Raw genomic sequence first — 144,179 nt, forward strand, 5'->3', positions numbered from 1 at the left:
TATTTTTATAGACTTCAGTCTAAACTACACTTGTGTACGTGCCACGTCTGCATAAGTCCTTTCTGCAAATCATGTATTGACACCAAAAATTACAAGCCAGAATGCTTATGATGTTGCATGTTAGATTTCTTCACTTTTTGCAGCTTGTTAGGTAAACATCAATTCCGTTCGTTTTTTCTCTTCATTGCACATAAATAAAACATAAGCATTTAGTTTATAGAGCGATGAACATTTTGCAGTGTTGGATTTAGATTTGCACATGCAACTGCCGTCAGCAAGAAAGAAAGGATTTATTGAATAAACTATAAAAAAAGAGGCTAAAATGAAAAAGATATATATACATATTATGCAAAGTATATTGTCTGTCAACAGGTCAAACAATGGATTCAAATGCAATTGGTGTAATCCCGTTTTTTTGTTTGCTGAAAACCTTTTACATGGGTATGCAGAATTAATGAATTCCAATCTATGTAGAAAGCAAAATGTCCATAATGTAATTTCTAATAAACATTACTTAGCTCCCACGATGACTACAGGGATAGAATGTTCTGAATACAGAGATGCCAGGTGAATTGTTAAAAATGGGAAAGCCCAGAGTATGACAGTATGGCATCCTACAATTAATACTACAAACTTGTTATGTTTTTATTTTTACGTTTTGCATGCTCTAGGCAGTGTTACACTTGTTATGTTTTTAGTTATGTAACCTTTATAATATATGTTCTGGAAGGGAATGTAGAGGGTTGAAAAGAGATAACCAGGATGGCCAGTACTGAGATGAGCTGAGAAGAGGAGTACTGTGCTAAATAAAGATAGCTTCTAATACCTTTAAAGGCGTTTAAAACTGATTTCAACAAAAATACACCAAAAACTCATTCTCTCTTTCAATACATGAACTCTTTAGGAAGACAGTTAAATAACCAATAGGCCAGTAACCGGAATGTTTATGATGTGCTTTGAACATTTAACCCTAGTTTTAATGAGGACTATCCGTGGGTGAGTAGACCAGAAGGTTTACACTAGATGTTGTCCACAGATAAGAGGCAGCCATTTTTCATACATGCGTAGGATGATACCGGTTGGCAAGAGGAAAGCCCACGGACCATAGGGCTCACACCATGCATCGAAACAGTGGGTGATGCCACTCAAAGTATTCCTTTTGTAAGTTGCTTGAATGCTGTATGTTGTAATCTCAAAATTAAATAAATAAAAAATTGAAGACAAAAATATGTGTTTTCATGTTTAGAGCGCATTAGTGTAATGACAAACTTGGAGAGCAAGCTATATCAAGGGTGTATTGCCAACAAATACATGATGTGGAAGCTTAAGAAAGTTGATTGTAATTGGGGTGGATGGAGTCCATCACAAGGAATTCAGTTACAAATTATTTAGGGTAAACACAGATTCAATAATTTAACCCTGGTCTCAACCTCTTGATAGCCATAGCACAAAGCAGACAGACTTAGCTTAGGAAGACGTGTAAAGTATTAAGCACATATGTGCAATAACATCAAAACGAAATCCAATAAGGGGAAAAGTACATTTGAATTTTTAAAGACAACATAAAAATCACATACTAAAAGTAAAGCTCCATTCAATAGTCATTTTCATGATTGATCAGGACCGTGGTGCCATTTTAGGTGAACTGCAATGGAGCTCCTCTTTTTGGATACACCAAGTGGGTTAGATCAAAGATTTTACCTTCTGCCTCTGAAGTGGAAATCAAAACCTCAATCAGGACAAGGTTGAAGAGTGTTTTCACTGAAGTCTTCTCAAAGCCATATAGCTACTGGACAAGGTCCCACTGAAGCAGGTGGTTTTAGTAATAAAGCTCAGATTGGGTGAAATGTTAATTTTCCAACCACCAAAGTCGTTGCATCAATTGTTACATTTTGCTCCAATGCCCTGTCAATATTTGTACCTTCGGACGTTGCCTATTCACGGAGCTCAAGATCCTTCAGTGGAGTTTGGACAGCTTTGTTGTTAGGTTCACTGACAACCCAGAGGTCTTGGACGTCTTGAAAGTCCAACTATTTTCTAAGTCTCCACGTTTCTGAGTTTCTGAGAAATCTCCTCATCGTCACTTCTATGGCTGACAGGACATCAGGCACAGCACCTAGGGACTAGGACTCACTCCAGTAGAGGCCACCAGAAGGGTCTTGCTCAGGTCCAGTTGCTACTGTTTAGCTGAGCACTTCACAAAAAAGGCCTGTTTTAGCTTCTTGTCTTCCGGTAAGCACACAGGAGGTCAGCCAACTGTCACTTGGAGTTCACTTCTTAGTCCTTGGTACAGTAGGGAGCAGGCAGAGCCACTGAAGTATCACCACATATTTTAGACAGCAAGTCCAGTCCAACTTTGTTGCTTTAGATGTGTAGAGATTGTTATGCTGAGCTGTGGGTGAGGTGCCAGCTTTGAAGGTTTTTAAAAGCCAACAAGTGTGGGTGACTCCTGGACACCCCCTAAGCAATGAGAACTATCCAACAGTGCACGATTGTAAGACACATCCAAAATGGCAGCACTTTTCTGCCCTAAATGGAATTTTTTTATTTTTTTTATTTTTTTTCTCCAGATTTTATTATAACAAACAACAACGGGCCCAAATAGTTGAGCAGCATGTTTATACAATAACTAGTTTCCCCTCAAGCATCAAGCATCTCTCATCTATCCTTCGAAGAGGATTACTGAAGCATATTACACATTACAATCATATAGGTTCTATCGACTAAAGGAAGGCCTTTTCCTAATCAGTGAAATTACTGTTAGAGATGCATCTTAATACTGATGTCGCACTGCATCAAACCATAGGGCGAAAGGAACAAAATTAAGAAGGTGCGGAATCGGGAAGGAAAAAGGGACTATAACTCCTATTTGTGCATATCTCTTTCATGGTGGATATATGGTACAGCGCATCTATTCAGCAGCGCAATTAAAGTTTTCAATCCGCATTTCAGGGGACATTGCCACATCTAATTTCATCACAATGATTCCAGAAAGGAACGTAAGGGCGAGATCCCTCCGGGCCCAACTCCCAGTAAACAGTCAGCTGCTCCTGACAGAACTCAGCTTCTCTGAGCCAATCAGACTCGCACGGAGCCCTGCCGCGTCCCCAGCACACTGCCACTCTGCGCTTAGCCAGAACGAGTAGCAAGCCCACCAGACGTCGCATCGCTGTCGGCCATCCATCCACTATTCCAAGCAGCGCAATCGTAGCCGTGAGAGGCAGCGCTACGCCAGTCACTTCCTCAATCACATGTTCCACCTTCATCCAGAAATCTCGCACCTTTCCACAGTTCCTTGCTAAATGTATAAAGTCCGCGCTTGGCGAGCAGCACCTCTCACAGTCCGCTGCTGTGCGCAGCCCCATTGCATGCAGGCCTTGAGGGGTATAATATAGTCGATGTATAAATTTAAAATGTATAAGCCGCAGCCGGTAATTTGGTGAGAGCAATCTCATGTGCGCGCAGCATTTCTTCCAGGTTTCATCCGAGATGTCCTCCCCAATGTCCACCTCCCACTTCGCTCTAGCAGTCACAACTGAGGTACTCTGCTGTTCCTGTATACAACCGTATAGTTTAGTGATGAGTTTCTGTGGAGACTGTGCTTTCCACAGTGTTTCCAATGCAAGACAGATCTTCGGAGGCGATTCAAGTTCTGTGAATCGCGCGCGGAGCATGGCTCCAACTCGTAAGACATATAGGCGGTGCAGTGCACTATCAGTTCCCCTCCCAATCGCAGATTCCAAGGAGATCAGCCTACCTCCCTCAAGCCACTCCGCCAGGGTTGTTAATTCCGACCCGGCCAGGAATTCCCTCATCTTCCCATCCCGGGACATCCTCTCATCTGCTACAGCAAGCACCGGCATCGAGGGGGCAAATGGCTCACTCATCCCAGATCTACGCACCAGTACAGCTCAGGCTCTGGAGGTGCATGTCACAGTGTTTATATCACAGGTCCGGGGGTGGGTTGGATTCCCAATGATTCTCGGCAAATCATCCGGCCAGACCATCTCACGTTCAGGAGCAAGATGAGGTAAGTATCTCTCTGGCCGAATCCAGAAGTATGCAAACTGTGCCTGTGCACAGTAATAGTAAAGTCCCATATCTGGTGCAGCTAATCCCCCCATCTTGAAGGGCAGCGTCAGCTTCTCCGAGGAGATCCTGGGCTGTCCACCCACCCAGACCAATCTTATCATAGCTGAGCGAAGACGTCTCAAAAAACTTGCCGTTACCATCAGGGGAAGGTTCACGAACAAATACAAAAATGTTGGTAACACTATCATTTTGGCTAGTGCTATTCTTCCTATAAGTGACAGCTGCAGCGACCGCCATGCCTCAACTCTGTCCTCCAGCCAGGTCATCAGTCTCCCATAATTGGCAGACCATAGCGTGTCCATCTCACAGCTTAGCCAGATGCCTAAATATCTGACTGGGCCGCTGGCCCACCCAATCGGGTATCTGGAAGAGAATCTTTTTGTCTCCTCAGTGAGGGACATTATCACTGATTTTGACCAGTTTATCCTGATGGCGGACAAGGAGCCGAAGCGAACGATCTCATCCAGCAGAACATCTAAGTTTGCCCCCGGGTTCCGGATGTACAACGCAATGTTGTCAGCGTACATTGAGATAAAAACTGTCCGTCGCTGATACTGCAGTCCCCTTTCGCTGAGCAGAGGGGACAGAGGGCAGCCCTGGCGGGTCCCCCGCAACACAGAGAAGGGATCAGACATGCTGCCATTCAGCCGCAATCGAGAGACCGGGTCCGTGTACAGTAATCGTATTAATTTCACAAATCACGTACTCATTCCCAGTCTGCTCAAAAGCGCAAATAGGTATTTCCATTCCAGTGGGTCAAATGACTTCGCAGCATCTAAAAACACCATCGCAGCTCTTGTATCTTTGTCTATCGTGGCCATGGTCGTGAAGAAAGTTTGCAGGTTGTGCATTGTCGACCGACCAGGGATAAATCCCGCCTGGTCCGGTAGTACTAGCTTTGGCATTAGTGGCTGTAATCTAGTCGCTATCATTTTGACTAGAATCTTATGGTCTATGTTAATCAGTAAGAGAGGGCAATATGAATCACAGCTTTGCGGGTCCTTACCAGGCTTAAGGATAGTGACTATCAGCGCTTCCCTAAGGGAGGCGGGGAGAATCCCATTCTCCATTGCTTCAGTGTAGACCTCCAACAGTGGGGGGGCCACAATACTAGAGTATTCTTTGTAGAATGCAGAAGTGAGGCCATCCAGGCCTGGTGACTTATCACTAGGAAAGCTGCGAATTGCAGTCTTCACCTCTTCCAAGGTGATTGGGGCATCAAAATAGGCTCTATGCGCATCGTCGAACCAGAGTAGACTGATTTCAGAAAAATAGTTTTGTGCATCGTCTTCACTCATCTCAGTGGTTGTGGAATATAGATCAGTAAAAACATTAGTGAAGACCTTCATAACTCCCTCTGTGCCCGTTACCCGCTCACCCCTTGATCCTTCTATTTCAGTAATATAGCAGCCGGCCCATGGCCTACGTACCATGTTAGCTAGTGTGCGTCCCGCTCTATCGCTCTCTCCATAGCGTCTCGCTCTGGCGTGTTTCCCCAAAAAACAGATTTCTCGCATGGCGGCTTCCTCATATTGAGATACTGTGGTTCGCATCGCTGCCAGTGTATCCCCCAACCACTCCTGAGTCAGTTCCGACTCTAATTCCACTATGCGCGCTTCTAACGCAGCCAGTTCCCCGCGCAGCGAGCGCAACACCCCATGTTGTTTTGATAAGCATACCCCACAAATTACCACCTTAAAGGCCTCCCAGCAGAGTTCACCGACCCCCTGTTCTCAGCAAAATAGTTAACTATGGCTTCGTACACCTCTTCGCGGAATGCCGCATCTCTGAGCGCTACCTGCGGCAGTCGCCAAGTAAAGGCTACATTTAAGCCTCTGGGTATCGCTAGCTCCAGCACCACCGGAGAGTGGTCGGAAAGGGTACGCGCCATATGTTTCACTGATCGTGTCCAAAGCTCTACATCTCGCATGCCTAGCCATTGATCCAATCGTGACCAGCTGTTATGTACATAATTTACACAAGTGCCTTCTCTACTATCCCTGTGTTTCGCTCTCCATATGTCAATCAGATCTCCGTCCTCCATTATCATCGCTAGGGCCCTAGCAGCAGCAGTGTTCCGTGTCCTAGCTGCGCTCTCTCGATCTTTCTTTTGATCTAATATCACAGATCACAGCTCCTGAACCTAATGTATTTATCAAACGCCATATTTCGCAGAAAAACTCAGGGTCATCTATATTAGGGCCATATATCGAAACAATTCTACAGGGCCTGTCTAGTAATGTTCCACTCAGCAATATGTAGCGCCCATTCGGATCCGCTATAACCCTCTGCATTCGCCACTGCAATCCCTTCCGTATAAGGATTGCTACTCCTCGAGCATATCGCGAGAAAACTCCATTATGACATTCCCCAACCCATCCAACCTTTAAATAATTCAGGGTCTCTGTTACTAGATGGGTCTCTTGCAAGAGGCATATATCTATATTTTGGCACCTGGTATATGCAGACATAAGACGCACCTTGCGTCTATCATTCAGGTGACGTACGTTCCAGGTAAGGCATTGAACCAATGTCATCCCCACCATAGCCATTTAAGTCGCCACTTCTGAGCATCGCACCCTTGTCCCCCTCCTGAAAACCCAACCGCACATAGGTACAACAAAAAAAATAAACATAAATTGAACAAAAACACAATATTTAAGCAACCTGCAAAAGAACTCCTTCCCCCACCCTCGCAGACCCCCCAAACAGGTCAAAGCTGAAAACCTCCCTCCCCTTCTCAAATTTCCCCCTGTGAATAACCAAAAAAGATTAACAGGACTCATCCAAGGGCCGTAAGGCCAGCGACCATCCCTCCATCCGAGAGGATAGGGGAGGTGGATCGAGGGGCAAGCGCTAAATGTATAATCAGGTCGGCAATAAAAAAGGTTGTATTGTCTTGATACATCTCTGTGTCGGGGCCGCCGGCATTACAAGTCTCTAGTCATTATCGCTGAGGTCGGCGCGGGCGCCCCCTGGGCCATCCGCCCTCTTAGTCTCAGCTTTCCGCAGAATAGTCTTGACAAATTTGGAAGCCATTTTAGGGTCTGTAAAGAAATGAAGTGTACCACCATGCTGTATCCGAAGTTTAGCAGGGTACATGAGAGAGAAACGAGCGTCTGTGAGTCCCAGCAAACGTTTAATCGGTAGGAAGGCCTTCCGCGCCGCCTGTACGCCAGGTGTATAGTACGGGAAGAAGTTTAATTCAGTGTTCTTATACGTCACCGGGCGTCTTTCTCTGGCCAATCTAAGCACAGTATCCCTGTCTCGGTAGTTCAACAGGCAGAGAATTATGGGCCTTACGGAGTCCCCAGGGGGGGCCGGGGCCCAAGTGATCTGTGGGCTCTCTCGACCACCATCATTCGGGACAGCTCTCCCGGGAATAAATCAGTTAGTAGTTGTTCTATAAAGTCCTCCATCCTACCCATATCTGTGGATTCCGGGAGGCCAATTATTCTTATGTTGTTTCCTCGTGATCTTGCCTCTTGGTCCTCATTTTCATTGCGCATCACTTCTAATACGCGCTTCATCTGTAACAGTTTTTCTCATTCTCCATTGAGTTGATCCTCCATATCCGATGTGCGCGACTCTAATTGTTCAAAACGTGAGTCATGGTCATCTACCCTTGCCTTGATGCAGTCCATTTGTTCAGTTAGGTGGTCTAGTTTAGCATCTACGTTTGTCAGGCTGCTCTTAAGATCCAGGAACATAGCCTTGACCGATGTGTCCTCTAGGCCCTCCTCTGCAGGCGGATCCCCTGATTGGGAGGCAGTAGTACCACTCTTCTTCCGGCTCCCATCGAAGGAGATCTTTGCCTGCCTTTGCTCTGCTTTTCCCATTTTTGGGGTTCACTTATGTCATCCAAGGCAATGTTCACGCTATCAGCACAGCGGGGGTCCCAGGCCGTCGCGTTTAAATCAGTATCAGCTGTGCAGTAATTTCTTTTGCACCAAGACTTCCTTTTTAGGAGCCTGGGGACAGCTAGTCGCAGTAGACAGATCTCCACTGTCAGATATCACCCATGTGACCGTGGACTGTCTGTTATAAAACTAAAAAGTACCTTGGCTGGGTCGCAACTGTCCCTTTACTTCTTCCCGGCGTGTTGCCGTAGTAGGCCTCATCTAACAGGCCTTCTCCTCTGATGCAGGGGCCTCTCCACTCCAGCCCCACCAGGTCCTCCTCGGTCACCTCGGTGTGACCATCCGTCCGAATTCACTGGGAGGTGATCCCCCTCTCTCCTCACTAGGCGTGTCCGAGCTGGACGCCCGGATTCAGCTCCCTGGCCGGCCCAAAGTCGTCCGATCCGCTGTCCGCGGCTCGATCAGGAAGGTCGGGCCTCCCGCAGGGCCTCCCCCCTCTACTCGTGCTGAGGGCACCCCTCGATCAGGGGTCCCAGGTCCCAAGTACCAGGACCGCCCCGGGGGAAAGGATCACCTCGCGGCAGCCCCAGCGTGACGCGGGCGCCCGCGGTCAGGAACTCCCACCGCAGCCGCGGCCCAGGAAGGCCCGGAGCAGCCGATCCGCCCGTCGAGGCCAGGCCCGGTCCAGCTCCCCGGGTCCAACTCCCAGCGATCCTGGGACACCAGCACTCCAGGGGGCTCCGAAGTCCAGAGAATAGGATTTTCAGCACCAGGATAAGGATAATTAAAGGATACTGCCCCTCGATCGGCAGAGCCGCACTAAAAGGCGGCCATCTTGCCGCAGGGCTAGCCATGCCCTGTGTCCCCCTAAATGGAAATTATGTGCTAGTCAGAGGCGTGTTTAGGGGAAAAAAAGCAGTCTGCTCCTCCAAAGCTACACAAAATTGGCTCAGGGACCAGTTCCCCCTCACACTGGGCTAATGACAAATTGGCTACAGAAAGCATTAGGGACAAAAATCTTCTCTTCCCCGGGTCACTCTTTAAATTTAACTATGAATGGTCAGTCCTGATCCTAGGACCTTTCAAGTTGGGGAAGTTCCTGACCATCCAAGCTGCCCTTCCTGAGCTGATATGTGTCACATACCTCACAATTAGGTCGTCCTGTGAAAAGGTCCAGGCTATTCTTTCTGCTCTGGGATTTGTTCTCACAACTCATTAAGGGGAGGCACTAACAGGACCATCTGCCAGCAGGCTAATGCTAATTAGCACCTTGGATTGCAGACAAAGGTGGTCATTCTGACCCTGGCGGTCTTTGACCGCCAGGGCGGAGGACCGCAGAGCACCGCCGACAGGCCGGCGGTGCTCCAATGGGGATTCCGACCGTGGCGGTAAAGCCGCGGTCGGACCGGCACCACTGGCGGGGTCCCGCCAGTGTACCGCGGCCCCATTGAATCCTCCGCGGCGGCGCAGCTTGCTGCACCGCCGCGGGGATTCCGACCCCCCCTACCGCCATCCAGATCCCGGCGGTCGGACCGCCGAGATCCGGATGGCGGTAGGGGGGGTCGCGGGGCCCCTGGGGGCCCCTGCAGTGTCCATGCCACTGGCATGGGCATTGCAGGGGCCCCCGTAAGAGGGCCCCTACATGTATTTCACTGTCTGCTGCGCAGACAGTGAAATACGCGACGGGTGCAACTGCACCCGTCGCACAGCTTCCACTCCGCCGGCTCGATTCCGAGCCGGCTTCATCGTGGAAGCCTCTTTCCCGCTGGGCTGGCTGGCGGTCTGAAGGCGACCGCCCGCCAGCCCAGCGGGAAAGTCAGAATTACCGCCGCGGTCTTTCGACCGCGGAACGGTAACCTGACGGCGGGACTTTGGCGGGCGGCCTCCGCCGCCCGCCAAGGTCAGAATGAGGGCCAAAGTCTAACTTTTTAAAAGTCACTTTTGCAAAATATTTTTTCAAAATATGAATTTAACATTTTAGTAAATAATAAAAATAGTGTTTGACTTATTCAAGTAGCTCGCCCTAAATCAAGATAGGAGAGTTATGATGTTATTCTGACCTCTTGTTTTGCATGTGGGACAGGTACAGCCCTTTGGAGTGAGATAAAATGTTGAGGGCTAGTCACTGTGGGTACATGCCAATAATGAATTCTCACATGTATCACTTTTAAACACAAATGCCCCCTGCCTGGTGATCTTCAAGGCTGACTTATATAATGTTTAAAAGTAGTGATCTTTTGTGTCAAAGAATTATTTAAAAGTGGCATGAGTCAGACTACACAGGTAGATCTGAAGCAATATTTTTTTTGTGTCAATGTAATGGATGTTATGGCAAATTCTGCAGCCAACACGTGACATTTAACTTTAGCATACAATAACCATTGGAGTATTTCTTGAACTGTATATTATATCCTCAATTGAAAGTTAAATATGCCTGTCAGGAGTTAGCCAAATTTACCATGGTTTAGGGGTATAGCACATATACTGGGCCCTAGAGTACACAGATCAAAGCCAGCAATACTATCTTAAAAATGGGAGCGCCTTCACAAGAAGAGACACTTTCTCACAGGCAGTTTTACACAAGTGCAAAGGAACATTTGCTAAAATACATGGCACGGAACAAGCGTTCCTTGTGTTATGTACAAACTGCATAGCTCTTCAATATTTAGCAAAGGATTCCATTCATGAAAAGAAGATGAATGCACGTCTTGGAATAAACAAAAAATATATTTTTTAAAGATATTACAAATAACATTTCAGTTATACATAATTAAAAAAACAAACTATATAATGTCATAAAAATAATTTATAATCACAAAAGACAACTAAAAAAATGAACACAACAATTTTATATATAAAATTTTAAAAGTTAAATATTCTAAATGAATTTCCTACCTTATTCCCCAATAAACCTCGTATGCTGCTACAAAAAGAATTATACAAAAAAATGCAAATAATTTAAAATCAATGAAACTATGCAAAAAAAAAATACACAAAGTATATTGAAAAACAATATAAATGACCTTGTAGCACACAATAATATTTTTTAACTATTATTTTACATAAAAATAATAATCTTACCTGTGGTACTCTGAGCCACAATATGTTTGACTTCCCAATAGTTAAAACATGATTTTAGTGACTCATTCACTATAATTTTCTGACAGTGTTTTCCTGGAACACCCTACCAATATCAACTTGTTGGCTAAGAGTCTTCTCTTATTTAATGTTATTTCCAACCGGGTAATTTAAGTTAAGTTTGAATATTTCATTTTTTATTTTTTTTTATTTGGGACTGCAGTTGTCCCAAACCATGCCACAAGTGCTCCCAATTTCATCTTTCTCTATTATTGACATAATTTTACTCTAAACTCTCAACCGTTTTCGGGTTATGGGGGTCCCCACTCACTGTACATGCCTTATGCACTTAGGCTCTACAAATGGTGGACATTCGTTTCCCTATAGAGATATATTTTCTAGATTTTTCTACAAATACAGAGGTTGTTTTTTTGACCCCCTGGGACCCAAATTCCCCAGCCTGAATCAAAAACCACTTGTACTGCAAATACCCCAAGAAACACTGAGCAACATTTGAACGAGATGTGTTTCAGGTAATGATCAATCCCATCAGACATGGATAGTTAATGATTCCAAACCCCCTTCCAATAACACATTACTCATAAACACTAGAACTAGAAAACAAGGGATCCTAGTCAAATGCATACAATATGAATTTTAACCACAATAAATACAAATAAAGTGGCAGCAGCAACATTGACTAAAAGTATGCCCATGAGAAACTACTCCAACATGAAGGCTGTTATTCATTTATCACAATACTACCCTCATTATGTTACTTTCAAGCATGAATCTAATTGAAGCAGAAAATAAAAACTATATTAACTTTCAGAGATTGTATACTTCCACATACATGTTTGAACAATCATGCTAATGTTCACTGTAGTAGCAAGATCTGTGATTCTTGTCTCACAAGACCAGCTTAACTAATGAGTCAGTGAGCAAAGGACAGGTGCCTTCCATTCTGGTAATTGTCAAAGGGACCAGAGATATGATTCTGTGCGATCTGCCTTAGTGTCAACTGGAGCGAGATGCCCCTTTATCCTTCACTCTTTATGCACATAATTGACAATGTGATAGAAACTTCCAAAAGTCCAATAACAACAAAATGTGAATATATTCATGTTTTTGATTATTGCTTCAGCTACAAACCTTACAATGAATAAAAGACAATGTACATAAAAACAGGAATCAGAAGATATAAATGCTGAAAAACCATACATAAAATTGGTGAGAAGCAAAAATACAGCACCGCACACATTGGCTAAAACATGTGAGTAATTCATAGGGGCCAGTCTAGTAAAATACATGTACAATATAGTGATCTAGGCACTATAACAGCACATTAGAAGCCAGTTGCTATTGCAAACCCCACTTGTGCAAAGAGTGCTTTAGGAAAACGATACAAGGGAAAAGTGTGTGTGCGTTGAACAATTGGTCCTGACAAATACTACCCTAATACTGTGGGGTCTGCAAGATCCATTTAATAGAAAAACAATGGCAAAGGCTAATTACATCATGCACAACTGCCTGACATGGGGTAAAAGGGCTAGAACTTAAGGGGCTCTTATGGTTTAGTCAGACCCAGCTTGATTGGCAGTTCCCGCAAGCAGGGCCATGCAGCCCATATATAAGATGCTAAACAGTTATGTGCACCAATGTTGCCAGGCCTAGCACAGAGTGCTAGTAAAGCCTTGGAGCTATGTGCCCTGTGGGACTTAAACAGGGGCTGGAGCCACTGCCACTAAGCCAAGTCAAATGTTTAGCAAAACAAGGTGAAGTGGACTATATTGTCTATCTATCAGAGACTGTAGTCACAGTACTCTAGCCCACTCGCTAGCCTGCAAGCTCGATAGTCCCTTATCAGCAGTACACCCAGCCCACTTTAGTTCAAGGGTATATCAAATCCAGGTAACCAGTGCAAACAGGGTTGTGGGCATTATTAAAGTAGTGGCTTATGATTGATTCATGCCTAAGCTCCTGATAAACCCTCATCTGCTTGTATTTGCAGTATTGGTCCTTGATCTGATCTGCAGTATCCTGTCTCACTCTACAGGGTTCTCTCAGGGACTCTAGCTGGAGCTCTCCCAGTACCCCTTCACATGGGCCACTCACAAATACCCCCCATTGCTGCCACTCACTGTGGCTTCTTCTTCCAGGGTTCCCAGATATACTACCACCCTAGGGTTACATACTAACCCTACTCTGTAGAGCACCAGCCTGAGGGGTGCTGTTTCTGATATTGGTATGAGGTCGAGCTCTGCATAAAGTGCCTTCAAGGGGGTTCCTGATCCCAACCTAAGTAGTGATCTTAAAGAGTTGTTCTGGGCCACTTCTAATGGGCTAATGTTCGCATACCCTATAGCTCTGCCCCATAGAGCGCTGCCGCTACTGTCTTTTGGGCATAAATTTGCAAAATAGTACTTATGCTTGTAGCACCTGCCTTGTGCCTGAACTTCAATGCGGTCCAGCTACTTGCTTCAGGACTATAGCTGCCTTCCGTGCATGGCTACCCCAGTGTACATTATCTGCAAACAGTGCACCCAGGTAGTCAAAATGGTTGACAGTTTTAATAGGTGCACCATTAACACTGTTTTTTGCCTGAGACTGGGGGATGGCTGCAGAACCATACTCATAGTTGTGTTACAATTGATGGCAGTGATTTTTCCTCTAATTTTTTCACAAATTGACTAAGTAGCCTGTGGGTTGCGTTTTGTTGTGCGTGCCATGAGCACAGTGTCATCTGCGAATAATAATATTGGGACCCTGCTACAGCTATGGTGGGAGCATTTAACTGTTCTTCATAACAATAGTCAACCACATCATTCAGGATAAGACTTGCCAGACACCATTTTCGACCTGGAAAAGATCTGTATACTTTCCACCAGGACCATATGTCACTCAAGACGTATTGCCCAAGTGCAGGGCCACTATGACTTTAACGAGGGCAGCATCAGCCCATAAGTCCAATAATAGCCTTCATAATTTTACCCTACCGACCGAATCAAAAGCTGCTTCCAGGTCTATAAAGACTAAGTACAGCAAGGTCTTCCTGACTATTGTAAATTTATATTTGATCACATGGCGGCGAAGGATCTGGTAGATCGTTCCTATACAGGACCAAAAGCCGGCTTGCAATTCTGCCATAATACCCTGGACGTCTACCAATCCCTGTAAGCGGTTAAGCAAAACTTTCCCTAAAGCCTTCCTTGCTCCATCAAGGAGGGAGATTGGATGGTAATTAGTGGGACAGCCTCAATCTCCCTTTTTGAATATCGGGACGATGATGATGGCGCACCAGGACAAAGGCACAGCATTCTCCACAAGGGCTGCATTAAATACTTTGGTGAAGAGACTAGCCCAATAGTAAGGCTCCTCACAGTAGAGATCAACAGGTCAAGATCAGTGCCAGGGGCCTAATCTATCTTCATGGCACCCAGTGCTCTGATCACTTCGGAAACCAGTATTTCAATCACACTGGGGCAAAAAGGTGAGAAGTCGTGCATCAACATGGGATTCAATGACCCATCAAGAGTAGTACTATATAGGACACTGAAATGATGGACCCATGTGAGCGGACCTAAACAGGTTTCTACAATATTTACTGCCCCCTTCCCCAACCTTGCTACAAGTTCCCTGAACATTTTAGTACTGTTTCCAGCTGCTGCCTCCCTTAGTGGCTTACAGGCACTTGCAATCTCTTCTACAGTCTCTAAATTATTCTTTACTTTAACGGCTGCATTAATTGTGCACTAGAGCATAAGAGACAGCTCTTTTCATCCTCGCACAGTCCCCATCATACCAACCTTTCCATTCTAACCACTTCCCTTTATTAATCCATCTGCTTTGGCCACTGTAGGCCTGGACCATAAGACCATCAGCTTGCTTACCATCCTATCATACGTGGCTAAAGTCAGAGCGCTATCACTAGTCAGAGCATCTATAATCAGTGCTCCATGCTTGGCCACTACATGTTCGAGTTGTGGAAGTTCTAACAAGTACTTCTCACTATCCCATCTTATTCTTCTCCTTCAGTTGATGGGACAATCTCACACCCATAATTCCCCTCAGTTCGTTTTAGCACACATTCTTTCCCCACAGAACACATCTTCATATGAAGGGCCACTGGGATATGGTCACTCCCCACACTGTTGACCAAGCCATGCCATGCACAAACTCCTAAGCATCTGCATTGGTGACTAAATAATCAATTACTGACAAGCTTCTCCTTTATCGAAAGTTGCCTTAGAAGCACTCTCTGAAATGGTATGACCATTGGCATAGCGAGTTGACAATTTAACAAAAGATCAGTAAACACTTCAGCCTTTCTCTTAGATTAAAAGCAGCGCATGGCTGACTCAGGGATTCCTAGGTAGCGATCTTCCATTAGGATTTCACTATTACTAATGATGTCACAGAGTTGCGTATTAAAATCTCCACAAACCACCATCACATTTTCTCCTCTCTTGCCTTCTCTTTCTAGTCCGCCATCTATCACAGCCCTTTTAACACTCCCAATATATGTGGAGCAATTGATCCTTAACATCTGGACTTCTGGGGACCAGCCTGGTGGGATGTATACATTCAGAATATCGAACACCCCCCAAATATCCCTCAAATCTGAGCCTCATATGCTGAATGTTGGAAGGCAGCAACAGAGATAGTTGTTCTACTTGCTCTAGTTTACAGCTCAGCTTGTATGATACCTATACTGAGAGCCCTCCAGATGGGTGCTCCTTCCTAGATTGGGCAGTCTCAACACCCAACAAAACATTTGCACAAATTACATCGAGAGCCCAAGTTTCTTGACAGCAGCAGATATCATATAGACTGATAATTTTGAGCCTGTCATTGTCCTCCATTTTGTTAGCTAGACCCTTTATATTCCATGACAAATTTGCATACATTTCCCAACAGCATTTTCAAAGAAAGTGGTTTTCAAAGGGGTGTGAACAGGAGCTGTGGAAGAATGGGAGGGCAAATATTTCTTTACTCAGTCAAATATCACTCTGGAGGGAGCTCCTGGGGCTCTGGCCATTGCTGCCACTATCCACGACCAGTCCTCAAAATCATTTCTGTTTTTTTTCTTACCGCAATTAACAATCCTTATTTGTCTGCAATTTTTCCTAGCAGTGATAGACAAGTTCTCGTGTACTATGGTGCCTGTGGCTGGAAACACCCTCTATACTCTCACTGCTATGGATCTATGTCCATAAGGGCTGCCAGTGCCTCTTGTGCCCATGTAGTGACTGCACTGCTCATCCAGGACTGCTTCTTCTTGGCTGATATCTTATCAAGGTAACACATCAACCCCTGTTATATGACTGAGGACTAGTCTGGAAATACCCGGGCAGTGCAAACTCAAACTTAACTTATTTCATATCGCCAGATGAGATCACTCTCAGCTCTGGAACTACATAGAAGATAGCAAACAGCCTTGATCTATTTTGCGGTTGCTTGGACCAAGTGTCTGGGAAAAGGTCAACGAATTCCAGACCACATCCAGCATTTCTTCTCTCAGGGAAAGCACCAATAGGGCCAGAAATAGGACCATTGCATAGGCCATAATCTTCCAGTATGTCTCTCTGGCAGGCCGCTGATGGCGCCATAAATGATGAAGCATTATGATTGAGGATGGTGGGCACCTCAGGTTCCTTAGCAGTGTGCTCGCCCCCATGCTTATATGGGCTATCGCTGTGTCCTGTGGGGAATATAGTCACATAAGCATGATAACACCACACTAAAAATATAACCTAATGCCCATTGCATTAGTTACACCTATTAACTTTTGAATGATTGTCATGCATATGTAACTCAAACGGAAGAATTCCCAGATTTGAAAATACATAATACAAATTTTTCATAACAGTACATCTATCAGCGTAATCTCAAAATATGCATGTTCTTGAATGTTCCCCTAATCTCCTATTCCTATTTTGACCTTTTTATTCCACCTCTCTCTATCACCAATTATGTCTCATAGTCACTATGACCCATATCCTACTGTTCATTATTTTAAAACTATACTTAAGTTTGAAGTAGCGTTTCTCAGCATCTTGAACTTGAAAGAAAAATATTTTCAGTAGGAACAGGAAATTCTCTTAGCTTTGAAATTGCTGATATATTTTTTAAGATCCCATCTTCTTTAATCACTCCGCTTTGGTATATTGGGATAAACTATACTCTGATCTGAATTCCATATAAAGGGCTTAAAGGTTTCTGCCATAATGCTCTCCATGTTACCATAGGTAAGGAAGTGTGCTAGAGCTTTTTGTGGCATGGCTGGGTTCTAGTTTTTGGGGTGATAAAGGTATTAAATGCACCATTTGGATATCTTAAGTAAAGCCAACATCTCAAATCAATGACTCAATTATTGCCTCTTTAACGTCCTTGGCTAGGATGACCATTTCTCGCACTCCAACAATCCTTAAATTATTCATCAATGGGATTGTTTTCTCAGTGCTCCAAAGCAATTTGTACCACCTGATTTTTATTACATAATGGTCAAATACTAATCTATTTTCCTTAACTTTCCAAAGGTACAAGATGTGTAGCAGTTTTGGTGATTGATTACTGCAACGAGGTGACTTTAGTATCCTTATCCTCTTACTGTTCATCCATTGTTTTCTAGTAGGTAGTCAGTTGATGAGTAATTAACTTGACTGGGTTTTAGTAACTGCAAACTTAGCATTGTTAACATAAAGATGGTCCCGGTCATCCCTGTTTTCTCTCTGCCTTCTCTGAAATGATTAAACTTATTCAGGCTGTGAGACTTTACTTTTCCTACTTGAAAAATCTAATTTGGATTAAGGGAATCTTCCATTCCGGAATACGGACCCATTTTCCCTTTCCAATACAATATCTCTTGATCATCTGAGAATAAGAGTTGGGACCAATGTGAATAACATCTTTCCCCACACAATTTAGGAATAATTTAAAGAGAAGACTTAGTTAAATCAGAGGAGCTATTAGTTCCTATACTGCCTGGCAGGAATTGTTGTACCCGCCAAACCTTGATCCGCGTTGATGATTTGTAACCTGCACCCTCCATTGAAATCTGTTCTTACCATCTCTTTTGGTAGAGCTTAGAGGTTACAAAGACCTGCATGTGAAAGCCAGGGGTGCTGTTTGTTCATGACAGGAGTGAGCAGAGGCCTGCCCTCTCTAGCGTCTTTACTTGTAACTCCTCACTAGCTCAACATGTTTTGGTATGGAGCTCCCAAGACTGCAGCAGGCTATGCATCACCCAGACATAGAGAAACAACCATCCAGCCTAGCTGCAAATGGCATAGCAAAGAGAAAGAGCTCACTCAACATAGATTATTCTGAGGTAGCTCACCTCTCCTTGCATCTCCTATCAGCTCATATAGGGGGTCATTCTGACCCTGGCGGCCGGTGACCGCCAGGGTCACCGACCACGGGAGCACCGCCAACAGGCTGGCGGTGCTCCCGAGGGCATTCTGACCGCGGCGGTTCAGCCGCGGTCAGAAAGGGTAAACCGGCGGTGTCCCGCCGGTTTACCGCTGCCCCAATGAATCGCTCCGCCGCCATGGGGATTCAGACACCCCCTACCGCCATCCTGTTCATGGCGGGAAACCCGCCATGAACAGGATGGCGGTAGGGGGTGCCGCGGGGGCCCTGGGGGCCCCTGCAGTGCCCATACCAATGGCATGGGCACTGCAGGGGCCCCCGTAAGAGGGCCCCGCAAAGTATTTCAGTGTCTGCTTTGCAGACACTGAAATACGCGACGGGTGCAACTGCACCCGTCGCACCCCTGCAACTACGCCGGCTCAATTCTGAGCCGGCGTCCTCGTTGCAGGGGCATTTCTGCTGGGCCGGCGGGCGCTCTTTTGGAGAGCGCCCGCCGGCCCAGCGGAAATGTCTGAATGGCCGCCGCGGTCTTTTGACCGCGGTGCGGTCATTCGGCGGCGGAACCTTGGCGGACGGCCTCCGCCGTCCGCCAAGGTCTGAATCAGGCCCATAATCTGTTCATGTATTACAACTGTAGCAGGTGACATGAAAAAAGAGGGGGGGAAGCAGAAGCAAAATAGTAAGTTCAGCGTTTCACTGTGTGGAAGCTACGAGATTATTACTCACCTGTTTTCTCTCTCTATTGCTTAGATGTTAGCAGGCAAGGCTCAAGTCGACACTGTCCCACAGCCACATGCTGAGCTGACTCAACCTATCACTATCTTGCTCTCAAAAGCCACTGATCTAGGTTTCTGCCAAAAAAACATTTGGCCCTCACTAGGTGGAATGATTTGTCAGCAGACCTGATCTTTGCTCCTAAAACATTTACTAATATACGGGGGCTTATAACAGGAGGATGTCATCCACACCTCTTGAATCACCCAGTGCTATATCATAAAATTCGAGGTTCAATGCAATGAGCCAATAATGAATCTTGGACCTTGACATGCATTACAAGGTTTCTGGAACATGCTTTTAAAGAACTTCAGTATATAGTATAACCATTGTTTAGGTTTGCCACCTAACCAATAGTACTCTGAGTCATTAATAACCACAATGAGAAAGGTTTTCAAGGGAAAACATAGCATTCATTTTTAAACCAAATATCACAATGTTTTACTTCTATTTCTAACATCAACATAACTCCTGAAACCTAGGCAGTCCTCAGTCAGTTTTCCTAGTTCTTAAAACATTTCAATATCCTGATTCTATTATAGTCCATCAATACGAGGTGACATCAATGGTCATTTGGTGGGGGAAATATATGGCAAGACACTTCAGTGTAATTACTCTTCCTTCTAAAATGCTTCTTGTCTCTTTTACGTCTTGTCCTTATCAAACTAGCACGGTGATGAAAAGGATTGCTACCGTAATATCAAAGCTTTTAGACACCTTAAAATTAACAAAATGAAATACCAGTAAGAAGCTAACGTTTGTGAACAATCCATTATGCTCATTGCACAGGGTGCTAAGGTAATAGTCAGTATGCAATCTACATATTGACAGATGTGAATCAAGTCAAGTAGCATAAAAAATAATCGATCATCTCTATTGTTCTTCTGGAAGTATCTAAATACAAGTCTCTAGCTGATAAGCTAGTTTCTCTATTCATTTTATGAAACCTTTCAGAATGTCCATGCTCCTCTTCTTTCTGAAGCAAATAATAACCAAAGCATGATGGGCACTGGGCCACTGACATGTAACCATATTCATATAAATGCCTTCATGAATTAAAAAGGTAATCAGTTAAGGTAGCCTTCCGATAAACATATCTTATGCCATATAGATCATAATGAAAAATTATATAACACCTGACAAATCACCTGACAACTTTGCTGTTATGTTTAGTTTGCAGTATTAATAATGGTGTTTATTCTGACTAGAGATAATAATGTACACACATATATACCAACATGCATTCTAGATATTGTCTCCTGCAATTAGAGAAATGTAGCAATAAACATGATGGAAAGAAGATATTAGATCAAGTTATATTAGATACATTTCCTGATATATATATATTCAAAGTTTCTACCTATAATCACCTGATTTGTTGAGCGCAAAGGACATGGTATCTTTAGAATGTGCAATATTGTTAGACCTGACAGCCTTAAGGTAGTCATCCCTCAACTTCATCCCTCAACTTTTTGCCTACCTTCCTCCACTTTTCTGCCACATTTTTTGCTGGTTTTAGGACTCCGCGCACTTCACCGTTGCTAACCAGTGCTAAAGTACATAAGCGCTCTCCCTTAAAACATAGTAACATTGGTTCATCCCCAATTTGCATATTTGGTTTACATATAAGTACCCAGTAAAGTGCACTACATGTGCCCAGGACCAGTAAATTAAATGCTACTAGTGGGTTTGCAGCACAGATTGTGCCACCCACATAAGTAGACCCTTAACCATGTCTCAGACCTGCCATTTCAAGGCCTGTGTGTGCAGTTTCACTGCCACTTTGACTTGGTATCTAAAAGTATTTGTCATATCTTAAACTTCCCTTTTTTGCCCCCCTTTTTCTACATATAAGTCACCCCTAAGTTAGCCCCTAGGTAGCCCATAGGGCAGGATGCTATGTAGATAAAAGGGAAGACATGTACATATGTGTTTTATATGTCCATATAGTGAAAATTCCTAAACTGGTGTTCCGCTATTGTGAAGCCTGTTCCTTTCATAGACTAGCATTACGCCTGCCTTCATATACATTTTGAGTGATGGATTCTGATCTGAATGGGATAACCAGGTCATATTTTATATGGCCAGAATGGTAATAGAAAATCCTGGTTATTGGTGAGGTTGGATTTGATATTACTATTTTAGAAATGCCACTTTTAGAAAGTGATCATTTCTCAGCATTTAAAACCTTCTGTGCCTTGCAATCTGTCTCCAATCAGTGTCTGGCCTGAGCTGGCTGACAGCTCCCTTTTGCACTTGACCCAGACAACTACACACATAGGAGACACAGGCCCTCATTACAAGCCTGGTGGTCGGTGATAAACGGCGGTAATACCGCCAACAAAAATGGAATTATGACCACGTCGGAAACCGCTCAGACAGACAGCCGCTTTAACACATCAACCGCCACGGCAGAATCAACAAGCACCACTGCGGTAACCGCCAACAGCCAGGCAGAAGACAATGTACCGCCCACTCTATTATGACCAGCCAATCCACCACCTTTTCCGGGGCGGTACCAATGACATCAAAAGCCTGGCGGAAACAGATCTCAGAAGTCAAAAGACTCACCTGTGGAGACTCAGGGAACAACCACAACACCATGGAGCCTGAGCTGCACATATTCCCTATGCTCGTCTACCTTCTGCTGCATTATGAACATAAACGCTGGCGAAGACGACCATGGTGAGAACTGCCACCTAGCACACAAGGAGGGGGGGGGGAGAAAGTGACACACACACGCAACACCCCCACCTCAACACCATACATACAACAAGATGCAGTAACATTACATCTGCACCCCATACCCATCAGGAATAATGCAAGGACAAAATGATTTGAAGAAAGTGAGTGTAATAAGACAAAATACTATGAATAAGTGCATCAAAATCCAAATGTATACACATATTTACAAATGTAGGGACACTGTTCAGTCCTCAATGTCAGTGGGCCACAGGACCACAACACATAGGCCAAGGCCCCACCTCACTCCTGCAACAACATGGAGAGAACACTGCAGGGGCATCAGTTCAAAAATACACAGGCACCTCAGGGGGACGGGGAATGGGGGGGCACCTCAGCTGGAAGATGGTACAACACCACTCGTCCTGGAGGGGTCGACATGCCCTGTGCGCTGTCCTGGGGAGTGTAAGGCCACAGTCTCTCAAGTGGGTGGTTTGCCCACTGCTTGGTCCTGGGGAGTGCACGGCCACAGTATCTCAAGTGGGTGGTTTTCCCACTGCTTGGTCCTGGGGAGTGCAAGGCCACAGTTTCTCAAGAGGGTGGGTTTTCCACTGCTTGGTCCTGGGGAGTGCAAGGCTACAGTCTCTCGAGTGGATGGCTTCTCCACTGGTTCTGGAGGGGGCATTGTGCCCAGTGTGCTTCATCCTGGGAAGGATGGAGTGAGTGGATGGCTTCTCCTTTGGTTCTGGAGGGGGCATTGTGCCCAGTGGGCTTCCTCCTGAGAAGGATGGGGTGAGTGGATGGCTTATTTAAATGGTTCTGGAGGGGCATTGTGCCCAGTGTGCTTCATCCTGGGAAGGTTGTGGTGAGTGAATGGCTTCTTCCACTGGTTCTGGAGGGGGCAATGTGCCCTGTTGTGCAGATCTTGGAGAGAGCAAGGTCACAGTCTCTTACCTGGGTGTCAGACCCACAGGATTTGCAGGGCCCAGGCTGCACAACAGCCCATGGATGCAGGACTACACACTGCCCGCCGGTGGTGACGGCTGCTCAGTGGTGGCAGGGGTGGTGCTGGTGGCGGTGCTGGCAGTGGTGGGGGGAGGCTCCAGCCCTTCCCCTGCAGCTTCGGACAGCTGCCCACTGGGGCTGCTGATGCTGGAAGTGGTGCTGGTGGTGGTGCTGGTAGTGGTGGGGGGCGGCTTCAGCCCTTCCCCTGCAGCCTCGAATGGCTGCCCACTGTGACTGCTGCTGCTGGCAGTGGTGCTGTTGGTGGTGCTGGTGGCGGTGCTGGCAGTGGTGTGGGGAGGCTCCAGCCCTTCCCTTACACCCTCGGTCAGCTGAACCACCATGATTGGTGGTGGGTGCTTAGAATGAGTCCCAGCACCATGCCTCCTGTCCTTCCTGCCTGCTGGTGCAAGCCCCTTGCCCTTCCTAGACGCAGCTGGTGGTGCCTCCTTGCCCTTCCTAGATGCAGCTGATGATGCCTCCTTGTCATTCCTGGAAGCAGCTGGTGGTGCCTCCTTGCCCTTCCTAGACGCAGCTGTTGGTGCCTTTTTGCACTTCCTTGAAGCACCCGGTGCAGGCACCCTTTCAGTGTGGCTGCCTGGTGCCCAGGATCCTCTCCCACCTGCAGTAGCTGTCGACACTACTGTGGCCGTGGACTGGGTGGCTGAGGTGTTCGTCTGGGTTCTGACCACCCTGGCCCGACGTGAAGGACAGGGGGAGTGGTAGGGAAAAGGTCAAGGGTGGAGAGAAAAAGGGACATTGGGGTGGGAAGAGGGTGAATGTTTGGGATTGTAGGAAGAGGAAGTGGTTGTAGGACGTGTCTGTCTGCTGATGTTGTTTGCAGGTGCATGGGCTGGATGCTGTTGTGAGAGGGATGTCTGTTGAGTGCCTGAGTGGTTGAGTTTGTGTACTTTGGGAGGAGGGGGCACAGACACAGTGGGAGAGGACACAGGGGATGTGTGCATGGATGTGGTGGTGGTGACTGCCAGTGAGGGGCGTGTAGTGATAGGCATGATGGTGGTAGTGGATGAGGTTGTAGTGCATGCAGGTGTGAGTGTAGATGCAACTGGGAGGGAGGTGGATGAGGAGGAGGAGGGGGACACAGTGGAGGCAGTGGATGTTGGTATGTCTGCATTTGGATGGTGTTTGTGTGAGTGCCTGTGAGAGGTTGTGTGGTGGTTGTGTTTGCCTGAACCACTCCTGTGTGTTGTCCTGTGTGCATGCTGGTCTGCCTGTGTGCTTGGGATAGGTTAGGTTTAAAGGGAATGGGATTGGGTAGAAGAAGTTGGAGGGGGGAGGCTAGAAACCTGGACAATGGCTGCTATCACGTAGGAGGCCAGAGCTTGGATTGATCTCTGTTGGGCCGCCATGGCAGAGTGAATGCCCTCCAGGAATGCATCTATCTGTTGCAAATGGGCTGCCAGCCCCTGAATGGAATTCACAATGGTTGACTGCCTAACAGAGATGGATCGCAGGAGGTCAATAGCCTCCTCACTCAGAACAGCAGGGCTAACTGGGGCAGGGCCTGAAGTGTCTGGGGCGAAGGAGATGTCCACCCTCCGGGGTGAGCGGGCACGGGAAACACGTTGAGGGGCTGATGCGAGGGTGGTTCTGGTACAGGGTTGGCGGCTGTACCTGTAGTTGGAGTGGGCACAGAGGTGTCCACCACCACCAGGGAGCTTCCATTGGAGGAGGTATCACTGTCCGAACTGTCCCCTCCAGTCTCTGCCATGGTGCTCCCCTTGCCCTCCGTCCCACAGGTGGCCTCACCATCGGTGGATTCGGCCTCCTGGGCTCTGTGGAATGCAGCCCTAACCATCGCCGGTGCCTCTGCTCCTCTGCCAGATGATGCTAATGCACATAAGGACAGGGTGACAAAACAAAAAGGGGGGGAGAGACAAAGGATACACTTGGTCAATGGCGGCAACACCACCACCGTTGGCGTACACGGCACAGACACACACACAGGGAACATCCCTACGCACTAGGCAATGCACTAACAGTCACAATGCTAGTCACCAGCCCATGGAAAGGGACACCTAACACCAATTGCAGCATACCTGAGACCCACGGAACCCTGCCCAGTAGTGGATGCCTACTAGCTTGGTTGGAGGAAGTTTACATCGGACCCTGCCCAACATGGGACCTAACCTGTAATGTCCAGCCCTGCCTAGGGGCACCCACAGGCCCACATCCCCCACCCAGATGCCATCCCTCCACACCCAAGGATCCCCAGCTGGACCTCCGCAGTCTTCCATGCCCAGCTTCTCAGGTCCTCCCACCGTTTCCGGCAGTGGGTGATCCGCCTGCTGTAGACCCCCAGGGTCATCACGTCTTTGGCGATGGCACGCCATATACCCTTTTTCTGATGGGCACTGACCTGCAGAGAAATACACATAGGAAAAGGTGTCAGTCAGACTGTCCTGCCTGTTACCCTCATGGCCCAACATAGCCATCACATCCCCTTATGCAGAGACATGGCCCACCATACATGCAGCACGCTGCCCAGGGCCCTTCCACCATCCCCTCCACATGAGGCCTTCACACACACCACTCCATGCATTCATGCCCCATGCATCGTACTTACAGTGTACTCACCTGTTGGTCTGGAGGCCCATACAGCATTCGGTTCTGGGGTAGGACCCCATTCACCAGTCTCTCCAACTCTGCCACAGTGAAGGCAGGGGGCCTTTCCTCAGTGACATGAGCGATGGTCGCTTCTAGATACAGGTCACAGCAGCACATGCAGTGTAGCTCCTCTCCTGTTGAAGGTCAGGTAGCAAATGAGGGATGAGATAGAAAATGGTGGTCACATCCAAGGTGGTGCGTGCCGTCACCACCAGCGTACATCACCATTGGCCACTGTAACCCATAGGGCCCAATGGTAACCAATGAGGAGTTGCACAGCGGTTCTTGACCGCCTCCCGCAATGGCGCATAAAGTCAGCGGAATTACCTCATTTCCACATGTCCCTCCTAACAGGACAGGTGGACGCCATTTCAGGGAGGGCAGGCCCTGGCACCTAACTGCTTCACAGTACACATAAGCACCATTTGGGCCTTTCCAACAATATACTGTTACAATCACAACATGCAATGAAGTGGAGTGTTTGGAAATATGGGATACTGACCCGCTACTCACCGTTTTGCCCCCTAGATTGCAACCGCTGTGAATGAAAAGGAGATGGAGACATTCCCCGTGTACAGGCCCCTGGTGGACTCGGCAACAATGGAGGACAGGCACATTATCCTCACCCATAGACTGGACAGGGCCACAATCACAGATCTGTGTGCCCAATTGGAGCCTGACCTGATATCTGCTATCCGTCACCCCACCAAGATCCCCCCTCTTGTGCAAGTCCTATCTGTGCTCCATTTCCTGGCAACTGGCTCCTTCCAAGTGACTGAGCTTGGCAGCAGGAATTTCATAGCCAATGTTCTCAATAGTGCTGACCAGAGTGTTGTTTGCCCTGATAAAACACATGCACAGCTACATCGTTTCCCCCCAGATGGAGGATTTGGTCACAGTGAAAGCTGATTTCTATGCAATGGGACATATCCCCAACATTATTGGGACTATTGATGGTTCACATATTGCCTTTGCCCCCCCGTAGAAATGAACACGTTTTCAATCGATGAATGTGCAGATGGTGTTCCTGGCGGACCAGTACATCTCCCACGTCAATGCAAAATATCCTGGGTCTGTGCATGATTTCTTTAGCCGGAGAAATAGCAGCATCCAAAATGTGATGGCTCAATGCCAGAGGCAGCGGGTGTGGCTAATAGGTGAGCCATGGTTCCCACCCATTGGATGTTGGTGTATGTGTATGGTGTGGGCCCTAAGGGTTAGTGTGTGTCGAACAGTTGTCCCTCGATATTTGCAGGTGACTCTGGTTACCCCAACCTCTCATGGCTACTGACCCCTGTGAGGAATCCCAGGACAAGGGCAGAGAAACGTTACAATAAGGCACATGGGCGAACAAGAAGAATTATAGAGACGACATTCAGCCTCCGGAAGGCTAGGTTTTGTTGCCTCCATCTAACAGGTGGATCCCTGTACTACTCACCCAGATCACCGTGGCATGTTGTATGTTGCACAACCTTACCTTACATCACCAGATGCCTTTTCTGCAGGAAGGTGAGGCTGGAGATGGACATGTGGCAGCAGTGGACCCTGTGAACAGTGAAGATGAGGAGGCAGAGGATGAGGATGAAGACAACAGAAGTGCTGTAATTCGTCAATACTTCCAATGACACACAGGTAAGAGAGTGTAACTTAACTTTTAATTGACAGTTTTGTGTTTGACATTGTCACTGGCAGCCTGAGTTTCCCACTTCTATGTCCACTTACTGTACCCTTTGGCATCTCTATTTGCAGATCTTTGTGCCCCACTATTGCTCCTGGTGTGATAACTGCAGGCAACTACAGGTCATTCATAAGTATACATTACTGTGCAGTTGTATTACAGTGTTTAAAGCTTGTTAAATCAATACATAGGTCAATCATTTCACTGACCTCTGGGCTGATGGACTTGTGTTTGTGGCTGTATAGTGACGGATTGCTATGCATGTATGTTGGTGGCAGTCAGCATGGCGGTAAGTAAGCAGTAAGCAGTACTTACCGCCATTGTCATAATGAGGGCCTCAGTCACATCAACTGGGAAGTTGGAGGGCCTGAAAGTTACATTTCAAATGCCAATGGTCTACCCTCACACAGAGGACTGATAACTGCCCACCAGGACCCTGGCAGACAGGACTGGGCTGAAAGGGGAACATGTGCACTTCAAAACCACTCTTTGAAGTCTCCCCCACTTCAAAATCATTTTTGGGTATATAAATTGGGTCTCTGATCCCTCCAACTCAGACACTTCTGGACCTGCATCTGAACGCTGTCAGAAGACCTGCTTGGCTGTCCAAAGGACACTCTGGACTGCTTTACTGAGGAGGGCTGCTGCCCTGCTGGCCTCTAACTGTGCTGGAAAGACTTTGCCTTCCCCAAAAGTGCTCTCAAAAGGCTTGGATTGAGTTTGCTTCTTGTTCTGAAGTCTCAGGGACAGCAAAGACTTCAACTACTAGCTTTTTGCTTCTACCCGACTCCAGCGATTCTGGAACAACATCATTGTCGCCAGCGACGTCACATCCTGCTCCTGCTCAGTGGATCTCGCTACATGCAACGACCACAGCCTGCGGTGCAAGTCCAATGTTGCCATGACTCTGCTGACATCACTCAGGGTCATCGCGACATTGCAAAGTCGACAAATCACATCCTGACAGACCGGAACCAGCGACCCGTCTGGGTCACAAGGAATCAATGCATCATCTCCCCTGCAGTGCGGAACTGAAGCCTTGTTCTTTGGAAGCCATAAGGAACTGACGCTGCTCCAACTCCAGCTTCGTCTCTCTCCATTGACATCCTTGTTCTTCGGTACCTGGGGGTCCTTGTGACTCTGTGACAACCACTGGTGGTGTCAGATTGGTGGGAACGACTCCATCAATGATGCCGTGATAGCCCCAATTGGAGCAATTGTGTTTCTAGGCACTTTTGTTGGATTTAATCGTTAAAAATTCATAACTCTGGTGGTGCACTTTAGATTTTCATAGTTTCAACAGTATTTTAGTCAGATAAATATTCTCCATTTTGTTCTAAACCTGTGTGGTGTCTTTTTGTGGTGTTTTCACTGCGTGGTGGTATACGTTCTGCACAAATACTTTACTCATTGCCTTTTAAGTTAACCCTGACTGCTTAGAGCCAAGTTACTGGAAGGTGGACACAGGATAATTTGGATTGTGTTGTGACTTACCCGGACTAGGAATGTGATCCCTACTTGGACAAGGGTATAGAGCTCTGCCAACTAGAGACCCCATTTCTAACATTGGTGATCAGCGGTGAGAATAGGACTTGTGTTTGTGCAGTGCCATACAATAGCTATGTGGACACTACCTACCCACAATTAAAGGTCAATTTGAGTTATTTTCTTTTTGATACAATTTCCCTGCTTGACATTCTTTAATCAATCTTATACATCATGTCTCTGGCTGGGTCCACAAGTGGAGCTGGAGAGTTTGACCTAGCTAAGCTGGAGGGATACACCACTGACCAGCGGAACGGCTTTTGCAAGGGGATGGGGATACCTACCCGTGTAGCCTCCAAGAAGGAGGAGTACCAAAAGGCACTGAGGTTCTTGGCGTAAGCCCGCTCACAAGAGCATGATGAGTTGGGGGAGCAAGTGGAAGGCTCTCCCAAGGAGCTGCCAACAGCAGTGGGGGATGACTGGATTTTTGCCCCCTGCTAAACGAGGGAGCAGTGTCTCAAGTCACGTCCTGATCGCAAATGAAAGGAGGGAGGAGAGAGAATTCAGACTGCAGTTGGCAAGATTAAACATGGAGGCAGAGGCAAGGAAAGCTCAGAGAGAAGTAATACAAGTTGAGGCTGAAAGAGCCTTGGATGAAAACAAACTTATCTTGGCTCATGAACTGAGTCTAAAAGAGCTGGAGCTCAAGTCCAGGTAGTCTGAGTCCAGCAGTGATAGGAGTAGCATTCTTACAGGACTTGCTGGAGACAAAAAGGTTCGTATGTGGTGGGAGATGACATTGATAAGTGGTTTTCGGCTTCTAAAGTTGCACTGAGGGTACATGGGGTTCCTGAGGAGCACTGGAGGACGGGCTTGTAAAAATATGTGGCAACACTTGGGAGGGACACACTTGTTATATTAGAGGTTGGGGAACAGACCAGGTATGCCCCTATAATGGCCATTTTGATTGCTAAATTTGGACTGACCTCTGAAAAGTATCACCATAGATTCAGGGACAGTAACAAGCTCCCCAACCAATGCTGGATAGTCATTATTGATTTTTCCAGTAAGGCATTGAATGGCTGGGTGCGGGGCAGTAAAGTCAGTGATTATTTTGGGCTGTACAATTTAATACTCAGAGATCATATGCTCAGTATTTGCTTTACAAAGCTGCACCAGCACCTAGTTGACAGTAAGCTGACTGATCCCAGGAAGCTTGCTGAGGAGGCGGAGCTCTGGGCTAGAGCCAGAGTGTCCAAAAAGGTATCTTCGGGGGACACCCCCAGAGATGTCAGGGTTCCCAACAGAAGAAAGAGAGGGGAGAAAAATGTAAAAGTAAGGAGTTCTCAAAAGGCCCCCAAAAGAATTCCCAAGGGAATAGCGGTAACCAGTCCCAGTCTGATTAAAAAAAGAAAGCGTTCTTTGACCATAAGACAGGGAGGTTTGTACCTGAATGTGCAGAGTGCTTCAAGTATGGTCACTCTAAGGGTGACTCCAAATGTTCAAAGAGGTCACAGCCCTCCCCACTGGTGGGCAGACACCTGGGTTGGCTAATGTAGCGCTCGGGGAGGAAGTAGTTCCAGTTAGTTTTTTGGGAAAAGACAGAGGTAACCCTGGTGTCCCTGGGGGATGCAGAAATGGTACCAAAAGTCTACATGTCTGCTAATACTTCCAGGGTTAGGCAGTGGGTCACCTTTAATGGGCAATGGATGGAGGCTCTGTGTGACACAGGAGCCAGCATGACTACTATCAGGGGTCAGCTGGTGTCAGCAGAGCAGGTCCTAAAGAACACATTCCACCAAGTCATAGTTGCAGACAATCACGAGAGCCATCTATCAGTGGCTCTGATTCCCTTTGAGTGGGGAGGGGGGTCTCTGGTACTCTAAAAGTAGCTGTGAGTCCCGCAATGCTTGTAGATTGTCTGCCAGGCAATAACCTTGAGCACACTACCTGGAGGGAGGTAGAGCTAAGGTCTCACTTCGAGATGTTGTGATTGCTTGGTGGGTTTCCATCACCACATGGTCCATTGCTGGCAGGGAGGGAAGTCAAGGGCAATTGGAGCCTGGACAAAATGGTCCAGATAACTGCCAAAGAGAGGGGCAAGGGGTTCAGGAAACAAGTTGAGGGTGGGCCAAGCAGGGAGGAATTCTGCAAGGCACAGAAAGAGTGTCCCACTCTTGAGGTCTTGAGGCAACAGGCTTTAGCTCAAGCAGCAGGTGAATCCTCTGGGCATCACCTTATCTACTAGGAGAATGATCTCCTTTACAGTGAGCCTAAGGCAAGGGGTACTGGGGCAGCACATGTGCTGGTGGTCCCCCAGTGTTACCAGGCCTTCCTACTGCACCTGGCTCACATACCACTCGCAGGACAGTTAGGGAAGGTAAGACCTTCTCCAGGCTTGTCACCCACTTTTATAGGCCCTGATGAGACCGCTCAGATACATTCTGCAGGGCCTGTGCGAACTGCCAGGCCAGTGGGAAGGCAGGGAAAAAGGTAAAGGCTCCTGTGATCTCACTCCCTGTCGCTGGCTCCCCCTTCGAAAGGGTGGGCATCGAAGTTATTGGTCCATTAGACACCAAGACTGCCCTAGGCAACAGGTTCATTCTGGCCTTGGTGGACCATGCCACCCGCTACCAGAGGCAATCCCTCTGAGGATGATGACTGCACCTTTGGTGACCAGAACCTTGATGAGGATCTTTACCCATGTCGGGTTCCCCAAAGAGATACTGTCTGGCAGAGGCACTAATTTCATGTCTGCATACATGAAGCTCATGTGGGATGCGTGTGGTGTAACCTACAGGTTCCCCACACTCTATTACCCTCAATACAATAGTCTTGTTGAGAGATTCAACAAGACCTTGAAGAGCATGATCACAGGCCTGTCTGAGGTCATGAGGCGTAAATCGGACTTCCTCTTACCATGCCTTCGCTTTGCTGATGGAGAGATATCCTGCAGTCCCTTTGAACTTCTCTATGGCTACCCTGCAAGGGGGCCCCTAAGCATTGTCAGAAAGGGGTGGGAGAAAGCTACCAGGAAACCCCCTCAGGATGTGGTCAGCTACATGTTGGCCTTCCGCAGCCAGATGCACCACTTCTGGAAGAAGGCCAAGAGCAACCTTGAGGCCAGTCAAGAGGTTATGAAATGTTGGTATGACCAGAAGGCCACTCTGTTGGAGTTTCAACCTGGAAACAAAATGTGGGTTATGGAACCAGTAGAGCCCAGAGCTCTCCAGGATCGCTGCTCTGGTCTCTATGAAATCAAGGAGCATAAGGGGGAGGCCACTTACTTAGTGGACCTTCAAATCGGTAGAAACTACTTGCTCCAGGTGAACAGACTGAAGCCTCACTTTGAGAGGTCTGAAGTCAGCATTCTCCTAGTGACAGATGAGGGTGTGGAGGAGGAGGAGAGTGAACCTCTCCCTGACCTCCTCCCAGCACAGGAAAGAGATGGGTCAGTGGAGGGTGTCAACCTTTGATTCCCTGCCATAGATCCAGTGAGGTGACTGTTACCAGTAACTGGAACAATACTGCTCTCTGTTTTCCCTCACTCCTGGACTCACACACCTGTACGGCCCCTATATTGACAGGGGAGACAGTCCCCCTATAAAGAACAACATTTACTGGTTGTCAGACAGAGTGAAGGCTAACATCAAGGAAGAAGTTGCCAAGATGCTAGCTTTAGGGGCGATTGAAACTTCCAACAGTTCTTGGGCCAGCCCTGTGGTGCTTGTACCGAAGGATGCCCCACCAGGCGCCAAACCAGAACTTCAGTTCTGTGTTGATTACCGAGGCCTTAATTCCGTAACTAAGACTGATGGACACCTCATCCCCTGAGCTGATGAGCTCATTGACAGGTTGGGTGCTGCCAAATTCCTCAGTACTTTTGATTTGACATCAGGGTACTGGCAGATTGCCTTGACTGAGGGGACAAAAGAGAGGTCTACATTCCCAACCCCTGAGGGACATTACCAGTTCTGGCTAATGTCCTTTCACTTGAAGAATGCCCCTGCTACCTTCCAAAGGTTGGTCAACAGTGTCCTGGCCGGTTAGGATGTATTCTGCTCCACAAACATAGATGACATTGCCGTCTACAGTGCGAGCTGGAAGAAAAACCTGCTACACCTCTAAGAGGTGCTCCACGCCCTGCAACAGGCAGGACTGACAATCAAGACCAGTAAATGCCATATTGGGCAGGGTTCCGTGGTGTACTTGGGACACCTAGTAGGTGGTGCCAAGGTAAAGCCCCTCCAGCCAAGATTGAGACAATCATGGCCTGGCAACATCCTAGAACTCAGACTGACGTGAGAGCCTTCCTAGGCCTCACTGGTTACTATTGCAGATTCGTTAAGGATTATGGCACCATGTGGTCCCCTTAACTGAGCTGACTTCCAAGAAGCAGCAGAGGTTGGTAATCTGGACAGAGGCTTGTCAGAAATCCTTTAATTTTATCAAGGGAGCCCTGGTTACTCCAAGGATTTCATAGTGCAGACAGACGCTTCAGAGTATGGCATAGGGTTGGTCTTAGCACAGCAGAATGAGGAAGGTGGAGTATCACCCATGGACTGACCACACCAATGCTGATAGTCTCTCCAGATTCTTCTATCTTAGTGATGAGAGATAACAGGGGGTTGAGTAGCATTCCCCACTTTCAGCTTGAGGGGACACATGTCAGACCTGACAGCCTCAGGGTGGTCATCCCCCAACTTTTACCTACCTCCCTCCACTTTTCTGGCACTGTTTGTTGCTGGTTTTAGGGCTGTGTGCACTTTACCACTGCTTACCATTGCTAAAGTGCATATGCTCTCTCTATTAAATATGGTAACTTTGGTTCATCCCCAATTGGCATATTTGATTTACTTATAAGTACCTAATAAAGTGCATTACATGTGCCCAGGGCCTGAAGTTGAATGTTACTAGTGGGTCTGCAGCACTGATTGTGGCACTCACATAAGTAGCCCCTGAACCATGTCTTAGGCCTGCCATTGTAAGGCCTGTGTGTGCAGTTTCACATGCCACTGGATTCAAGTTAGCCTGGCTGATGAGGGGTGAAACTCCGAAACCGGTCCCAGGATGCTTGTTTCCAGTCCAGGGAAGACCTGGCCTAGCAGTTTGGGCTGGACTGTTCCCATGGGTAACAGGGTCAAGACTGATTTGCATATGGCTGGGTCCAAACTGGAATGGCATGGGAAGCAAAAAAACGATGGATTTAGGCCCAGATCACTGTACTGGGGGTGAATGTTTGACAATGTTCAGCATTCCGTACATCACTTGTTGTTTTTGCATTTGTGCAGTTTCACTGCCACTTTAACTTGGCATCTAAAAGTACTTGCCATGCCTTAAACTCCCCTTTTTCTACATATAAGTCACCCCTAAGGTAGGCCCTATGTAACCCATAGGACAGGGTACTATGTAGGTAAAAGGCGGGACATGTAAATATGTGTTGTATGTGTTCTGGTAGTGAAAAATCCTTAAATCCGTTTTCAACTATTGAGATTCTGATCTGAAAGGGGTAACCAGGTCATTTTCAGCATGGCCAGAATGATCATAGAAAATTCTGCTTATTGGTGAGGGTGAATTATATATAACTATTTTAGAAATGCCACTTTTAGAAAGTGAACAAGTACTGATAACCCCCCTCCAGGACCCTGGCAGACAGGATTGGGCTGAAAGGGGAACCTATGCACTTCAAAACCACTCTTTGAAGTCTCCCCCACTTCAAAGGCATTTTGGGGTATAAAAATTGGGTCTCTGACCACAGCAGTTCAGACACATCTGGACCTGCATCTCTACTCTGTCAGAAGACCTGCCTGGGTGCCCAAAGGACTCTCTGGGCTGCTTTGCTGAGAAGGATTGCTGCCCTGCTGTTGCCCTGCTGCCCTGTTGACCTCTGACTGTGCTGGAAGGACTCTGCCTTCCCCCAAACGTGCTCTCCAAGGGCTTGGATTGAGCTTGCCTCCTATTCTGAAGTCTCAGGGACAGCAAAGACTTCAACTACTAGCTTTTCGCTAGAACCCGACTCCAGTGACTCTGGAACTACTTCAGCACCGTCAGCCTGCTCCTGCTCCGTGGACCTCGCTGCACGCAATGACCGCGGCCTGCAACGCAAGTCAGATGCTGTGTCAGAGACACCAGATCCTAGAGGTCTGTGCACGTTCCCAACACGTCCACCACTGAACAGCTCCAAGACTCTGATAGATAAATCACAGAGACTGAGAGAATTCAAGAGGGGAAGAGGGGATTAGGAAGGGAACAGCTGGGAAGGAGACCTGTAGTAAGAAAAAAGGTTAGAACACACAATATGAAAATTATATCTCCTGAAATCAACACTAGACTATGATTCTAAGCCTAGTCACTCTGAAAACATGAACAATCTAAGAGTTAAGTTTAAAATGACTAAGTTTCAAGATGGCCAGATACCTGTAAGGGAATCAAGATGAATTAAATGAAAACTTTCTTATTCAAGTACTTTCCTTTACATGAGAATCAGAAAAAACATTCTGACTAAATTTTAAACCACTCATATAAATCCTGTTTTGAGAATGTACACTAGGACCATACAATATTGCATCTAGAAACTCTAGCCTTCTGTGTACTCTTAAAATGTTTCAACACAAATTGCGCATATTGTAGATATATATATATATATATATATATATATATATATATATATAGTAAACACCATAAAAGGATTGTGCACCATGAATAACACAATATGGATTCAGGAAACAAATCACATAACTTGTCAACTCATATATTACATAATAAATATCTTAGAATAGTGGCATACAATAAACAACATGAAATAAACTTGAGGAGAGAATCGTGCGTCTTGCCGTTTCGAGTGTCACCATGTAAAATACCAAGAAATGGTAGCACGCAATGAATATCAAAGTCAAATCATCATTATTCGAATTGCGCGTCTTGCCGATTCGTAAAACACGATGTAAATGTCAAGAAATAACAGCTCACAATAAATAACAAGATCAAAGTACAATGAAACGAATCGCGCTTCTTTTGCCAATTCTTAAGCCACCATGTAAATGTCAAGAAATGGTAGCGCGCAATGAACAACAAAGTTAAATCCTCATGAAACGAGTTGCGGGTCTTGCCAATTCGTAAAACATCATGTAAATGTCAAGAAATAGTAGCGTGCAATGGACAACAATGTTTAAACACCATAAAACGAATCGCGCTTCTTGCCGATTCTTAAGCCACCATGCCAATGTCAAGTAATGGTAGCACGCAATGAATAACAAAGTCAAACCTTTATGAAACAAATTGCGCATCTTGCCTCTTTGTAAACTACCATATAAATGTCAAGAAATGGTAGCGCGCAAGTAATCTGTTACTCATTTAAGAATTAAAACCAAGAATATGAAAATTCTCAATAACGGTGTCGGAACAGTCCAACCACTGTCTTACCGCCTGGAACAATGATCACCAATGAAGGATTTAGGGCAGGAGACTGGAAGATCCAAATAGGCCGCAGGGACAGGAGCTCAGGAAGAAGCTGCTGCTCTGCACCGGGACCTCTGAATAGTGAGCACTGGGAGTTGGGCTGGCTCTCTTTTATAGAGTCTTGGCCCAGCCCAGAACCACGCCCAGGCATGTTTCAGTAAAAGTCTCTGGAAGGCCCTGGAAAGGGGCCACACCCTAACACACTCTGAAAACCTGCAGCAATACATTGCGAAGGAACAGTATTTGTAAGCATATTAAAAATACGTTTTCAGGATTGAACTCTGCAATGCAAAAGGTTAAACCACAACATATCAGCACAATGCATAAATTACGTTGTTTTGAGAGTGCTGGGTTTTTGCATTTTTGTCGCCAATAGAGAGCGTACTGCTCTGGTGTTGACACGTTGCCACGACGCTGCTGACATCACTCAGGGTCATCGTGACACTGTGAATTCGACACATCACATCCTGACGATCCAGAACCAGCAACCCTGCTGGGTCACAAGGAATCAATGCATTGCAGATGATGCTGCATCATCTCCCCTGAAGGGCGGATCTGATGCCTCTTTCCTTGGAAGCCGTAATGGACTGACCGCGCACCGACTCCAGCAATGCCGCTTTCTGACTCCGTGCGATGTGCTTGTTCTTTTGTTTCAAAGGGTACTGTACCTCGATTTCTTTGTGACTTTGTGACCGGCACGGGTGTTGTTGGATTGTTGGGAATGACACCGTCAACTACGCTGTGATAGCCTCAGTTGGAACTATTGTGTTTCTAGGCACTTTGTTGGATTTATTCTTTAAAAATTCATATCTCTGCTTGTGTACATTTGATTTTCATAGTTTCAACAGTATTTTAGTCAGATAAGTATTCTCTATTTTATTCTAAACCTATGTGGTGTCTTTGTGTGGTGTTGTCACTGTGTTATGGTATAAGTTCTGCACAAATACTTTAACCATTGCCTTGTAAGTTAAACCTGATTGCTCAGCGCCAAGGTACCAGAGGGTGGGCACAGAATAATTTAGATTATGTTGTGACTTACCCTGATTAGGATTGTGGTCCCTACTTGGACAAGGGTATAGACCTCTGCCAACTAGCAACCCAATTTCTAACAAATACAATGAGGTACATAGTGAGATTTTTCTTTGTTTCTGGTGTAGGAACAAGTGTCATTCTTATTTCAAGGAATAGAAAAATGTATTCATTTATGTAAGATGATTTACATAGTAGCAAAAAATAGATGCTGCCATTTTTCTCACATATCTGAAATGTGTCAAAACCCAGAGCAAAAGCTTGAGATCATACAAAGGAATGGAAGCCATGCCATTGTCTGTCAAACTGTAGCCCATTCAGGTAGCAATCATAATTCTTGTCATCGTGAACAAGAAAAAGTCACAAATTTTCCTTTGCTTAATCCACAGGTGGCTTGGTACAAAATACAAATTAGCCAATGTGTAAAGTAGTTATGCAGCGTACAAACAGTAATACATCATAGCAAGATGTGAGAAACATGGATTACTATATGGTGTAGTTGTGTGACCTCACTATGTCAAAGTCAAACAAAACTTTATTCGGCTTTCAACGAGCCATAAAAGTGTCAAGTAATAGCACATTGGTAATAAATTAATATAAGAAGGGTTGTACATAAAATAAGTAAGATTATAAGACACATCCTTAATTCATTCAAGAACAGGTATATATAAAACTTGATAAATATACATCAGTGCAAAGACGAGTTCAATTACGGTGTTTTTTTTTTTTTTTTTTTTTTTTTTTTTTGGGAGTAAGGAATTTGCCAGAAATTGCAGATTTAGAAGTAAAATTAATTCAGTACACCCATAGACTTCCTTACAGAGAGTACTGTACATAAAAAATTTGCTAAAATTCCACATATTTCAATAGAGGATAAAATCTGTAAGCTAAAATACGCGTCGCGACACTTGCGCATATTAGTTGATCTTAAAAAAGGCAGTAAAAAGCGTTTTCTTGGTATATCATAAAATTTACAGAAGAGGACCACATGCATTGTAGATTGGGGAGCTTTCGCATTACATGGACATGCTCTTAAGACTGTACTCCAGTCACGCATAGTCGGAAAAGTTACTAGCCGGTGGAAGATATTTAAGCGGAATCTTGTGAGAACAAATCGATGTCGGGGATTTACCACGCTTACTAAGTAGGGCTGGACTGCGACCGTCGACAGAATTAGTTGGTTAGACATTACTGTTGTTTTTTTTGATTCCACTTCCCATCTCTGTTCATCCAAATACTTCAAAGTCAGAGCCTTCAAGTCTCTCCTGGTTATTTTTTCCAGTAATTGTGGGTTTAGATAATACGCTTCGCAGCCCATATTTTTGAAAAAGGTCATGATATATTTTAGCCAGGGAACTCTATACGAGTGTGTTAGATTCATACAGTCGGATAATATGGCCTGGTTTAGTCCGGTATGCTCAGAGGTCCACACTTTGTGCCATAATAATAAAGGCTGTATCTTAATTAAATCAGTTACAAAGTGGACCCCAAGTTCCGAATGGCTAATATATGATGACGTGCTATTTGGTGCCATTAGTAGATATCTCAGAAAGTCATTTTCCACCAACTGTATCGCATGGCAGTTCGTGTACCCCCAAATGCATGCTCCATAGGTAGCCGCCGGGATACATTTGGCTTTGTAGATTTTTACCATGTTTGAAGGGGGGATTCCCCCTAGCTTTTTGGAGAAGATCTTCAAGGCCGCCGTTGTTTTAATAATCTGGTCTTTTTTTGTTTTCACACAGTGTGCCCAGGTGGCCTGTTTGTCAAACATTATGCCCAAATATGAGAAGGTAGGAGCTATCTTCACTTTGTCCTCTTGAATAGTAGTTTTATAGGGCTTACTCAGTTTCCTGCCACAGTTCATTATGAACGTTTTCGAACGGTTAACTGTGAGGCCCAGGGCTGTCATGTAATTTATACAGGAGGTTAGGAGTTTCTGGAGGGCTAGCGGTGTCCTGGCCATGAGTACTGCATCGTCTGCGTAAAGAAGTACAGGGACGGGGCGGTTACCTATTTGTGGGAGATCTTTACATTTGTTTATCAATTCATTTTCTAGGTTATTTATATATAATGAAAATAGTAGTGGTGCTAAAACTCAACCTTGACGCACCCCTTTGTATATACCGAAAGACTTAGTGCATTCCCCTCTCATCCCGTACCTTACACTTGCTCAACACCCAGTATACAGTTCTCTTATAAAATGGACTATTGTTGGTTCAACTCCCATGCTTGTTAGGATGTTCCATAACTTTTCATGCAGGACGCAGTCAAATCCTGAGGACAAGTCTATGAAGGCCAGATGCAAATTACCCTCTCTAGTCTTCGTATACTTCCCCACTAAAATAGTTAAGTTCAGAGCCTGTTCCACTGTGCCTAGTCCTGTGCGGAAGCCATACTGCACTGGGGATAAAATATTATTTTCTTCCGCCCATATTTGAAGTCTGTTTAAAATTATTCTCCCTGCTAATTTGGCTGATGTATCAAGGAGGGAGATTGGCCTATAACAGGCTGGGTTTAGACGATCGCCCTTTTTGTATATGGGTATGATGATAGAATGACGCCATGTTAATGGTGGGCCTTGTGAGCAAATGGCCCTCAGTACCTGCGTCAGTAGGGGGCCCCATAAGTCAATGTTAGCTTTATATAGATCAATTGGGACACCATCAGGCCCTGGCGCTTTCCCAGGTTTGCTTGTGTTTATAGCTTCTACTACCTCCCCTAAGGTAAACTGAGGTGATACTGCTAGGTGTCGGACTTCCTCAGGATCTGGGACTTTTAAAAGGTCCGGGGGAGCTCTGTCATTGGGTTGCCGGTATATTTGAGAAAAGTATGTAGTCCAGTCCTCTTCCGAAATTGCAATTTCCATGCTGGGGGTATTATTGGCCCCTAGAACGGGAGAATTTATTGTTTTCCAGAAGAGGGCGTTGTCTTTCGTCAGACTGGCTCTGTGTAGGTTGTCCCATGACTTCTCTCTCAAGGCGAGTTTCCTCTTTTTTGTGGCTATCTTGTATGCCTGTCTACAGGTACGTATTTCAGTCTGACATCTTATGGGGGCGCTTAGGGCTTTTTTTAATCTTGTGTGCGCTTTCGTGCAATCGTGGACGAACCAACCGATTTCCCTTTTCTTGCCCCCTGCCCCTCCAGACCTAACCGTGAGGGCATTTTTTTACAGCATAGGTTATCTGTTGAAAGGCACTTAGGCGTTGTCCAGGGTCCATGTCTTCACTAAGGCAATGTAAGAACACTTGGGTATGTTCACATAATATGTCTTTCAATAATGCCTGTGGGTCAGTCTGAGTCCATCTCAAAGTGTAACCATTACCCGGGGCTAGTTCAATATCGTTTGCCATCGTTACCTCTCTGGTTTTAGCCTGTGTGGGCGGGATTAATGAAAGTTCCAAGCTTTGGGGGAAATGGTCGCTTATTGCGATATCGTGGATTGTATAATTAATAAAATCGTGTAAAAAATTTGTTGACATTAAAATATAATCAATAATTGTGTGTGCACCCCTTCCATTAAAGGTTGGTTTAAGCTGTAGTTCTTTAGTCAGTAATTCATTTACAAAAGACAAATTATATTTTTGAGCCACTGAGTTCATTGCCTCTCCTTGAATGGTATGTGAGAATTGCAATCCTAGGCCAAGATCTTCGGTATCCCAGCCACACACCTTTCCTGTAAGTTCCTTGCAGAGGTGTACGTTAAAGTCGCCCCCCCATATAATGAGGGTCTCGCGTCTATTGCTCGCGCATATTTCCTCCAGGTCCTCACCCATCTCTGTTAAAATTTTGGGGACTTCTCTGTGGGTTGCATTATTATAGAAGTTGATGAGTACTAGGTGCGTGTTCTGGTCCAAGTTGCATTCAATCATTTGATAATAAGTTTTTGTAATTTGCATTTTTGGGTTATTTAGCCGTGCCTTGTTTGAGATATGTACACAAGCCTCCCTTTGGCCTGCCGTGATTAACCTGTACAGCTGGTGTATGGAATGTCTTATACCCATTTATGTGAACTGGATTTAGGGCCTCATTCTCACCCTGGCGGTAATTACCGCCAGGGCGGAGGTCGGCGGTAGCACCGCCAACAGGCTGGCGGTGCTCCGCCGGGCATTCTGATCGCGGCGGTACAGCCGCGGCCAGAAGTGGAAAGCCGGCGGGCTACCGCCGACTTTCCGCTGCCCGTCTGAATCCTCCATGGCGGCAGAGCGCGCTCCGCCGCCATGGGGATTCAGACACCCCCTACCGCCATCCTGTTCATGGCGGCTCTCCCGCCATGAACAGGATGGCGGTAGGGGGTGCCGCGGGGCCCCTGCCGTGCCCATGCCAATGGCATGGGCACGGCAGGGGCCCCCGTAGGAGGGCCCCAAAAAGTATTTCAGTGTCTGCCCAGCAGACACTGAAATACGCGACGGGTGCAACTTCCCACTCCGCCGGCTCAATTCTGAGCTGGCATCCTAGTGGGAAGGTTGATTTGCCCTGGGCTGGCGGGCGGTCTTTTGGCGGCCGCCCGCCAGCCCAGGGCAAATGTCAGAATCACCGCCGCGGTCTTTCGACCGCGGTGCGGTGTTCTGACGGCGGTACCTTGGCGGACGGCCTCCGCCGTCCGCCAAGGTCAGAATGACCGCCTTAGTGTCCAGGTCTCCTGGAGACAAATCCAGGGAAAATCCCTGATGAAATTCACCCAGAGTTCGTTGTTGATCTTATTGGTTAGGCCTGCCACATTCCAATAGAGTATAGTTGTTCCCGTGTATTGATAGGGTTGAGGGTGCACCTCCTCTATAGATGGTATAGGTTGTACATCGTCTTGAGTGTAGATTATTGGAGGGAGTTGGTTTCCCTGATTTGAACGGATATCTATGATGTTCCGATCGGGTGCCTTCTCTTGGGATACATCGCCGCTATTCTCAGTAGGTCTTTCTTTATTTACATCTGGGGCAAGGTCATATAGGGGATCTATCTGGTTCCTGTTTAGTCAGTCCAAATCTTCTAGCGTTTGAAGAGGTAGAAATCTATTACTAAGAGGATTATGGCCCAAGGTATTTAGTACTTGTTCATTTACGGGTTATAGGTTCCCAACATTACTCCCCGGAGATCTTGGATAAAAGAAACCCAGGGGTAGCAGTAAGATTCCTTGGCAAGTGACTTGTCTAGCGCCTAGTTTGTGGATGATACTGTGGACCAGGTCTGGTGTCTTAAATGAAAGAACCACACAGTCTCCTTCCGCTACTTTTTCCCTGTTTCCTAGCCACTTGACTCTTCTTACCATTTTTATATCGTTAAATAAGACCCCCACACCCCCAGGACCCAAACGTGTTCCTATCCAGTTCAGGGCCTTATTCCTCAATGCCGGCCACGTTTCCCGGTATTGATCACCTATGGGGGGGAACGTTTGACAGGACCACTACATATGGGGATGCCTCCGGAGGAAGATGTAAGTGATCACTAGGTATGTATGTGGAGTTCGGGGGTCTTGTTTCAATATGTTGGGACCTTCCTTTGTCTGTTTGGGGAGTATTTATCCTAATTGGTGAAGAAGTATTGGGCAATGTGGAGGCTTGTTTATGATTAGTAGTTAGTGCTGGTGGGAATGATTGTGTACTAGATGGAGGCTTGTGAATAGGGAGTATATGGCTAGTACTTACGGAAGATACCTGTGGTTTAATCAGAAGCCTTGGGAACAAGTGTGGGTCATTAGCCTTATCTATGAGTATGGGTTCAGAATTTCGCTCGAAGTTCGAATTTGGCAGTATTATACTTTGGTTTTGTTTTAGGTCATGTAGAGCCTCTGAGTATAAAGACTTTACAGATCCCATGCCTGCCTCGACCCTACACTCCACTACTTTTAAGCGTTCCAACAGGGAATCCAATTTGGCCCCAAATGATGAGTTCATGCTATTTATTAGGTCACAGAGGTTGGCTAGGAGAGATCTAGTCGTGTCTGCTGGTTTAATTAGGAGTTTCTTCCGAGCTGACTTCTTTATGGGCTTTCTATCGAGTGTGGGTACCGAGTCATTCTTTAGAGATTTTTTAGGGGTGTTGTCTGCCTTCTCTGGCGGCGGCTTCCTTTGTCGTTTGGCTACAGGTGAAAGGTCATCTAGTGAGAGGATTGAGTCTGAAATGTTTTGAATGCATCCATTTTTTTCTATTACATCTCTGTTCAATGCATCATTATTACACCTTATAAAATCATCAGTTATCACTACGTCCGTTAGGGATTGGATATTATGGTCTTTAGATGTCAGGATTTTCCCCTCTACGTTAGCAATTTGTTTGTCTATCATACCCATAGCCCCTGAAATGTATTTTAATATAGAAGTACTATCTTTTAAGGTTGGGGGGTGACTCAGTTTTGAGTGCTTCCTTTTCCCCATATTTTTATATGGTGTCTCTGTGAATCCGGTATGAGGAGAGATGGGGTATTTGTTAGTTATGTGGAGCAAGATAACACCAACCCAACTACAATAATTATACGATTTGGCAGAAAGTGGAAATATATAGAGAACACTTTGCAGAGGGTAACAGTCTGTTTGAGTATGAATTAGAATTTAAAAAAAGAAGGAAGATAAGAAAAGGAAGGGATAAAAATAAATTGTCACTTAATTATCCCGCGTATAGTAGCTCTTGGGATGTTCCTGCTCTTGGTGTCCCACCAAAGGCTGAGGCAAAACCCGAAGTTTCCCAAAGAAAAGCCGCTGGCCGGGTCAAAATGGGCAATAGTTCCTGTGTCTTCTCAGTTCCAGTTAGTATGCCCTTTGATGTTTCCCCCGGCTGGTAAATATAAAGGGCTCCTGCCCTTTGATGTTTCCCCCGGCTGGTAAATTTAAAGGGCTCCTGCCCTTTGATGTTTCCCCCGGCTGGTGAGCGCTTCCCGCGGCAGCGGGAGCGCAATGTGAATTTAAAGGGGTAAATTTAAAGGGCTCCTGCCCTTTGATGTTTCCCCCGGCTGGTAAATTTAAAGGGCTCCTGCCCTTTGATGTTTCCCCCGGCTGGTAAATTTAAAGGGCTCCTGCCCTTTGATGTTTCCCCCGGCTGGTGAGCGCTTCCCGCGGTGGCGGGAGCGCAACGTGAATTTAAAGGGCTCCTGCCCTTTGATGTGTCCCCTGGCTGGTAAATTTAAAGGGCTCCTGCCCTTTGATGTTTCCCCCGGCTGGTAAATTTAAAGGGCTCCTGCCCTTTGATGTTTCCCCCAGCTGGTGAGGTGAGGTCTATTTTCACTCAATGCAATCAATCATTCTAATCAATATTGACTTGCTGTTAGCCAAGACAAACTAGTTGAAAACGGCTGTATGAGCATTCTTAGACTGGCCAACTCCAGTAAGGGACTAGTCACAGGGACCGAACATGTCCATGGAGACAGTTAGCGGACACTGCTAGCAGTCTCAGGTCAATTTCTGAATCCTTAGGTAGGATTGCTATTGGGGTCTATGGAAGTGGTTTTGATGCAAGGAATATAGGAGGGTGAAGGATGCTGAATATGCTGGTCTGGTGAAGTGGGTATTTAAGTGCTCACCCCGGGGTCCTTGAGCTTTGAGCTGGTGTCTTTGGCCTCAGGAGTCGATCTCCCATGGGGTCCAGGTGAAGTCCAGCACTGGTTCAGTTGCCACTGGTTTTTGGTAACAGTAAACCCAACAGTTTCCTTTAAATGGCAATAACTTTCTTGCAGAGCCACTGATGGCCTACCTGGGTCAAGCAAACTCAGGGGCACCTCCTAAGGGTTGGTACCCAGTTAAGCTAGCAAAGTGCTTTAATCCTGGTTGCAGCGAGTGGCATAGATCTGAGTGAAAGATGTGTTGCGCAGCCAATCTTATGCACTGGTTCTGGGATGAGGAAAAGCTGCAATGCAAGATCTCATTATATAAACGTCAGGGATCATGTTGATGGGGCTTGCGATGTGAAAGTTGGTGTCTGGGAAGCATTGGACAGCAGAGGTGATGCATTGGTTTCAATGAAAGGTGAGGCTGTGATGCAGAGCTTTGGCATCATCATTAAGACTGTCATCAACGAGGGATGCAAAGACCTTTTCCAGGGAAGCCTTGCACAACAGCAGTTCCGAATGCGATGCGTCGAATCCAAGATGCAGGATGCACCAGCGATGCAAGTCTTCTGGACTGGGTCCAATCCACACAGCAGCTGCAATGTGTTGGTTCTGCATGAGGATGCACAGCTCAGCCAAGGAGATACATTGGTCCTACTTGAGGATGTGCCGCTCAGCAGAAAGGACAAATTGGTTCCACTGGGAAGCATCTTAGGCCCACGTCCAAGGGTCCAGGCCTAGGGTGGCACCACCTGGCAGGGTAGACTTAAGGATAACAGAATCCGGTTACAGAAGCAGGGTAGTTTGAAGTCTTTTATGACCCTGAGACTTCAGACCAGGAGGAGTCAGGGTGTGATTGCCAGTACATGAACACAAAGAATAAAACCATGTCAGAGAGTCAAAACTAAAAGATTGTTCAAATACCCGCAGTGAAAACTTCATCGTCCTCATTCCAGAGTAGGTTGGCATTTATTACGTAGAATTTTGCAGATGCCCAGATGCAGGAATTTCAAGATAGTGGCTTCTGAGAAGTTGCCTACAAAGGTCTCAGGTCTAGATTTTGTGCACAAGAGCAGTGTTAAGAGTTAACAAGAGTACATGGAGAGCCCAATGCGCAACTGTGATCCTGATGAAAATGGTAGTTTCCTGTTGTGCAATATTTCTGAGAGAAAGTTCAACCCAAGAGAAATTGTCTTAGGAATGGACTTGTCTCCACACATATGTCCAGCAGTGTTACCTATTGATAGGAACTGTGAGTGAAGCAACTGGTGTTCTAAAATGCTAGCTATTTTCAAAACCATTGCTGAACTCTGAAGAAAAGTGAAGCAAGTTCTTGCCACTCTACAGGACAGAGATAACGTTTTAATTTAAAAAATAAGAACTGAAGCAGAATGGCAGAAGGAAAACACAATAAGGCATTAGTTACAGTTTTAGAAGGAATACAAAAAAACGTAATAGTACTATGATGGAAAATAAAACCCTCAGAGAAGAGGTAAAGAAATCAGAAAAGGAGACTAGTTTTATCCAGCCACAAAAGGATGAGTTGGCTTCAGGTACCACTCCTTTACCTAACAAATCTGGGTCATAACATTTTCCCCCACAATATCCAATGTTATTATTTTGAGCGGGAAGAGACAAAGATTTCACAGGCAAACATTTTAGATAACAAACTGCAAATGGTCTGTTCCTTGAAGTTACACAACATACCTAAATGCCACAAAGATTTGTTGAATGTCTTTAATTAAAAAGAAGCAGAAAAGTTACCTCCTCACAGTTTGTGATTGCAAAATTGAGTTGGAGCCGGGTCTACCCTAACTTGCAGTCGAATATATGCTCTCATTGAAGCAGAAAATCTTTACTTGAAACAATATTTTTATCTGTACCTTGCTAATGGGTTTATTTGTCCCGTCCCAGTACCCGGTTTGAGCACCTCTATTTTGTATTCCAAACAAAGATGGAGGTCTTGGAATATGTATTGATTATCGGGCCCTAAACCAAGTCACAAAAAAGAACCAATATCCCTTGCCATTGATTTCTGAATTATTGGAAGAAGTAAGAAGGGCAAAAGTCAATACAAGTTGAATTTGAGAGGTTCATACCATTTAGCTAAAATAGCTGAAGGTGATGTGTGGAAGACTGCCTTTAGAACGAAGTTTAGATTGTTTGAAAATTAAGTGATGCCTTAGGGATTGTGTAATGCACCAGCAGCACTTCAACATTTTGTGAATTATGTTTTTGAGAGAATTTCTTGATCGCTCAGCTGTGGTATATATGGATGATATTTTGATCTTCTCAGAAAACATGGAAGACATGTACAACATGTGAGAGCAATCCTCAAACAATTGTGGGAATCAAGGGCCAGATGTAGCAAAACTCCAAATTGCGAGTTGCAATTTGCGAGTCCCAGCGACTCGCAAATTGCAACTCGCAATTTGGAATGCAGAAAGGTGTCTCAGACACCTTCTGCGAGTCGCTATGGGGTCGCAAAGACCCACCTCATTAATATTAATGAGGTGGGTCGCAATTTGCGACCCCATAGCGATTCAGGGCACTCACGGGGATGGTGGCCTGCTGGAAACAGCAGACCACCATGTCCGTGACTGCTTTTAAATAAAGCACTCCTTTTTTTTCAAAGTGTAGCCCGTTTTCCTTAAAGGAAAACGAGCTGCACTTTGAAAAAAAAACGAAACGTTTAGTTTCGGTATTTTTCAGGGCAGGTAGTGGTCCCTTGGACCACAGCCTGCTCTGAAAAATTATTATTTTTTCCAGACACATAGGGGAAGGGGTCCCATGGGGACCCCTTCCCGTTTGCGCCTGGGTTACCATCCACTTCAAGTGGATGGTAACTGCGCTTTCATTTGCGACCGCAATCGCGGTCGCAAATGAACATGCATAGCATTGCGAGTCGCAAATAGGAAGGGAACACCCCTTCCTATTTGCGAGTCGGAAATGCATTTTGCGAGTCGGATCCGACTCGCAAAATGCATTTCTACATAGCAAAGAGGCTTTTGCGACTCGCAAACCCTTGCTACTTCTGGCCCCAAATATGTTAATCTGGAAAACTGCTCCTTTCATACAGACTGAGTTGAATTTCTGGGGTTTGTCCTATCCGCAAAGAGAGTATCAATAGATTCAAGTTAAAACAATTTGTTAGTGGTCGACCCTAAGTAACATAAAAGAAATACAAAGTTTTATTGGATTTGCCAACTTTTATAGACAATTCATTCCAAATGTTTCTGAAAAGGTCAGTCCTATTACTCATTTACTAAAGAAAGGACAAAGATTTGTCTTGAACTCTGAAACTGAAAACCTTTTTTTAATTTCCTTAAAGAGGTTTTTACCACAGCCCCTGTGTCATTACATTCAAATGACACTTGGACACAGCAATTGAATGAGTATTACTAAAAAGGCATAAAACTACAGGGTGACTTCATTGCGTAGCCTGTCTTTCAACGTAGTGAACATCGTTTGAGATCAATTATTACATAGCTGACAAAGAATCATTAGCTGTAAAAGATGTTTTTTAAGGATGGAGACATTATCTACTAGGAGTAAAACATGTGTTGACTGTTTTTAATGACCGCCAGAATTCACAATTGTTTTAATCTGCTCAAACCTTAACTCCTAGGCAATTATTATACTTTGAAAATTAAAATTTTGTGATAAGCTATAAAGCAGGTGCCGCCAATGGAAAAGGAGATGCCTTGTCTCAATTAAATGACAGAGAAAATGGCAAGATTCTGGAAAATAAATGAGTAATTGCAAAAGATCAGTTTGTGTGTGTGCTTAAGTACTCAGATTTTGAAACACAATTTTAAAATTAATTTTCAATAAAAGAAATTACTGAGTGGGCAAAAGGAGAATATGACAGTGAAGTGAAGTATGGTATGCCCTACTTTCAATGAGCTTTATATTTACCAAGTAGTGAATTACAAAAGCTAGCTTTACATCATTGCCATGATTATCCTTTAGCAAGGCATAAAGGAATAAAAAAGACACTTGAATTGGTGATAAGAAACTTTTGGTGGCCAAATATGGAAACTCAAGTAAGACTCTATGTGATGTCCTGTGAGCACCTTATTAAAGGAAAGGCAAATCATCAGGCACAACATAGACAGTTATCACCCTTACCCATTTTACCTTATCCTTGGCATACAGTAACCATGGATCTCATAGTGGCTCTTCCCTCTAGTCAGGGTTATGATACAATCTGGGTAGTGGTGGGCACTTTGTCCCATTAAAGTCAACTCTGAATGCATCTCAGTTAGCTGAACTGTTTATACAACATGTAGTAAGGACGCATGGAATTCCCAAAGTGGTGATTTCTGATCACAGCTCTCAATTCATATCCCATTTTTAGAGAGATTTGTTGAAAACAATTAGGAACTGAATCTTGTTTTTCCACCAGTTATCACCCAGGAACCAATGGACAAATCGAGAAAGTTAATCAAGAACTAGAACAGTATTTACATCTTTATCTCTTGTATCAGGAGGGAGAGAGACCTGAGTTAATTTGGACAGCAGAATTTGTTTACAATAATGCTGTGCATTCTTTAGCAGTGTATTTCCCCTTCTATTCAAATTTTAGAAGACATCCAAGTGTTTATGTAGGAAATAAAGAGAGCACAGTTCCAGCTGTAGAACATTTGTGAAGGAATTACAAGAAACATATCATCAGGCAAAAGCAAACATAATAAAGGCCAAGGCTTCATATAAGAAACAGGAAGATAGGAAAAGAGGGCTTATCCAGCCTATGAACAGGGAGAAGAGGTTTGGATCTCCACTTGTCATCTGCACTTGAAAGGAAACAGAAAATGTCAGTCCCGATATCTGGGACCATTAGAGGTAGAAAAAAAAATGTCATAAGATATTTACAAATAAACCTAAAAAGAAGAGGAGGAGCTTTTAATGGAGGTATTGTCAGGACTGTGATTGCCAGCACACACACAAAGAGAATAAAACTGTGTCAGAGAATCAAATCAAAAAGATTGTTCAAATACCCACAGTGGATACTTTATTGTCCTTAATTGTGATTCCACGGAAAATGGTAGCTTCTCCTGTTGTGCCCAAGTTGTGCGAAAGTTCAACCTAAAAGAAAGTGTCTCAGCAATGCGCTTGTCTCAACACGTATGCCGAGCAGAGTTACCTATCGAGAGGAGCTGTGAGTAAAGTGACTTGCGTTCTAAAAGACTTGTTATTCCCGAATCCATTGTTGAACTAGAAAAAATAGGGAAACAGGTTCTTGCCATGCTACAGGACAGAGGTAAGTTGTTAATTTGACAAACATACTAAAAGGACTTACACATAGGAGTTTGTTTGACATTTCATCCAATATCTAGACTTTGAGAAATAGAGATCTACAGGGTTATATTAAACCACTGGGAGTTGTCAGACCTAGAAGCACAACTCTCTCTCTCCATCTCTCTCTCTCTCTATATATATATATATTAAAAAAAAAATATATAAATATATATATATATATATATATAAATATATATATATATATATATATATATATATATATATATATATATATATATATAGTCACTGAAAAATACAAAGGTCACAGGGACATTACCGTCAGGTTCTGAATTTACACTTACAAAACCATAGAATAGTTAGAGTTCTTTCATGTAACTATAACTTGTGCCCAAAGGAAACTATAAGTTGCGCCTCCGACTTCCACAGGTTTTTCTTAAAAAGTGTGATGCTTATGTTTTATTTATACTTTAAAGGATGTTATAGAAGTTCTCATGAATGCTGTAATATCTGTAGCAATTGGCAGTGCATGATGAGGGGGTGAGTTATAGCTACCTTAGGGCGCAATCTATAGTTACTTGAAAGAGCTCTAACTATGACAGCTGAATTTCTATGGTTTTGTATGAGTAAATTCAGAACCTAACTATAAAGTCCCTGTAACCTTTGTTTTTTTCAGGGAATTTCTTTGGTTTTATAATAGAAAATAATTGTGATTGCTATACGTTAATCCAACCACCACCGCACATGGTGTTCGGCCATGCACAGCAAGGGTTGGCTGCAGGGCCTGGGCTGCAGCCAGGCCCCGCTGCCAAGCCCTTATAACCATTCAACTCCGCGCCATCCACAGCCTTTGGCTATGCGCAGTGCGGGTTCGCCACTGGGCCTGTCTCTATCAGTGGATGTGTGAGTGGGTGAGTGAGTGTCTGAGTGGGTCTGAAAGTGGGTATGTGAGTCTATGAATGGGTCTGAGTGGCTGCATGAGTGTCTGAGTGGGTGTATGAGTGGACTCTGATTGCATGTATGAGTTAATAAATTTGTGTATGAATGAGTCTGTAAATGTTTTTGTTTGCATTTTTTTGAATACCCTCAAATATCCTCGAATAGTATTGAATATTCTAGGATATTTGTGAATATCATGCATGGTGAAGAAAAATGATTTTAAACCCATAATTCGACCTTCAAACACCCTTTTATCACACCCCTGGGTTCAGGGAACCTCCACCATGACCCCTAATACCACTTATTTCTATTTTCATCCCTGGGGACCATCTCCTCTAACATAAAAAGGCAGCCGCAACTGCCTAGTCAGGTTGTGGCCAGCCAATTACAGCATTTCTATATGTGCACGCATTTGCGAATATTCACAAATCATTTGCTTCCAGAGATAAACAATGTGGATTCTCCTTAATTTCTTGCAAACTATTGAATGGATTTACACCAAATATCCAAAAGCATAATCTGCATAACCAATGCTACCTTCTGCCAAATTTTATGTAATTTCGTCCAGCGGTTTGTGCTGTAGTCGTGTTCAAAACTCCTATGGGAATTAACATGGGAAAAGCTTTTTTTTTAGCCCCCCTCTTCTTCTCAGCCCCAACTTGGCACATCCCCCTGAAACTTTCCATGTGCAACAAGAATAACCAGCACACTTTTTATGGGAAATTTTTGTGAATATTTGTCAAATGGCACCAAAGATATAGGCAAGTCAAAAAATGCTTTTTCTATGGAAAGATGGTCCGAACTATTACTACCTACTGGCGGCTACCATAAAAGTAATATATAATAATGTAACTGCCACTGGGCCTCCTCGTCATAGTAGCAGTTGCTGCTCTCTATTTCTCTCAATTTCCCTGCCCAGGAACGCCATGAGAAGAACAGTGGCACCAGACAAGGACATCAATGAATAACCCTCACTTAAATGGTTTTTTGCTTCTGTAAAACCAAAGCCCACTTTGTGAGAGTGTTTAAAAAAATTAAATAGTTTCAGAGCTTGGACAAATACATGACACCGGTCCAAAAACTCTTCTACCTCCAATACACCCTCTATAAGAGCTAATGCATTAGAGGCATTGAGATCTCCATCAGGCAGAAGTGGATCTCAAAGTACGGGCAGTAGTCTTCTGCTTCGGCATACAGTCTGCTAAAATTGTAGGCTGATGGGCTGTCTGTCAATACCTAAATTACCTCCTAATTGTATTCACTACTATTTTGTCTGGAGCAAAACATAACTACAGGATTAGATTTTCTCTACTGGTTTTCCTATATATCCTTAGCTATAAAGGCAAGAATGTATTCCTTTTTCATGAAAACTATATGTAGGAAGTTGGCTCTGTATGTGTTATTTCAAAGTAAGGATAGCATGCACAGAGTCCAAGGGTTCCCCTTAGAGGTAAGATAGTGGCAAAAAGAGATAATACTAATGCTCTATTTTGTGTTAGTGTGGTCGAGCAGTAGGCTTATCAAAGGAGTAGTGTTAAGCATTTGTTGTACATACACACAGGCAATAAATGAGGGACACACACTCAGAGACAAATCCAGCCAATAGGTTTTGTTATAGAAAAATATCTTTTCTTAGTTTATTTTAAGAACCACAGGTTCAAATTCTACATGTAATAACTAATTTGAAAAGAATTGCAGGTAAGTACTTTAGGAACTTTGAATAATTACAGTAGCATATATACTTTTTACATAAAACACAATAAGCTGTTTTAAAAGTGGACACAGTGCAATTTTCACAGTTCCTGGGGGAAGTAAAGTATTGTTAGGTTTCACAGGTAAGTAAGTCACTTACAGGTTTCAGTTTTGGGTCCAAGTTAGCCCACCGTTGGGGATTTAGAGCAACCCCAAAGTTACCACACCAGCAGCTCAGGGCCGGTCAGGTGCAGAGGTCAAAGAGGTGCCCAAAACACATAGGCTTCAATGGAGAGAAGGGGGTGCCCTGGTTCCAGTCTGCCAGCAGGTAAGTACCCGCGTCTTCGGAGGGCAGACCAGGGGGGTTTTGTAGGGCACCGGGGGGGACACAAGTCCACACAGAAAGTACACCCTCAGCAGTGCGGGGGGGCCGGGTGCAGTGTGCAAACAAGCGTCGGGTTCTCTGTAGATTTCAATGGGAGACCAAGGGGTCTCTTCAGCGGTGCAGGCAGGCAAGGGGGGGGCTCCTCGGGGTAGCCACCACCTGGGCAAGGGAGAGGGCCTCCTGGGGGTCACTCCTGCGCAGAAGTTCCGTTCCTTCAGGTGCTGGGGGCTGCGGGTGCAGGGTCTTTTCCAGCCGTCGGGACTTTAGGCAACATGTCTCGTTTGTGGCAGGCTGCTGGAACCAGTCAGCCTACACAGATAGTCGGTTAAGATTTCAGGGGGCACCTCTAAGGTGCCCTCCGTGGTGTATTTTACAATAAAATGTACACTGGCATCAGTGTGCATTTATTGTGCTGAGAAGTTTGATACCAAACTTCCCAGTTTTCAGTGTAGCCATTATGGTGCTGTGGAGTTTGTGTTTGACAGACTCCCAGACCATATACTCTTATGGCTACCATGCACTTACAATGTCTAAGGTTTTGCTTAGACACTGTAGGGGCACAGTGCTCATGCACTGGTGCCCTCACCTATGGTATAGTGCACCCTGCCTTAGGGCTGTAAGGCCTGCTAGAGGGGTGACTTATCTATACTTACATAGGCAGTGAGAGGCTGGCATGGCACCCTGAGGGGAGTGCCATGTCGACTTACTCATTTTGTTCTCACCAGCACACACAAGCTGGTAAGCAGTGTGTCTGTGCTGAGTGAGGGGTCTCCAGGGTGGCATAAGACATGCTGCAGCCCTTAGAGACCTTCCCTGGCATCAGGGCCCTTGGTACCAGGGGTACCATTTACAAGGGACTTATCTGGATGCCAGGGTGTGCCAATTGTGGATACAAAAGTACAGGTTAGGGAAAGAACACTGGTGCTGGGGCCTGGTTAGCAGGCCTCAGCACACTTTCAATTCAAAACATAGCATCAGCAAAGGCAAAAAGTCAGGGGGTAACCATGCCAAGGAGGCATTTCCTTACACAACCCCCTCCCAAACGAAAGAGGATGAGACTAACCTTTCCCAAGAGAGTCTTCATTTTCTAAGTGGAAGAACCTGGAAAGGCCATCTGCATTGGCATGGGCAGTCCCAGGTCTGTGTTCCACTATAAAGTCCATTCCCTGTAGGGAGATGGACCACCTCAACAGTTTTGGATTTTCACCTTTCATTTGCATCAGCCATCTGAGAGGTCTGTGGTCGGTTTGAACTACAAAGTGAGTACCAAAGAGGTATGGTCTCTGCTTTTTCAGGGACCAAACTACAGCAAAGGCCTCCCTCTCAATGGCACTCCAACGCTGTTCCCTGGGGAGTAACCTCCTGCTAATGAAAGCAACAGGCTGGTCAAGGCCATCATCATTTGTTTGGGACAAAACTGCCCCTATCCCATGTTCAGAGGCATCTGTCTGCACAATGAATTGCTTGGAGTAATCTGGAGCTTTTAGAACTGGTGCTGTGCACATAGCTTGTTTCAGGGTGTCAAAGGCCTGTTGGCATTCTACAGTCCAGTTTACTTTCTTGGGCATTTTCTTGGAGGTGAGTTCTGTGAGGGCTGTCACAATGGATCCATATCCCTTCACAAACCTCCTATAGTACCCAGTCAAGCCAAGGAATGCCCTGACTTGAGTCTGGGTTTTTGGAGCTACCCAGTCCAGAATAGTCTGGATCTTAGGCTGGAGTGGCTGAACTTGGCCTCAACCTACAAGGTGTCCCAGGTAAACCACAGTTCCCTGCCCTATCTGGCATTTGGATGCCTTGATAGAGAGGCCTGCTGATTGCAGAGCCTTCAAAACCTTCTTCAGGTGGACCAGGTGATCCTGCCAGGTGGAGCTGAAGACAGCAATATCATCAAGATAAGCTGCACTAAAGGATTCCAACCCAGCAAGGACTTGATTCACCAACCTTTGGAAGGTGGCAGGGGCATTCTTTAAACCAAAGGGCATAACAGTAAACTGATAATGCCCATCAGGTGTGGAGAATGCTGTTTTCTCTTTTGCTCCAGGTGCCATTTTGATTTGCCAGTACCCTGCTGTTAAGTCAAAGGTACTTAAGAATTTGGCAGCACCTAATTTATCAATCAGCTCATCAGCTCTAGGAATGGGATGGGCATCTGTCTTGGTGACAGAATTAAGTCCTCTGTAGTCCACACAAAACCTCATCTCTCTCTTTCCATCTTTAGTGTGAGGTTTGGGGACTAAGACCACTGGGCTAGCCCAGGGGCTGTCAGAGTGCTCAATTACTCCCAATTCCAGCATCTTGTGGACTTCCACCTTGATGCTTTCTTTAACTTGATCAGACTGTCTGAAGATTTTGTTTTTGACAGGCATGCTGTCTCCTGTGTCCACATCATGGGTACACAGGTGTGTCTGAACAGGGGTCAAGGAAAAGAGCTCAGCAAACTGTTGCAGGACCTTCCTACAATCAGATTGCTGTTGGCCAGAGAGGGTGTCTGAATAGATCACTCCATCCACTGAGCCATCTTTAGGGTCTGATGAGAGGAGATCAGGGAGAGGCTCACTCTCAGCTTCCTGGTCCTCATCTCTTACCATCAACAGATTCACATCAGCCCTATCATGGAAGAGTTTTAGGCGGTTTACATGGATCACCCTCTTGGGGCTCCTGCTTGTGCCTAGGTCCACCAGGTAGGTGACCTGACTCTTCTTTTCCAGGATTGGGTAAGGGCCACTCCATCTGTCCTGAAGTGCCCGGGGAGCCACAGGCTCCAAAACCCAGACTTTCTGCTCTGGTTGAAATTCAACCATTGCAGCCTTTTGGTCATACCAAAACTTCTGGAGCTGTTGGCTGGCCTCAAGGGTTTTAGTTGCCTTTTCCATGTACTCTGCCATCCTTGAGCGAAGGCCAAGTACATAGTCCACTATGTCTTGTTTAGGCTCATGAAGAGGTCTCTCCCAGCCTTCTTTAACAAGAGCAAGTGGTCCCCTTACAGGGTGGCCAAACAGAAGTTCAAAGGGTGAGAACCCTACTCCCTTCTGAGGCACCTCTCTGTAAGCGAAAAGCAGACATGGCAGGAGGACATCCCATCTCCTTTTGAGTTTTTCTGGGAGCCCCATGATCATGCCCTTTAATGTCTTGTTGAATCTCTCAACAAGGCCATTAGTTTGTGGATGATATGGTGTAGTGAACTTATAAGTCACTCCACACTCATTCCACATGTGTTTTAGGTATGCTGACATGAAGTTGGTACCTCTGTCAGACACCACCTCCTTAGGGAAACCCACTATGGTAAAGATACCAATGAGGGCCTTGGCTACTGCAGGGGCAGTAGTCGACCTAAGGGGAATAGCTTCAGGATACCTAGTAGCATGATCCACTACTACTAGGATGTACATATTTCCTGAGGCTGTGGGAGGTTCAAGTGGACCCACTATGTCCACACCCACTCTTTCAAAGGGGACCCCCACCACTGGAAGTGGAATGAGGGGGGCCTTTGGATGTCCACCTGTCTTACCACTGGCTTGACAGGTGGTACAGGAGGTGCAAAACTCCTTAACCTTCTGGGACATGTTGGGCCAGTAGAAGTGGTTGACTAACCTCTCCCACGTCTTGGTTTGTCCCAAATGCCCAGCAAGGGGAATATCATGGGCTAAGGTCAGAATAAACTCTCTGAACGCCTGAGGCACTACCACTCTCCTAGTGGCACCAGGTTTGGGAACTCTTGCCTCAGTGTACAGGACTCCATCTTCCCAATAGACCCTATGTGTTCCATTTTTCTTGCCTTTGGACTCTTCAGCAGCTTGCTGCCTAAGGCCTTCAAGAGAGGGACAGGTTTCTTGCCCCTTACACAACTCTTCCCTTGAGGGTCCCCCTGGGCCCAAGAGCTCAACCTGATAAGGTTCCAGCTCCAAAGGCCCAGTTCCCTCAGAGGGCAGAACTTCTTCCTGAGAAGAGAGGTTCTCTTTTTCTTGTTGTGTTGCAGCTGGTTTCCCAGCTGACTTTCCTTTTCTCTTGGTAGGCTGGGCCTTTCTTCCAGACTCCAGCTCTACTTTTTCACCCTGTGCCTTGCACTGTGCCCTTGTCTTGACACACACCAGTTCAGGGATACCCAGCATGGCTGCATGGGTTTTCAGTTCTACCTCAACCCATGCTGAGGACTCCAGGTCATTTCCAAGCAAACAGTCTACTGGGATATTTGAGGAGACCACCACCTGTTTCAGGCCATTGACCCCTCCCCACTCTAACGTTACCATTGCCATGGGATGTACTTTAGTTTGATTGTCAGCATTGGTGACTGGATAGGTTTGTCCAATCAGGTATTGGCCAGGGGAAACCAGTTTCTCTGTCACCATAGTGACACTGGCACCTGTATCCCTCAGGCCCTCTACACTTGTCCCATTAATTAAGAGCTGCTGCCTGTATTTTTGCATGTTAGGGGGCCAGGCAGCCAGTGTGGCTAAATCCACCCCACCCTCAGAGACTAATGTAGCTTCAGTGTGACACCTGATTTGCTCTGGGCACACTGTTGATCCCACTTGGAGACTAGCCATTCCAGTGTTAGCTGGAGTGGAGTTTGAAGTGGTATTTTTCTTGGGACAGGCCTTGTCTCCAGTTTGGTGTCCAGACTGACTACAGCTACGACACCAGGCCTTTTTGGGATCAAAGTTTTTACCCTTGTACCCAGAATTGTTTTGTGAAGAGGCTCTGGGCCCACCCTCCTGTACAGGTTTTTGGGGGCCTGTAGAAGACTCTTTACTATTTTTGTTTTTGGCTGTCTCACCACCCTTCCCCTGGGGAGGTTTTGTGACCCCTTTCTTTTGGTCACCCCCTGTGGAAGTTTTGGACACCCTAGTCTTGACCCAATGGTCCGCCTTCTTTCCCAATTCTTGGGGAGAAATTGGTCCTAGGTCTACCAGATGCTGATGCAGTTTATCATTGAAACAATTACTTAATAGGTGTTCTTTCACAAATAAATTGTACAGCCCATCATAATTACTTACACCACTGCCTTGAATCCAACCATCTAGTGTTTTTACTGAGTAGTCTACAAAGTCAACCCAGGTCTGGCTCGAGGATTTTTGAGCCCCCCTGAATCGAATCCTATACTCCTCAGTGGAGAATCCAAAGCCCTCAATCAGGGTACCCTTCATGAGGTCATAGGATTCTGCATCTTTTCCAGAGAGTGTGAGGAGTCTATCCCTACACTTTCCTGTGAACATCTCCCAAAGGAGAGCACCCCAGTGAGATTTGTTCACTTATCTGGATACACAAGCCCTCTCAAAAGCTGTGAACCATTTGGTGATGTCATCACCATCTTCATATTTAGTTACAATCCCTTTAGGGATTTTCAACATGTCAGGAGAATCTCTGACCCTATTTATGTTGCTGCCACCATTGATGGGTCCTAGGCCCATCTCTTGTCTTTCCCTTTCTATGGCTAGGATCTGTCTTTCCAAAGCCAATCTTTTGGCCATCCTGGCTAACTGGATGTCCTCTTCACTGGAGTTATCCTCAGTGATTTCAGAGAGGTTGGTCCCTCCTGTGAGGGAGCCAGCATCTCTGACTATTATGCTTGGAGTCAGGGCTTGAGAGGCCCTGTTCTCCCTAGATAGGACTGGTAGGGGGGAATCATCCTCCAAGTCACTATCATCATCCTCTGTGTTGCCATCCTCAGAGGGGTTGGCCTTTTCAAACTCTGCCAACAGCTCCTGGAGCTGTAGTTTGGAAGGTCTGGGGCCCATTACTATTTTCTTTAGTTTACAGAGTGACCTTAGCTCCCTCATCTTAAGATGGAGGTAAGGTGTGGTGTCGAGTTCCACCACATTCATATCTGTACTAGACATTATGCTTCTAAAAGTTGGAATACTTTTTAAGAATCTAAAACTAGTTCTAGAATCTAATTCAAACTTTTACCAAACTTTTAAACTCTAAAAGAAATGCAAACAGGGACTAACACAAGGCCCTAGCAGGACTTTAAAGAATTTAGAAAAATTTCAAATTGCAAAAATCAATTTCTAATGACAATTTTTGGAATTTGTCGTGTGATCAGGTATTGGCTGAGTAGTCCAGCAAATGCAAAGTCTTGTACCCCACCGCTGATCCACCAATGTAGGAAGTTGGCTCTGTATGTGCTATTTCAAAGTAAGGAATAGCATGCACAGAGTCCAAGGGTTCCCCTTAGAGGTAAGATAGTGGCAAAAAGAGATAATACTAATGCTCTATTTTGTGGTAGTGTGGTCGAGCAGTAGGCTTATCAAAGGCGTAGTGTTAAGCATTTGTTGTACATACACACAGGCAATAAATGAGGGACACACACTCAGAGACAAATCCAGCCAATAGGTTTTGTTATAGAAAAATATCTTTTCTTAGTTTATTTTAAGAACCACATGTTCAAATTCTACATGTAATATCTCATTTGAAAGGTATTGCAGGTAAGTACTTTAGGAACTTTGAATAATTACAGTAGCATATATACTTTTTACATAAAACACAATAAGCTGTTTTAAAAGTGGACACAGTGCAATTTTCACAGTTCCTGGGGGAAGTAAAGTATTGTTAGGTTTCACAGGTAAGTAAGTCACTTACAGGTTTCAGTTTTGGGTCCAAGGTAGCCCACCGTTGGGGGTTCAGAGCAACCCCAAAGTTACCACACCAGCAACTCAGGGCCGGTCAGGTGCAGAGGTCAAAGAGGTGCCCAAAACACATAGGCTTCAATGGAGAGAAGGGGGTGCCCCGGTTCCAGTCTGCCAGCAGGTAAGTACCCGCGTCTTCGGAGGGCAGACCAGAGGGGTTTTGTAGGGCACCGGGGGGGACACAAGTCCACACAGAAAGTACACCCTCAGCAGTGCGGGGGCGGCCGGGTGCAGTGTGCAAACAAGCGTCGGGTTCTCTGTAGATTTCAATGGGAGACCAAGGGGTCTCTTCAGCGGTGCAGGCAGGCAAGGGGGGGGCTCCTCGGGGTAGCCACCACCTGGGCAAGGGAGAGGGCCTCCTGGGGGTCACTCCTGCGCAGAAGTTCCGTTCCTTCAGGTGCTGGGGGCTGCGGGTGCAGGGTCTTTTCCAGCCGTCGGGACTTTAGGTTCAGGCAGTCGCGGTCAGGGGGAGCCTCGGGATTCCCTCTGCAGGCGTCGCTGTGGGGGTTCAGGGGGGACAACTTTGGTTACTCACGGACTCGGAGTCGCCGGAGGGTCCTCCCTGAGGTGTTGGTTCTCCACCAGTCGAGTCGGGGTCGCCGGGTGCAGTGTTGCAAGTCTCACGCTTCTTGCGGGGAGTTGCAGGGGTCTTTAAATCTGCTCCTCTGTAACAAAGTTGCAGTTCTTTTGGAGCAGTGCCGCTGTCCTCTGGAGTTTCTTGTCTTTCTTGAAGCAGGGCAGTCCTCAGAGGATTCAGAGGTCGCTGGTCCCTTGGAAAGCGTCGCTGGAGCAGGTTTCTTTGGAAGGCAGGAGACAGGCCGGTAAGTCTGGGGCCAAAGCAGTTGGTGTCTTCTGTTCTTCCTCTGCAGGGGTTTTTCAGCTCAGCAGTCTTTTTCTTCTTGTAGTTTCAGGAATCTAAATTCTTAGGTTCAGGGAAGCCCTTAAATACTAAATTTAAGGGCGTGTTTAGGTCTGGGGGGTTAGTAGCCAATGGCTACTAGCCCTGAGGGTGAGTACACCCTCTTTGTGCCTCCTCCCAAGGGGAGGGGGGCACATCTCTAATCCTATTGGGGGATGGAGGATTTCTAAAAGTTAGAGTCACTTCAGCTCAGGACACCTTAGGAGCTGTCCTGGCTGGCCAGTGACTCCTCCTTGTTGTTCTCATTATTTCCCCCGGCCTTGCCGCCAAAAGTGGGGCCGTGGCCGGAGGGGGCGGGCAACTCTACTAGCTGGAGTGCCCTGTGGTGCTGGAACAAAGGGGGCGAGCCTTTGAGGCTCACCGCCAGGGTGTTACAGCTCCTGCCTGGGGGAGGTGTTAGCATCTCCACCCAGTGCAGGCTTTGTTACTGGCCTCAGAGTGACAAAGGCACTCTCCTCATGGGGCCAGCAACATGTCTCGGTTGTGGCAGGCTGCTGGAACCAGTCAGCCTACACAGATAGTCGGTTAAGGTTTCAGGGGGCACCTCTAAGGTGATCTCTGTGGTGTATTTTACAATAAAATGTACACTGGCATCAGTGTGCATTTATTGTGCTGAGAAGTTTGATACCAAACTTCCCAGTTTTCAGTGTAGCCATTATGGTGCTGTGGAGTTCGTGTTTGACAGACTCCCAGACCATATACTCTTATGGCTACCCTGCACTTACAATGTCTAAGGTTTTGCTTAGACACTGTAGGGGCACAGTGCTCATGCACTGCACTGGTGCCCTCACCCATGGTATAGTGCACCCTGCCTTAGGGCTGTAAGGCCTGCTAGAGGGGTGACTTATCTATACTTACATAGGCAGTGAGAGGCTGGCATGGCACCCTGAGGGGAGTGCCATGTCGACTTACTCATTTTGTTCTCACCAGCACACACAAGCTGGTAAGCAGTGTGTCTGTGCTGAGTGAGGGGTATCCAGGGTGGCATAAGACATGCTGCAGCCCTTTGAGACCTTCCCTGGCATCAGGGCCCTTGGTACCAGGGGTACCATTTACAAGGGACTTATCTGGATGCCAGGGTGTGCCAATTGTGAATACAAAAGTACAGGTTAGGGAAAGAACACTGGTGCTGGGGCCTGGTTAGCAGGCCTCAGCACACTTTCAATTCAAAACATAGCATCAGCAAAGGCAAAAAGTCAGGGGGTAACCATGCCAAGGAGGCATTTCCTTACACTATATTAGTTGCACAACGCAATGTACGGGTTGCATGAAGGATGCCACAGTTATTCAAAAAGATCCAACACCCTTAGCTATTGGAAATGTCCCCGAACTTTCAGAGCTAGTGACAGGAGCAAATATTATAATTTTACCTGTTTGATATTATTTGACATGTCAGCAATAACAGTGGCACACCGACTGTGACCTAAGCGTTTGCAGGGAAATTATTTTCTTAGTCACGTAATGATAGAGTACAATAAAGAAACAATATGATTTTGCAACATATGATCAGCTGACTGTAAAAAATTGGTTCAGTAGAGCATCATCTTTTAAACAAAATTGAAGTGGAAAACTAATGTTTTTAAAACACTGTGTTAAATGTAATTAAGGGATTGCCGGTGGGTGCAACTGTTACCACTGGCTTGCCATTTTCAACCTCTGACTATGCCCTTGCGAACTCTGGCCTAGATTAAGGGCCAGATTTAAGAAAAGTGGTACTGCTCTGGGTGCCCCTTTTTTTGTGCCACTTACCGCTCCCCTAAAGTCACACTGTGTGTGCCGTATCTAAGATACGTACACCTTGGTGGTAGTTAGGGAACTAGAGTCAAAGGGGGTCATTCCGACCCTGGCGGTCCATGACCGCCATGGCGGAGGGCAGTGGAAGCACCGCCAACAGGCTGGTGGTGCTTCCTGGGCTATTCTGACCGTGGCGGTAAAGCCGCGGTCAGAAAAGGGGAACCGGCGGTTTCCCGCCGGTTTTCCCCTGGCCCAGGGAATCCTCCATGGCGGCGGTGCTTGCAGCGCCGCCACGGGGATTCCGACCCCCTTCCCGCCTGCCTGTTTCTGGCGGTCTTCACCGCCAGAACCAGGATGGCGGGAACGGGTGTCGTGGGGCCCCTGGGGGCCCCTGCACTGCCCATGCCACTGGCACTGGCATGGGCAGTGCAGGGACCCCTCATAGGGCCCCATTCAGATTTTCACTGTCTGCTTAGCAGACAGTGAAAATCGCGACGGGTGCCACTGCACCCGTCGCACCCCTGCAACTCCGCCGGCTCCATTCGGAGCCGGCTTCCTAGTTGCAGTGGCTTTCCCGCTGGGCCGGCGGGCGGCCTTTTGGCGGTCGCCTGCCGGCACAGCGGGAAAGTTGGAATGGCCGCCACGGTCTTTTGACCGCGGGGCGGTCATTCGGCAGTAACTGCATGTCGGGCGGCGACCGCCGCCCGCCGCGGTCAGAATGACCGCCAAAGTTTTTTAGGAAAGTTCAGAGCTTTTCAAGACTTTTGACACTAATTCTGCAAAGCCCATTGTAAACAATGCTGTGCCTCCTTTTAATGCCTGCTTTGAGCAGGCATTAAAATTGCTGAAAAAAATGATGCAAAGAAATCTATGAGATTTCTTTGTACCACTGTTTTTGGCCCACCAACACGGAATGCCCCCTTTGCATACATTTTTCCTAGAGCAGATATAGGGGGTTATTCTAACTTTGGAGGAGGTGTTAATCCGTCCCAAAAGTGACGGAAAAGTGACGGATTTACCACCAGCCGTATTACGAGTCCATTATATCCTATGGAACTCGTAAAACGGCTGGTGGTATATCCGTCACTTTACCGTCACTTTTGGGACGGATTAACACTCCTCCAAAGTTAGAATAACCCCCATAATGTAGTGCAAAGGGTTACAAAGTGGCGCAATGCATGCATTGCGCCACTTTGTCAATTTGGCACTGCGATTTTTGTCTTGTTGGGCCACATTAGAGCAAAAAAATGACACTAAGGTGTTGCTAGGGGCTCTTAAATCTGCCCCTAAGTCTGTTTACTATCAATTGCTCCACCAGAATGGGGACATTTTAATTCACTAGAGTTTGTATCCCACTTCAGTATGTTTTTATTTTATAAACAGATATATTCTGAAGTGCATGGAATGCATCACTTCAGTGGAATAAAATGTTGCTTTCTGTCAGGCCTATTACTAAGGTTCACAGTTCTTTTCAAAGCTAACAGCAGCAGGGTGACTTTAACGTTCTCTGCTGTTCAACTTTGAAAGTGACAGTGTGGTCTCTTTCTCCAGGAGATGAGCAAAGAAAACCAAACCCAGCAAGACTGCAGGACTTGGACGGAGCATGGGTTGCCTGGGACTAGGGGTACAGGACTGCATACTCGCTAACATTGTGTGGTCCAAAATAGGCAATAATCTCCCAATTTTAGTACCACTAATTTGCATATATATTACATCTCTTGAAATCACATCACAACATGGACATTATCTAAGGGTCACAACAAGAAGCAGGTCCTTACTTTGGCTTGCCATTTGTCACCCACTGAAATGCCTTGTGACCTGCTGTCCTTGAGGAACAGAGACAGAACCAAAAGAAGAAGGTAAATACACCTCTTTAAAAGATGGAATAATGTTCTGCACTTCCCACTACTAGCAAACATCAATGACAACAAGTAAAACCTCTGTGGCTAGAGCTACAGAGCATGTGTTTTTGTGCGGGGTAAAAACGTGGTTCATGTTATTCATGCCCAGGGGCATAGCTTGGTCAATAAGACTGGGGGTGTGAGCTTTGATTTACTAATAATCACGCTGAGATATCTAGGTAAAATACACTAAATAAGAAGCAATACATGAGGGGGGTAAAGGGACAGTGGAGAGAGAGAGAAGGGCACGTTGTTAGGGACACTTGAAACAAAATTTTTCAAGCTGATCAACAGTTTTTAAGGCCTTCAAAACAAAGATAGTGTGTGTGTGTGTGCGTGTGTGTGTGTGTGTGTGTGTGTTAGACCTGCCATTGGATGACATGATTTCCCCTGTCTTTTTTGCTTCTGACCTCTTGTTTTTGACTGAGAGCTGCATCTTGTTTTTTGCTGCTTTAGGACTCTGGGCACTTTACCACTGCTGGCCAGTGATAAAGTGCAAGTGCTCCCTGTCTAAATTGTATGGGAGACTCATCTGTCCATGATTGGCATATCTGATTTACTAGTAAGTACTCAGTACAATGCACCAGGTGTTCCCAGTGCCTGTAAACCAAATGCTACTAGTGGGTCTACAGCACTGATTGTGTCACCCACGTTAGTAGTCCTGCAAACACATCTCAGGCCTGCCATTGCAGTGTCTGTGGATGAAGTTTTAAACTGCCATTTCGAACTGGGAAGTGCACCCACTTGCCAGGTCCAAACCTTAACCCTAAAGTAGTCCCAAAGCAGCCCCATGGGCAGGGTACAGTGTATTTAAAAGGTTGGACATGTTCTGGTGTGCTTTACAATTTCAGTTTTCACTATTGCAAGGCCTATCTCTCCCATAGGGTAACATGGGGATTGCTTTGAATCATCTTTTAAGTTTAGTGCCCCATCAGGAGCAAATAGAGATATGGGGTAGGGGTCTTTGAATTCACAATTTGCCGCATCATCTCCCCATCAACCACATAGAACCAACACCTCACCTCACCTGCCCACCAGTAAGGAACAGATGCCTAACCTCCCTGGTAGCAGTAAGGAACCAACGCCGCACAGACTTTAGGGACACCTCACCTCCCTGACTCTGAGCAATGTCATTGTTTCCTCATCATTTTCCAAGGTTCTGTTCCCAGGGTCTGTGTAACTCTGTGACTGGCCCACATTCGCTCAGGAGTGACATTGGGCTGTTGGAAAAGACTTAGGTCCCTTACACCTTGCTGTGATCCCATCCATGCCAGTAGACTGTATGCTGGGAAACGACCTGGAAGGAGGTGGAGCACTAGTCACACTTAGAGATGTTGGAATTTCCTGAGTGAGCGTGCCTGACCACATGGTCAATGGCAGCCAAGGGTGATCAGAAGGACCTGGAGCCTGAAAAAGTGGCCTAGGTACCGGCCGGAAAGAGAAGGGGCAAGGAGTGCTGGAAACCCACCCCTGAAATTTCCATGGTCTGGGAGGAAGCTGAACCTCAGGGAGATGCCTCGTAACCTACAGGGGAGGAAGTGACCAAAGTGGGGAACCTGTCTGAGCTGACCCATAAACAGCAGGAAGTGGGTCCCATCAGGCAGGAGTTCTGCACAGTGCAGAGAGAGTGCCCCATTCTTGCATGTCTTCGGCAACAGGTTGAGGACCAGGAAGCTGGCAAGAACTCTGCATCTCATCTGATCTACTGGAAGAATGGTCTCCTATTCAGCAAGTCTAAGGTTGCTGAACCTGGGGCAGCCCGTGTGCTAATGGTATCACAGTTCTTCAGAGCCTTCCTACTGGGTTATGCTCATGATGTGCCTCTGGCCAGTCATTTGGGGCAGGGCAGGACCTTTGACAGGCTTGTCACCAACTTTGACTGGTCCACAAATGAGAAAACAATCACATGCATTCTGTAGGTCTTGTTCGACTTTCCAGGCAAGCAGCAAGAGTGGGGGGGAGGATGTAAGGCTCCCCTTGCAGCCTTTCCCTGTCGTGAGCACCCCTTTTGAGCAGATGGGCATTGGCATTGTGGGACCTCTGCACGCCAAGACAGCCATGGGCAACAATTTCATTCTGGTCTAGGTGGACCATGCCACCTGGTATCCAGAAGCTATCCCTATGATGACAGTGACTGCACCTACCAAGGCCAGAGCACTGTTGAGGATCTTTTCCCATGTGGGGTTCCCCAAGGGGGTAGTATCTGACCGTGGCACCAACTTCATGTTGCTGTACGTGAAGCCATGTGGAAGGCATGTGGAGTGAGATATAAATTCACCACTCCTTAACACCCCCAGAGCAATGACTTGGTTGAAAGGTTCGACTGAACCTGAAGGGCATGATTATGGGTCTTACAGAACCAGTGATGCGAAAGTGGGATGTCCTCTTACCATGCCTTCAATTCCCTTACAAGGTAGAACCGCAGAAGGGTATTGGCTTTAGTACTTTCGAGCTTCAGTATGGGCACCCTGTGAGGGGACCATCTTGGTTCGGAGGGCTGGGAGCAAGCTCCTGGGAAACCACCCGAGGATGTATTCAGTTACATTTTGGCTTTCCTGAACCAACCAGCCCGCATCAGAAAACTCGCCCAAAGAACGTAGAAGCTAGCCAGGAGGACATGAAAAGTTGGTATGACCAGAGTCCTAGGAACCACTTAAGGGTCCTGCACATGAACCTCCTTAAACCCATTCCAAGAAGTCTGAATTGACTATGCTCTTGGCCACTGATGATTGGGTGGAAGAGGAGAGTGGTTCTCTCCCGAACCTCATGTCTGTCCAGGAGCAGGAAGGGTCAGGGAGGATGCAATGCTCTCCCCTGCACTGCCCCCTAAGCAGCAGAGTGACTGTTGCTAGTTGTTGAGACAGTTCACAACTCTTTTTCTCACTCACCCCAGGAGTCACCCAGTTGTGCACTCATGACATTGATACTGGGGATAGCCCACCTGTGAAGCACAAGATTTACAGGTTAACTAACGGAGTGAAGGCTAGCATCAAGGAAGAGGTTTCCTCAATGTTAGCATTGTGGGTGATCGAGCCCTCTCTTAGGTCTAACCCAGTGGTCTTGGTTTCAAAGGCTGCCCAGTCCTGAACTATGATTCTGCGTGGACTACCACAGGTTCAATGCCATCACCAAGACTGACATGCACCCAATCCCCCATGCTAATGCTGAACTCATCAATCAGCTAGGTGCTGCCAAGTTCCTCAGTATTGTACCTGAGGTCCATGCAACTCTGGCCCACACTCCCTCACAAGTGCCATGGGACTGTTGGAAGCAACTCCGTCAAGATGCCATGTGAGCCCCAGTTGGAGCTATTGTGTTTCTAAGCACTATACTACAATTAATCTTTGAAAATGTGTATCTTTACTTGTATATGTTGGATTTGTGGTGTTTTGGTCTTGTTTTGCTCAGATAAATATTGTCTATTTTTTCTAAACTTCTTGGAGCAGTTTTGTGGTGTTTTGACTGTGTTACTGTGTGTGTGTGTGTGTGTGTGTGTGTATACAAATACTTTACTCGTTGCCTCTGAGATAAGCCTAACTGCTTGAGCCAAGCCACCAGGCGGATAAGCAGTGGTTATCTTAAGTGTATGACTTCCTCACCCTGACTAGAATGAGGATCCCTTCTTGGACAGGGTGAAAATCACTGTCAACTAGAGGCACCATTTCTAACTGTGTGTGTGTATGTCTGTGTCAATGTGTCTTTTGTCAGTGTGGGCATGCAAAAATTCAAGGCGAAATCCGGCAGACACTTTATCATGTCCAACTGAAAGCCCTTGTACCCAACTATTTATTAAAAAACACATTTCAGTGGGGTGTAGCGCCCCCCTCTCTCAGAAGCTACACCCCTGCTTATGCCTTTATAGTACATCAAGGGTTGACTGTGACTGTGTCCCCCCCAAGCACTCTCAACTTATCATATACACAGTAATACAAAGTCACAATCCTTCTGTGGATGGCAATTGATCTGAGCTGATTCACTTGGAAATACTCACAGAAACCAAATTGATTGTGTATAGTGTTGAGCTCCATGCCTCACAAACGCAGCCTTGAAAATGCTTTGGTCAGATTCACAAACTGCGTTTTGTAGAACGTGAACATAATCTGCACCTCCACCGCTCCTATTTTTTTTTATAGGAAAATACTCACACATGTAAGTTTCATGCTTAATAGTATATGTGGGAAAAATTAAGGGAGGATCTGGAAAAGGGGCATACTAACTACTAAATGAGAGGATATTGGGGAGGAGTAAGGAAGGGTTTAGGTGTGCTAACAAGGGGTTTAGGGTGATACATTCACTCACCCAGAAAATTGTAATTCCATTGCTATTCACAAACTGCACTTCTAAAATTACTACAGTCTAAAAAAGACCTAAAACAGTAGTAGATGTTCCCGAGCTCAGTCCTCAAGTAAGTTGAGTACCACACCTGGGCAACCATTGAAGCTGCAAACGATAGAAAGTAGTCTGTGACTAGCATTGGGCTTACACTTTTGTGGGTGGCTGCATTCCCTTCCTAACACCCTTCCTTAACCCACCCCCTACCTTAACCCCTCCTTATTGCTCCCTTAACCCCTCTCCTTCAGTAGGAAGTATTCTCCATGTTCCAGCCACTCCTGTCTCTCCCTCTCACATTCACTACTTAAGGGTATACTTAGGAGTGCGCAGAACTCTGCAAATTAAAGATAGGAGAGGCACAGGGATAGCGTACCACACATGGGTATGTGAATAGCATCTTATAGTATGTTAGTAATAATTTTGTAGTACTCCTAAACATATAACGAACTACAGTTTATTGATAAGCCCCAACATTCCGAAAATATCCTTAAAGATGCAACCTACTCAGGCCCATATTTATACTTTTTTAGTGCCTCATTGCGTCGCTTTTTGACGCGAAAGCGGCGCAAACTTACAAAATACAACTGTATTTGTAAGTTTGCGCCGCTTTTGCATCAAAAAATGCACAAATGTGGAGCTAAAAAGTATAAATATGGGCCTCAGTGTCCAGCTCACTCATCTCACTCACACAGAGCCATTAAGGATATGGTTAAAAGTGGGGGGTGTTTTCTTTTTTGTGGCTTCTCCCTAGGTCATGCCTTTCTGGTCCAGAATGGTTGTGTTCATAAATCACACAAAACCATGTTATTGTATCAAATAATTTAGAAAACGTGTATTACTAATCAGCCTAGGAATAATTGTTTGTTAGGGGAAACACCCGGAAGAACGAGTCCGGAACCACGAGGTTTTCAAAAACGAAAGCGAAACAATGCTTTCGTTTTCCACGACTCCCTGGTTTCGGTATCTTAACCATGCATGTCTGAACAACGTACATGCGTGGTTAAGGTACAGAAGGGAGTCGGAGTGGACACGGTGAAGGAGGAGGTAAGTTGGGCTGGGACTGGGGCTATTTTGGGGGGCGGGGTGGGCAGGGGCTGGGGCTGGGGGTGATTAGAGATTATGGGGGACAGGGTTTAGGTTTAAAGGGAGGGGTGGGGACTCCAGTATTTTTAGTTTTTGGGGTGGGGTGGGGGGCTGGGGGTGATTATAGTTTAGGGGGGTCAGGGTTTAGGTTTAAGGGGTGGTGTGGGGAGGCATGGGGGGCTGGGGTGGAAGCACGCTGGGTCGTGCATGCTGATTGGTAATGCCTTTACCAGGAATGCGATTACAACGGTAAAATCATTGTAAACGCATTCGTAGTAAAGGCATTAGTGTTTAGAACGAGGTCGTTGTTCCGACCTCGTTGTTGAGCCACGGGTGGTTTAGGCACCTGTGGTTCTGACATATAACCGTTCGTTAGTCAAGGGTACCCCAGGCAAAGAAACTCAGAACAGAAATCTTCATTTGTATTATAAAACCATTTGGGATTTGATAAAATGCTTCTCTAAATCTAAACTTTTTTTTTATTAAAATAGTCTCCCTAAAAGAGCATATTTTGTAGCTTTAACCGACTTTACTGCTACACTAAACCACCACACACAGTAAAACATGTACACACTGTCAATTCTCCTGTGTTCTACACAGGTATGCGGCTGTATGAACTAGGCATTTATAATATCATGCACACAACCTCCGACTTACCTGCTGTTCACACACGACGCTTTCTCCATTCGCATTTTATTTAGAACAAAACAGTAGCGTTTTCAATAGCCTGAATCGAATTTTGCTCTTCACTTGCTTCACAGAGAAAAAAAAGTGGCCACAATAACATATGATTTGCAACTAACTTTAACATATAATTTTCAAGGTTAAGAATCGCTGTTAGACATAATAAAACACGAGCTGATAGACGTGTGCTCTCTCCAGAGTCCATTTTCTGTGAAAAAGACCACGTAACATCTGTTCATAAATAGTGCTCCTGTGAGAACACTGACATAGGTCCTGAGCTTCAACACGTGCAATTCCCCTGGCATGTACAGATGGCACAATGTGTTTCTGCAGCTACATTCTCTACCATACAAATCCCAGTGTATGTATATCTGCAGGTAAGACTGCAGAGAAACGTGCTGCATTTCGGCTGACCTACCTCTTTCTATTTAAATTATTCCTTCTGACACAAAGACAAATTGTGAGGCACCGTTTCGTATAGTTTTTCTCTCAAATCACCTTCAGCATAAAACATTATACTCCACAGAGACATTACTGTTTGGTTATTTGAATCTAGATCAACATTATATCAACATTATAAACATATGCTTCGACTCCTAAGCGCAGCAGAAAGAATAGAATGAACGTCTTATTGATTTGCTTTCTGTAGCTTAACTGTGCTTCACATATCATACACCACATTTAACAAAATTAGTCAAAATATGTTCCTTGGAAATGTGACTGAATAATTATCTGTCTATCAGCAAGTACTGAATATAAAAGTTCACATTTACTTACTTATCACTTTTTGCAGAACACATCCCGGTTTTATATCAAGGGGCTTACACATTATCGGCTAATCAAAGAATGATCGTTTATTATTCATGAAGTTATTAGGGGCAACAAACGAAAAGTTTACACTTTTTTTTTTTTTAAGGATTTCAGTTCTTGGAAAGACACATATTACCTGCTATTGAGAACTGAATTAGTGTTTTAGTTTTTTTTCTGGGGCATATTTAAATCTTCGTAGATATTCGTCTTACTCTCGTTTTTTCAATAACTTGGGGTCAGAAGGAAATTGCTTTCACTTTGTGAAAAGTCAGCCATACTTCACGTTAAAAGTGAAAGCTCCAAGACCTTTTTTAAACCTTATAACCATGACATTTGGAGGAGAAACATAAGCCACTCATGTAATGGCTACTTTACAGAGCTGCGACCATACTGGTGGTGTGAACAAGGTGCAGCAAATACAAGCCTATTTGCACCTGCCCCAACCTGCAACCTCCCCAGAATTTAGCCATGCTAGCAGACAGGTATCCACAGAGAGGTGAGAAATATGTTGAATTTGAGCATCTCTCTAGGCACTCTGTTCCACTATAATTAGGTGTTAAATGCAAGTTTGAAGGACATTTTAAAATCAGAAAACCTCTTGATTTCCAAGACGTTTAATAGTATTATTATTTTTGTTACATTAATTTAGCAGGTTATAAAAGACATTTTAGGAATAGGAGCATATAGAAGTAGAACCACAACATAAATGAATGGGAGCAACTGAGCATCCAAGAAGAGTTTGGGCATCCAAGAAGAGAAACCCAGCATCTAGAAAAGAAGGGCCTATCAACTGATGACGTACATTAGGTTAGAGGCAGGTGTAAAGGAAAGGTATAACTGCACATGTGAAGGCAGAAAAGTTGGATATGGTATGGAGATCGAGAGTGAGCTTGTTCGTGCGTCTAGGTGCTAAGACTCAAAAGGATCTCCCGCTTGCTACGTTTAACCTGTCGAACCTTCAGCAACAAAGCAGAGCTGGACTGTAATGACCTTAGCGATCTCTTTGGCCCTTGGGTGACATCATTGTGCTCCAAACGGAGGGTCCGGTTTTATGATAGGCTCTGTGAGTGAGGCATAGTGATTTTAGTCAAAATATTTTTTATCAACATACAATTGAAAGTGTGTCTTGCTAGAGAGATACAATTATACTTTATCAGTCCCAAAACTACTGTCACTGCCTGGCAATAGTGTTTTCGGTTAGACCAAGGTATAAGGCCTTAATGTAGTCAAGATATGAAAATGTTAACCACCTAGTTGACCTTTTCCAATGGAAAGAAATATTAATATTCCGGATGATTTTTAGAAGGGAGAGCCCCTGCCCACTACAGTTTCTGCATTTGGTATAGAAAGGATAGATTATGGTTAAACATCACTTCTAGATTTCTCCTAGACTGGGAGGTTTTGCAAACATTCCAGAGACTAAAGATCAGGACCTCCTCCTCCAATGATCATTACTTTGATCTTCTCACTACTTCATTTGAGAAAGTAGTAGAATATCAAGCAGTGACTACCAAACCTTCATTATTTAATTATGTAATGTAATTGAAAGAATGCTGATCATATTTAAGAAACAGATAGATGCAGTCTGCATAAGAAAGGGTGCAGAACCCAAAAGAATAAGGGGCATATTTATACTCCGTCTGCGCCGAATGTGCGTCAAAAATGTTGATGCACTTTCGGCACAAACCTTGCCCCATATTTAAACTTTGACGCCCGCGGATGTCCAAATCCCGCGTGTGCGTCATTTTCTGGATGCGGGAAACCGCCTTGCATTAATGATATTTAAGGTAGGCGTTCCCATCCAAAATATAACACAAACACCCGTGCGTCGTATTTATACTACCACGCAAAAATCCCGCACGGCCGGGATGCGGAGTCGGAAAATGACGCACAGCCCGATTTGCGTAAAAAATTAATGCCTGGGTCAGGGCAGGCGTTAAAATGGGGCAAACACAGGAGGCGTGGCTTCGGGCATCAAGATGGCGGTCGTAATCTAAGAGTGGTCCGGACCCCTCCGTCATCCGCCCGCAGCAGCCACTAACATCCTGTATTTTTATACATGGCTGGCTGTCCCTGACCGAACCAATACCCGGCCGGGGCTCGGATCACCCCGAAAAACAAGGTCTGAAGAAGCCCGGAGACCCGTGCTGGGCCGGACCCAGCCCGACGGTAAAATGGCGCGGCGTCGCTGATAACCCGGTGCCCGGGCCTGTGCTGCTGGAGCAGGCCGAGAGGCGGAGGGGGCGAGACCGTGACCCACCCAGATCCGGGGGAAGAGGAGACCGGCGCGTTCTCACGCACGCATGCCCCAGACGCGCTGGGGAAACGCAGCGGCGGCAACCGCGGCCGGCCTCCTGGGCCTGGGGCCTGTCCTCCGGGGGCTGCCGCCCGTGGCGTTGGTGACCTTCTGGGACGCGTGAATGGCTCCCGTGTCCCGGGACACCCACAAGACCGCACCTGGCGACCGTACGGAGTGGACCGAGTAGGCGGCGAGGCCCGAGCGACTAAAGAGCGGAGTGAGTCTGGGGCCCGCTTCGGAACTGAACTCAGTGCACGGGGCTGGGGACGCCTCTCTGCCCCCTGTCCACAGGAGACCTATCACCACCAGAAAAACCTAGAAAATCCGACGGGGCGGTGAGATTCAAAGGCCCCAGTCTGAAACCTACCGAACCTGTGCCAAGGGGCCCCCCAACATAAAGTCAATAGGCGTGCGAGCGCAACTATGCAGCGGATTGAAGGCTCCCTCCGCGAGGCCAACCCAGAATGGCGGACCAGGCGCAAATGGCATTAAAACTAACAAAATACCGTCAGGGGGAGCGAGAGTTGCCCGAGGCCCTGCTGCCTCTGATCGGGCGGGCCTCGGATCCAGGTGCGTCACCTATGTGGAAACAACACTGGAGAGATAATCAGCTTGGAGACACTGACCAAAACTACCCCTCTCAGAATCCTGTTTTTCGGCTTGGAGTGGTTGCCGAAGGGTGCCCACGCTTCTAGAGGCCCTGAGACCCTGGTTGGGTGCACCACCACCAGCTTCGGCCCTCAAGTCACCATGGGCAAAGACAGATCCACCAAGCAACCACCGGCCTCCCAGCAGAGGATTGACCAGTACACCGCACCAACGGTCTCCCGGACTGGAGGAGACACAAACCCCTGGACTCCCCCCCCCCCCAGATGGGTTACATGCAATCCTTCAGACCATCCGATCCTCTCAGCTGGCCGTAGAAACTAAGATCGGAGAAGTGCACAAGGACATGGGACTAATAAAACAAGATCTACGAAATGCAGTGGGCCGAATCACGGAGGTTGAGACCAGGGTGTCCTAAACGGAAGACGACCTAGCGGAACTAAAGACCAAAGTGGCCCAGCTGCAAACTCGAACTGGCGAGTTACACCGCCGTGCTGAGGATGCGGAGAACCGCTCCAGACGTAACAATCTGCATTTGGTCGGGTTCCCGGAGGGAGCAGAAGAAGGCAAACCCTCTGAATTCCTAGTCCAATGGATCAAATCGTGGATACCAGAATCCTCACTCTCGCCCTGGTTTGCCATTGAACGAGCACACAGAGCTCTGGCCCCACAGCCCCCTCCGGGCGGACCCAGAAGGCCGATGATCGCCCGCTTCCTGAACTTTAAAGATCGTGACAACATCCTCAGGGAAGCCAGGCGCTGCGCTGACCTCCACTGGAACAACCAAAAAATCATGATATTCCCAGATTACACCAGAGAGGTTCAGACCCGACGCCGTTCGTACGAACACGTAAAACAAAAACTCAAGGCGATGCAGCTCTCATACATGCTCCTCTTCCCGGCGCGCCTAAAGGTCCTGATGGGTGAGAAAGCATACTTCTTCGAGACGCCGGAGGAGGCCTGGGACTGGTTGACGGAGGGGGGGGGGTCGGGTCCCGGAGGGGACTCCCTGGGCTCCCGGGGGCTTCCCCGGGATGGGGCCCTTTGCCCCCGACGGACACCCAAGGAGGGCGAAGACGCACCAGGTCTCGACGGGGGAGACGGAGAGACTCCAGCGACCCACGTAACGGACCCGAAACACAGAATCCCGACCAGCACGAAGCTCAGGAACTTGCAGAAAATGCTGGGACCAGGGATTTGGCCCGTCCACATTAGTGGTCTGGGGTAACCAGCTAAACCATCCACGCGGGGCCCCGGATCGGAGACCCGCGCTCATCACTTCTGACTCTTAGACTGAGGTACATTACCGCCTAAAGGGCACTAGCCATGCTCTACTAACTACTAATTGCAATTGATCCATATCAAAGGAGGGGTCCACCACTCCACACCACCGGTAGCCTACCTGGCTGTGTTACCGTATTTGGGATATTGGGCCACAGATGCTTTGGGGTTTGAAGTATGGGGTGGGGGGTTGTTGGGGGATGGGAAGTTCACTACAGGGTCAAATTACTCTAGTTACATTTGGTCTCCTTTTGGTTCCTTTATATTGTTTACTTATTTGAGGCGGCTGACACTGGGCCAAATTGCAGGCCCTCGACACTCTTCCACATTACTATACTCCATGCAGCCCCGGACTGATAAAAGTCCTTTCATGGAATGTAAACGGACTCCTAGACAAAATTAAGAGGTCAGCGGTTTTCGCCATGCTCCGTAGATACGCCCCCTCAGTGGCCTTCCTACAAGAGACTCACCTACTCGGCACCAAATGCCCTATGCTAGTGCGGGGAGGGTACGACAGGGTTTACCACTCAGGGCTCTCAAGGGGCTCTAGGGGATCTGCTATCTTGCTATATCGTACCCTTCCCATGGTGGTCACCGCCACCCACTCAGATCCACAGGGGCGGTTTGTGGTTGTGACTGGCTCCCTGCAAGGAACAACAGTTAACCTCGTAAGTGTATACGCTTCCCCAGCTGCCTTTGAAAACTTCCTACTCTCACTTCGAGGAGTACTATCAGGACTCCCCCAGAGGACAACCCTAATAGGTGGGAACTTCAATTTGGTTCTTGACCCTACAATAGACGTGTCAGGTTCTGTATCCACCAGCCGCTCTTCCCGCACGACTAATCTAAATGGATAGGCAGAGAGCCTCTGCTTTTGCAAAGTCTGGTGAATCTGGCACCCCAGGTTGAGACAGTACACACACACCTCAGCGGCACATCAAACACACACCAGAATAGACCTGATGTTCATGCCAGCGTTGGACGTAACGCGGGTCATCGGGGCAGAAATATTACCCTGTGGAGTCTCTGACCATGCGCCACTACAGATTTGCCTGGGAGCCGCAGATCCAACACAGCCCTGACCACTTTCCCATTCGCTGGGGTACCCGTCAGGGATGCCCGCTGTCCCCTCTGCTCTTCGCACTTGCAATAGAGCCCTTGGCGAAACTGCTGAGAGAGGACCCGCTGGTTGAGGGGTGGGTCTGGCCGGCGGGATCTGAGGGCCATGTGGCCTTATACGCGGATGACATGCTCATATATCTATCAAACCCTGCCAGGTGTGGCCCTCGAATCCTGCAACTTTTGAACCTCTTTTCCGAAGCTTCTGGTCTGACACTGAACCCCAGTAAATCCTTGCTGTTTCCTCTGCATCCCTCACAGGAATGCATCGAGTGGCAGCAGCAGGTCCCAATCAGACACAATAGCTTTAAATACCTGGGTGTGCAGGTGTCCTTGCTGCCTGAGATGGCATGGGCGTGAAATGTTGCTCCGATGTCCCGAAGAATTAAAGAGGACCTCCAGCGATGGCAGACCTTACCCCTCAACCTACTTGGTAGAATAGAGCTCTATAAGATGCTGGTTCTCCCCAGGCTCCTCTATCTTCTACAAAACTACCCATACCCAATTCCTTGGAAATGGTTCAGAGAGATCGCCACGATGGTGCGCCTCTTCCTTTGGGGCAGTGCCCACCCAAGGCTGGCACTCACCACCTGCCAAAGGGACGTTTATGAAGGAGGTCTGGGAATGTCGAATATGTATTACTACTATCTCGCCATGCACCTACTAGTGATCAACGACTGGATGGGTGGGGGCTGGTCAGATCCAGCCTACCGACTGGAACTCCAAACATTGGGCTACAATCAGATCCTTGATATGCTATATGGGTGTCCAATTCCCCAAGCAATGCCTGAGATAACTAGGGTGGTCCTACTGGGATAGCGGGAGGCCCAAAAGAAATCTGGTTGGTGGAACCGTCTCACTCAGCAAACTCCACTCTGGCGAGGCAGAATGTTGACAGAGACGTCGGCGCTGGAGGGATTTCACAGTTGGGACACCATCGGTATCTCCCTACTCGGAGATGTCTGGGAGGGGTCACAGATACGCTCCTTCGAGGAGCTCCAAAGACTCTTCTCTTTAAATAGAACTCAGTTTCACAGATACTTGCAACTCCGCCATGCGCTGTCAGTGCATATCCAGGGCGGTGAAACTATACCGGAACGCAGTCCTATGGAGGCGAAGGTGCTGATGGGAAGCCTGGACAAGGGGGTGTTTCGCAGATATACTGCTCATTGATGACAAATACTGCGTTGCCCCTGGAGGGTCCCCGCCGGAGGGTTAGGTGAGCCCCGTGAGGGAGGAGGAATGGAGAGAGGCACTTATGGCCCGCGAAACCTTACAATTACATCCCGTTTCAGACTGCTGCATTCCTATTTTCTCCACGCGGCCTACCTCACACCACTCAGGCAACACAAAGCGGGCCTCTGGCCTCAGGCCGACTGTCCTCGCTGCTTTGGCCCGGCAGCAGACTTCTTCCACATGGTGTGGTTCTGTCCATTTATAGCATCTTACTGGAGGGCTGTGGTGGGAGAGGTCTCGAAGATCCTGGGTAGTGAGATCAAACTGGCTCCGATAACACTCTTACTGGGGGCATTGGAAGATGTGGAGCTCAGGAGGGCGGACCGAGCCTTCCTGGGTCTGTCATGCCTAGTGGCTAAGAGAAATATAATGACGCACTGGAAGGCAGCCAAGGCACCAGCACTGGCCAGATGGCGACAAGGAATGGACTGGTGTGCCCGGCATGAAAAACTTGTATACGAAGCCAGAGGTTGCCCAAAGAAATACTATAAGATATGGGGGAAGTGGGAGGCCACAGGATGTTCTTGAGAGGGGGCACTCTGTCGAACCTACCAGAACTGAGGGAGTCCCGTATTCCGGGGGTGTAGCTCATTAGGAGCTTAGTATATAAACTTTTGTCTACAATGTTTTACAAAGCTGCAAGTGGAACTTTAACTGTAAACTGTTATAATTGCCCACTGGGCTTGTTTGAATCTGGAAGAATATTCGTCTCCAAACATCAATTTAATGCCTCTTATTGTTTATCTTTACGTGCGTGTTACTTTCTATCACCTGTCCACAAAATCAATAAAGTTCTTTATAAAAAAAAAAATGGGGCAAACACACCTGTATTTAATCAAAACACACAGAAGCAACAGCAGAGCAGCAAAGGAAGACATGGAGGTGCTTCTCATCCAGCGTGCACGCAGACGCAGAGCACAGCAACAACAACAGCAGCTTCCACAACACCAGCAGAGACCACAAAGGCAACGCAGAAGGCAGGAGAGGATATTCCGCACCAGGACAACCCTTCATGGCCTCAGGGAACATGACATCATCCAGAGGTATAGGTTGAACTGGCAAGCCATTCAGCAGCCGCTGCGCAACATTGAGCCACAGTTGGCACCCAGCTTGCAGACACCCCGCACCATCCCACCAGAAACCAAGCTGCTAGCTGTACTACACATGTTGGCAAGTGGCTCCTTTCAAACCACTGGTGCCCTGGTTGCTGGGATCTCACAGCCATCATTCTTCACCTTCCTCCCCAAGGTACTGGATGCCAACATCACACTCACACCCCGCCACATCTGCTTCCCAAACATGCAGAAGAAGCAGCAGGAGACAAAACAGGGGTTTTACCTCATTAATGGATTTCCACACGTCATTGGTGCCATTGACTGCACACATGTACGCCTTGTGCCACCTGCTGCAACTGAACATCTATACCGCAACAGGAAGCACACACACTCTATCAATGTGCAGGCCATTGTGGATCACCAAATCAAATCAAATCATTAATATTTATAAAGTGCGCCACTCACCCGTGCGGGTCTCAAGGCGCAAGGGGAAAAAGGGGGGGGGGTTACTGCTGCTCGAAGAGCCAGGTTTTTAGGAGTCTCTGGAATGCGGAGTGGTCCTGGGTGGTCCTGAGGCTGGTGGGGAGGGAGTTCCAGGTCTTGGCTGCCAGGAAGGAGAAGGACCTCCCACCCGCCGTGGAGCGGCGGATGCGAGGGACGGCAGCGAGCGCGAGGCCCGAGGAACGGAGGAGACGGGTGGGGGCGTAGAAGCTGAGGCGACGGTTGAGGTAATCCGGTCCCTTGTTGTGGAGGGCTTTGTGTGCGTGGGTGAGAAGTCAGAAGGTGATCCTTTTGCTGACTGGGAGCCAATGCAGGTGTCTCAGGTGTGCGGAGATGTGGCTGTTGCGGGATACGTCGAGGATGAGGCGGGCCGAGGCGTTTTGAATACGTTGCAGGCGTTTTTGGAGCTTGGCGGTGGTCCCAGCATAGAGGGTGTTGCCGTAGTCCAGACGGCTCGTGACGAGGGCGTGGGTCACGGTTTTTCTAGTGTCGGCGGGGATCCAGCGGAAGATCTTGCGGAGCATGCGGAGGGTGAGGAAGCAGGCGGAGGACACAGCGTTGACTTGCTTGGTCATGGTGAGAAGAGGGTCCAAGATGAAGCCGAGGTTGCGGGCGTGGTTTGCGGGGGTCGGTGTGGTGCCGAGGGCCGTGGGCCACCAGGAGTCGTCCCAAGCGGACGGGGTGTTGCCGAGGATGAGGACTTCCGTTTTGTCATAGTTCAGCTGTAGGCGGCTTAGCCTCATCCAATCTGCGACATCCTTCATGCCCTCTTGTAGGTTGGTCTTGGCGCTGGCGGGGTCCTTGGTGAGGGAGAGTATAAGTTGGGTGTCGTCGGCGTAGGAGGTGATGATGATGTTGTGCTTGCGTACGATGTCGGCGAGGGGGCTCATGTAGACATTGAAGAGTGTCGGGCTGAGTGATGAGCCTTGAGGTACGCCGCAGATGATCTCGGTGGGGTCTGAGCGAAACGGAGGGAGGTAGACTCTTTGGGATCGGTTTGAGAGGAAGGAGGCGATCCAGTCCAGGGCCTGGCCTTGGATCCCGGTGGAGCGGAGGCGGGTGATTAGGGTGCGGTGGCAGACGTTGTCGAAGGCAGCCGAGAGGTCGAGGAGGATGAGGGCGACTGTTTCACCGTTGTCCATCAGGGTTCTGATGTCGTCTGTGACTGAGATGAGGGCGGTTTCAGTGCTGTGGTTGGTTCAGAATCCGGTTTGTGAAGGGTCGAGCAGGTTGTTGTCTTCCAGGAAGGTGGTCAGCTGTTTGTTGACGGCCTTCTCTATTACCTTGGCGGGGAAGGGGAGGAGCGAGATGGGGCGGAAGTTTTTCAGGTCGCTCGGGTCAGCCGTAGGTTTCTTTAGTAGTGCGTTGACTTCAGCGTGTTTCCAGCATTCGGGGAAGGTAGCAGAAGAAAAAGAGGAGTTGATGACGGCCTGGAGGTGCGGGCGATGATGTCGTCGGCTTTATTAAAGATGAAGTGAGGGCAGGGGTCCGATGGAGCGCCGGAGTGGATCGAGTTCATGGTGGTTTTGGTTTCTTCGGTGTTGATGTGGGTCCAGTCGTTGAGGGTGATGGTCGGAGGTGTGGGTTCGGTGATGCTTGGTTGGGTCTGGTGTCCGAAGCTGTCGTGGAGGTCGCTGATCTTGCGATGGAAGAAGATGGCGAGGGAGTTGCACAGATCTTGTGAGGGCGTGAGGGCGTTGGCGTTGGGGTTGGAGAACTCCTTGACGATGCTAAAAAGTTCTCTGCTGTTGTGGCTGTTTTTGTCCAGTCTGTCGGTAAAAAAGTTCCTTTTGGCAGCGCGGATCAGGTGGTGGTGTTTGCGGGTAGCGTTCTTGAGGGTGGTCATGTTGTCAGCGGTGTGGTCCTTGCGCCAGGCCTTCTCAAGGGCGCGACAAGTTTTCTTCGATTCTTTGAGGGTGTCAGAGAACCAGAGAGGTTTTTTGGTGTTGGCCTGTCGATGCGTGCATTTGAGGGGAGCAAGGTTGTCTGCGCAGTTGGAGATCCAGTTCGTGAGGCTGAGGGCTGCGTCGTTGGCGTCGGTGGTGAGGGTGGGTTGGTTGGCGGCAAGTGCGGAGAAGAGTTGCTCTTCGGGGATTTTGTTCCACTGTTGACGAGGGATGGGTTGAGTGCGGAGGTGGCGGGTCTCGCGTCGGAATGTGAAATGTACACAGCTGTGGTCAGTCCAGTGTAGAGCGGAGGTGTGGCTGAAGAAGACGTGTTTGCTGGCAGAGAAGATGGGGTCAAGCGTGTGTCCGGCGATGTGGGTGGTGGTGTTAACCAGTTGCTTGAGGCCGAGGTTGGCGAGGTTGGCGATCAGGGTGGTGGTGATCACCAGGGATTGATCACCAACATCGTGACAAAGTATCCTGGGAGTGCACATGATTCATTCATTTTCTGTCACTGTACCATCAATCAACACTACCAGGATGGATGATATGGCAATGGACTACTTGTTGGTAAGTACAGAAACCTACTCATATACACACTGCACAGCAACCCTTTAGGACAAACAACACATACACCACGACAGCGACATGTGAACAGGAGCACATAGTATTTGTCTTTGGAATTGTTGTACAGTGCACAGACATTGAGCACATTTCTCCCTTCCATGCCTTACAGGTGGACCAGCACCATACACTGTTGGCGAGGTGGCTCGATTTGAGGACCCAGACAACTCCAGTAAGTGTTGATGTGTGTGTTATGTGTTGTGTTTGCTGGTGATGTGTGATGGACACCTGTGTGTTGGACACATAGCAAGGTGTGATGCGCTGGCCAATAATTTGTTTTGTTCTATGAGTGGAATATAATTTTATCACCATCTTTGAGTTGGCCAATCTTTATCCTATTGTCTTATTTGGGTATTCTAGGTCAGTCCTATCGGCACCGCAATGTGAATAGGGATGAGTCATGTGGATAAAACCTGAATCAGAAAGAGTCGTTCTGGACCAAACTAGTGATTTAGTCAGCCAGTCAGACCCAAATTCTCCCAGAATGGGGCTGCCAAATGCTTACCCACAGACGTCTGCTTCCCAATTCACTACTTATTAAATTGTAAGTTAAACTTCATAGTAGCATGTAGCTCCACATGTAGTGCTACGAGTATGTGGCACTTGAGTGCAATGGCCTAGGTTTGCATGCAACTCATGGCCAGGGGTGTTCTTGCATCTCTGTGTTTGTTGTAAGTCATGGCTTACTGGGAGTAAATGATGTGGACAAAGGTCTGTATTTCCAAACATGAGTGGCGATGGGATTGGTCAAGGGTTTGCTGTCTCCTATTTAGAGATCCTCCTTACCTGTGGTGTGTGTGCTGAGCCAAACACATGTCCAGCTTTCCTAAGCTTCCTGGGGTCCTTGTTGTTTAAAATTATTAGTTGTTAGTCCACCCCCCACCCTCAAACACAGGCATAGGTTTGTGAATAGTGTACCTAGGACTGATGATACAAGTTTGGTACACAGACATTTGCAGCATAATTGTTAGCTGACAACTGGCAGAACATAGATGCCAAAATCATGGCTGTTGTTACCCATCTTGTAGGGTTTGGATGTGCAATGTGTGATAGGACCTTTGTAGGCTGGCTTGCCATGTACTTCCTCAGGGACAATCAATGATCCGTATGATGATATGAGCTGTTACAAGTACAAAAGATGTATTGTCTGATTTACTTCTTGTGCCATTTCACACAATGCAATACCTAATGTTAGATTTTCTATTTTTCTTAACAGCTGCAAATATGACACCCATCCAGGTCAAGGAGTTTCAACGGCTGGCAATAAGGTACCAACACATATTTCAAGTCGAGTCTGGGTACCGCAAAATGGCCTGCAGATATCGCCATGAACGATCCTCCGGAGCCTGGAGGGCATTTCCACAAGGCGAACCTTCTTTGCTCACCACAACCACCACGAGCACCACCACCACTACCACCCAGGTGGCACCACCAGCAGCTGGGACCGTTGCAGGAACATTCACAGCAACTGCTCCAGGCCCAAGCACAGCACCACCTGCAGGGCAGCCCACAGCCATGGACACAACACGGCCCCATACTTCCTCGGCTGGCACCCAGACCACCCCAGCTGCAGCCATTGACCCTGCTACTTTTGGACAAATGCAGCACAAATTGGACTGTGTCCTCAGGAAGATGAGCCGACTGCGGCAGGAAGTGCAACCGGTCAACCGGCGGGTGCGTTCGATTAAGAGGACCCTCCGGAGGATCAACCTGTAGATGAATAGACGGACATGATTACCTCCCCTCCCTCAACTTTCCTGATTCCTATACTTTGTGGGTTTAGAGGGCTTAATGTTAGGTTAGTATAGGATGTTAGTTTAGTTAGTGTTAGTGGGTGGGGGCTCCTGAATATTTCTACTGTTTATTTTTAAGTGTGTGGGTGGGGGGCAATGTTGGGGTTCTTACGTGTTTACAAAAAAAGGTTAGTATCTGTAGTCCTCCATGTGTCCCGTCTCATAAAGGGGGGTTGATATTTAGAACAGTTTCGTTAAATGTGAAAAGTAAGTTTAGCGTAGGTTAGTTAGGGACTGTTGGGGGTAATGAGTAGTTAGAGTAGATTAGGGTAGGTAAGGCTTTTCCCCGAGTTTTCACTTCTCTTTTTACTGTTTAATAAATATGTGGGTAACCCTTTACAGTATGTGTCACATGCTTGTAGATCAGGGCCTTTGCATGAGTGTACAGTGTTTGTTTTGTATTACATTTTGTGTCCTATGCTGCTAACAAATCACAACTGAGCTGTAACAGTGGCAGCTACCCCAAAGCTACTTAGCAAAGATTCGGCCATTCATTGCAACCACCAATCACAGTTACTATGGATCCCAAAGTGTGTTATTTTCATAATGTATATTTTCAATGTCACATACAGTGCTTCCAGATTTAGTATTGGGGACACTCTGTTATGTCTGACTGCAGTCTCATGTTGAAGGAAACCCTTATAACGTCAGTGGTAGTAAGCTCTCTTGTAGTATAGTGTGCATAACTCACATAGATCATTTGTTACACTGTTCAGCATGATTACTTATTTTGATGTCAACTCATACACCTCCATTCATGCAGTTTGGTGAGTGTTTGCTTGTATTTGTGGGCAATGTTACATATGTTAGTTTTGCATTGTAGCAACATTTTAAAGGCACTATTTTATGGTTTAGATATCCCTTGAGGAAGCGTTAATCTGTCCAATACAGCATTATGGTGTATAGTTTCTCTTTTCCTCAGAAATTACCCCAAGAAAGGGCAGAGCATGGTAGAATCCAGGCCACTGTGCATAGTTATCAGCCCACATTATTTCAGGACAGTTGTATTGACAATCTATGATATTTGACAGGAGGCAAAATTCAGTGATCTACTGCACAGTTGATGTGTCACATTACACAGAGACAAAGTGGTTGTGTAAATGCTATTTATTGAAACGTGCTGTAGTGCTATATGTACATTGTCCATGATTTTAAGTCCATTATAGTGACATCTTCCATTGTGATCCTACACAAGTGCTAAAGGACATGTCATTGGACATGCTGGGGTGAAGTGTCAGACAGTGCAGAGGGACAGGACTTGCCAATGAGTTAGTGGGAGACAATCACTGGGCAGGCTGACAAGATAGACAGTGGTTTGCAGAACAGTGCTTGAGTACAGTTGTTGCAAGAGTGGCATGTTACAAAGCGCAGGACCTTGGTAATAGGTGGCCATGTGGCACGGACTAGTGCTTCTGGGTACTTTTACGTGTGAAGGTGATCTGTTCCTGGTCTTCATCTTCTGATGTGTGTGTTGCCTCCTCTGCCCTTAGTGGTGGTGGTTGTGAAGGGGCAACACACACCTCAGTGTGTGTAGACGTGGAGTTAGACATCCCGGTAGCTGCTACCTGTGGGGGTCTTAAGGGCAGTACTGCTGCAAGGAGGATCTGATGGTTCTTAAGAATAGCAGCCACATCACAATGGTAGGCAGCCAGGTCAGCCCTGAGGGGTTCAATGTTGCATTCGTGCTCGTGTTGACAGGATTGCTGTTGTAGGTGTTGGGTCAACTGTATTAGAGCTGTGCTGATTTCCTTCAGCCTTTTTTCTACTTCCTGCAAGATAGTTGTTCACCCTTGCATAGCTGCTGCCTGTTCTTCAGTTGACATCATGCATGAGCGCACCCCCTCTAGGCTGGCTGCCATAGTTTGCATCCCCACCGCACCTCCTTGGCCAGCTCCCGCTGTACTCCGCCTACAGTACTCTCAAAGCTGGTGCCAGTGTTGTCAGAGTGCTCAGCTGTATTGAAGCTGGCAGGTCGGGCAATTGGGGTGGTGGGTGGATCCTCTGCGATGGCTGCTGTATCTGTGCTCCTCCTTGTGACTGAAGGTGGGGTCTGGAGGGTTCCAAGGACCTCTTGGAGGGTCTGGTGGCTGATGTTTGTCAGCTTGTCATCCATGTCATCAGGGTAGTCCTGGACAGGCATATCCGCAGGAGATCCATGGTCCTTTGCAATGAAACACAGTACAATTAGTGTGTCTGTGTTGTGGCATTTGTGATGTGACATGCCTGCCTTGTGATGCTTTTCACATTGTGGTCTTGGTTCCTGTTCATTGATCCAGTCTTTCAGATGGGCATTGTCCCAGGCCTATGCCACACCTGCATGTCACATGTATTGTGGTCAGTTTGTGGACTTGTCAGCATCATCTCCGCTAGGTGTTGGTTCTGGCCAAATAGTGAATTGCCACCTTCATGTCCTACTTAACCCTCCCCCTACTTCCATTCTCATGGTGAGGCCTTTCACTGGCTGTGGGTGCTCTGATGGCACTAGCAGCACACTTAACAATCTGGACCTGCCCCAGTCTCTGATCTTTCACATCCACCTATATGTTGTTGAAATGTAGTGTATACTATGCATAGCATTGTTATGGCACGATATGAATGTCAGCATTGGTAATGTGTACAGCTGATGTTGGGGAATGTGTGGTACATTGGATAGGTACATTGCCCTGATAGTCGTAGCAGTGTCCTATTTCCTCCTCTGACTGTGCAGGTGTATTTCAGTGACCAGTTACATGTGTCCTCCCCCTCAATGCTGTTGTCTGAGCAGTATGACATTTGGGATGTTGCATTGTGACCCAGGCACAGGATGGACCCTGACATATGCAGCATGGGTGTGACATTAGTGCTGTGTACCTCCCAATGTTGATGACATTGGCTGATGTTTGCAGTAACTATGGGCATTCACATTTGACAGGACTGGAACATTTGTCTTGTTTCAGGGCATTGTTAATGTTGTCATCCTAAACCCTCTAATTTGGGTGTGTATGATCCATGGGGACGTTACTGCCATTGGCTACTTGACCAGCACACACAGCGGAGGTGGTAGTGGCAACTGTTGTCAATGTTACATTCCAGTTGTCGGTATAGCTTGAGGTTGTTAATTGGGCCCTAGTTAATGTAGGGAGTATAGTGGCTGACGTGTGACAGGATGTCAGTTTGACATTGTGCCCTTCCCTCCTGGCGTGGCTTTACCTTTGCAACATTGTTGGCATGGCAGCATACCCCCATGGAAAGGTTGTTGGTGTTGTGTAATGGTGTGCCCCAGGTTTCCTCTGAATGGGCCATGCCCCAGTGCCGTGCCCCTTTACCCATGCCACTCCTTGTATATGATGACTTACATGCATTGTGTAGTAGGTATTCCCCCCCCGGTTGCAGTTAACATTAGTGCATTTTAATTCCCCATACGACTTACCCTGTATGTGCGTTGTCTCCTGGTAGTCTGCGCTGTCCTGTCCTTGAATCCCTGTGACGATCTCCTCAGGGATGACGGCTGCCACCATTTCCTCCATGTGGTCCGGGGGCTCCTGTGGTGCTGGACTCCCACCTCCAGTCTGCAGTGCTGTCTTCCTGTTCCTGGCCATCTTTTCCTTGGTCCTGCGCTTGCAGTCATGCCAGCGTTTCTTGCACTCGATTACTGTTCTGCGTACTTCTGCCACACTGTTAATCTTGTTAACAATTTGTTGCCATATTGCCTCTCTCCTACTGATTGGCAACTTTGAGGTGACAAACAGTTGGTGCTGGTGTTCTGTCACCTCTTTCACCAGTATTTCCTGCTCCTCTGCACTGAAGCAACACTTTCTTTTCTTCTTCTCCCTGTCCTGGGTCTTGTGCGGGTCCTCCAGGCTGGTTCCTGGTCTGTTGTCATCTTCCTGGGGTCTGTACAGGCATCTGGGATCCACGTTGGCTCTCCTCTCCTGAAATGGCTGTGTTTGCGGCGAGTTTTGGCGCTATTGCGTCAAAAAACGCTGCATATCCGCTTTGCAGTGTCACAAATCGGCTCACAGTCATTTCTGCCGCGTTAACGTCGTTTTCCTTTACGACGTGACGCTGTGGTGTGCGTCAAATAAAATGACTCACACCTGTGGTTTGCGCCGCCGTGCATCAAAGTATAAATTTGACGCACGCACGGTGCACAGAAATAGCATTAGCCGGCAGTAATACTTTTTACGCAAAACTGCGTCGCCGCTGTTTTGCATCAAAAAGTATACATTTGGGCCTGAATTAGGCCACAGAAGGGCTGGATGGATAAATTTAAAAGAACAGAGGATAGGGCAGAGCCCAGGGGTACATTGAAAGCTGGCAGTAATACAGATTTTAAGCAGTCACCAGAATTACATTGTTGACTAAATTACATGCAGCCAACAGTTCAAAAAGCAAAATCCCTTTGCTGAGCACACTGCCCACCCAGGTCCTAGGTTAATTCAAGACAGACACTAGTAAAATGTTTTTGCTATAAAACTGGCCTGCTCTTTATCAAGAAATTCTCTCTTGTCTAGATTTTGAGTCACCCATTGTCAAAAGTTTATATTTTTCTTTATTTTAGTTGTTGCTGAAAGCTAGGCAATTGTTCTAATTGTATTCAAACCAGAAACATCCAGTCTCTTTGCTTACACACCTGAAGTGCTCCCTTCAAAATTGTATTACCTAAATTCCCCACCCTTTCGACTGATGTCTTGATTACCACAAGCTAAAAATTCTGTAAAGTGCAAATAGCTGCTCTCAACTATGCATCAGCACTTGATCATTTATATCACCACCAATCTCCTTCTCATACATTTTCTGATAAACCTCACACAATTGTATTAGGAGTTCCCAGTATCCGTTTTATTAACTCTTCTTGGACCCATTCAACTTGTTTTAAAGAATTGTTTACTCTTTTTATCCTACCTTTGCATGATCTATCTTCCACTTAGATTAAATTACATGGGGCTAGATGAATGAGAAAATGATTGCAAACTACTGACTGCAACCAGTATTTTTGTGGCCAGTGTTGAATTTTGCAAACTGACCTTGTACTCTTAGATTTTATCTCAAAGTTTAGAATCACAGCAGGTTGTAATCTGACCCACCTCATCCGTATTCAGGAAGTATGTTCCAATGTGTGACTCACTTGATTGGTGGCCATTACAGGCATAATAGTCTGCTGGGTTAAGCAGACCACCAAGTCTGTGGTCTCTTTTTAAATCTTTTTAAATAGTCCCCTAAACCACTGTCTCCTCCCCCAACAAACTTTTGTTACCATTCACAATGGGAAGGGGCCCAAAGAGTTCCCTTGCCTGTCAGAATGGCAGAATGGTGACCCAAGCACCAAACACACAAGTTTCCTGTTCTTTGATCACACTGATATAGAAGGATGGCTTAGTCAAATCTTTAGCTTCCAGCTTAGCCTTTGCTAAGTGCCTGATTTCCGATACACCTGAAATAGATGTTAATCACACTAAAGACCCTCAGTCACAATTAGAGAGATCGAACTCTCATTTAACTATGATACTTGACAATGTTACACCCCTGAAGGAAGGCTCTTCTAAATATATGATATTGTTAAATTCTTGGTTTACTCGCAAGCTAGCTAAAAGGATCCAAACCTTACAAAATCAGTAAGATTAATGGCATTGTGATTGTAAACCCCCTTCTAGACATAGCTGGCTAGTCCCTAGCTGTAAACATAAATGTGCCATAATGGCTTTTAAATCTTGCTGTTTTTCATTATATATTTTTCTCAACTCCTAACACAATGCCTGCTATTTTCTCTACAGTTTAAAGAGTTGAAAGATCTCCTAAACAGCCTGATCTAGCAAACACAGCTTCAAAATGTATACTAATTGCATATTTTTCAAGTTCTTCCAGTTGTACGTGATCCTCTCAACAGGGTCTCCCCCAACCTTTTGCCTTCTCCTCTTCTGTTTTCTGAACCCATTTTTGCTGACTTTTAGGACTCTGCACTTTACCACTGCTAGCCGATGATAAAATGCTCCTTCTTTCTCCTCAAACCACGGTGAAATATTCTTAAACCCAAGTGGCACATTTAATTTACTTATAAGTCCCTAGTAAAGTGTACCCAGGGCCTGTAAAATAAATACTACTAGTGGGCCTACTTGTGTCACCCACCTAATCACCCCTTTTAGCAAGTCTAAGGTATGCCATTGCAGCCCGTGCACAGTTTTGAACTGCCCTTTGGACCCGGCAAAATAATCTTTTTTCAGGCCTAAACCTTCCTGGTAGCGAAAACTCTTAAATTCGTTTTTCACTGCTGCAAGACCCACCTCTCTCATAGGGTAATATTGGGTTACCTCATTACATTTAATAATTGTTATCTTTTGCTTGGGAACAGGAAGGTTTGGTCTCCAAAGAATTGTAATAAAAACCCTCTTCAATAGTAACATCAGATTTGAATTCACAGTTCTGAAAGTGCCACTTTTAGAAAGTTGCAAAAACAAGTGATGGACGGAATGCTGAACAATGTCAAACATTCACCCCCAGTACGGAGATCTGGGCCTAAATTCATTGTTTTTTTTTATACCCATGCCATCCCAGTTTGGACTCAGCCAAATGCACATCAGTCTTGACCCTGCTCCCCATGGGAAGAGTCCAGACCGAACTACCAAGCCAGGCCCTCCCTGGACTGGAAGGAAGCATCTTGAGACTGGTTTCGGGTATCACCCCTCATCAGCCATGCTAGCTTGAATTCAGTGGTGCAGTGAGCACGGGACCCACGTCTGGACATACCCTGCCCACTTAGGGCGACAAAAGCAAAAGAGAACAGATGATCGACAGAATGCTGAGCAATGCAAACCAACCAGCATTGTGTGGATAAAGATATTACTCTTCATATGATAATTCAATTGACTAGCCAGTTGGTAGACAAAGGAGATAAGAAAGGTGTAAAATCGGATATAGGTTAGAAACAGTATCCGGGTAAAGGGAATGTTTTTTCAGCAATGATGTGAGAAAGGGGTTTTTAGATTAATTAGGAATGGAGACAGATCTTAGGAAGCATTTACTGCTGAATGGATCTGTCTATTGTCAATTATCAGAAGATTTTTGTGAAGCATAGCTAGGAGAATATGTTTTGAGGAGCTAGAGTGACAACTATTCAGCACTATTTGGACCAACATTTCTGTAGATAACGAAGGAACAGGTCAAACTGTTTGACGCATCATTATAGCTACCGTTATGCAGACTGGGGCAGATTGGCTCCCTGAGAAGCCAATGGCTGTAATGGAAGTGTGAGAAATTGGGTTATTGGTTGATGGGGACTGGGAATGAACCCCTACTAATACAACAATCACATGTCCTGTAGAGATGAACCAAAAAATCACTGAAGGAACCCATGCTTAACCAACTAGCAGCTTGCTACACAAGCAGTCAGGCTTAGCATAGAGGCAATGTGTAAAGTACTTAGGCAGCATTTACACAGTAATGAAGATACCAGAACTTCAGGACTTCTCCTTCTTCTTCTTAGAAGTACACTCTCATGGCAACCAAAGGCCCATGATTTGGCGAGGCACCTCTTGGGCATCAGTGCAGCCTGTTTTCATTAAAGGAAAATAGGATGCATTCAAAAAACACAGTGGCACCACTGCCTGCTCTTAAAAAATGTTTACACCCACATTCACATAGGGGAAGGGGCCTCTTGGGGACCCCTTCCCATTTGTGAATGAGTTACCACCAACTTGAAGTTAGTGGTAAACTGTGAATGTTTTGCAACTGCATTCCTGTCGCAAACATTCATACATCCCCTGAGAGTCGCTACTAGGAAAGGACGCCCTTAACACACCCCTTCCTAATACTGAATCGCAAACCTATTTTGAGATTAAGTAATTGGTTACTGAATCGCAAAATAGGTTTTGTACATCCCTAAATTGTTTTTAGCGGCCGCAAAGGGCCTGATTCTGTGAATCTGACTGTTTGCAACCACTAAAAACCTTTGTACCTGCGGCTCTAAGTGACCTGCCCCAGGATGTGACTGAAATCTGGTTCCCCGGTTCCAAACCCTCTAGGTCACACCTCCTCTCCTGTTACCATCATTATACCCTTTGCAGTACAAAACCTTTAACTGGTTAAAAAAATCCGCCCCCAGGCCTGCAATGATTCTTAAGCAGATTGATCATGTCTCGCTTCACGAGTCTTCTTTCATTGGCTTCCCGTAAGGGACTGGGGGCCAGATGTAGCAAAGTGTTTGCGCCTCGCAAACGGCGAAAATCGCCGTTTGCGAGGCGCAAAAGCCACTTTGCCATTCAGAAATGCATTTTGCGAGTCGGCTCCGACTCGCAAAATGCATTTCCGACTCGCAAATAGGGAGGGGTGTTCCCTTCCTATTTGCGACTCGCAGTGGAATGCAATTCCATTTGCGACCGCGAATGGACTCGCAGTTACCATCCACTTCAAGTGGATGGTAACCCACTCGCAAATTGGAAGGGGTCCCCATGGGACCCCTTCCAGTTTGTGACTGGACCCCAAATTATTTTTTCAGGGCAGGGAGTGGTCCAAGGGACCACTCCCTGCCCTAAAAAAAAAACGAAACTAAAGGTTTCGGTTTTTTTGAAGTGCAGCTCGTTTTCCTGTTAGGAAAACGGGCTACACTTCAAAAAAAAAAAACTGCTTTATTGAAAAGCAGGTCGCGAACATGGAGGTCTGCTGACGACAGCAGGCCTCCATGTTAGCGAGTGCCTATACTCGCAATGGGGCCGCAATTTGCGACCCACCTCATGAATATTCATGAGGTGGGTCATTGCGACCCCATTGCGAGTCGCAGTCGGTGTCTGAGACACCGTACTGCATAGCAATTTGCGACTTGCAAATTGCGAGTCGCAGGGACTCGCAATTTGCAAGTCGCAAATTGCCGACTTGCTACATCTGGCCCTGGATGTTTTGAAATTTCCATGTCTGGTCCACAAAGCTCTTTATGATCCCAGACTTTCTCCTCTGTTCTTTTTAACTTGTATAAATCATTTCGCTGCTTAAGATAAACAGGTGCATTTCTTCTTGAAATTCCTAAGGTGAAACGTGTTTCATTTGGAGAAGGCAGGAAGGTTCTTTTCTGTTGCCAATAGGTGCAATTCTCTGACTGCTTGTCTTCACGTAAAATCTATTCTGCTGAAATTTAGAAAGTCTTGGAAAAGATGACTTTTCGCAATAAAGGCAATCCAAATTTTAACACACTACATTTTGGGTCTGTTATAGTGCTATAGAGCATCAAGATACTCACGTAATGTGCGTTGAGCTTTATAAAAACTAGTAAATAAAAAGAATACATATGAAAAATTCAATAAGAGTAGGTACGTTAGTCCTTGCAACTTGTTTTCAAGCATGGAAGATATATAGTTTCATCTGCATGTGTGTATTTAAGGCATTAAATTCATTGATGAAATGTGAATAGTTTGATCTCCTTTCCATAGCTGCAAGTACAAGGTTTCACAGTTCTGTTTTTTATCAATGGCCTACTGGGTATGTGGGTGCATTTCGACCACCTTTATTATTTATTAGGACCCTCAGTACAAATACACAAGTACCCCTAAATGTTTAAAGCACATCTTCCATATAGGTAGATGCATTATTATCTTATTTGCAAAAATACATCATCCTAATAGCCCCCTGCTGAGTCTTGTCTTTGTGCTACTGATATAAGTATTCATATTTGTATAAACTCATCTTATTGCAGTTGTAACACTTTTTATTGAAAATAAGTATATTTGCATAGTATACTGGATTTAGGACATTTGGCAACAATATGGCAGATTCAAGCATTTATTATTCTTGTATCTGCAAAATTGTGTTTTTCCAAAAATAGTAACACCTATTGTATCGGGTTTTCCTCCCATATACTGTTAAAACATTTCAGGCGGTGAGGATATACAAAGTCAAACATATACCTAGCATCCTGTCTAAGGGCGCAAGGTGGTGTATATGAACCAATGAGGCATTAATTCCAGCAGCCCATGTTGATGACTTACTTGTTAGAAAAGACTTTGAAGAGACTCTTAGGCCGGGAAGACTGATGGCAGAACAAATGCAAAATACCACGAACCCCCTGTACCGTCTGCTCCTATTTAAATGTTATTATTTGTTAGAGAAGAATATGAAAAATGCTGAAGAGCTGTGGGTAAGAGACTGCAATCATTCTTAGAGGCAGGTGATACATATTTTAATACCATCACATTTCTCATTCCCGCAATAAGGTCATCCTTCAAAAGAATCACGGTTCTAACTCACTGCCATGTACTGTGATTTGGCGTTGCTCGAGGGCATCTACGCATGATTTCAGTAGCCCACATTTCTTTTACTGGCGTTTTTTAAACCAATCGACAAAAAATGGGCACCAGGAGGCTGCTATGCAGGGGGAAAACAAAGGACAGAGACACTGTCCTAAGATGAAGGCATGGGGCCGTAAGCACACCTGCAAAGCCCGGTGGTCGCACAATCCAGCTATCCTCGCAGACTAACCCAGGGACTTGCATAATAAGCCATTTATAGACCATTGTATGTAAATAGAACACATACATATTCATTTTGGGTGACCTGGAAACCTGACTGTGTGGGACTCCAGAGCACTGGAATAGTGAACCACTTGCTCAAAGGGTGCTTAGCTCATTTGAAACCTTTTACACGACACAAAACACAGACTCAGCATACCGGAAAACTCTTTATAAGATCTGTGCTGGACTTTTCCGAGACTAGCTAACAATACCGTGTACTCTTTCAATTCACCTAATGAGGTGATGACAGACCGATGTGAACATGTTAAACTTAAAATCCACTGCTGAAGAGCTGAAAAAAAACAGAAGTGCAAGTCAAGCCACTTCACTGCAGTCGACATCAAAGAGGTGAACGCCAACCCATAAAGTATGAAAGGTTTTCCATTATCGTGATTTAGCAAAAAGGTAATAATTGTTGGAAAAACACAAGATATCAGTCACCATGGCCACGGCTCCCAATGGAACTAGGATTCCGGATGTTATGCTGCATGTGAAAAGCAGGTCAGCAGCCCAACAGCATTTTCGTACGCCCTTGCACATCTACAGAGGAAAGGCTCTGCTCCGTTTTCACGCGTAGCACTTAGTGCAGTGTTAAATGTGAAAACGTGTCACAGGCTCTTATCTGATCCCCTCTGTTGTGGCAATGGACGCCTGCGGTCGCCTGCCACACGCAGGCACAAGGTGCAGCGCCACTTTTCTTGCACCCCTAAGCGCCCTTAATGCCACCATGTGTGCACCGTATCTAAGATATGGAGCACCATGGCAGTAGTTAGGGAAACTAGCATCAACATTTTTGACACTAGTTCAGAGCTTTGCAGGATTGAAGTACAATATAAATAATGCTGTGCTGAGCAGGCATTAAAAGTGGCAAAAATAAATAAATACGCAAAGCAATCTTTTAGATTTCTTTGTGCCATTTTTTCGGTCCCCCTTTGCATACAGTATTCCTGGAGTAAGCCTAATGTAGTGCAAAGGGTTACAAAGTGGCGCCATGCATGCATGGCGCCACTTTGTAAATATGGAGCTGCGTTTTTGACCATCTAACGCCACATTAGCGTGAAAAAAATTACTCTAATGTGTTGTTAGGATGGCAGTAGGTTCTCTTAAATCAGCCCCTAAGTGCTTCATTCCCGTGCTTTCATGGCTTGTGGTAAAAATGCTATTTACACTGGAATTGTCACCATCAATTATATTTGTCAGTATGATTTGATAAGATTTGTGAAATTATTATAGAGTAATCATCTTCTTCTCATAAACGCTAATTATGTACTAGGCCTTAGCTGAATATATATTTTTGACAGATAAGGATGCCTCTGTTACTTCTATAAAATAGTCTGACACTGAATGCTTCCCTTGCACTTAGCTATTTCTCCTCCAGTCATTGACCATGTCTCAACTCCCCTTATCATTACTTTCCTCTTTATATTATACAGTCCCATTTCTATACTGTACTACTTTCTTTTAGTACAGTAACCCTTTCTGATTATTCAACAATTTGTATATTTCCATATACACTGTACTGCATTGTCAATGTATGTATATGTCAGAAAGTGGTTTATTAATTTTGCAGAGGGTATAGCTACCATCTTACTAAACACACTGACAAGACCACGAAACGTAAACAGAAACAAAAAGAGGAATATTTCTTTTTCAAGAAAGAACAAATAGACAAAGAAGAAGAAAGAATGAAGCAGGATTAAAAACAGGAGGCAGTGACAAGGGTGGGCCCAGGAGCCGAAGAGGAGCAGAGGAAATGTGAGGAGGATTCCAAAATACATGTTGAGGGGTGAAATTCTTGTCCCCTTAGAAGACTCAGTGGGGAGAACTGAATCCGGTGAAGAACATATCACTCTCTGTAGCAGTGACCGCTGGAGTAGCCCTCAGATCTGCCATGCTCTAGAACAGTGGTCCCAATCTGTGGTCTGGAGACCCCTCGGGGTCTGCGAAGCCTCCTTAGGGCGTCCGAGACTGCTGAGAAAAATAAATAATATTAACAGATTAGGTCCCCTGCTTTTAGTAATGACTCAATGTGGGGTCCCTGGATTCCAATAAAGATTCAATATGGGTCCCCAGGCTCCAATTATGATAATGTGGGAGTCCACAGAAGTCAAAAGGTTGGGAACCACTGCCCTAGAAGGAGTGTGGCTTATACAGGTAGAAGTGCATGGGGTGGAGGGTGGTTACTGGAAAGATGGGTGGTTGGAAGTGAAGGGAACTTCCTATAGAGGGTTTTCCCCATCTCGTTTAAATTGACTTTTGGAAAAGGAGAATTCACCTTATATCAAAGAAGGGAACTGCATGGAAAAACCCTTTAACAGAGAAACAGTTTCACTTGTAAATATTCTTTCCTTTTTATCTGCGATAAGCGTCCATTTAAAAACTATTTTGTTTGGGCAGAGACACCTGCCTTAAGACTCTTGTCCCCAGACAATCAGAAGATGATCATCGTCCCCCAGAAAAAAAACAGAATAACAGGTAGTATAGTAGAGAACACATAGCCAGCAGAGAACAGAGGGAGAAAAGTCCACACAGGGATACAGGCAATAAGTGCCTAAAGTGTGGTCAGTATGCTGCCGGTATGGAAGATAATTTTACAAAATGTCTTGGACTGCTCACATTTTGGGCAGGTGTTACTCAGTTGGTAATAGACTGTACGGGCTGTAATTTTAAGCTATCTGTTAGAGAGATCATGCTGGGCTATAAAACAATGAATAGAGATAGCTTTAGTAGGCTGATGTTGATTATTGTTGTCTCTGCTTGGTTATGGATAGCTTGGGTTTAGATACCTCCTCTATCCCTAAAGGTTGCTGAGTGGTGGGGAACCATGTGTCCAATATATGAATATGACTCAGCTATTGCTAAGGTTAGAGGCCACAAGTCAATGAAGGGGCTGATCTGGGCCGATCTTAATTGAGATCAAGAGTAATAGCTAATTATACTTTTTGTTGGCGTGATCCTTAGGCGGGGTCTATAGTTCCCTAGTGGGCACCTTCTAGATGTAAGGCTGATTATACCCAGACTAGTAGTTTATTTTTACTTTCTTGGCTCAATACAGTGAAGACAGGCGTCAGGCTTGGGGTGACCTGAAGAGCTGTTATGTTATATAAGGTGTTGTAAATGTCGATTTGCTGGGTTTTATTCTTTCCACTGCTGCCTTTGTTTAATCTTTATTTATATTTACATTTGCTTTACCACCAGTATGTGTTATGTATTTGTTTAACATGTCATCATCATGACTGACTCTAACTAAAAAAAGAGATACAAAGAGAAAGAAACAAAGATAGAAGAGTGGAGGAGAAAAATAGAGAGAAGAAAGAGATAGGGGACATGAATACATAAGGGAAAGGAAGAAAGTTGCAGTTTCTTTCCAGAATAGAGTGCTTACATGTGTTTTTCATATTCTGAGGACTCCAGACAGGAATACCATCTAATGGGAAAGAGAGGAGGAAAGAAAAGAGAGACGCCATTACTCAACCCTGAAAGTTTCCACCCACTGGCAGTTGATAATCTAGAGAAGAAGATGAATAGCGGCCTCTACATTACTTTATTATGAACTACAACTTGCAACCCATTAAATACATCAAGTTATACAAAACTTAAGAAGAGACATCATTGTTTTTCCAAAGCCACCAGATGATACTCAGTCACTGTATTTTTTCTCTGGTAGGGAGCATAGATGAATGTATGTGGTGACTGCAATTGAATGGGTTCACAACCTCGGATACACATTTGGGATCTCCACTCCAAAGGAAAAGCTGCTTTGGCAGTTACGTGTTGCCATCTGTTCTCGGCTCTTGCCAGGTGTCTCAGCTCCTCTAAGAGGTCACTGTTGGCACTACTTCAGCCTTCCTGCCCACAGAGTTATTAACAACTGTCCTGTCCTCCGGACACCAGTTGACCAGGAGACCAGTTGCTGATAACTATTCTTTGATAGGTAGTTCAATCTCTACAGTTGGACTAATTGATAAACAGGGCTTTTTCCATACTGCTGCCAGGGAGCACAGAGTCAACTTTTGAAAGCTGTTTTAAACTACATTTATCAATTATCTCCTTTCAACATTGAATTAAATTTTTCATAACATGTGAAAATTAAATTCAAAATATTATTCTACTATTTTCCCAGGCTGAGTCATGAAAATTGTTTTTATTCACACTTAGATCTCTTCGAAATTCAGATGGATTAGCACAGTTTCAAATCATGATAACAAAAGATGGGAGAAAATCAATACAATACATTGCAGTGTTTTGCACTGAGTCATGTTGTGCTTCTTATACATAATAATACTTATCTAGTGAATCATAAAGATGTACTGAATCAATATCCATTAAATAGGATTAAGTTCTGGAACAGACTCAGACTGAGGATGAAAAATTATCTTCCTAAATGGCACAGTACTTCCGTGTTGCCCTGATTTTTTGTGCATATAGAAATCCTTTAGCTTGGACCGCTCTCATTTTCTTTTCCCAAAGATCAAATGTTGGATCTAGGGGGTCTTACATTGTTGTAGGATCAGGGATTTGGAAATCAAAGTTGAAATAAAGAACTATTGTTTTGCATATTTGGAGAGCCCAGGATTATTAGATATACCGGAGAGTGCCCCTAATGGTTCTGGTGCTAACGCTATCTGTAGTTTCGAACTAATAGATTGAAAAAATGTTGCCCAAAATTTAGTGAGAGCAGGGCAAAGATAGCAGACGTGCAACCATTCCCCGACCTCACAGTGGCATCAGAAGCAATTGCTTGGATTGGACAAGTTCATCTTGTTAAGATGTGCAGGAGTATAGTAAAGTATCCACTTGGTGAGGAAAGACATTCTCTTAAAATTTCCACCTCGTAAGGGTTTAGAGGAAAGGTTATTATGATATTTCCATGTCTGGAGATCAATCACACAAGCTGTAGCTGCTGCTATTCTGCTATACTGCTTAGAGCAGGAGGGAGAACTTTAGCTGGCAATTCTGCTAGAAGGATACCATACCAGTTACTAACCCCTGTCTGTTTATTCAATATTGACCTAAAAAAAACACTGATCGAATAAAATGAATAATCTGGAGGTGCAAAAAGCTTAAATGTGATGGAATAGCCGGTTTGCTACTTTGGAGTTGTGTCCATGATATGACACTGTCCCCTATTAAAAAATCTTGTAACTTTCCCAACCCAAGATTCTCCCAGTCGTTTAGGGCTTTGGTAGCGAGAGGAAACCTCAAAAGTGACAGCCTCTCTTATGGGATAGTTGGATGGATCTGAGTAAAAAGATAATTCAGTTGAAGTTCTACACCTCTGGACCAGAGAAGATTTGGGATCTTATATCGAGTGCATTTCAGAAGCCATGGCATTTTGAGAAAATGAGACAAATGTATATTACTCTCAAGAAGCATCTGTTTCAAATAGAAATTTGAATCAACATGATGTGTGGAAGAAGCACTCACAATCCAGTCTAGATAGGTCGCCTCATAATACTTTTTAAATTGAGGTAAGCCTAGACCACCATGCTCTACAGGGAGCTGCAGTGTCTCCAAACGAGTGTGAGGTTTTTTGTTTACCCACATAAATTCACGTAGTGTTACATTGAGATCCTTGAAAAACTTTAGAGGAGCCTTGATCATAACGTTAGCAAATGCAAATAAGAATAAAGGTAATATCATCATTTTGATGAAGGGAATGCAACAAATTATTGTTAGTGGTGAATTCCACCATTTAAGCATGAGAGCCTGTGCTTTCTTAAATGTAGCGAGGTAGTTCAACGGATAAAGGTCGGACAAGTTGTGAGTGACATGAATGCCTAAGTATCTAATAGGATATGGAGTCCGAAAATTAGTTTGCATCTCGGCCGGCAATACTGAATCTTGAGCATTAAACCGCAAAATCTCAGATTTGGAGTTATTAATCCAATAGCCTCTCAAGTTAGAAAACGTTTGGATTTTGCTATAGGCCTTTTCAATATTCTGAAAATCGGCCACTAGATATAGGATTGCATCATCCGCAAAACGTTTTATCTTAGGGGCACCTGGTATCAGGGGTTTTATAGAAGTTTCCTGCCTCAGGGCCAAAGCCAATGGCTCAAGAAAAAGAGCAAAAAGGACCGGAGACAGAGGGCATCCCTGCGCGGTCCCACTCCATATTGTAACCTTACCAATTACTTGTGGATTGATTAAAACAATGGCCTCGGCCCCTCAGTAAAGATTGGCAAAAAAGTTTACTATTTTTTTAGGAAACTTAAATTTGTGAAGGATTGCAAAAAGGATCTCCCATTGTACAAGGTCAAACGCTTTTTCCGCATCTAACATTATTACAGATGCTTTAATTTTATTCATAGAATAATAATCGATCGTCTGAAGCAGAAAATTTGTATTAATAGAGATAAGTGTACAGGGGAGAAAACCACACTGATCATGGTGAATATGCCCCTGGCCTAAAGGCATAATGCAAGCTGCCCAGATTTTCATAAGAATCTTATAATCATTGTTAAGAAGACTAATAGGGAGTTAAGAATCAGTTTTTTTAGCAGGTTTGTCTTTCTTAAGGAAGCTGACAATAATTGCCTGGGTAAAAAAACTAGGTACTTTTTCGCCATTGAGTATTGCATTAAAGAGTGTGGCTAAGGTCTCCGCAATCTTGTTGGATAGAATTATATTCAACTCCGCTGGAAGATCGTCTTCCCCAGGAGCTGTGCCATTTGGCGAGTCCCTAATGGCTTCAGCCACCTCTATTTCGGTGATCGGCTGCAGCAGAGCAGTTTGGAGCTCTTGGTCGAGACCCGGTAAAGAGACTGATCCAAGGTATTCAATAATGAGCTCATCGCTTGTAGCTGACTTGGGAGTGTAAATATTTGTATAATGTGTTAGAAACACCTTCCCTATCTCCTTAACCCAGTCAACCATGCGCCCCTGGGATTCGTCAAAAATGGATTTGATTAAGGAAGCAGTCTGATGTTTTTTTATATAATGTGCCAGGAATTTACTTATGTGCTCACTCTCTTCATAATATTGCTGAAAGAATGTATTATGATTGACAATCTCTTATTCTAAAAAAAGATTATTTAATTGAGTTTTAACCTCATAGAGGCTAATCCATGACTTTTGATCGCCAAGTGACTGATGCAGGCACGTGGCATAGTTGAGTTCCTGCTGAAGGCTGTTTATTTTCTCCTTCTTGGCTTTCCTAAGAAAAGCATTAAAAGCTACGGCTTCCCCTCTAATGTGTGCCTTGCATGACTCCCAGACTGCGAACATAGAAGCAGTTGCTTCATTTTTATTTAGAGACTCGGCAACGGATAATTTGAGTGTGGAAGTCCAGCCTTCATTAGTTAATAAAGATTTATACAGAGACCACCTGGTTCTTTCTCGCTGCTGAGCAGAGAAAGATAATTGTACCAATGGAACTGAGTGATCTGAAAAAGGGTTGGATATTATATCAGAACCAATTCTATCCCCAAAATACTAGGAAGAAGTAGATCCTTGATGCCGAGTTAAACCTTTTTGAAAAACAGGTAAAACAATGGTCTTGTGGAGGATCAAGCCACCAAGGATCCTGCAGAGCCAGATCCTGGCAAATTTTGTCAAACATCGATGAGCTCGTGGTTTGTTTTGTGACTGATTTCTGAGAGAGGCATCTAGATTTATATCTTGAATAATATTAAAGTTGCCACTGACTACCAAAAGGCCAGGAAGTGTGCTTAAAATGTCATATAGACCTTGCAGAGAGGTAGTTTAATTTACTATAGGACTATAGAAACTTGAAATGTGCATTAATTGCCTTCCTACCTTAACACTGACAACTATCCATCTTACTTGACATTCCCAGTAGACCTCAGTGACTTCTCCTTGGATGTCCGTGTGAGGAAAACTGCCAGCCCCCTGGAATAGCGGAAGCGAAAAAGGATTGAGAGATAAAGTTCGGGATATTAGGACAGTTGGTCTACTGTTTAAAATGAGTTTCCTGTCGTAAAGTCACCTGGGCCTGAGAGGATGTTAACCAATGAAGTATTGCTCTAAATTTATGTGAAATATTCTGCCCATTTGCATTGCATGATGCAATTTTAATGGAGCTAGAGGAAATGTGCTAGTTAGCCCATCACTCATCTGGTAAAAAAATGTATGTTTTTTAAAGGCTTGTTGGCACTAGACCTGATCTTGCAGCCTATATTATGTGCATTCATTATGATTTTTATCCTCAGTAAACACTTTTTTCTCAGCCCAATCCTTCTAGAAGATATGTTTCCTTGCGTTTTCAACCTGCTCTTTTCACTCACCCCAGTGCAAGAACCCACCCAACAAGTGCTCCCACTCACAAATCCTAGGCATACCCTAGGCATAGACCTGACAGCCTTAGGGTGGTCACCCCTAACTTTTTGCCTGCCTCCCTCCACTTTTTAGATGCTGTTTTTGCTGGTTTTAAGATTTTGCGCGCTTTACCACTGCTAACCAGTGCTTAAGTGCATATGCTCTCTCCCTTTAAACATGGTAACATTGGATCATACCCAATTGGACTATTTAGTTTACTTATAAGTCCCGAGTAGAGTGCACTATGTGTGCCCAGGGCCTGTAGATTAAATGCTACTAGTGGGCCTGTAGCACTGATTGTGCCACCCACTTAAGTAGCCCCTTAATCTTGTCTCAGGCCTGTCATTGTGAGGAAGGCCTGTGTGTGCAGTTTCACTGCCAATTCGACTTGGCATTTAAAAGTACTTATCAAGCCTAAAACTCCCCTTTTTCTACATATAAGACACCCCTAAGATATGCCCTAGGTAACCCATAGGGCAGGGTGCTGTGTAGGCAAAAGGCAGGCCATGTACCTATGAGGTTTACATGTCCTGGTAGTGTAAATCTCCTAAATTCGTTTTTACACTACTCTGAGGCCTGCTCCCTTCATAGGCTATCATTGGGGCTGCCCTCAAACATTGTTTGAGTGGTAGCTGCTGATCTGAAAGGAGTAGGAAGGTCATATTTAGTATGGCCAGAATGACAACATTAAATCCTGCTGACTGGTGAAGTTGGATTTAATATTACTATTTTAGAAATGGCACTTTTAGAAAGTGAGCATTTCTCTGCACTTAAATCATTCTGTGCCTTACAATTCACGTCTGGCTGGGTTTAGTTGACAGCTCCCTGTGCATACACTCAGACACACCCCAAACACAGGATACTCAGCCTCACTTGCATCCATCTGCATTTGTGTGGTATCTTCTGTGAAGCCTACCCTGCATCTTTCAAGAAGTAGAATGTAAAGGGGATTCTACATTCTGTGATGAGAGCGAGAGCAAGGCAGTGGAGGAGGTGGAAGAAAGCTGTGCTGCTCTGAGGACTTATGTGGATGGGATATTTTGGATCACAATAAACTTCTTCTGAAGAACTCAACCCTATGGACGTTATTTCTACAATTATGAATGGGTCTTCCTGGTCTGGGAGAGTGGCGGGCCTGCTCTCACATAAAGGACTTACTACACTTTCTTTGGCCCTCGGGAGGACACGCTGATGGCTGGAAGCAAGAGGGGCGGTGCCTGCCCCAGAAAGCACGTATAGCGCGTTCCTGTTTCCCGCGGCGCGGGACTTACTACACTTTCCTTGGCCCTCGGGAGGACGCGCTGACGGCTGGATGCAAGGGGGGCGGTGCCTGCCCCGGAAAGCGTGTATAGCGCGTTGCTGTTTCCCGCGGTGCGGGACGTGCGCGGGCAGCGCCCGGGCAAAGCCTGGGCCACGGGTGGGCCTGTCTTGCGCCCGTCTATCGCCCGTCAGACGCTGGGCTGGGCCACCCCTCTTTCATCTTCCTGTGGATGGTGACTATTTATATTTGCCAATATTTGGAGTATATTTGGAGTTCTACAGTGGGTGTGACTGTGATTTAAATTGTGCCTTTTGTTGGGTGAAACTTTTTTATTGAGAAATGGGTAGGAAAACGGGTCCGTTAACTGGCACTCTGGGGCATGGCGCTGGTAGACAGGGTATTGGCGCCACCACCACACTGGACTCCTTCCACGCAAGAGCTGTTGGGGTTGTAACAAAGGAAATCGATTTGGCAGAGAGGAGGTTATCCATGGAATTGGAGGACTGGCATCAGGCCCCTGTAGAAAGTGATCCTCCGGAGGGTGTGGATGTGGAGGTGGCCTATCCGGGGGGTGGCCAAGGTGCTGTTATGGCTGCTGCTGAGCCTGTTCAGGCTGAGCCAACAGAGACAATAGAGGGCTCTGGTGGCCAAGGACCTTCTAGAAGAAGCAAAAGACTTTTATTACCTTCTCCCCCGGTCTGCCCCTTGGATAAAGGTAGCCCTCCCCCAAGGAAAAAAAGGTTTTAAAGAAAATGATGCCCAAATCGAAATCATCTCTTTTGGAGCTCCCTAAGGTTATGAGTAGTGGCCCTGCTCTTTGCCAGCACTTAGGTTGTGATGTAACTATTCTATTGTCAAAATTTCGGGAAATGGTCCAGGGTATTTTGTCCCCTGTTGTGGCAAAATTATTGTCCATAGAAAAAGCAGTTTCTCGGTTATGCGTGCAAGGAAGTCAAGGGAGGCATTGTGCAGGTGGATGTGTAGCCCTGACTAGGCGATCCCATTCTAGGGAGGAGTTGATCCTGCAGGAGGAAGCTGCGGTGTCTCTGGGGCCTCTGGGGAAAACACCTCAGCCATTGGTTAATCCTGTAAACCCTGGGGGTCAAGGTGCTTGCGTTGAGATTGCTCCGGCTCCACCGATTTCCCTATCAATGGGTGGAAAGGCTGTTAATAGGCCCAGTTGTAGTAGGCAGCCTGACCCTGAATTTGTGGCAGCTGGGGGGGTCTGCCAACAGGTGGATGGGAAGTATAATCAGAACCTGGTGACGGTCAGGCCTTCGTTGGCTTGTTTGGATCTCCCCCCAGCTTGTGCCCCCTATGTGGTGGTGTTGACGAACGTACCTGCTCTTGCTCCTGGGGAAACTGAGTCCACGGTCCAACTCACAAATAAGGCTGGATATTGGTTGATTGAAAACTGTGATTTTTCATGTAAGGATTTTAAGGATATTTTGTTTGTTAGAAGAATTGGTTGGGTCGGGCCCAAAAATAAGGTGGGGAATGAAGACTGTATTATTATAAATGTTAGATATCCTGGCCTGACTCAAAGGCTCCTCTCTACTTATAGTCCTGCTGTTCCAAGAGCAGGTGCAATAGGTATGGTCCCTTTGGGTTATTTCTATGACCACATGCGATTGAGTGTTGAGGTTTCTCTTGGTATCGGCAGGAATCCCCCCCAGGTCAGAATACCCTGCAGGCAACTAGCAGAAGAGCTGTTACCAACAGTAACCTAGGTTTGGAAGGGGTGGACTGACAATGCGCCGAGACCCTGATTATGCGGGAAGAGGTGCCTCCTCAGTGTAATCTTATTTCATGGAATATTGCAGGGTATGATGCCAAGCTATCTGATCAGGCGTGGGTTAGGTGTGTGGTTAACTATGATGTTTTCATGCTTCAGGAAACCTGGTCGGAGTGGATGGCTGTGTGGGATGGCTATGACAGATTTGCAATTCCAGCTGTGCAGTCTCTTGGTGGCCGCTCGAAAGGTGGCCTGGTTACCCTAATCCGCCTGGTATGGGTAATTTTTTCCAATAAATTTAATATTCTGCTGGTAAACTTTTATAATGTTGTGTGGGATGTGGGGTGCCAAATTGGGGCCTTATTCTCCGTTCTTCAGGTTTTGAAATACAGAATGGAGGAGGTGCGGTTGGAATTCTGTGCTGTTGTGTCTGGAGATTTTAATGCTAAATTGGGAAGGCTTAGTACTGTGGTTAATCCCTTTATGTGTGACTGTGAGGATTATTTAGCGGATGGTCTGCAGGACTCCAGAGGCAGGGTTTTGATTAAGGAACTTAGGAAGATGGGCCTACTGAATTTCTGTGACATAGAAGCAGTAGATACTCACCAACTCCCAACCTATGTGGGAAGAGGGTCTGGAACCACCATTGATTATATTTTTGTGTCTTCACCTATGAAAGATCTGGTGATCTGGGGTGAGGTGCTAGGGGAGTGTTTTAGTGACCATAATCCCCTTATAGTGTCTTTTAAACTCCCTGGGGCCCTACGTAAATTAGGACGTGGTGGGCCTGTAGCAGTGGAGACAAGGGATCAGGGCAGGCGGCTTGGGTGGAAACAAGTCGATACCCAAAAAGTCGTAGGAAGGGTGGTAGGGGAAAACCTACATTTATTTATGGAAATACTTCTGACAGAGGCTCCCAATCCTAAGGCTGTTATGGATGCAATAACAGTAGTAAATACAGCAGTGAGAGACTGTTTATTTTCAATAGGTAGCCACCCCAGTAAACGCAAATGTGGTTGGTTTGACAAAGCCTGCTACGATGCAAGGGCAAACTTGAAGATGGGCGCTAAGAAATATCCTAGAGATAGGGTCCTTGTAAAAGAAGCTAGAATTAAGTATAAAAGGGCCCTGAGGGATAGCAAGTTAAAACATAAAGATAAAGCCTGGGAAGAGTTAGAGCGTGCCATAGTTCTGAAGGATCCGGGTTTGTTTTAGAAGGTGGTAAACAGAGGTTCCTTTGGAACAGAGACATCTGAGGGGTTTGGCTGTAACATTGCCCCGGAGGCCTGGGTAACTCACTTTTGTAGAACTTTTGAGGGTACTCCCCTAAGAAATAACCGGGACGATGAGTATGATATGGCTCCTAACCTAGCCATTAGGTTTTCGCTCGAGGAGGTTATTGATGCGATACAGAGTAGCGCCAGCAATAAAGCCCCGGGCCCAGATTCGATCTCGATGGATGTGTATAAATCTAGCCCCCAGTTATGGGCACCTATTCTTCTAAATGTTCTCAATGCGGCAGTTACTGTGGGCATTCCTGCTTCTTGGAGATTGGCCTGTATTGTCCCAGCATTTAAAAAGGGCGATCGTAATGATCCTAAGTCTTATCGCCCCATTTCTCTCCTTGATTCTTCTGTGAAGATTCTGGGACGGAATATTTTAAGGCATTTGGAGGCCTGGATGATAGGAAATGATATTTTAAGCCGGGACCAGTATGGTTTTAGGGAAGGCCTCGGCACGCGAGAACAATGTCTTAACCTATTGATGATGATTGGTAAATATACGCAAGCTAGGAAAGGTACCCTCTACCTTGCTGTTATGGACCTTAGTTGTGCCTTTGATAAGGTGAACCGGTCTATATTGTGAGAGAGGTTAAATCAGCTAGGGATGGATCCTAATATTGAAGAGTTGCTCCAGTATCTCCATTAAGGAATGGTTGCAAATGTGAGGGTGGGGTCTAATGGGGAATGTTCAGAGGCTTTTAAGCTTTCAAGGGGTGTGCGCCAGGGGTGTGTTTTGGCTCCAACTCTGTTCCTTCTTTATACAAATGGATTGTTGGATTTCTTGATGGAACATTGTAGGGATGTTCCAAAGGTGAATGGTATTGAGATCCCTGTGCTGACGTATGCGGATGACGCGGTCCTTATGGCCCGAACTATGAATGGTCTCCGTGAAGTAGTCAGAGTTTATGCCTCTTTTATGTCAGATTTGGGCTTAGAGATTAATTATGAGAAATCACATTTTATGGTCTGCGGAAGACCCTTGAGCAGGGTGGGGGAGCTAAGGATTGAGGATCAAATCATTAGCAGGGTCCATGAGTTCCCATATTTGGGGGGTCATTTTTGATGAGAAAGGATCTTGGAAACCCTGTATTGCCGGAAGGGGTGTGCTTTTTCACGCGACAGTTGGTGCGACTTTTGACTTTGCGGAAAAAGGGTAGGAAGTAAACCTATAAAGCCTTTGCTTGAAATCTATAGGCGTAAATGCCTCCCTGTCTTGCTGTATGGTGCTGCACTTTGGGGGTATAGGGATACCCAAGCCCTTACTGTAGAAGAAAATCGGTTCTGTAGAAGGCTATTGGGAGTTGGACAAAATACTCCTGGTTTTTGCCTTCATCTGGAACTGGAGCTTGAGTTTGTGCAGGACAGTTTCCAGCTGGCTCCCCTTCTGTTATGGATTTCAATCTGGAGTAACGAACATGCCACTCTTAATAGGGATATTTTAAAGGATTGTTTGGCTTGTGACAATGTAAAGAACTTTCCCTGGCTGACGTATATAAGGAAGATGGCCCATGATCTGGGGCGGCCTGATTTGTTTGATTATCCTGAGGGCCTGACTAGTCATGATAAAAAATGGGTTAAGGATAATTTTCTGAGAATCCAGGAGACCAAAAGGGAGGGGGCAGCCTTAGGGAAAAAATCGATTAAGGATTTCATTATGTTAAAGATGGGGGTGGGTCCTGAGCGTTATCTCTTAGAGATAAATGATGTGAGGGAAAGGTCCCTTATCACTCGATTCCGTTTGGGGATCATTAGAAGTAATTTGTGTTTCCCGTTAGGTCAGTATGGGGAAAAATGTATTAGACCCTGCCCCTGTGATGGGGTGTCCCAACAGACCTTGCCCCATTTTACACTGTTCTGTGTTTTTTTATGCACCGTTTAGAACTCGATTTCTATTACCTCTTTTAAGGCCCAAAGGTTTTGTGCAATATCGTCCTGCTTTTTTGTGGCTGCAAATGGCCTCAGATGTATTGGTGTGGAAGGGCCTGGGATCATTTTTGAAGGGAGCTATTACTTGGCGTAAAAATGTAGAGTTTTTAGAATGAATTCTTTTATCTTACTGTTTTTATGAATGAGGTTTTATCTGTTTATATTCTTAATGGGTGTTTTTATCGTATATTGTTTTATTGTTATATTAACGAATGTATTGGTGATTATTGTTTTAATGGATTAACTTTTTTTCATACCGAATAAAGTCTTCTTCTAAAGGACTGCCACAACCCCTACTGGGACCCTGGCAGACAGGATTGAACTGAAAGGGGACCTGGTGCACTTCTAAGCCACTCTTAGAAGGCTCCCCCCACTTCAAAGGCACATTTGGGTATTTAAACAGGGCCTCTGCCCCTACAAACTCAGACACTTGCTGGAGAAGAAACTTGTAACCAGAACCTGCATCCTGCCAAGAAGAACTGCCTGGCTGCCCAAAGGACTCCCCTGACTGCTTTCTGTGAAGGACTGCTGCCTTGCTGGTCTCTGGCTGAGGTGAAGAAGTGCTCTCCAATGGCTTGGATAGAGCTTGCTTCCTGTTCCCTGAAGTCTCAGGACCAAAAAGACTTCCTCTCTTCAAGGAGGACTCCTTGCGCATCGGAATTCGATGCACATCTTGCCAGAAACAACGCCCAGCTTGCACCGTGGTAAAAATTTCACTGCACGCCGAACCGGAACGATGCAGCCGGACTTCGTGACGAGAAGATTGACGCTGCGCCAGCACAGCGAGACTGGAAATTCGACGCACCGCCCACTGGATCGACGCATAGCCGAGCCAGAACGACGCAGCCTGACTTCCAGAGAGGAATCGACGCAGCACCTGCCGGGCGGTAGAAAATTCAACACAATGACCACTGAATCGACGCAGCTCCTGTGACTTCATCCTGCCAGTGCAGGAAATCCACACATCATCCCCGAGGCGTCTGAAAACCCCTCAACCTGAAGAGGATCCACGACTGAGCACTGGAAATGGACGCATAGCCATCCCTGCGTGGAAACTAAATGATGCATCACCGTGTGCGGCCCGAGAAATCGAGGCACACCCCTTTGTTTACACGCTTCTCCTTCTTTGCGGCCCTTTGCAGAGATTTTTCACAGGAACCAGGTACTTTATGCCTGAAAGAGACTTTGTTTGCTTGTAAAATACTTAAGACACTTTGGCCCTCATTCTGACCCTGGCGGTCGGCGGAGAGACGGCGGTCGGACCGCGAACAGACCGGCGGTATTAAAAATGGATTTCTGACCGCGGCGGTCCCCGCCGCGACCGACCGCTACTTCTCCACTCCGACCGCCACGGCGGTCATGACCGCGGGGCTGGAGTTTGCGCACTCCGGCCCGGCGGTCGTCCCAAGACCGCCAAGGGTATTATGACCCTGCCTACCGCCGCGGTTTCTTGCGGGCGGGAACCGCCGTGCGAACCATGGTGGTAAGCACTATCGGGGCCAGGGAATTCCTTCCCTGGCACTGATAGGGGTCTCCCCCACCCCCCACTACCCACCCGAGTCCTCCCCCCACACCCTCCACCCCCCTGCCACCCCCCAGAGGTGGTACGAACCCCCTCCCCACCCCCACCCCGACATGCACATACATGTACCCCGACATGCACACACCCCCAACATGCACATATACACACCCCCTACACACACATACACAACGGGGACACATACCCGCACACATACATGCCGACATGCGCACCTGCCGAACAGCACACATTACCCATAGACACAGCAGCACCCCCCGCCCGCATACACGCACTCACACACCCCCTCTACACACTCACACGCACACCCCCATGCACGCCCACATCACACAACACCCCCCCACCCCCTCCCCTCACGGACGATCAACTTACCTTGTGCGTTGGTCCTCCGGGAGGCGACGGGAGCCATAGGGACGTGACCGCCAACAGAAGACCGCCAACAGAAGACCGCCACACAGAAATGTGGGTCGTAATTCTGTGGGCGGTGTTCTGCTGGCGTGGCGGTGGAGGTTGACCAGTCTCCACTTTCCCGCCGACCGCCAGTGTGGCTGCTGGCGGTTTTCCGGCGGAACGCTCCCAGCGGTCAGAATGCGCACAGCGGCACACCGCCGCGGTCGGCGGTCTTCACCGCGGCGGTAACTCAGCGGTCTTGCGAAAAGACCGCCAAGGTCAGAATGAGGGCCTTTATATCACTTTTTAGTGATATCTCTACACTTACTTATTGCATCTGTGATCATTTTGACCTTCCTTTATCCAGATAAATATTATATATTTTTCTAAACACTGTGGTGTATTTTTATGGTGCTATATGGTAGTATTGAATGATTTATTGCACAAATACTTTACACATTGCCTTCTAAGTTAAGCCTGACTGCTCAGTGCCAAGCTACCCGAGGGTGGGCACAGGATAATTTGGATTGTGTGTGGCTTACCCTGACTAGAGTGAGGGTCCTTGCTTGGACAGGGGGTAACCAAACCAACCAAAGACCCCATTTCTAACATCTTATCTGACCTTATCCTCCGAGTGGGCTCGGTCCCTCCCAAAGTGATCCCCATAACCCCCAAAAATGAGTGCATTGATGTGACACCCCTTGAGTCTGTGTCTGGAAAGAGTGGCAGGCATGGACCAGTAAGGAAGAGAGGAGAAAAGGCAAGGAAAAGTAGCAGAGTTATAAAATATAAAGTAATATGTATAATATCATATATCTTCATGTATCACCCGGTACTTATCCTCTCCCCTCCTTCCCCCTCCTTTTATGACCATGACATTCCTGGAAAATATCTAGCATGCATCTGACACATATGTTACGCCTTAAGAGCGGAAAGAAAGTCTTTTGCTTGTTGAACGCTTTGGAAAATCTTGGCCTGGCCTTTATGAAAAACCTTTAGGTTCGCCAGTTGGACTATGCCAGCAGGGGCCCCCAGTTTTTTAAAGTCATCAATAAGGCTAACAAATTTATGACGTCGACATGCTGTAGCTATGGATATATCAGAAAAGACCCTAAAAGAGAAATCACTTTCAACTTTGAACGTTCTCATTTTAATGGCGTGAGATAGGATCTGCTCCTTTATCCTGTAATCGCCAAAATTGACCAGGATAGTACGTGGATATTTGGAATTCTGGGACCTTGTTGCTGAAATTCCACAGGCCGGTATGATGGTCAAGTCTGGATAAACCAAAGTTTTGTCAGGATGAATATATTTGTATATCAAGTCAATTATAACTTTTGTAACTGAGGACGCAGTTTAAATCTCAACTGGAATTCCAACAAATCTCAGATTGGAACATTGAGACCTATTTTCAATATCATCCAATTTGGACTGCAGCACCTCTAATTCAGTCTGTGTCTGGCTCATTGCAGATGTGAATCCATAATATGTATCTTCAAGGTCTGAGACCCTCTGCTCCACTTGGAAGATCCGAGATGTCAAATGAGAAATGTTGGAGTTGAGTTGGAGTAATTGATCATTAGTTTTTTTTAGTGCCTGTTCATGAGTTAGTTTAAGGTCACGTATCTCAATTAAGAGAAGGTTCAGCATGGTCTTGACTGTGGTAATAGGCTGTGGAGCTACAGTTGGCCTATGTAGGAGGCCTGAATGTAGAGCAGAATTGTCATCCCCAATGACCGATAAGCATGACTCCAGAGGAAGAGGATTGATGATGCCTGGAGTGGCTGAGTCTCAGGGAACCTCTAGGCTTTTCTCTCTCTCTGCCCCTTTACTGCAAAGCCTAGAAAATAAAGGATAGGAGGGTTTTCCTATGGCCTGAGCCTTCATGTGAGAGGGAGCGGGAGGTGGAGCACTATCTAAATCAACTGAGGTGGACCCCGCCCCGTTGCTGAGAGAAAGGCAAGGAGATCCCTCCCCCAATAAGTCCATGGTGGGCATCGATAATGGAGATAAGGTACCCGGGCTTGCTGATGTGCCATTCGTTTCTGCCTCTTGACGGCTAGCACAAAGATTTGCCCGAGGAGGTGGCTGAGGTGAGGAAGATGTTGTGGCAGAGTTTGACCCCTCCTGAGAACCCTCCATACCTTCAACATGTTCTTTCTTGGGTCCCATTTTTTGTTTCCCTACAAGTAGTGGGGTCAACCCTTTGGTTTTACTAATTCTCGAGGATCTTCCTGCTGCACGGGTCATGGAAGAACTGTCCCGGGAAATACGTTTCATACTTTCCAGAGAAGAGAACCTGTGAGGAACCAAAAAGCAGCAAGCCACATCTGTGCGGCACAGACTGCCTCCCCTGCCACCTTGAGTTCTCACACCACCTCAAAAGCTGCCTAGAGCAGAGTCAATGTTGCCCCACACCATGCATGACCCCTATATGACTTACACATACTAAACCTTGCCCCCTACCCAAAGCCATAAGTGACGTACGGGTAGAAGTTAGGAGATGGTCAGAAGTTTTTTTATGTCAGCACAATAGTATGGCTGGTGCCCCCTGTCTTGGAATATTGTCCCTTGATGCCTACTTTACTGTCTTGGCCCTTCGAAGTTAGGAGCTAAGCCTGGGGTTACTCCATTCTGTAAATAGAGAGCTGCTTCAGTTATTCATGAAAATTATGTCACTGGCCAGCAGCACTCAGTAGATAAAAAAAAAAAGAAAAGGCCATGGTGCCAATTGTCTCTCAAAGTACAATGTTGTCTTTACGGTTCTCATTTAAATGCTTCGGATGAGGACTGCTTCTCTCCACATGCTGGCAGCTCTATCCCTTCTTGTGCTCCGCCCCTCTCCACACACACACAACTCATTACCTGTTTGTGTCAGTGTGGCATTATGTCACTAAACTGGCTCCTGGTTGTGTAGACTTGCACTGTCCAAAGATGAAAGGGGGTGGGGCACCTCGACGTGGAGATGACTCAACTTACCTCTCATCCCTGCTCCTGCCAGCTTGGGCTTTCAGATTTTTTTCCCCCTCCTTCAATGGCTCCCAGCACCGAGCCGCCACAACACTCCAATCTCCACCAAGCCTCCAGTCTACAGGTCACTGCCCGCCGCTTCCAGTTTCCTCTCCTCGCGCTCTCTCATGGCGCACCACGATACTCGGCTCCTCATTTTGCCTCGCTCGCTCTGTTCTGCTCACCAGCCCATTCTCCTGCCCTCTGACCCGGACACACACTAGTCACAGAGCATGACCGGAGCTCCACGTGACCGCCCGACACTATGGATTAAAACTTGTAACCCATCCAGAGTACAATGGAGATAAGTAGAGCATATGACTTTACTCATATCTGTAAGTTCTGTAAATATGTACTGCAGCTCACATACATTTAACTTTCATGTAAGTGGTGCCTAGTAGAATGTTTTTAAAAAGATTATAATTAATTTTCTTTTATCAATTTTCTGTACAGTAATGCAAACATCTACCATTGAAGATTGCACATCAGTTACTGTTAAATTGCAATATTGTTTGATACTCCCCTGCTCAGATGCCACAATAGAATAACAAACAACTTAAATCAATAAATGGAAGAAACAAAATAGAGTGCAGTTTTCCTGGGTCCAACAAATGGCATTCATAAATTAGGAGAAGTGGTGGGGTTCACTGTTACAGGTGTATGCACGATGCAATGGAAAAAAATATATATATATATATATATATATAATTGAATTTTCTCACCCAATAGGACAGAAAATGAAGACACACGACGGACAGTTTAAAAAATATATTGAAAAAAGCAAAATGGTCCTCCTCCCAACGCATTTCAGCCGTAGCCTTATTCAAGGATGGGGGAGTACTACATACAACAGATATAAATACAGGTACACAAACATAAAAGAAGGACTTAAACCACAGTTTAGATATGTGTCTAAATGCACTAGTGAACGCCATCTTGTAACCGTTATGTAGGCCATAATACCTATAATAGTCAATTGCTCAATTGTCAACTAAGTCCCCTTATATTATATTTATGTCTCATACCAAAATACTATGAATACAACAACCCCCCCAAAAAACACAAAATCTAGGACAATATATACAACACACTGGTTTGCAAAAAATTCTCTGGTTTACAAAAAGATAGTTATGTGCATATTCATCTCAAAAGAAGTTCACATTGTCCCCCAATGGGTTAAATTTAAGTGAAGATATGAACACTCACCTTGGTAGCTAAATTATTATTTACTGAGTTTCTGATTTTCTTGTGAGGTTATTTTGAGATGAATATGCGCAATTCAACTATGGATGAGAAAACTGTGCATGGTGGGGGCATGAGTTATAGCTACCTTGCTATTGCTCTGTCCATACCTGTCACTTTCTGTGGTGATTTACAATATTTTACAGATGCAAGCAGTGGGAGTGAATGGTTTTCCCTGCAGAGAAATATTGTGCATTTTGGGGAGTAGCATTCTCAAGACCACACGTACACCACTGCTGCCTCAGCTCCAAATCAGTGACTTCCACCAGGTACCCAAACGCAGCTGGTGCATGGAACACAGACTCACCAGACCTTTTTATTTAAGTAAGCTAAAAATGCCACATTTATAAACCCAACAGAGAGGCTCTGTGATATGGTGCTGATGAAAATAGTAACAATTTATTAAGGTCACAACAGCCTTCCTCTGTGAGCAAGGTCAATTTAACCTTAGATTTTTCAGTGAATTTATTGGATTTTTTTATTAAACCCACCCAACTCTATTACTGAACATAACTTTTTACTTTGTGCGGCCAACCCCCATGTGCAGTCAGCTGCGGCTGAGCATGACCAAAGGAAGTGAGTGGTGTATGGTTAGACCCAGGACCTGCACCCAACCCCCATAAGTGGCCAACCCCCAATAAGAAAGGTGGCTTTACCCATACATAAGGGGGAAGGGGGTCTGCAGGGCCTGGCCTAAGGTCGGGTGGCTAACTAAGTATTGCTGGCCAACATCCCACATTTGTGCAACTCCCAAAGACATACACCAAATATTTTCAAATTTATTTCGCAGTACTTCTGTGAAATTGCTGCACAAGCAGCAAATCCAGGTACTGCTAGACAGTTCTAAATTCACCTTTTAACACTTGATTGGTCACTTGCTACACCATGGCATGCACACAGATCTTGGTGAGTGTGCGCTGAGTCTCATTGGTGTTCTCAAATACTCACCTGAGGCCTACTAGGTCCCACAAGAAAACTGTGGGACCAGCAATATAATTTATTTTTTTACTTTGGGAGCCACAAGGGACAAGGTGTCAGCGTGCTCCTACCCTTTGTACCTTACTTGAAAAAAAAACCACTCAGGGCACAGGAATGGAGTCTTCAAGTCCAAAAATGGTGGCTGCAGCATTTCTGTTGATCTTTCAGCCAGGCAATCAGATTGCACAGGACCAGAGGAAAAAACACCATCTTGACTAATCCCAATGGTCTATTTTTTAATTTTCCAAACAAAATGGGCATCTCAAAAGCAATTTTCAAATGTACTTTCCCCAGGGATTGGATTTTTGAACAGCACCCCAGCCCAAATGGCTTAACGGAATTGCACTAAATTTGTCAAAAAGCCAGATCTTTGTCCAGAAAGTGTGATTTTTGTCATTTGGTCTAAAAATGTTTAGTAGTTTTGAAGAAATTAATGTTGAAAATATTTGGATAGTTGGATAATTGGGTTTTTCTGGACTCTTTAGAGAGTTCCATGGTTATGTCATTTCAAAAAATAGTGGGGTCTGATTGGCAAAGTAGGCTTCTTCCCATTGGGTTTCTTGGTTGGTTCTGCAGGAGCTTTCACTCTGATTGGCCAATGTTGTGGCTGCATTTGAGGGCATGGGGGCATTGTCCCTATGTATTGAACATGTGAAAAAATAAGGTAGGGGCAGAGTAGGGGTCCCCTGACCTGTTGGAATCTGAGGGGGTATTCCAGAGGAACTACCCTGAGGCCAACTTATTTAAATAAATGTTCTTTCTGGACTCCCACAGGAGTCAGCAAGGCTCCCCTGCTCCCTTGGGTGCAGGGGGCTGCACAGGCTCCCATGGGAGATTTGTGGGATTTGAAAATCTTTTCTTTTTAAAAGGGGACATTTGTGTCTGTGGGGTGGCTGCACACAGGTGGTTAGCATTGCAGATAACTGGCACCGCACAAAGCCGAAGACCATGCTCGGCAAAGAGTTGGCTACCTGCAGGGTGTGGGGCACAGGGCCTGAGGCTCACCCCATGCTGTGAATTGCCAAAGGCCATGCACTGTGGGGGTTGACTGTCCGTGGGAGGTTGGGTGCAGGGTCTGGCAGCAGGCCATACTCTCAAGCTACAGCCATGTGGCATATGGCCAAAGAGCATGTGGGTGGGCTTGATTGTTTGTGGGGGGTTGAGGACAGGGCATGGCTGCAGGCGGGGTGTTGGCAGTACATACAGTATTCAAATATTATTTTATATTAAGAAAACATAGAAAGTTACTGAAAAAAACAGGATACAGTGATGTTACAGTTAGGTACGCCGCTTTGCAATAAAACAACCTCAGAATTTCACTGAAACAATTATTAACATTGGTTAAGATTTTATTACCACACCCACTATAACATCACTCTAACCATGTTCTTACAGTGTGTTTCTGAGTTTTTTAATGCAAGGTAAGATCATATTAACAGCCCTGAGTGTATATACCTGTGACATTCAACCTAAAAATACTAGCCAATGTATAAGGTAGTCACCTTATACATTGGCTAGTATTTTTAGTGACATCTGCATCATTTTTAAAATTGACTGCATGGGCAGAAAAGAGAGTGAAAAGATATTTCCAAATGTGTGACATGGTAAACTCAAAAACAAATGTTTCCAAACAGTGTGCCAGTAAAAATATTTGGCCATCAATAAAAATGAAAATCCGATTTTCTGAACCTGTTTGTACTTGATTAGATCTATGAAACTCATACTTTATTGAACATTCTTCCTGGAGTCTAGGACCTTAACCATTAAGACACATGAGACTCTGTACTATGTTGTCTCAAAACTAAACAACATCAGACCTAAAAATACTAATCAAGTGATGCAGCAAGTGAGTGCACTGTGACAGGTATATGATTTACAGACTAGGATGGAGGGAGGGGAGAGAGGGCAAAGAGGGAGAGGAGTTTTTTTATCTTTGGGCTATTGCATACTCAAAAACAAATGTTTCAAGACAGGGTACCAATACGAATGTTCTTAAATACTGTTCAATGTATTGCTATAAGTGACTGTACAATAACAATTACATAATTTACAGAATGGGATAGAGGGCGGAAACCGAGAGAGAAGTTATTTCTATATGTGGGTCATGGTATACTTAAAAACAAATCCAGACAAAGTGCCAATAAACATATTTGCCGACCAGGAAAAAAATCACATTTTTATTAACCTGTGCATGGTCCTTGGATCTATTACCATGAAGACTCCACAAAATCAACCCCTTAACTGTAAGAGCTAAAGTTTAAGACGTTAACCATTAGGTCATTTTGGATCAGTATCAAAACCTGACTATGATATTTGATCTAAAAATTTAACTTTGGGGCATGGTATATGAAAAAATAAATATTTTCAGACAGAATGCAGATAAAGTTATTTGCCCACCAAAATACATGAAAGTATGATTATTATATCCTTTTAGTTGGTTAGACCTATGACACTGGAGACCCCTTGCCTTGAACCGTTAACATTCAGAGTTACAGTCTATGGGCCTGATTCTAACTTTGGAGGACGGTGTTAAACCGTCCCAAAAGTGGCGGATATACCACCTACCGTATTACGAGTCCATTATATCCTATGGAACTCGTAATACGGTAGGTGGTATATCCGCCACTTTTGGGACGGTTTAACACCGTCCTCCAAAGTTAGAATCAGGCCCTATGACTGTTACTTTAAGGCCACAAGTGACTTTTGGTGACCTTACTGTGACATTCAACTTAAAGTACCAGTCATTGTGATGCAATAGGTAAATGTCTATTGACAGCTACTGGGATGGGAAGGCACAAAGAAAGAGAGAGAGAGAGATTATTTTCAGCATTGGAGTGAGGATTACTTTAAAAAAAACAAATGTCTCCAGAGTGCCAATAAATAGACTTGCTGATCAATAAAAATTAAAATTATGTTTAAGTGAACCTCCTTGCAAATGATTAAAGTTATGACTTTGAATAAACCTAGAATCAAACCCTTAACCTTCAAAGCGAGAGTCTAGAATAGTGGCAATTAGTCCACAAATGACCCAGGCCTATAAAGTATCAAAAACATAACTATGACATTTGACATAAAAGTGTTATTCAAAGTGATGTTATATGTGGCTTTACCTTGACAACTACCTAATTTACTTAATTTGATGGGGAAGTGGAAAGAGAAAAGGAAGTTATTTTAACTTTAGGGCATGAAGACTTAAAAACAAATGTTTGCCATATGGCCAGTGAAAATATTTGACCATCAATGAAAATGCAGACTATGTTATATTGAACCTCCTTGCAATTAACCAGCGCATGATCATAGAAAAATTTGAATTCCCACTCTGAACTTCAGATTGAGAGTCTTAAATGTTAACCATTAGGCTATAAGAGCCTCAGTAGTATAATGTCTCAAAATATAACTATGACATCTGAACCAAAAATACTAGCCATTGTAATGCTTTTAGAGAGTATACAGTGACAGCTGCATCATTTGCAGAATGGGATGAAAGGAGGTGAAAGAGGGCAAAGAGAAAGATAAGTTATTTTTAACTTAGGGCATTGTATGATTACAAACATATGTTTCCAGACTGAGCTAATTATTAGCAAATCAATAAGATATGAAAATCACATTTTTATTGACCTCTGCTAGGCTGACTAGAACTATGGCCATGGATGCACCTTCAATTGTCAGAGCAATTGTCAGAGCAAGGGGGTAAGGCCTTGACCACAAGGCCACAAGAGACACTTTGCAATGTGCAATCTAAACATAACTGCAATATATGACCTAAAAATACTAGTCAATGTGATGCTATAGGAGACGTCCACTGACAGCTACCCCCTTTACAGAATGGGTTTGAAGGGGGAAAAAGATAGAGACATTATTTGTAACTTTGGGGCATGGTGTACTTGACACATATCTTTCCAGAGTTCCAGTAAATATATTTTCCCAACAATAAAAATTTTAATTATGTTTCAGTGAACCTCTTTTGAACTGACTAGAACTATGATAATGGAGAACCTGGATTCTAAACATTAACCTTCAAAATGAAAGCCTATATTTTAAATATTAGGCCACAAAATACCGTCTCAAAACATACCTATTTCATTCAGCCCAACCATGCTAGTCATCGGGATGCTACAGGTGAGTGTACTCTGACAGCTACATCATTTACAGAATGGGATGGAAGGAAGGGGAGAAGTCAAAGAGAAAGAGAGATAACTTATTTTTAGATTTGTAGCATTGTATACTTAAAAACCTTTTTCCAGACAGAGTGCCTGTAAAAATATATGCCTTTAAAAAAAAAAGCAAATGCTATTACTTTTACAGTTACCACTACATCATTTACAAAATGGGATTAAAGGAGGGAAGGGAGGGCAAACAAAGAGAGAAGTTGTTTTTAATGTTATGTCATGGTTAACTTAAAACTAAGGTGGTCATTCTGACCCTGGCGGTCTTTGACCGCCAGGGCGGAGGACCGCGGGAGCACCGCCGACAGGCCGGCGGTGCTCCAATGGGGATTCCGACCGCGGCGGTAAAGCCGCGGTCGGACCGGCACCACTGGCGGGGTCCCGCCAGTGTACCGCGGCCCCATTGAATCCTCCGCGGCGGCGCAGCTTGCTGCACCGCCGCGGGGATTCCGACCCCCCCTACCGCCATCCAGATCCCGGCGGTCGGACCGCCGAGATCCGAATGGCGGTAGGGGGGGTCGCGGGGCCCCTGGGGGCCCCTGCAGTGCCCATGCCACTGGCATGGGCATTGCAGGGGCCCCTGTAAGAGGGCCCCTACATGTATTTCACTGTCTGCTGCGCAAACAGTGAAATACGCGACGGGTGCAACTGCACCCGTCGCACAGCTTCCACTCCGCCGGCTCGATTCCGAGCCGGCTTCATCGTGGAAGCCTCTTTCCCGCTGGGCTGGCTGGCGGTCTGAAGGCGACCGCCCGCCAGCCCAGCGGGAAAGTCAGAATTACCGCCGCGGTCTTTCGACCGCGGAACGGTAACCTGACGGCGGGACTTTGGCGGGCGGCCTCCGCCGCCCGCCAAGGTCAGAATGAGGGCCTAAATGTTTCAAGGCAAAGGCCCTCATTACAAGTGTGGCGGTCTTAAGACCACCACATTACAACCGTGGCAGAGCTGCCATGATCCGCCCACTGGCACAGCCAGGCCCCCTGATGCCCCCTTACCGCCAGTCTTTACATGGCGGTCTGACCGCCATGCAAAGGCTGGTGGAAAGGGGACTCATAATCCGGAGGGTGGATTATGACGCCAGGCTCCTCCGCGGTCGTAATGTGGCAGTCCGACCACCACCATGAGTGTGTTAGTCTTAAGACAGCCACACTCGTAATGAGGGACAGAGTGTCAATAACATTTTTTCCATCAAGTTAAAACAAAATACACATTTTCTGGAAACTGTTTTCTACATGTTACAGAAACATAATTATGATATTAATCCCAAAATACCAGTCAATGAGACACTATAGGTGACTATACAGTGACAGCTACATCATTCAGAGAATGGGTTAGCAGGAGGGAAGAGATGCTTCTTTGAATTTTAGTTTGTGGTACATTAAACAACAAATGTTTCCAGACAGGAGTGCAAGTAATATATTAGCTCACCTAAAAGATGCATATTATTTTAAATTTGATTTTACTTGGTCGAATCTTTGACCACAGACAAACCTGGTTTTGAACCCTGAACCATCAGACTGAGAGTCTAAGATGTTACATATTAGACCATAACTGACTCACTGATATCTTTCCATAAAACATAGCTGTGGCATTCGACCCTAACATACTAGACAAGGTGTTGCTATAGGTGAATTTACAGTGACAGCTACATCATGTACAGAATGGGATCAAAGGAGGGGAGAGAGTGCAAAGGGAGAGACAGCAGTTATCTTAATTTTGGTTGAGGGTGCACATACAAATAAGTGTTTCAAGACAGAGTAAATAAAAATAGTTCCCCATCTATTAAAATACACCTCATGCCCCTGGTTTATTCACACTCCTAACCTTCAAAGAGTGTCTGGAATCTTACCCACTAGGGCACAACTGGCTTTTGAAATGTGTTGTTAAAACAGAACGATGACCTGCAAATGATAAAGACCAGTTAAAGTGATGCTAAATGTGAGTTTCCAGTGAAAGCTACATCATATATAAAGTGTGATAGAAGGACGCAAAGAGAGAGAGAAGTTGGATTACGTTCCAGGTCATAGTTTACATAAAAATAAATGTTTACAGACTGAGGCCCTCATTCCGAGCCTGGCGGGCGGCGGAGGCCGCCCGCCAGGCTTCCCCCCTCCGAAATACCGCTCTGCGGTCGTAAGACCGCGGAGGGTATTCCGAGTTTTCCCCTGGGCTGGCGGGCGGTCTTCACAAGACCGCCCGCCAGCCCAGGGGAAAACTCCCTTCCCACGATGACGCCGGCTCGTAATAGAGCCGGCGGAGTGGGAAGGTGCGACGGGTGCAGTTGCACCCGTCGCGTATTTCAGTGTCTGCTTTGCAGACACTGAAATACTTTTAGGGGCCCTCTTACGGGGGCCCCTGCCGTGCCCATGCCATAGGCATGGGCACGGCAGGGGCCCCCAGGGGCCCCGCGACTCCCCCTCCCGCCATCCGGTTCCCGGCGGGAGAACCGCCAGGAACTGGATGGCGGGAGGGGGAGTCGGAATCCCCATGCCGGCGCAGCATGCTGCGCCGGCTTGGAGGATTCCTTTGGGGCAGCGGGAAACCGGCGGGAGACCGCCGGTTTCCCTTCTCTGACCGCGGCTGAGCCGCCGCGGTCAGAATGCCCCGCGGGGCACCGCCGGCCTGTCGGCGGTGCCACCGCGTCCCACGGCCCTGGCGGACTTGTTCCGCCAGGGTCGTAATGACCCCCTGAGTGCCAATGAAAATATTTGCCCAAAAAAACTAAACTAAAAGCACTATTTGTAATCTGTTTGTACTTGATTAGATATCTGACCAGGGCTAATCCTTGATTCATATCATTACCCTTGAGAGTGAGGGTGTAAGACCGTGGAAAAAGAAAGAGAGAGAGAACTTGTTTTTAACTTTGGGGTATGGTGTGCGTAAAAATAAATGTTTCCAGGGACAGTATCAAGAACATCATTTGCCCTTTGCAATGTAAATACTATTAACCCTTGTTATAAATGGTGTTGGCGGAGATATATACCCTTGTCCAAGTAGGGACCACAATCCTAGTCAGGGAAAGTCAGAACACAGTCCAATTTATTCTGTGCCCACCCTCCGGTAGATTGACACTGAGCAATCAGGCTTAACGTAGAAGAAAATGTGTAAAGTATTTGTGCAGAAATGTATGAAATAACACAGTGAAAACACCACAAAAAGACACCACACAGGTTTAGAAAAACAGAGAATATTTATCTGAATAAAATACTGTTGAACAATGAAAATCCAATGTACACAAACAAAGTTATTAATTTGTAAAGATAAAATTTAACTAGGCACCTAGAAAACAATATATCTCCAACTGGGGCCATCACCGTGTCTTTGACAGAGTTGTTCCCAACAATCCGCCACCACTGGTGCCTGTCACGGAGTCCTACGGAACCCCAGGTATAGTACCTTTTGAAATTGAACAGCAAGGAAGTCGCATGGAGTAGTTAGTCACTTATGGCTTCCAAGGAGAGAGGCGGAGGTGAGGCAGCGGTTCCATCCGGATACAGGTAGAGATGATGCATCGTCATCCGCGAGGCGCTGATTCCTGGTGACCTGGTGGGGTCTCTGGTTCCGGTCTATCAGGACTTGATGTATCAACTTCGCAGTGTTGCAATGACCATGAGTGACATCAGCTGAGTCGTAGCAACATCAGACTTGTGTTGCAGGCCCTGGTCATTGCGTGCAGCCAGGTCCATGGAGCGGGAGCAAGCTGTGGCTTTGCGGGCATAGCTAAAGTCGTTCTGAAGTCACTGGAGTCGGATACTAGCATAAAGCTAGCAGTTGAAGTCTTTGATGTCCCTGAGACTTCAGGACAGGAGGCTAGCTCAATCCAAGCCCTTGAAGAGCACTTTTGGGGGGAGGCGGAGTCCTTCTAGCACAGTCAGAGGCCAGCAGGGCAGCAGTTCCTCTCAGCAAGGCAGTCCAGAGAGTCTTTTGGGCAGCCAGGCAGGTCTTCTGACAGAGTTCATGTGCAGGTCCAGAAGTGTCTGACTTGGTGGGGTCAGCGACCCAGTTTACATACCCAAAAATGCTTTTGAAGTAGGGGGACATCAAAGAGTGGTTTTGAAGTGCACAAGTTCCCCTTTCATCCTAGTCCTGTTTGCCAAGGTCCCATTGGGGGGGGGGGGAGTTATCAGTGCTATGGTGAGGGTGAGCCACTCGCATTTGAAATGTGTCAGGCCCTCCACCCATCCAGCCCAGGAAGACCCATTCAGTATGTAGATGTGACTGATTGTCCTGTGTTTGTGGTTTTCTGGGTGAAATGCACAAGATAGCTGTCAACCTGTACAGACGAGAGGTTGATTGGAGATGGGCTGTAAGGCACAGATGGTTTTAAGTGCAGAAAAATGCTCACTTTCTAAAAGTGCCATTTCTGAGATATTAACATGACATCCAATCTCACTGATAAGCAGAATTTTCTATCACCATACTAAATATGACCTGGTTACCACTTTCAGATCAGAATATCCCACTCAAAAAGTATATGAGTGCAGCCCTAATGCTAGTCTAAGAAAGGAGCAGGCCTTACAGTTGTGGAAAACAAATTTAGGAGTTTTTCACTAGCAGGACATATAGAACAAATATGTACCTGTCCTGCCTTTTACCTACATAGTACCCTGCCCTATGGGTTACCTATGGCCTACCTTAGGGGTGACTTTTATGTAGAAAAAGGGGAGTTTAAGGCATGGCAAGTACTTTTAAATGCCAAGTCGAAGTGGCAGTGAAACTGCACACACAGGCCTTGCAATGGCAGGCCTGAAACATGGTTAAGGGGCTACTTATGTGGGTGGCAGAATCAGTGATGAAGGCCCACTATTAGCATTTAGGGGGTTATTACAACTTTGGAGGAGGTGTTAATCCGTCCCAAAAGTGACGGTAAAGTGACGGATATACCACCAGCCGTATTACAAGTCCATTATATCCTATGGAACTTGTAATACGGCTGGTGGTATATCCGTCACATTTGGGACGGGTTAACACCTCCTCCAAAGTTGTAATAACCCCCTTAATGTATACAGAACCTGGCCACATGTAGTGCAACTTACTGGGGATTTATAAGTAAATCAGATATGCCAGTTGGGTATGAACCAATGTTACCATGTTTAAGGGAGAGAGCGCTTGCACGTTAGCAGTAGTAAAGTGTGTAGAGTCCTAAATCCAGTAAAAACAGTGTCATAAAAGTGGGGGAAGCAGACAAAAAGTTGGGGAATGACCACCCTAAGGCTGTCAGGTCTAACACCCCTTTGTAGTTATTTAGAACTATGATAATGGAGAGACCAGTATTTGGAGCACTAACCTTCGGAGTGTGAATCTGAGACCTTAACCATTATACCACAAGTTGATGCTACAGGTGATTTCACAGTGAAAGCTACATCATTTACAGACAAGGATGGGAGACTACATAGAGAGAGATGGTTTTCATTTTAAGGGCCTGGTTTACTTAAATGTTTCCAGACAGAGGGGGTCATTCCAACCCTGGCGGTCGGTGATAAAGCGGCGGCCAACCCGCCAACAGGCTGGCGGTCAAAAAAATGGAATTCTGACCCTGGCGGGAACCGCCAACACAACCCGCCACTTTAACACTCCGACCGCCACGGCGGGACAGACAAACAGCGCGGTGGTCACCGCCAACAGGCAGGCGGCAGACAATGTACCGCCCACAGTATCACAACTCACCAATCCGCCACCTTTTCCGGGGCGGGAGCCCCGCAGATAAAAACACAGCGGAAACAGACTACGAACGGGAAAACGCTCACCTCTATACACTCCACGAGGACGGAGGACAGCATGGAACCCGAATTAAACATCCTACCAGCTCTTGTCTACCTGCTCATCTACCACGAGTACGAACTCCGGCGCAGAAGACAACGGTGTGTACTGCACCTACGACACAGGGGAGGGGGGAGGACGAAAGGTTACGGGCATAGACATAGGCCCCCCCCCCCAACTATCAACATACCAATGCAGAGCAACAACTGAGTGACACCCCCCACACCCCCCTGAAAAATGCAAAGACATAATAAAACTTTAAATTAAATTTATGTATAAATTAGGTTCATTGAAGTCATGGAAAATTATCGTTATGAAATATCAAAGCAAAAATCATGAACAGTGCGAAAACTATGTACAAAGTCAATAAGTCCTGCTCAGTGTGTCAAATATCCACAGTCCGTGGGCCAATGTCTACCAAACACATGGGCAAAGCCCACACAGGAGACCTGAGTCCGTTGGAGAGAACACTGCTGGGGCATCAGATGACAAAACTACAGGCACCTCAGGGGGAAGGGAAGGGGGGGCACCTCAGCCACAGGAGTCCACAACGCCAGAACCACGAAGGGGCCACCATGCCCACTGTGCCATCCTGGGGAGTGCAAAGCCACAGTCCATCAGGTGGATTACAGACTCCACTGGTCATGGAGGAGGCAGGGTGCCCAGAGTGCAGCGTGAACACTAGCTCGACACAGAACCAGCACTGTCAATGGGCCAGCGGTGCTTGACAGGAAGGGCCCAGCGGAGCGGTGCTTGAGATGAAGGGCCCAGAGGAGCGGTGCTTGACAGGAAGGGCCCAGCGGAGCGGTGCTTGAGACGGCGGGGCCCAGCGGAGCGGTGCTTGAGATGAAGGGCCCAGCGGAGCGGTGCTTGAGATGAAGGGCCCAGCGAAGCGGTGCTTGACAGGAAGGGCCCAGTGGAGCAGTGCTTGAGACGGCGGGGCCCAGCGGAGCGGTGCTTGAGATGAAAGGCCCAGCGGAGCGGTGCTTGACAGGAAGGGCCCAGCGAAGCGGTGCTTGAGACGGCGGGGCCCAGCGGAGCGGTGCTTGAGATGAAGGGCCCAGCGGAACGGTGCTTGAGATGAAGGGCCCAGCGAAGCGGTGCTTGACAGGAAGGGCCCAGCGGAGCGATGCTTAAGACGGCGGGGCCCAGCGGAGCGGTGCTTGAGATGAAGGGCCCAGCGGAGCGGTGCTTGAGATGAAGGGCCCAGTGGAGCGGTGCTTGACAGGAAGGGCCCAGCGAAGCAGTGCTTGACAGGAAGGGCCCAGCGGAGCGGTGCTTGACAGGAAGGGCCCAGCGGAGCGGTGCTTGAGACGGCGGGGCCCAGCGGAGCGGTGCTTGAGATGAAGGGCCCAGCGGAGCGGTGCTTGACAGGAAGGGCCCAGCGAAGCAGTGCTTGACAGGAAGGGCCCAGCGGAGCGGTGCTTGACAGGAAGGGCCCAGCGGAGCGGTGCTTGAGACGGCAGGGCCCAGCGGAGCGGTGCTTGAGATGAAGGGCCCAGCGGAGCAGTGCTTGAGACGGCGGGGCCCAGCGGAGCGGTGCTTGAGATGAAGGGCCCAGCGGAGCAGTGCTTGAGATGAAGGGCCCAGCGAAGCGGTGCTTGACAGGAAGGGCCCAGCGGAGCGATGCTTGAGACGGCGGGGCCCAGCGGAGTGGTGCTTGAGATGAAGGGCCCAGCGGAGCGGTGCTTGAGATGAAGGGCCCAGCGGAGTGGTGCTTGACAGGAAGGGCCCAGCGAAGCGGTGCTTCACAGGAAGGGCCCAGCGGAGCCGTGCTTGACAGGAAGGGCCCAGTGGAGCGGTGCTTGATACGGCGGGGCCCAGCGGAGCGGTGCTTGAGATGAAGGGCCCAGCGGAGCGGTGCTTGACAGGAAGGGCCCAGCGAAGCGGTGCTTGACAGGAAGGGCCCAGCGGAGCGGTGCTTGACAGGAAGGGCCCAGCGGAGCGGTGCTTGAGACGACGGGGCCCTGTTCAGCGGTGCCTGTCTTCACGGCGGGGCCCTGTTCAGCGGTGCCTGTCTTCACGGCGGGGCCCTGTTCAGCGGTGCCTGTCTTCACGGCGGGCCCTGTTCAGCGGTGCCTTTCTTCACGGCGGGGCCCTGTTCAGCGGTGCCTTTCTTCACGGCGGGGCCCTGTTCAGCGGTGCCTTTCTTCACGGCGGGGCCCTGTTCAGCGGTGCCTTTCTTCACGGCGGGGCCCTGTTCATCGGTGCCTTTCTTCACGGCGGGGCCCTGTTCAGCGGTGCCTTTCTTGTCTATCAAGGGAGCCAGACCTGGCCAGGACTCCCTGCTTATTCGCCCTCCGACCGTGCAGTTGCTGGTCCCTCCTGTGACGGAGTCCTAGGCCCGTGGGTATCCTCCGTCACACCCGGGATGGGGCTTGTGGGGCCCTCCTGGTCCGCTCCCCAGCTGGCTGACTTCTCCGCCCTGCTGCCCTTGCCCTCCTTCGATGAGGCTCCCTGGCCCTTGCCTGCCCTTGATGTTGTGGCAGGAGACGGGCCACGACTTCGCTCCTTGGGGGCAGCCGTGTCAGGCTTCTCACGGCGGCCCTTGTTTTTACGGGTTCTCTTTCCAGGGGGGGGGGGCTGGCTGTTCCCTTGCTGCTGGCCGATGTATCTGTGCTGGGAAAGGGTGGACTCTAAAACCCGTGCACAATGGTCAGACTTGATGCAGGGCTGGTGGTGGCTGAGGTGCTCTTAGGACTCTTACCAGTTGGAGGGGGTGGGTCAGTGACTGGAACGAGCTCAAGGTTGGAAAGGAACTGGACTTGGGAAGGACAGGGACTGGTAGGTGTAGTTGGTATGGGAGTGGAGGAAGAGGATGTGGTTGTAGGAGAGTCAAGTGTGCTGTCTTTGGGTGCAGGTGCTTGTGACGGAGGCTGTGGTGAGGTGGATGGCTGTTGGGTGGGTGGCTGCCTGCGTTTGTGTGTTTTGGAAGAGGGGGTGACAGACACACTGGGAGAGGACACAGGGGATGTGTAAATGGTAGTGGGGGTGGCGACTGCACGTGTGTGGACTGTACTGGAGGGTGTGGTGGTGATGGAAGTACTGGCTGATGGTGGTGTGCATGCAGGTGTGAGTGGAGACGTCACAGGGAGGGGGGAGGGAGACGAGGAGGAGGGGGACACAGAGGTGGTAGTGACTGTTGCCATGTCTGCATCTGGATGTTGCTTGGGTGAATGCTTGTGGGATCTGTGGTGCTTATGTCTGGATGAGCTGCCCTTGGGTGTTGAGGTGTGTGCAGGCTGGTCTGATAGTGTGGATGGGATAGGCTGAGGAACAGGAGACTGGGAGACGGTGGAGGCAGTTAGAAGAGGGAGGCTGGAAACAGGGACAATGGCTGCCGTCAGTGCTGAGGCCAGAGCATTGAACGATCGTTGATGGACAGCCTGACCCGAATGAATGCCCTCCAGGTATGCATTGCTCCGATGCACCTCCCTCTCTACCCCCTGGATGGCATTCAAAAGGGTAGACTGCCCAACAATGAGCGTCCTGAGGAGGTCAATGACCTCCTCAATGAGGGCAGCAGGGGTAACTGGGGCAGGGCCTGAGGTGCCTGGGGCGAAGGAGATGCCCGCCTTTCTGGGCGAGCGGGCACGGAGCGAAGGCTGAGGGGCTGCTGGGAGGGCGGGGCTGGTGCGCTGGGTGGCGGCTGTACCTGTTGAGGCGGTGGGCACGGATGTTGCCGCCACCGCTAGGGAGCTCCCTTCCGAGGACGTGTCAATGTCGCTGGTGTCACCACGGGTCCCCGTTGTGGAGCTCCCCTCGCCCTCCGTATCAATGGTGACCTCGGTGTCTGTAGCATGGCCCACCGGGGCCTTGTGAGTTGCAGCTCCCTCGTGCTCCGATGCCAATTCTCCTCCGCCTGATGATGCTAATGCACACATGCACAAGAAGATGAAGAAAAAGGGTGGGGGGAGAAATAAAGACAGGTTGAGTGCATGCATTGTCAACACCGTTGTCGGAGAGGACAGACACAGGAGCCTCCAGCACTATGCCGCGCAATCGGGGTACACTACTCAGTACTTGTGACTAGGCCTACAGGTCTATGGACAACAAATGCACACATGGGTGATGCTGGACCATGGATTGCTGTACTTGGCACCCTACAGAGGTGGGGGGCGGGGGCACAGGGCCATGCCTAAAGGAGGGGACTACACTACAGAAAGCACCCTGGCCTAATGTCACCCACAGCCCTCCTCCCCCACCCAGGCACCTCCACTGCGCGTAAAGATAGCAGGATGTGCTGGTACTCACCCCCTTGTGTCTGCTGTGATGTCCTCACACGCCCATCCAAATCGGGGTAGGCCACCGCCAGGATCCGGGACATCAGGGGGGTGAAGGTACGACTGGCACCCCTCCTACGTTGGGAGGCCATCCCCAGCATTGACTCAGCAGTCTTCCTGGTCCCGCGGCGGATGTCCTCCCACCTCTTTCGGCAGTGGGTGCCCCGTCTGTTGTGGACCCCCAGGGCCCGGACTTCCTTGGCGATGGCACGCCAAATGTCGACTTTCTGATGGGCGCTGACCTATTTGACATGTACAGGGTGGGAAAGAAATTTTCATAATTTTTCTGCATGTTAGATGTGATTGCCCCCCCCTCCCCAACCCTGCCATGTGGCACATGCTCTCATCTGTCGTGCCTTGCACTCCTCATTCGCTCCCCACCCCACCATCTTACATCCACCATACACAACCCAGGCATAGCCCATTCAACGTGCACCCAGTGTACTTACCTGTTGGTCTGGAGGACCATAGAGTAGCGCATACTGGGGCAGGACCCCATCCACAAGTTTCTCCAACTCTTCTGAAGTGAAGGCAGGGGCCCTTTCCCCAGTCGCAGCAGCCATTGTCTCTTCCAGACCGAGGTCACAGCAGCACTTGCAGTATAGGTCCTCTCCTGTGGATGGTCAGGTCTCGAGTGGTTAAGCAGATAGAAAATGGCGGTCACGCCCGCGGCGGTGCGTACCGCCGGGGTGCGTACCGAGACCGCCGGCGCACATCGTCATTGGCTCCTGAGACCCATAGGGTTCAATGTTAACCAATGCGCCTTCGCACTGCGGTCTTCGACCGCCTACCGCCACGGTGTGCCACGCCAGCGCGTTGACCTCATATCCCACTGTCACACTTCTCAGGTCAGGCAGCCGCCATTACAAGGGCCCACATGGCTCAATTGCTACTGCGTCACACAGGCCTAGGCCTTGCATTGCCACTCATACAAGCCTTTCAATGCATAGCGATTCGTGTACTGTGCAAGCTGGGTGAACGTACCTGTGGGTTGCTTGACTCTATGCTCCATGTTGTCCTTCCTAGGCACTGTCTGCTGGGACTTGCGAGGAGAAGGATGAATCCTCCTGTGTACCGACCGCTGGTGGACCTGTCGACAATGGAAGAACGATATATTATACTTCGATACCGACTTGACCGAGCCACTATACATGAACTGTGTGCCCAGCTGGAGCCTGACTTGATGTCCCCCATCCGCCAACCCACAGGGATTCCCCCTCTGGTGCAGGTTCTGTCAGTACTCCATTTTTTGGCAAGTGGGTCTTTTCAGACAACAGTGGCCATGTCATCAGGGATGTCTCAGCCTATGTTTTCTAAGTTTTTGTCCAGAGTGTTGTCTGCCCTGATGAAATACATGCGGAGATACATTGTTTTCCCTGAGGAGGGTGATTTGGCCACTGTGAAGGGTGATTTCTATGCCCTTGGACATATCCCCAGCATCATTGGTGCCATTGATGGGACCCATGTGGCTTTAGTACCCCCAAAAGACAATGAGCAGGTGTACAGAAATAGAAAAAATTACCATTCGATGAATGTCCAGGTGGTCTGTTTGGCTGACCAGTACATCTCCCATCTAAATGCCAAGTTCCCTGGGTCAGTGCATGACGCGTATGTCATGCGAAATAGCAGCATCCCTTATGTGATGGAACAGCTACAGAGACACCGTGTGTGGCTAATAGGTGACTCTGGTTACCCCAACCTGCCTTGGCTATTGACCCCAGTGAGGAATCCCCGGACCAGGGCAGAGGAACGGTACAATGAGGCACATAGGCGAACTAGGAGGATTATAGAACGGACCTTCGGGGTCCTGAAGGCCAGGTTTAGGTGCCTGCATATGACAGGTGGATCCCTAATGTACTCACCAAAGAAGGTGTGTCATATCATCGTGGCCTGCTGTATGCTTCACAATCTTGCATTGCGACGCCAGGTGCCTTTCCTGCAGGAGGATGGTCCAGATGGTGGTGTTGTAGCAGCTGTGGAGCCTGTGGAGAGTGAAGAGGAGGAAGACGACGGGGACGACACGGACAACAGGGACACAGTTATACAACAGTATTTTCAGTAGCACACAGGTAAGAATCACCCACGCCATTTTACATTTACTTCTGGCCTCCTGCATCTCTACTTTCTGTGTTTCCCCCCAGTTCCTTTTAACTGATTTTTGACTTTCCCTTCCCTTTTCAGAGCTGTATGACCCACAGCGTGACTGCTGCTTTGTTTGCCCATGGACTAATGCTTATAGACATTGGTATGTTGTCATCACAATGTGACTGAACATTATTGCACCGTTATGTGTAATACATTTGTAAAGAATACAAGCAGACTCCTGATTTTTGAAGTGCAATTGGTGATTTATTTTAAGTGCTGCATATGGGTCCATGATAGTAAAACGGTGATGGGTGGGGGTGGATTAATGTCCATGGCAGAGTCCAGTTCTCAGTCGCACAGGTGCATTGTCCATATGCCTGTGGAAGGATGGGGCAGGGGCAGTTCAAGGTTGGACAGGGTGACAATGTGGGACAGTGGGATGACATCAGGGGGTATCTTATGCTGGCGGGGGTCTTGGCATCCTACTCTGTCTTCTTGTGTGATCTCAGGTTCCGCTTGCGGGGTGGTTGATCTTCAGCAGGAGGTGGGGTTCTGGTGGCCTGTCGTTGTGTGGGGGCCTCCTGTCCACTAGCGCCGGCGGAGGTGATAGGCTGTTCGTGGTCCGGGCTAGTGACAGGGGCCCTTTGGGGTGCCACATGGTCCCGCAATGTGGTGACTATCTGGTTGAGGGCCAGGACGATGGTCCCCATTGCGGAACCTATGTTCCTGAGTTCGTCTCCGAACCCCATGTACCGTTCCTCCTGCTGTGCCTGGATCTCCTGGAACCTGGCCAGTACCGTCGCCATCGTCTCCTGGGAGTGGTGGTATGCTCCCATGATGGTGGTGAGGGCCTCTTGGAGAGTGGGTTCCCTGGGCCGATCCACCCCCTCTCGCACTGCAGCCCTCCCAGTTCCCCTGTTTCCCCGGGCCTCTGTCCCCTGGACGGCGTGCCCACTACCACTGCCCCCAGGTCACTGTTGTTGTTGGGGTGGTGGGTCAGCCTGGGTGCCCTGTAGTGGCGGACACACCGCTGATTGACGCGTCCTGGAGACAGAGGCATGGGCCCGCTGGGTGGGAGCTATGCTGGTATTCCCAGAGGGGGTTGGGTCTGCTGTGGCCTGTGCCTGTGTGTGGGGAACCGACTGTCCAGAGGTCCCCGATGGTCCGGGCTGGTCATCAGGTTCTAGGTCGACAGAGCTGCTGTCATCACTGGGGGCCTGTTCTGGGGGCGGGATGGCCAAATCTGGACCCTCCTGGCCGGTGTGTTGGCGTTCGGGCCCTGCAGGTGTAAAAGAGTATGGTTATTGCTTCTGTGTGTGCCATGGCGTGCGATTTGTGGGTGCCCTTGTCCCCCAGTGCTGGCATTCCCTTGTGGGAGGAGTTGTGAGGGTGGTTTGTGGGGGGGGATGGGTATGTGCAGTGGTCATGCTTAGGTGATGGGTGTCCATGGTTGGTGTTGGCATTCAGGGAATGGTGTTGTGTTGGGTGGGTTGTGCTGGTGAGACATTGGCAGGGAGGATGTGTGCTGGGGGTTGGGGGTGAGGGTGGGGGTGTGGGTTGGCATGCTGGTGGTTGGGGGGTAAGGTAGTTGAGATTAGACTTACCAGAGTCCATTCCTCCGCCTACTCCAGCGAGGCCCTCAGGATGCAGGATATTCAAGACCTCTTGCTCCCATGCTGTGAATTCGGGTGGAGTGGGTGGGTCCGCCGCCAGTCTTCTGCACAGCGATGTTGTGTCTTGACACCATTGACCGCACCTTCCCCCGTAGGTCATTCCAGCGCTTTCGGATGTCTTCCCGGTTTCTGGGATGCTGTCCCACAGCGTTGACCCTGTCGACGATCCTTTGCCATAGCTCCGCCTTCCTGGCTATTGTGGTGTGCTGCACCTGTGTGCCAAATAGCTGGGGCTCTACCCATATTATTTCCTCTACCATGACCCTGAGTTCTTTGTCCGAGAACCTGAGGTGTCTTTGGGGTGCCATTGGGTGGTGTGGGGTGGTGTTTGTGGTGATGAGTGTGGTGTGTGTCGTGGTGTGTGGTGTTTTGTGCGTGGATGTAGTGTGGGTGATGATGTTGTGTTCCTGTGTGTGTTGGGGTTTTCGATAGCTGTGCTCTCTCTCTCTCTCTCGCCTTCTCTCCGAATTTCTAGTAGTGGGGGTTTGTGGGTGATGTGGGTGTGTGTTTTATAGTTGATTGGATGTGTGGGAGTGGTGTTTGTATGTGTATCAGGTGTGTGTATTTCAAATTGTCCAATGTGGCTGTGTTTTGGAGCTGGGTGTGTATTTTGACCGCGGCGGTGTGTACCGCCAATGGAATACCGCGGTTAAAAGACCGCCGCGTGGATTCGTGGGTCGTAATGGCATGGGCGTGTTTGTGTTGGCGTGACGGTGGAGGTTTGGTCATCTCCAGTTTATCGCTGACCGCTGATGAGGCGGCCTTCCGTGGATGTCGGGTTTTTAGCGGCTTGGCAGTTGTGGGTCAGAATGACCGTGGCGGTTTACCGCGGCGGTAGAATGGCGGTCTTCTGACCGGCGGTAAGAGCCTTTTACCGCCGAGGTCAGAATGACCCCCAGAGTGCCAACAAAAACATCTTACCCTCAAAACAATGAAATCACAATTTCTTTAACCTTTCTGTTCTTGATTAGATCTATTACTTTGACTAATCCTTCACTTGAACCCTTAAGCTAAAACATTTGGGCAAAAACAATTCTTTGCTATGTTTTAGTTGTGGTATTTAACCTAAGAATACTAGTCAAGGTGATGCTATACGTGACTGTTCAGTGAAAGGAATATCGTTTATGGAATGGGATGGCAATGGTTGAAAAAGAGACAAAAGTTGTTTATAACTTTCGTACATGATATACTTAAAAACAACATTTTCAAGACAGAGGGGGTTATTCTAACTTTGGAGGAGTGTTAATCCGTCCCAAAAGTGAAGGTAAAGTGACGGATATACCACCAGCCGTATTACGAGTTCCATAGGATATAATGGACTCGTAATACGGCTGGTGATAAATCCGTCACTTTTCCGTCACTTTTGGGACAGATTAACACCTCCTCCAAAGTTAGAATAACCCCCAGAGTGCCAATTAAAATATTTCCAATACATAAAAAAGAAAATCATGTTTTACTGAACATCTTTGTGATTGCCCAGAGAAAAACATGTATTCAGACACTTAACATTCAAAGAAAGTGTGGGTTCCTACCCATTAATCCAAAACAAAGCTATAATAGCCAATCCATAAATATTTGTTAATATGATCCAGTAGGTGAATTTATTGTGATAGCAACCTCATTTACTGAGTGGAATGGACAGGGCAGAGGGGACAGAGAGAAAAAAAAATAGTTTTGACTTTGGGCATGGCATATATAGACATACATGCTTTGAGACAGAAAGGCAATAAAAATATTTGCCCATCAAGTAAACAAGCATATTACATTTTTATTGAGCTCTTGATAGTTAATTAGAATTATGACCATGGGGTGTGAGTTCTGGCCCAGCAACAGCCACAATCCCTGGTACGATGGACCACAAAAATTAACCTGCACTTAACCCTAGGTATTTTGGCACAAACAGCATTCAGACTTAACTTAGATGCAATGTGTAAAGTGTATAAAGTGAAAGCACAACACAAGAATAATCCCACATCAATTTAGAAAAATATCTGACAACAAAACAACGAAAAACCAATCAGGAAAGTTTAACGTGAAAAGTAGCACCTAAACAATCAAAATGCCAACCGTGGGCATGAAGTTGTGTGAGATTGGGGCAAAGTTGAAAGTTATGACCGACTGGGATGGAGTGCGGGTCAAATACATGGAGTGGATTGGGTCTGGTTTGAGCTTAGTTGCAGACTGAGAAGAATGTTTGTAGAAAATGACTGAGTAGGTAAGGTTTAGTGCGGCAAGGCTACAAGCAGTGTCTGAGGGGGAAGCACCCTCAAGAGGGAGTCGTTAGACACAGTCTTGGTGAAAATATCAACATTTAGACCTAATCAATCTCTTTTTTGGAAGCCAAAAATCTGCAGTAAGAAAAAGCTCTAGCCTCTAGCCGACCAGAGCTCCATGAGGCTTATACTTCTTCTGCCACAAGCCTCTGAACAGGATTTGTTGCTGCAGAGGAGAACACAGCAGTATCTGCCACAAAGTCAAGCTGATCATCAATGCACCATGGGCAGATTGACAAGCAAGTAAGCCTTGGTCTCCTCTTGGTTCTCAGAGCACTCTTCCCAGGTTTTGATTTTGACTTTCCAAAGGTACAAGACTTGAGATACCCCACTTAGAGGGTCAGCACTCACTCGGGCTGGGTCCTGGTGCTTGCTCACAATAGTTGGAGGTTTTTCTGTCCCTGAGGCTTTGATCAGGAGGGAAGCCAAGTAACACACTGTGGTAGTCCTTGGTTCAGGAACAGGGTTAAACCAGTGGGGCAAGCCTCTAAAACTTCAAGGTAGTTTTCAGACAGCAGAGCAGTCCTTCCAGGTGCAGCAAAGCAGTTAAATGTCAACTTTTTAAAATTGTGATATTAAAAGTGAACTTTAAAGAGGATTTTAAATTACAGTTTTTTAGACACCAAGCATGAATGTCTTACCTGATCCCAATTAAATACTAGCACTTGTTAAAAGTAAAAGCACAATCCAATATTATCCTATGAGTGAGGTAGGCCTCACAGTAGTAAAAGATGATTTAGTGAGTTTTTCACTACAATGACATGTAAAACCTTAAAGTAATTGCCTAAACATTTAATTATAATGAACCCTGCCCTATGAGTTGTTTAGGGCTTACCTTGGGGGTGACACATGCAATGGACATAGAGTTTGAGGCGTGGCAAGTAGGTTATTTTGCCAAGTCAATTTGGCAGTTTCAAGCTGCAGTTAGGCTGCAATGTCAGACCTGAGACATACTATAAGCAGTTACTTAAGTGGGTGGCACAATAAGTGGTGCAGGCCCGCTGGTAGCATTTAATATACATGCCCTGGGTGCATGGTATACCACTTTAAAAGGGACTTATATGTACATTAAACAGGCCTAAGTCCAGTAAGAACAAATTCAGAAAAATAGGAGGGTGTTGAAGTGAAGAGAAAACGTTTGGGAAAAGACCACCCAAAGGCTGACAGGTCTAAGAGTTACCAAAACATAACTTAGACATTCAACCTTAAAATACTGGTCAATGTGATGCCATAGGTGATTGTTCAGTGACAGTTACATCATGCATCATTTACAAAATGAGGTGGACAGAGGGCAGAGCAGGCAAAGAGAGAAATAGAAGTTGTGTGTAACTTTAGTTGATGCTATACAGAAAAGCAAATGCTTCTAGACAGAGGTCCAATAAAAATATTTGCTCATCAAAAAATGAAAATCATATTTTTATTAACTTATGTGTGGTTGATAAGATCTTTGCCCAAGAAAACACATCAACGTGAGCACTTAACTCTCAGAGCTAATGTCTAAAACCTTAACCATTAGCCACTAGTGACTGATATCAAAACATACCTATAACATTAGTCCTAAAATACTAGTTTATATGGTGCTATTGGTGATTGTCCAGTAATAGCTATCTTTTTAACAGAACGGATTGAAAGGGCAGAAAGTGAGAGTTTTATTTTTAATTTTGGGGCACGGTATATTTAGAAACATTTGTTTTCAGAGTACCAATGAAATAGATGCTTATCAGTGAAAAGGAAAACCATGCTTTATTGAGCCTTCTTGCAGTTGACCAACAAGAAAACTTGATTCAAACCCTTATCCTTCAAAGTGAAAGCCTAGCATCTTAAACAGTAAGCCACAAAAGACTCTCTTTTATGTGGTCTCAAAACATTACTATGACATTCATCCCAAAAACGTATGTTAAAGTGATGCTAAAGGTGAGTTTACACTAACAACTACGCCATTTACAGAATGGAATGGAAGGGGGCGGGGTAAGAAGGCACAGAGAAAGAAGTTTAACATTGGGTCATGGTAGACTTTTAAAGACTAAGGGGGTCATTCTGACCTTGGCGGTCTTTTCGCAAGACCGCCGAGTTACCGCCGCGGTGAAGACCGCCGACCGCGGCGGTATGCCGCTGTGCGCATTCTGACCGCTGGGAGCGTTCCGCCGGAAAACCGCCAGCAGCCACACTGGCGGTCGGCGGGAAAGTGGAGACTGGTCAACCTCCACCGCCACGCCAGCAGAACACCGCCCACAGAATTACGACCCACATTTCTGTGTGGCGGTCTTCTGTTGGCGGTCTTCTGTTGGCGGTCACCTCCCCATGGCTCCTGTCACCTCCCGGAGGACCAACGCACAAGGTAAGTTGATCGTCCGTGAGGGGAGGGGGTGGGGGGGTGTTGTGTGATGTGTGCGTGCATGGGGGTGTGCGTGTGAGTGTGTAGAGGGGGTGTGTGAGTGCGTGCATGCGGGCGGGGAGTGCTGCTGTGCCTATGGGCAATGTGTGTAGTTCGGCGGGTGCGCATGTCGGCATGTATGTGTGCGGGTATGTGTCCCCGTTGTGTATGTGTGTGTGTAGGGGGTGTGTATATGTGCATGTTGGGGGTGTGTGCATGTCGGGGGGCGTGTATGTGCATGTCGGGGTGGGGGTGGGGAGGGGGTTCGTACCACCTCTGGTGGGTGGCAGGGGGGTGGAGGGTGTGGGGGGAGGACTCGGGGGGCAGTGGGGGGTGGGGGAGACCCCTATCAGTGCCAGGGAAGGAATTCCCTGGCCCCGATAGTGCCTACCGCCATGGTTCGCATGGCGGTTCCCGAACACCAGAAACCGCGGCGGTGAGCAGGGTCATGATACCGTTGGCGGTCTTGGGTCGACCGCCGGACTGGAGTGCGCAGACTCCAGCCCGTCGGTCATGACCGCCGTGGCTGTCGGAGTGGGGAAGTGGCGGTCGGTCGCGGCGGTGACCGCCGCGGTCAGAATGCCATTTTTAATACCGCCGGTCTGTTCGCGGTCCGACCGCCGCCTCTCCGCCGACCGCCAAGGTCAGAATGAGGTCCTAAGGGCCTTATTAAGAGTTTGGCGGTCGACAGAGGCCGCCCGCCAAACTGTTTGAGTCAGAAAACGCTACTCCGGTTTTCCGCCCGCTGGCCCTATTATGAGTTTACTGCTGAGCCAGCCGCTGGCCCGAGTGGTGAACAGGCCACAACATTGATGTTGGCTTGTAATCGAGCTGGCGTCAATGTTGGGCTGAGTCGGGTGCGACAGCACACGTCGCTCTTTTCACTGCCTGTAATTCAGGCAGTGAAAAGCACAACGGGGCTGTCCATGGGGGCCCCTGCACTGCCCATGCCGAGTCTCCACCGGCCTTTGCATGGCGGTGGAACCGTCATGCAAAAGCAGGCCGAGAGGGGACTCATAATCCCCAGGGCAGCGCTGCTTGGGGGATTAAAACTACCGGCACCGTCGGCACCGCCAGTCTGTCAACCGGTGGTGTTCCCAAAAATGTAAATGCTAATATTTCAAACAAGCTTGTACTTGCTTAGACATATGACCCTAGAAACACCTGGTCTTGTCCCCATAAGCTTCAGAGCAGAACCCTAAGACCATAATTATTAGGCCATAAGTGACCCTTACCACTATGGAACAAAAACATAACTAGGATATTCAATATAAAAAATATTGTCAATGTGGGGGTATATAGACAGAGAGAGAGACATTTTTGACTTTGGGCATGGTTTATGTTAAAACAGGTGTTTCCAGGTAGAGTGCAATAAAACATTTACCTGTAAAAGAATGAAAATGCAAATATTTTGAACCTGTTCAGACTTGATTAAATCTATGAAAATGGAGAAAACTGGTATTTAACCATTAACCATTTTTCCACAAGTTATTATTTGCTTTGAGTTACTAAAACAAAACTATGACATTCAACCAAAAATACTAGTCAATGGGATGCAATAGATGACTCTCTAGTGACAGCTACCTTATTTACAGAATGGACTGAAAGGGTGGAAAGAGATAGAGGTGTTTATTTATCTTTGGGGTATGGTTTATTTGAAAAAAATGTTTTCAAAGTGCCAATAAAAGTATTTTCCCTACCAGCATCATAAAGTTGAACAAAGGCTTGTTACGCAGTCATCCACATGATATAGGGGTCACGCTACGGGCATCAAGTACACTTGTCATTGTGTACACAGTCAGAGTCATTCACAAAGACGGACACATTCACATCTAAAAAATGCCCCCTTTGGGAAGGTCACTCACACTGAATTGCAACACTACACAAAAACACACGTCTGCACATCTCAGGAACAGGGACAGTGAAGTGTACACAACATTGTGTCCCATAACACCAACAACACAGCAACATCACTTCTGCCAATACAACTGATACCCTCACATTTCTCACATGCCATGGACTGTTGGCAGATTCAACACACATGTGTATGGATGTGTCATGGAATACAAATACCACTCCCAATAAACAGCCCTACAATGGACCCACGCATCACCCATGTTGCAACACAATGGAAGAACAATAAGGTGCACAATATACAAAGAAACAAATACATACATCTGACTATCCAACCAATATCTGTACAATAGAGATGGGGGCATCAGGAGAACTCAAAGAAAGAATGCTGCATTGGGACACATTACACCTTGCACATGCCCCTAAAACAACATTTGTACAGAAACTGGCCCTATGTGAATCTCAGGGACAAACAATAGAATGCTGAAGTGCAAGTCAACCAAGCACATACAACAGCACTGCATGGGACATACACCTAGATGAAGCAGCTGCAAGGTACACACATCAAAATGGACACATGCCCAGTCAAATGCAAAGGAAGACAACACAATTGAACACCCTCCATGTCTGCACAAAGAAAACTCAAACTGCTACACATGAGACAAATATACAATCCATATCAGCGGGACAGGTCCAACACCATAAATGCTGACATTGGACTACACAAAATGAAATAATTACCATACCAAACATAACACAATGCAATGACCCCAAATTTGGAGTAACACCTACATATCTATGCAATCAACCTTTATCTTTGTCTTGGGTGACACCAGCAGTGCTCACAAAGTCAAATATTGCAAACAACAAAATGGATCAGCAAGCAGGCTGAAACATACATAACTGTAGGCATACAGCACAAGTTTCTCTAGGACAATATAAAGGTAGAAAAGGAATTGCAGTACAAATGTGCACCCAAAAATAGCTATTTGGATTTCTTAATAAAGAAATGCTAAATATCAAAGGCTATTGGAAAGTGCAGCAGATTGTCATTGCACAGTACTGTGCCTGCAATTTATGCCTATTACTGCCAGGGAACCTCCACAAAAAGGGGCATCAAGTGGGTAGGGAGGCCCTTAAGGGATCATCCTTTGTGGGGGTAGATTTGGGATGGGTGGGTTTGGAAGGGGTGAACAGCTTCTTAGTAGAGGTAGGCTTCATGCTTCTTGTGGGGATGGGTATGGGTGTTTGCCAGGGGCAGGTGTGATAGGGTAGGAATTGGATGTGGAAGGGATAGGTTGGATATGGTCAAGGTCTCTTGGGCTTGGGATGGGGTGTGGAGGGATCAGGGGAAAGGACAAGTTTAAACCGGAAACTTTCCTTTGGAACACAGAGATGGTCATCAGAAAGGATTGGGGATTTGGAATGTTGAGGGAGTGGTTGTATGGTGTGTCGGTGTTGATGTCTTGGGGGTGTGCATGTGTGAATTATGCTTTTCTTTGGGTGGTGTCTGTTGTGTGTGTGAGTGTGTGTGTGTGTTTGCACATCTTGGCGGCTGGGAGGTGCTAGGTGATGTGGGAGCAGTGGATGTGTGTATGTCTGTTGGGGTAGTATCTTCAGGTAAGCTTGTAGTAGTGGATGTTTGTGTGTCTATTGGGGTAGAATCTGCAGGGTGGATGGACATGGTGGATGTCTGGGTGTCTTGTAGGGTGGTGTCTGTGGGTATGGTGGGTGTAGTAGATGTCTGTTGGAGTTATGCCTGTAGGTATGGTGGGTGTGTCACTGCCTGTTGTGGTGGAGCCTGTGGGTATGCTTGATGTGGTGTGTGGGCTGATAGGAGTAGTCATGGTGGCTGGAGACATGGCAGCTGATGTGTGTGAGTGTATTGAGTGCTTGCTTGCCAGTGTGTCTTGTCGTGTTTCTGTTTATGTGTGCTACTTGTATGTGTTGAGGTGGGTGTGTGCAGATGTGTCTGTGTGCTTGAGATAGATAGATGAATGAGGGATTTAGATTGGGAAGAGGGAGGTGGAGGGGGTATGGAATATATGGGGTGACTTGCTGCTGTCAATAAGGACGCCACAGCCAGAAAAGATGTAGGTCAGACATAGCACTATGAATGTCTTTCAGGAAAGCACTGGCCTGCTGAAGTTGGCTGGTAAACCCCTGGATGGCATTCACAATGGCAGTCTCAGGAGGTCAATAGCCTCCTCACTCAGGGCAGCAGGGGGAAGAGGGGCTGGTCAGGAGGTGCCTGCAGCAAAGGAGATGCCCAACCTTTGGGTGAGCGGGCACAGCCAACTGGGTGAGGAGCAACAGGGAGGGTGGCAATATAACTGGGGGTGTCAGACAAGGATGGTACAGGAGTATGTCCCAATGGGTCCTCCACCACTAAGAAGTGGCCACTGGAGGTAGAATCCAATGATGATGTAGATCTGGTCTCCTCCATGGCACTCCACTCACCCTCAAGGCCACTGTGTCCATATGTGTCATTGGTGTCTTGACCAGAGGTCCTATGGCCAGATGATTCCCCACTTGGCAGTGCCCTGTATCCTTCACTTGCCTGGGCTGATGCTGCAAATACAAAGAGAAATAGGGTCACCACACGTCCCTGATCATACTTTAACAAAGCTCTGATTAGCAAACATTACCATGATGTAAATTGGAGCGCAGCATGAAACTCCACCTGAGTGGCCCCCGCATATACCATACCATGTGCATGTATACCACATGATTTCTCAACTGTTGCCCACAGGAAAATCAGGATCTCAGACAACTGAGATTGCATGGCCAAACTTCTGTAATCACAGTAACCATTGAACAAGTTTGAGACCATGTCACCTTCAATGCGTTGCCTTATGGAGCCAACTGCATTCCCACAGATTCCACACAAGGTCATGCAGATATTTATTTGTCCCACACACAATAACACAACAAATGAAAATGATGCTTCCAGAACATGAGATGTTGCTGACAACATGACAGTAGCCTGGAGAAGGTCACATGGAAATACTCATGTCACACTGGAAATATATCCACAGTGTACACTTCACCAAGTGAAATTTGTCCTGGTGGAGTCATGGAAGTAGGACCAATGTTTCTCTAATATGCCACACATTTGGCATTGAAATGTACACCGTGTACATCATGTGCAAATTTTCAGAGTGATATGTCCTTAAAATCTACAGCACAATGAATCAGCAAGCCCCCTGGGAAATCACCACTAATGACTTGATGACTTCTGCCGGTGGTTGAGGACAGTTCCAAATGTCCAGTGGAGTAGGCCTGGCTTTCGCTATTTAGGCAGCCTGAAATGCTGTATTAGGCTTAATAAACTGTGTCACACCTACAATATATGTCTTATTGCATCACAAACATCATTATTCTGTCTTGTCATGAAGGGCCTTTTACTCAATCAACAGTGTAGTTTGTTGCAGGGCACAGATGGTATTTACCTGTGGTGAACCGGCCACCACCATTGATGGTCGTTTTGGCGGTCGGAATACACATCTCAAGGGGCAATTGCATAGCACATCTTTGAGTTTCTTCCAAATCCATATTGTGGACATGTGTTGAAAACCATGTGACCCTTGTGTAGTTGCCATCTGTGATGTGTACTGGATGTCATGTCTATTCAGTCAGAAATGCTTTGTCACATGATATTGTTGGCATGCATCATGTGTGTTGCTGTGGACACACTGACCAATGTTGCAAATCATGTCTTGTTACACATAGGTACCTTGGGAGAGGGAGGATGTGGCAACCTCCTGTCTACCGTCCACTGGCAGAACTTCAGACCATGGAAGAACTCCATGCCATACAGCTGTGCCGTCTGAATAGCAAACAATAGTGGACTTAGGCTGTCAGTTAGACTCAGATCTGATGCCAGCTATTAGCTATACAACCAGCATACCACCCACCGTAAAAGTCATATCAGTATTGCACTTCCTAGCCACATGGTCCTTCCAACATACAGTTGTCCTATCTGCTGGTATGTCCCAACCTATGTTCAGTCTGGTGTTGAAGGATTTTCTCTCAGCATTGAAAGCTATATCAGGTTCCACCAATGTGAGGATTTAGCCAATGTGACAGGTGAGTAGTGCGCTTTATAAATATTGATTGGTTGGGCCCATGAAAGTCAAGCACTAACTAGTTTATCCTGC

The sequence above is a fragment of the Pleurodeles waltl genome, chromosome 9 (assembly GCF_031143425.1).
Source record: "Pleurodeles waltl isolate 20211129_DDA chromosome 9, aPleWal1.hap1.20221129, whole genome shotgun sequence".
NCBI classification, from domain to species: Eukaryota; Metazoa; Chordata; class Amphibia; order Caudata; family Salamandridae; genus Pleurodeles; species Pleurodeles waltl.